At 45.3% G+C, this 144,179-nt stretch overlaps 3 protein-coding genes and 1 long non-coding RNA gene across 10 annotated transcripts; 2 read left to right on the top strand and 2 right to left on the bottom strand.

Annotated features, from left to right (window-relative positions):
* Nucleotides 1-66,774: 66,774 nt before the first annotated feature.
* On the bottom strand, nt 66,775-70,060 carry LOC311593615. 2 transcript variants are annotated; one of them, XR_014777784.1, is made up of 3 exons: nt 69,718-70,060; nt 68,591-68,751; nt 66,775-67,309 (listed from the first exon to the last, which is right to left on the bottom strand). It is a non-coding gene; the product is annotated as an uncharacterized lncRNA (long non-coding RNA). The 2 variants fall into 2 exon arrangements; XR_014777785.1 differs by lacking the exon at nt 68,591-68,751.
* Nucleotides 70,061-70,214: 154 nt separating this feature from the next.
* NXT1 (nuclear transport factor 2 like export factor 1) lies at nt 70,215-74,133 on the top strand. Of its 2 annotated transcripts, XM_084774958.1 has the most exons (3): nt 70,215-70,390; nt 70,517-70,629; nt 73,400-74,133. In XM_084774958.1, the coding sequence occupies exon 3, from the start codon at nt 73,447-73,449 to the stop codon at nt 73,867-73,869; it is 423 nt and encodes a 140-aa protein (XP_084631084.1). In that variant the 5' UTR covers nt 70,215-70,390; nt 70,517-70,629; nt 73,400-73,446; the 3' UTR covers nt 73,870-74,133. The 2 variants fall into 2 exon arrangements, with proteins under 2 accessions (XP_084631084.1, XP_084631083.1); XM_084774957.1 differs by lacking the exon at nt 70,517-70,629 and having other exon boundaries at nt 70,219-70,390.
* Nucleotides 74,134-82,040: 7,907 nt separating this feature from the next.
* On the top strand, nt 82,041-94,116 carry GZF1 (GDNF inducible zinc finger protein 1). 5 transcript variants are annotated; one of them, XM_084776528.1, is made up of 7 exons: nt 82,532-82,666; nt 82,777-82,844; nt 84,447-85,815; nt 87,914-88,008; nt 89,349-89,516; nt 91,232-91,389; nt 91,925-94,116. In XM_084776528.1, exons 1-7 carry the CDS (start codon nt 82,566-82,568, stop codon nt 92,264-92,266), a joined length of 2,301 nt encoding a protein of 766 aa, XP_084632654.1. In that variant the 5' UTR covers nt 82,532-82,565; the 3' UTR covers nt 92,267-94,116. The 5 variants fall into 5 exon arrangements, with proteins under 5 accessions (XP_084632657.1, XP_084632656.1, XP_084632654.1 ...); XM_084776531.1 differs by lacking the exons at nt 82,532-82,666; nt 82,777-82,844 and adding an exon at nt 82,041-82,253; XM_084776530.1 differs by lacking the exon at nt 82,777-82,844 and having other exon boundaries at nt 82,041-82,532.
* A 1,030-nt stretch (nt 94,117-95,146) lies between these two features.
* On the bottom strand, nt 95,147-143,565 carry NAPB (NSF attachment protein beta). The gene is made up of 11 exons (XM_084776533.1): nt 143,400-143,565; nt 122,250-122,329; nt 118,153-118,269; nt 116,308-116,354; nt 116,097-116,174; nt 110,629-110,684; nt 110,397-110,481; nt 101,870-101,974; nt 100,417-100,485; nt 99,682-99,732; nt 95,147-98,538 (listed from the first exon to the last, which is right to left on the bottom strand). The coding sequence occupies exons 1-11, from the start codon at nt 143,495-143,497 to the stop codon at nt 98,428-98,430; spliced, it is 897 nt and encodes a 298-aa protein (XP_084632659.1). The 5' UTR covers nt 143,498-143,565; the 3' UTR covers nt 95,147-98,427.
* Between the last annotated feature and the right edge of the window lie 614 nt (nt 143,566-144,179).

The following is a 144,179-nucleotide window of genomic DNA, read 5'->3' as shown; positions in this document are numbered from 1 at the left end:
TTCAGAGGGCCATTAGCAATCACTCATGTTCCCAACACATCTATGTGTCCTTTCTATTAGCCATCTTCCCAATCCAATCCTGTCTAGACTAATGAGTAGCTTCGTACCAAGACCCAATGTATCGGGTCCTACCTCTAGGCTTCACTCAGAGAACAGAGTCATCATGGGGCATGGGTTGGTTGGTGACTGTCTCCTTTAAAATATCAAGATAAACTAGTGTCTTTATCTTTCCTCCTTTGTATGTGCTGATTCCCTGTTTGGGACACCACCTTGCCTCCTTATTTCACAGGTCCATTCACTCACCTTGAAGGAAACTCTTACTCCTATGCCACCAGCCCTGGCTAGACTCTGTGACCTCTCCATGCTCCTGTGCATCTCTCATCTCTTCCTGAGGTCACTGTCTAAGACGTCTCCTACCTAGAACCTCTGTGTCCTAGAGTTGGACACAGCTCTAGGATCTGGTGGGTTTGAGGTCTTTGCTGTCGGTGAGTGGAGTGAACAGGACCTGAAGTGAAACAGCAGCAAGGGATATGGGGATGGGTTCCCTGGAAGGGTTCAGCCTGGATGCTTGTCACACTCAGGCATGCCAAGCAGAGCACTTGGGGTTTGTTGCATTTCAAAGGCCCTCCTCAAGGCCATGTGAAGAGTCTGAATCACTGGACACCTGCAGAGCCCATTCTGCAAACAGGCTTCCAGCCATGATGGTCTCTATGTACAGGACTGAGAGGAACTCCCTGACTTTGGAAGTGACAGAGGAGCCTCTTTTAAGTAATCTTTCCCCAGATTCTCACCAAAGGAGTATTTCCTGGTTAGCTTCAGCTGTCAACTTGAAACAACCTAGAGTAATCGAAAGAGTCTCAGTCAGAGGATTGTCTTGATCAGATTGGCCGATGGGCATGTCTGTGGGGCTGTCTTCTTTGTTGCTGGTGGATGTGGAGGAATGTAGCCCACTGTCAAGGTACACCCCTGGGCAGGGCGTCCTCAGTTGTATAAGAAGCTGGCTAAACACAAGCAGAGGAGCAAGCTAGTTAGCAGCTTTGCTCCATGGTGATTTTTGTCACAGCCTCTGCTTGAGTTCCAGCCCTGACTTCACCGAGGGAGAGTGACCTGGAAGTGTAAGAAAAATAATCCTTTTCCTCCTCAAGTTGCTTTTTGTTATGGGGTTTATCACAGTGACAGAGTACAAACTAGACTGGAGCCCAGGACCCCACCCCTTTCAGGTCAAGTCTAGAGCCCCTCACACCCAAGGGCCAAGTGTTCTACAATCAGTCCAGGTCACCAGGCCAATTTCTGGGTGATGATACCTCTTTAAAGCGTACTAAAAGCTAGGCATACTTTCACACACCTGTGACCCCAACACTCAGGAACCCAAAGCAGGAAGATTGAGTTAGAGACCACCCGAAACTATATAGGAAGTTGAAGTCACCTTGGGATATGTAGCAAGACACTATCTCAAAAGAGCAAAAACAAAGTGTATTTGTGACCTATACTTTTGTAGAAAATTTTTAAACTTAAACGCAAGAAGTTGGAAATGTCTATGATCTCTCTTTACCATGACCTCACTCACCTACTAGTCTCCCCATGTTTGGCTTTTCCCCCATGTAACCTACCTATGTAATTGCCTTCAACAAAATGTGAGCTCACATGTAATGTTCTTTCTTTCTTTTTCTTCTTCTTCTTCTTCTTCTTCTTCTTCTTCTTCTTCCTCCTCCTCCTCCTCCTCCTCCTCCTCCTCTTCCTCCTCCTCCTCTTCTTCTTCTTCTTCCTCCTCCTCCACCTCCTCCTCCTCCTCCTCCTCCTCCTCCTCCTCTTCTTCTTCTTCTTCTTCTTCTTCTTCTTCTTCTTTTTCTTCTTCTTCTTCCTCTCTCTTTAGAGGCAAGATTTCACTGTGTAATGCTGGATGACCTCAAATTTGAGCTCCTTCTGTCTCTGCCTCCCAAGTACTGGTATTACAGGCTCAAAAAAATAAGCCTTTGAGCCACAGACACAGATCTAAAATAAGCCTTTGAGCTTGCAAATGCTCTGCTACTGAGCCACATCCCGCCTTCTGCAACCTAATCTGCTTACTCAGTGATTCGCTTTCACAGCAAGAGTCCAACCATGCTGCAAGGTATTGTATCTCAATGGGATCCATGAGATTATAAACTATAAAAACCTATCTTTGATCCCACTGTGATCTCTGAGATTGAACTATAAATCCCTGTTTCTTGTGGTTGAGCCCTGACACAGCTTTAATGCAAGAACTTTCTGTTTATTGTAAACAGGTGATTATGGTGTGGTTCAGCCAGCCTCACACACACACACACACACACACACACACACACACACACACACACACACACACACACACATCCAAAAGTTATCTGTGCATAGGATTTAATAAAGTTAAAACCCTAGGTCAAGAGGCAGAGCAAGAAACCAGTTTACAGGGATTAAAGAACAGGAGGGACTTTGAGTTGAGATTTATTTAAGACAGTGTGTAGAAGTAGAAATGCTCTTTGGCACTTTTAGATCTTGGGCTTTATTCTTGGGATTTTAGAGCTCCTCGGCACCTTGGCCTTTGGCTTTTTTTTTTTTTTTTTTTTTTTTTTTGCCCTTGAGTTAGCAAGTCTTTGGCCATGAGCTTTTTTGGCCTATTTCTCATGGGCTGTCAGCTGAGCTAGTAAGCTTTTTGGGCCTTCTCCAATGGGACATGAATAGAAGTTGAATTGGGTGCTTTCTCTGCCTCTCTAGCTAGCAGGTTTTTCACCACAGCATCTGGCTCCTGAGTCTTTATTGGTAAAATAGAATGATCAGGGATTTTTAATTAAAACAACACAACCAGTTGAAAACGAATGGACTCCTTCCCCGTCCGCCCCGGGCTCCAGCATCCCCTACCTCCAGTGACTTCCTGTTCCGTTAAACACTGCAATGAGCATCTTCACATACCCCTGTCCACTCACCCACTCCTTTATGGTGAACACAGAGAAAGGGGGAATGCTGAATCAAAGCATGTGTCCTTTCTCAAAACAGCTGTATTTATTTGCTCTCCCCTAGCTGAAACAGCTGTTTCCCACGGCTGCTCAGAGGTGAGATCATCACACATTTTAATGCTTGTCAACTAACAGGCCCAAGGTCTTAGTTGTGGTTGTTCTGGTGTGGATTTCCCTGAACTCCTGTAATGTTTGTGTTGGCTGGGAACTCCTTCTGCTTTGAGCAAACTGGTCACATCTCTTCCCCCATTGTTGCTAATCTTCTATTTTTTTTAAACTAATTTAGGGTTCCTTCATAAAATCAAGTTTTAAAGATAGATGGAAATTATATATACTCTCTAATTATTTCATGTTCCTTAAGATTTTATGACACCTTTTATCACAATAAGTTTTTGTTGTTTTAAAGAAAACAACAACAACAATTGTTTGATTTTACCATTAAAGACTCAGGAGCCAGATGTTGGGGTGAAAGCCTGCTAGCTCAGAGAGGCAGAGAAAGCACCCCGCTGACCTTCCAACATCTCAGATGGAAAAAGCCAAAAGCCAAAAGCCCTTTCTTCTTCTCCAGTGTCTTAAATACCCTTCAACTCCAAGCCCCTGTTTTTTTAAATCCCTGTCAACTAGTTACCCTTGACCTAGACTTAACTTTATTTAATCCTGTTTACAGAAAGCTTTTGGATTAAACGTGTGTGCTAGGGTTGAGCCACTCCATAACCAGAAACAGGTTCTTACGTCTCAAAATATTGAGGTTCAACTATCTTGTAACAGTGTCTTTTTTTCATTTTTAAATTAGCAAGCACAACATTAAATATTATGCATTTTCCAACAAAGCATATTCGACTAAATGTTCCTCCTTTCTCTATTCTTCCACGTCCTAGTCTCTGAGCCCTGACTGGTACCCTGTCCTCAGCTTCTTTTCTGCTTTCAGGCCAGATGTGTCCTCTCCCCCTTCCTCTGTATCTCTTTTTGCTCTCTTTTGTTCTCCTTTATTTGGCTTTGCCCACATTTCCACCCACTTATACACATATGTGTTGCTAGGAGCCAACTGTCAGAGGCAACATGAGCTTTGTTTCTTTGAGTTTGATCCCTCACTTCATGTTATATTTTCATACGTTCCAGACCTGTCCATTCTCCTGAAAATTTTGTGGTTGTAAATTTTTTTTACAGTTGAAAACTTCCACTGTGTATGTGTACCACACTTCCATTATCTAGCATTTGTTGACAGCCAGCTAGGCTGGTTCAGTTCCTTCATATCACAAAATAGGGTAGCGATGACCATGGATGTGCCAGCATCTCCGTGATGGAATCTAGAGACCTTTCAGTGTACATATGACCATGGATGTGCCAGCATCTCCGTGATGGACGTGCCAGCATCTCCGTGATGGAATCTAGAGACCTTTCAGTGTACACATGACCAGGAGTAGCACCGATGGGCCAGATTCTATTCTTCGTATTTTGAAAAGACTTCAGACTGGTTTCCACAATGGCTGCACTATTCGGTATGCTCACTAGCAGTGAGGAAGTGTTCCTTCTCCGAATCCCTGACAGCATTTGCTGTTAGATTTCTGGGTGATAGCCATGCTGACTAGAGTGAAGTGATACCTCAAAGTAGTTAACTTTGCAGTTCCCTGATGATGAGGGATGTTAAACACTTTGAAAAGTACTTGTTGGCCATTTGCTTTTTTTTGTGGGGGGGGGGGACTGCATGTCCATTTCATCAGATGGAGAATATTTTCAAGTTACTTTTATGTAATCAAAGTATATGTCTGCAATCCCAACATTGGAGAGGTGGAGACATGTGATTAAAAGGCCAAGGCCGATATGAGCTGCACAACAAGACTCTTTGTGGGGTTTGTCTTATGAGTATCAATGTCCCGTGCATGCCATATAGCAAGACTTTCTTGGACCTGGAACTGGTTAAAGACACAGAGACTTCTTAGTACTTAAAAGCTTAGACCTCAGCTGGGCAGACTCTCAGCTATAAAATCTAAATTGACTTGACTAACCTTGGCCTATATCTTGCCATGTGGCCAGCTCTTTATCTCTTTCTCAGCCCTGGTACATCTGTTCCTTCCTGTGTTACTCTGGCAAGTCCCACTGTATCTGAATTCTTCTCCCAGAGACACTCTCTCTGTCCAGAAGTTCTACCTTTCCATTCTGCCCAGCCATTGGCCATCACATTTTTATTAGAGCCAATCAAATACAATTCTAAATTGTCTTAGGCAGGTGAAGGAAGATGTATGTTCACAAAATATGTGGCCGGTGATGGGTCTCTGATGGTACAGAATTAATAATTGAATATACAGAGATACAACTTCACACAGTGCATCCCAACAATGCCAACCATAATTTTGATTTTATTTTTTAATTACATTTCTTTTTTAAAATTTATTTTTAAGTTATATATATTCACTTTACACCTCTATCATAGGCTCCTCCGTCATTTCCTTCTAGTCCCTCCCTCCCACTTTCTAACCCCATCCTCCCACCTCTTGTCATCAGAAAATGAGAGCCCCACCCCCAACCCATCCCAGCACATCAAGTCACGTTAGGAGTGAGCTCCTCCTCATTCACTGAGGCCAGGCAAGGCAGCTTTGTTAGGACAACATGATTGAAAGCAGCCAATAGAGTCCAAGTCATAGGCAGCACCCACTCAACTTACTAGGGGACCCACATGAAGATCAAACTGCCTATCTGTTATATATGTGTGTGGGCCTAGGTCTAGTCCATGCATGTAGCTGGTGAATATCTTGGCTATCCTGTGGGTCCTCTAGTAAGGGGAGCAGAGGGCTGTCTCTGACATGGACAGAGTTGCCTGCTTTTTTATCGCTTCCCCCTGGTGGGGCTGCCTCACCAGGCCACAGGGGGAAAGTATACACTCAGTCCTGGTGCAAGGTGATGAGTTGGGGTGGCTTGGCACAGGTGGGCTATCCTTCTCTGAGGAATAGGAGAGGAGGGGATAGGGGAAGAGGGAGGGAGGTTAGGACTGGGAGGAGAGGATGGAGGGGGGCGACGACTGGGATGTAAAGTGAATAAATAATTAATTTTTTAAATCCTTAGTTTCTTTATCCATTCTTTGGATAAAGGGACACTTAGGTTGTTTCCAGATTCTGGCTATTACAAATAAGGCTGCTGTGAACATAGTTGAGCAAGTGTCTTTTTTGTATGATGGAGCATCTTTTGGGCATATGCCCAGGAGTGGACCCAGGGGAGCCTGCACAAACTGATGCACCAACCAAGGACATTGCAAGCAGAGAACCTAGACCCCCTGTCCAGATATAGCCAATGGACACCTTGTTCTCCTCATGGAGAAGGGGAGGGAAGAGCAGGGGACTGCTGCTTACATGAACTCTGGTACTCGCAATTTGATCATTGCCCCTTGGCACAGAGGCCCTATGGGAACACAGAGGAAGGGGATGTGGGAAAGCAGGACTCCACCTGTCAGAGGGACAGAAATGGGGCAGAAAAGGGAGGGAGAGTGGGTACAGGAAGATAAGAACTGATAAGAGCAAGGGGATTACAATTGAGATGTAATGTGAATAAATTATAATTAAAAAAAAAGAAAAGAAAAGAAAATCCAGGACAATAAAAAAAAAAGAAAGAAAGAAAGAAAAAAAGAAAAACAACCACTAAGGCAGGGCCCTGGCCTCTACTCTGAGTGGAATTATAGGTTGAGGGAACATTCACAGGCATGTGACTGTAACGTGCCTCAGCCCATGATGTTCTCGTAAATGACCAGTCTCAATGAAGGTTACCTCAGTCTCCACCAAGCTCCCAGAATAAGACTCATAAAAGCTCATCAAAGTAGGGCAACATGCCCCATCCCTCCCTTAGAACCCTTCCCACTCCTGAGAGCTCTTTCCCACTTTTCCTTAATAAATCCACTTTCACTCTGCTTGCTTCTTATCTGTATTTCCTTATTCCCTTTGGGTGAGAGAAAACAAACTTGGAAACTCCCTCAGCATGTCTTTGATGGTCATTTTTTCCCCCAGGACCCTACCCCTACAGCAAAGCACAGCAAGACGCAAGAAAGGCCACATCATTAACAAAGTAATAGTCTTACAGTATACTGAGTTTATGGCTCTTGCCATATATGCACAGGTATATGAGCACATAAAACTGAAGTCCTAAAACTTCAGTAGCAGAGTACGGAAGAATGGCTGCATGGTCTAAGTCTTTGTGTACTCCATTTTATAATTAAATTATTCACCTTGAAGTTTTAGAAAATAGTTTCTGAATTTTAAAATTGCTGGATCCAGGCAGCTGGCTTTGCAGGTCACCAGAGACCAACAATTCTGATGACAGTAACACCGTTTATAAGTTGTAAGCAAAAAGTTTTATTCTATATGGGCTAGTTGTTCTTACTACTTGTTTTTATCTAGTGCTGGAGAATTAGGAAATGCCTTGATATGATGCTAAATTATCTTGGATAATGTATGTTACTTTACTGTTTGAAGCCAACCGAGGTTATATACATATATAAATTGTATATAAAGATATTAGACCTTTCATAAAAAAGTTAACAGTGAAAAAAAATGACTTCTAGGGATTTAGTGCACAGTGTGTTGACTATAGCTAATGATGCTGTATAGTTTGCTTGAAATGTAACAAAACAGATCTTAGTCTCTCATGACCTAATATAAAATCGTAATCACAGGCAGTGTTGGGATGTTGATCAACCTGATTGTGTAAATCATATACAGCATGTATGTGTTTCAATCACCATACTGTATACCTTGAATATATATATGAGAAACAACCATATAGTTTAATATTTAAAAGATTCGAGCTCTGGCTAAGTAGGAATCTACTAGTGAGCCTCCTGCTTTCTAGGTGTTCAAACACCAACCAGACACACCAGACAAACATCAGCAGAAATCACAGATGCACATGGGTGGGTGGGTTGCTCAGCCTTCTCCGACCCCACCTTGGAGACTGAGCCTGGCTGACCACATCCTTATCTCTGGGGAAATGTTCCAGACACACAAGGATCCTGGCCCAGGCACTGGGTGGATTCAGGAGTGCTGGAAAATGAAAGCAGAAAAGTACTGATGTGTTACATTTGCTCCTTCCTAGGGTGTAAATACTCCACTGGGGACAGCTCCGAGCCACCAGCAGAATGTCACTAAACACACAGTGTGGACCAAGTACCTGGAAGGCACCATCAGTACAGACACCATGCAACATAAGAGCACAGGTATTAAAACATCAGTGGTTGGTGCATAGATCGCCTGTGTTTTAACATGATTTATTTTGTTATAGGTTTACATAAACTGTTCCTCATGGTTGTATTTAACAACTGGCTCCAGAGATCGTGAACACTAGCTGTCAGAAAAGGTCCACCCTGGCTCTTTCTTCCCTGGAATAAAGCCTTGAACACCCTGACCCTGAACTATACTCTGACACAGCCTGGAAGAGCTTGGCAACTTACTCAGCTGGTGGCTTCCATAGCTCATAATAAAAGAACAAAAACAACAGCCTTTGAGTAAAGTGGTGAGTCATCAGCTGCCAAAGCTGTTTGGGAAGTGCAAGCTTCCAAAATCAGTTTGCCAGGGCCCCAGACTGCCCCTGGACCAGGCTCGTTTGCATACTCTCTACTAGCATTAATATCTAACCCTTTAATGTCTACAGAATAGTCTGTAAATAGTCATAAATCAAGAGTCACTATAGCTTCACACCGGGAAGGAAAGGGTGGAAGGGAGGCTGGAATCTCAGAGTAGGTCATGGGACCTAAGTTCAAATTCCCAGGACCCAAGTAAAAACTGGTGCGTGTCCACAGTCACAGTTATGCTGGGGAAGGAGAGACAGTCAGCTCTCTGAAGCTCACAGGCTCACCACTTGAGCAAATAGTGAGTCTAAGTTCAAACAAGAGATTTTGTCCAAAAGTTCAGGTAGAGGGTGGCTGAAGAAGACACCCAGTATCAATTCAGCCATGTGCGCGCCACCACACACACCACAGATGCAAAAGAAAGAAGGAAAGATAGAAGAAAGGGAGGAGGGGAGAGGGAGGACGGGATGGTCTATGGGGACCGAGTCCAAGCTTCAGAACATTCAGTGTGTGTGTGTGTGTGTGTGTGTGTGTGTGTGCATGCTTCCCATGCATCGGTCTGTCTCTTTCACTCTTATAAGAACCCCAATTCTGTTGTATTAAGGTCGATCCTGCTCCAATGCACCTTCGTCTTCGTTTAGCTACTTACATGTCAGTGACTCTGAGACTGTGGTCTTACTTGTTCACGTTGTAAGGAGACCAACGGATGGTTCCGTGAATTAAATGAGTAGGGTGTGTTCTCAACCCGGTAAGATATGGGACTTGCATTAGGGATATACAAAGATGTTCTTGGGAGGAACAAAGTCGGTCCAGCACAGAATGACACAATGGCATGGACTCCAGCGTTGGCTCCCAGGTTTCAACCCAAGCCCTGGTGAAACTATTTAATTGTGTTCCATTTGTTAATATTTTGCCCCTCTAAACCTATGTTTCACCACCTTTAAATAAAGGATGTCATATGTAACACTTAGGAAGTGGCGGGTCTTTAAATGATCAATACATGGGAGATATCAATACTGTTCATGATCATCTAGTGTTAGCAAAAGCTGGGATTGTACCCTCCCTCGGGACTCAAGGAAGCCTGTGGAAGAGAAGGCAGAGATATTGCGATAGCCAGGGGGAATGGAGGACACCAAGAAAACAAGGCCCTTTAAACACAGCAGGACTGACGCACATGTTAACTCAGAGGCTGTGGCAACATGCACAGGGCCTGCATGGTCTGAGTCATGAAAGGGACACAAACACCCACTCCCAATCCAGAAAGTATCTCCAGTTGATAACCACTCACAAAGGAAAAATTAGTTTTCTCCAGTGGAGTCTTACTGGGTAAATCACTGTATGTACAAACCACACTTAGGTGTAGGCCCCATGCCTAGCAGTAGATGGCTAACACCAAAACAACCCAGTGATGGTGTTTTGAGGTTGTCTGTGTCAGAATGCTTAGTCAGGTTTTTGTTTTGCTTTGGTTTTGTTCTTCTTTTTCTGTTGTTGTTGCTTTGTTTTTCAATGTTACAGGTCTTTTGTCTATGTATTGTAGTTTCCAGTTTTGAGTTTTTGTGAGATTTCTCTGTGTGTGAATGGGTCTGCATCTATTTGTGTTTTCTTATGCTTTTTCTTTGGATCTTTCTCTGTTTGTTGGTTTAGTTTGTCATATTCTGGTTTGTGTAATTTTATTTTATTATTAATATTTGGATGCCTGTTGGTTTTCTAACAAGAAAGAGGAAAGGGTATGAATTTGGATGAACGGAGAGGTGAAAGGGATCTGGAAAGAGTTGGGGGAGGAGAAACTGTAATCAGAATATGTCATAAAAATATATTTTCAACAAAAGAAAAATAGAAGGAAGAAAGCATGGATTGTGCATCTACGTGCCCAGGGCATGTTGTCCTCATGATATCACCCTGCATTTGCCATTCATAAAAGGGGCAACTCAGGAAGATGAGTGTTCTGCCCCAGAGGACCTACTCAATACCATTCCCTGCTGTTTCCAACAGCTCACCTTTCCCAGGAGCCACATTGTCCTGTTATATCACTCATCATTGATAAGACTCTGAATGCTGATGTTGACTCTGAAAACACAGGCACATAGATACAGAAAACACAGGCACATAGATACAGAAAACACAGGCACATAGATACAGAAACAGATGCCATGAGACAGTACAAAGACTTGTGGGGAAGGGTGCAGCTCCTCTGGTTTCCTCTAGACTCTGCCTTCCCTCCTGGCCAGAGTACTGAGGCATCATGCCTACCCATCAGGAAGAAGCTCCCATTTCCTCTTCAGCTGCAAGAGATGATCTTTCTCACATCATCTCAAGTTAAGTGTCCCAGTATGAGTCCAGTGGAACACAAGTCACTCCCACAAACACACCCTGTGGGCAGAAAGGCACTCCACTACCCCTGTGTATAACCTTTGTATTCCTCAGATCCACATGGGATGTTGAGGGAATCAGGTTGCAAGTAAACAACAACAACAACAATAATAAAGTAACAAAATAAAAAGATTTGGATCTTGCCCAGGCCTTGGTATCTGCTGTCACCTTTCTTATTTGGTTCCTCAAAGATCCCATGAGTGTAATGGGCTGGCATTACCACACTTTACCTGTTGAAGAAAAGCCTTAGGTACAGAGCAGCTGCCCAGCTGAGGTCAAAGAACAAATAGAACCCAGACTCACACACTTGAGAGAGGGATGTAGTGCCTAAGGACCAATGTCCATCTGTAAGTCTCTCTGAATGGGATGGATTAGCTAAGAAAAGGGCATTGCCCTCATGCTTATTTCACAGTTGTATCATGAATTGCTGTAATGTTTTCCAGCTATCACTGTATATGTACTTTCATATGTGGACCGAGCAACAGTATTCGACAGTGGCAAATGCTGGGAAGTTGTGGCTTGGGAGACACTTGATTGTACCTAGGTTCAGATCCCCAATATCCACATAAAGGCAGGACATGATGGCACACATGTGTCACCCCAGCACTGGGGACACAGAGACAAGAAGAGTTTTAGAGCTCTGTAGACTACCCATCTTTCCAAATTGATGAGCTCCAGGTTCAATAAGAAACTGTGTCTCAATAAATAGTGGAGAGTAACACAATCAATCTCTCTCTGTCTCTCTTTGTCTGTCTGTCTCTATCTCTCTGTGTCTGTCTGTCTGTGTCTCTCTCTGTCTGTGTCCCTCTGTCTGTCTCTGTCTCTCTGTCTGTCTGTGTCTCTCTCTGTCTGTGTCTCTCTGTCTGTCTCTGTCTTACTGTCTGTGTCTGTGTCTGTGTCTTTGTGTGTCTGTATCTCTGTGTGCCTGTCTCTCTCTCTCTCTCTCTCTCTCTCTCTCTCTCTCTCTCTCTCTCCTCTTTCTCATACACAAACCAAGGTATGAAGCAAATCGTTACTGTCTTAGGCAAGCTCTCTGTACTGTTCAAGGTCCATGTCCATTGACTGTTAGCAGGGATTATAATACTTGCATCGTGGTACGAAGGTGTAAGTGCAGATTTGGCAAAGCCCAGTGTCTTACTTCTGACATTAAGTCTTATTAGCCAAATCATTATCAACTGTGAAACACTGAAAGCTTTCTTTAGAGAAGAGACCACACTGTTTGGACAGAGGCTGGCCTAGACTTAATTAAGAAACTTCTGTTGGTCACAAAGCTCAATGGCTAGAGCTGATAAATGAAAAATGGAACCCTGATAGGGTCCTTTCCCATTGGCCTCCTTTCTATGGTCTTCTGCTTGCTCTTGAGCAGCTTAAGCCACATAAGTCCTTCCAGAAAGCTGATGTGGAGGAACAGAACCAAACCCTGAGCAGCCAACCCATCACTCAGTAGCCCAAATGGGTTGGGATGTTTAAGCCATACAACTTAGTATCAGGGATTTCCAGATGCTCTTAGAGTTCTGGCTAAGCCATTGTTACTTTAGATATGTGGAAAATTCACTTCCAAAGTACACCACATTTGACAGTTTGTGATTTGCACTAGGAAGTGACTCAACTTCCCTCCAAATACCAGAAATATCCCCTGGGGAAGGGAACGCAACCTGCCAATGTTAGGGAACCAGCTGGTTGCTGTATAATTCACCAGCTGCTATATAATTTATGCCTTTGTACAATATATTCTGCTAGTCCTGCTGAGAGATGGCTAACAAGATGGGAATTTACAGGATGAGGGATCCCTCCAAGAGTCCTGCAAACTGGATGAAAACACAGAGCTTTCTGTTCTCAAGGGGAACCAAAGATGCTCAGGACCAAAGAGCAAAGCTTATGTGGCATCAGAGTTCTCTATAGCCACACTAGCAGCAAGAAAACATAATCACTGTGTTCTCAATTCCAAAAACAAGTAGTTTATAACCCAAGATTAGCCTCACTTTCTGATTTGTACTTCTATAAGAAGATACCTTAGATTTAGTAATTTGTAAACAGCATTTGCCACTATTCTGAAGTCTGGAAGCCTAAGATCAAGGCCTGCAGATTAAGACTCCTGGTGACAGCTTCCATCCTGCTTTACACACAGCCCTTCCCTCACTGGGCCCTCACAGAGCAGAAGAGATGAATACGTTCCCTCCCTCACTCCTCTTCTCTCAGGGTATGGATCTCATTCATGAAGACGGAGCCCTTGTGGCTGAATCACTTCCCAAAGGTCCCACCCTAAGTACTGCTGCATTAGAAACTGGTTTTGGCGTATGAACGTGCGTCATGCAATCAACCCGTCAAGTAAGTATGAGAGAATATTATAGATATTTTCAAATCTGAGAAATCTCAGAAAATTTCCTCCGTTTCTTTCATAAGAAACTACTGGAGGGCTGGAGAGATGGTTTAGTAGTTTAAAGTATCTCTTACCCTTCCAGAGCACCTGAGTTCAGCTCCCAGCACCCATGTTGAGTGGCTCATGACTACCTGTAAGTCCAGCTCCAGGGAATCTGAAAAATATAAAACCCTCTTCTGACCTTCTTGGCCATTCCCCCCCACACACACACACACATGAGAGACACATATGCAGAAACCCAAATACCACATATCCTCTCTCATGTATGCATCCTAGTTTCTGGTTTTTAAATTTGTGTGTTTAACTTAGAGAATCTGTAGAGGCAGCGAAGTAGAAAAAGACCTTGAGAGGGTGTGAAGAAGGGGAAGGCTTTCAGTGGGGATAATAGAACACATGTGATGCAGAAGTACAGGAAGGAATGCTGGGTTTGAAAAGATTAGCAGGGATACTAGGGAGGTACCTTTTTCTTGGATTTGAGACCTACTCCGCAGAAGACAATTCACATGCTTAGTACTGTGAACTTGGTAAAAAGCTCATGCCTGGGAAGGTAATGAACTACAGGGGGTTGGGTGTGGGGGGACCTTCTACTGCTGTTTTGCTAAACAAATGTGCCTTCAAACTTCCTTTTAAATACGTATGTTTAGATCTACAGATTGGTGCCGTACTCGGCCTTCTTTTTGCAGCATGCTGTGGTTAAAATGGACTCATGGCTGGTTAGAGTGCTGAGAATGTGACAATTGAGCACTCAGCACCAGACAGGACATCTGTACCATGCCCTCAGCCTTAGACTGGTGAAACCAGACAGTGTAAACACTGAAGGGAAGCCAAAGACATCCTCTGCCAAGATATTCCTACTTACTGTAACTCTTATACTCCTAATGAAAGATGAGGGCTGCCTCCCCATTCCTGCAACCGAGTCTGTGTGGCCACAAAGCCTGCTGTGCATGGTCAGCTGGATGCCAGTGCCACCCTGTCACCATTGCCATTCTGATATAGCATCAGAGTGCACTCCCCACGTTCATAAAGAAAGCCACTGGATGAAATCTGAAGACTCCCAATGCTGCAGTTAGAGTCAGTTGGAATGAGGGGTTTACCATGACCAGAGAACAAGAACTAGTAGACTTTAGCTTTTTAAACAATGTTTATGAGCAAATATGAATAAAAATAAATGATATTTTAAAAAGACTGTTTTAAAATCCACTTATTTGTTTATCAGCATGGGTACATGGAAGTCAGAGGACAACCTGTGGGAATCAGCTCTTTCTTCCCATTGTGCGGGGTTTGGGGACTGAACTTGGGTTGTCATGTTAAACAGCAAGTGCCTTTACCCACTGAGCCCTCTTGCCTGCCCTAAAGATTTAAAAATAAGAAATATATAACTATTACAACTCTGGGTTCAAAGGCTTTGAATGGCTTTTAAAATTCTTACTTTTTATTTCCTAACCAATACCCACCACTTTTAAACAAGGAACAAAAATATATCTGTAGGAACGAGAAGTAGAAACAGAGGCAGATCTTTGCCAACAAACTTATTTAGGCAAATTTCACAAATTGCAAAGTCTGTAAGTGTATTTGATTCTGCGGCATGCCAAGGCAAATTTCTAAAATGATTGTTCCATTTTGATTATCATTATAATTATTTTTGTATAAAGCATGTACAATACCAAACTCATCTTGTATCTGTGTTCTCTGCTAGGTGCAACACTGTTGATATCAATTATGTTTCACAAAATTTAGCCCTCTGCAAATGTGACCTTTATCATATCATTTTATAATTATAATGAAAACTAGATCGGCTCATCTATGAAGCCTCATGAGCAGAAGACAGGAAGCCGAGGCGCAGAGAGGATCTAATCAGGAATGAAGGCACACAGATCATCTCTTCCTTCAAGGTGGGTTGTTTGGTATCTGAGAGTTCAACCAAACATGCTAAGATTGAATGCCCTTTGTCGCTGTACTCATCCATACAAGTGTCTTACGGAAATATCACAAGCCAGCACCAAGTTACATGCTATGAAAACTGCAAGGGTTCGTAATGTTCGCCTGTACAAGAGGGGCTGAAGACAGATGTATTGATCTGATTGGCTTCCAAAACAAAAGAGCCCACAGATCATCTAGTTTAATAATAGAAATTTATTGTCTCTCAGTTCTGGAGTCTAGAAGTGCAAGTCCAAGGCAGTAGATGAATTGCTCCCTCCTGAGACTTCTCTTTTCAGCTTGTAAACGACCATCTTCTTGTGTCTCCATGTGGTCTGTGCTTTGTGTGTCTATGTTATAATGGCTTAAAAAACAACAACAACACTGTTACTACCAACTGTGGTGGTGCACATCTGTAATCCCAGAATTCAGGGAGCAGAAGCAGGAAGATCTTTGTGACTTTGAGATCAGCCTGTTCTACAAAGTGAGTTCAGGACAACCAAGGTTCTGTTTCACAGAGAAACTCTGTCTTGAAAAAGCAAAATAAAATAAATACCCATTATCATCATTAACAATAATACTTTTATTGCATATGTTTTTGTTGGGGGAATGCACATGGTACAGTGTATATGTGGAGGTCAGAAATCTACTTTGTAGAGCCATGTGGAACCATTTTTTCTTTCATTTTACCTACTAGACTGACGGACTGACCAGTCCTCTCATTTTTTTTAAAACTGGGGTGTTGGTTGTGTTAGAGTAAGGCTTGAACATATTTCATTTTAACTTCATTATGTCTTTAGAGTCTATCTCAAAGCACAGTCACGTACTGGGGCACCAGAGCTCCAAGATACGACTATTGGGAACACAGCTCAGCCCACAGCACCAAGGCTTTTTTGCAATGAGAGGGTGTGGTGCCATCTTATGTGAGGTGTCTCACATGGCTTCAGAAGGCATGCAAAGACCATGTAGTTCCTGAAACTCATCTCTGTTGTCAGCCCTGATCCCATTTCTTCAGGGTCCATCCACAATTGCAGACATTTGAGGGTTTTGGCTGAATGAGGGCACCTGCTCTCAGAGGCCCGAACTATGTGTTCCTTTATCACTGAGCAGTCCTCAGTGTAATGAGGCGGCAAGGCTGCAGACAAGCCACATGTGACAGGGCCGAATGGCTAGATGGGGTGTGGGTACTTCAGCCTCCTCCTCAGAACTCTGGCCTCTCAAGGAGGCTGCTTCGCCTCAGGGCCTCTCTCTGCTTCTACTTGTTGAGCTGAGAGTTCCTCACCATGACCCCATCCCTGTGTGTTCTGACACTCATGCCTATGCAGACCTTGGCCAGGTAGCAAACAGTATTTCTGCAAAGATGTTAAGCCCTGTTCCTGGGAAACAAAAAGCAAGGACCAATCAGGCCCAAGAAGGTCATGTGTAGTTATGTTTAACACTACTATTTTAAATATTTCTAAGGAAAAAGAATAGAGATCTTTTAAGAAAGTGTGTGTGTGTGTGTGTGTGTGTGTGTGTGTGTGTGTGTGTGTGTGTGTGTGAGAAAACAAAGGTCAGGGCAATGTGTTTCAGGCCAGGAAATCCTTTCTGAGTGGGAGGCATTCATTAGGGAGGAGGGGAGGGAGACTGGGGACAGGACTGGAAGGGGCAGCAGCTCATGGGGGTAAGAAGGGGCAGAGAGCAGCAGAGCTCAGTTGACATCAGCACATAGACTAGTATGTCCTCCTGTGAGGCTGACTGACATCCTGTCCATGGCCCAAGGAAACCCCTGGGAGGCTGTGTTTGGGTGTTAGGAAGGCTGTTTGTCTCTTCTGTCTCTGTTTTCCTTTTCTTCCTAAGGGGAATTGAGAAAACAATTCCCTCGTCTCCAGCTGTGGCCTTATAGATGGTTTCTGAGTGGGCAGGAATCAGGAATGTAAAACATTTGTTCTGCTCAGCTTGGCACCATTTCCCAGGCCAGGAGCCTTGTGCAAGGGCAATAGAGATGTTGAGGAAAACAAAACACGCCGGCCTTAAAACATACACAGATACAGGGTCTCCCAGATCCTGAGATGAACAGCTCTGGTCCAAAGGCCTCAATTCTGCAAAGCCCATGATCTGTTTCTGGCACTTCCTAAGCAGTGAGGTTCTGGAGTTCAGCAAATGTTTGCAGACAGGACACTGAAGGGTGTCCGCAGCAGATATTCATTTCTCCATTTGCTTTGAAGCGTCATGTGTTTTTCTGACAGCGGCGCTGAATGGTGCTTATATCAGTAGTAAAACATCGCTGCAATAACATGGCTGAGTGACATCATGTCTTCATTCCAAAGGGCTGAAGTATTGCACCAGAGCCTCCCCTAGGGTGTGTGCTGCGTTGACCTTCCCAGGCTGCGTGGCACAGGCTGAAATAACTGCTCTTAGGGGTAGGCTATGGTTTCATAGCCCACTAACCCCTGACACAATATCGTTATATTAGGAGCTGTAGTGATTACATCCCGCACTGCTATGACTAAATATTTGCAAAAAACAACTTAAAGAAGGAAGGATTTATTTCGGCTCAGTATTCGGGGCTATAACCCATCATGACCCCAGGGGTAGGCATGGTGGTAGGCAGCTGCCTGCTGTTGGAAGTGTGGGTCGGTGCTTATTACATGATGCTGACCGAGAAGCATCGAACAGGGTGACACTATGAGCCTCAAGTCTGCCTCTATGGCCCCATATTCATCAGCTTGGACCCATGTCCTAAATGTTCCATAACCTCCCAAACAGCACCATCAGCTGGGAACCAGGTGTTCACACTCATGGGACATTTGCTTTGGTTCACCCTTTTGGAACAATTTTCCTCCATTGTCTTTGGGCCTTTCGTGAGTGGTGCATCACAATGAGAGTTCATGGCAACATAAGCTGTGTACCTCAAGGGAGAAATTTGAGTCCCAAGGGTCCTTTCAAGGACATTCTTCAAGTGATCTAACTTCTTCCTACAAGGCTGGGACTCAACAGTATCATACGGGGGCCCAAGCCTTCAATGTGGGTATTGGGGGACACCTGTCCACACCACAGCATCCCTCTCTTGCCCTCCCACTTTCCACAGTGAAATGATTGAGAGAGAAAAAAACCAACCTTGGTCATCTATTAGGACCATGCCCTTAGACTTTTCAGCCTATAAAATTGTAAGGTAATAAATCTCTGCTCTACCATCTCCCCAGGCTCAGGAATTCTGCTATGGCAGCTACAAGCTACAAGCTACAATCTGTCATCAACTTTCCTGCCTTATGCCAATATGGGAGGGCCAAGAGGTGTCAGCGCACAGCTGGATCATGGACAGGCTGGGGAGAGCGAGGTAAGACAGGGACGACATCTCATGGATTGCTCTTTGCTGCCTGTTTTTATCTCTTTTTAATGCCCTCTTTAGATCTCTCACACAGATTCTTTTATGAATCTCTTTTCCCAGCTACCCATGGATTCCTGATGAATGAAGCTTCCCAAACTTTCAAGTGGACAGGCGAATGGGTTCCAACTATGTCACTCCAAAATTTACTGCTTTGAAACAGAGGGTTTTTGGAGAAGGAGGCATCAGAGACTCCACTGAGGAAGAAAGAACACAGGTTTTCAGTCCCCCTCCCCCACAAAAGCTCTTCTCACTACACAGTCTAGGAGGCTGGCAAAGACAGGGTTAAACAAGAGCCTCCTCACTCTGTGGACAGATGAACAGACACCAGAAACCTTGGCCTCACAGAGAGAATCTGGTCCAGCAGGTGCAGAGCATTGGACACATGCTTACAGCAGGTGAGACAGTTCCCAGGCACTGCCCTTTCCTGGCATTTCCATATTTTTAGCTGTGTAATATGTGTGAGGCAATAAATCCAAATGAGGACATTGTTATAGAGAAGTGAAAGGCTAAGCTGAGCCACCCAAAAGGCATGGTATTGGTTCCCACTTATTCCTGTTCTAGTGACAGCTAATATTAGGCCCATCTGTGTAGAATCAAAGACATCCAAAAACTAAGAAACACATCAAAGGCAAGTTAAGAAAAAAGAGAACAGTGAAGAGAAAATGTGTCTGACAGCTACACACACACACACACACACACACACACACACACACAAACACACAAACACCACATACACACACCCCTCATACACCCCACAAACACACACACACCACATACACACATACACACACCCTACACACACATACACACTCCACAAACACACCCATAACACACATACCCCACATATACACATCCATACACACACCACATACACACATACACATCTCACAAACACATCCTTCACACACACACACACACACACACACACACACACACACACACACACATACATCCTGGCCTTGCTAGGCCCTTCCTCCCCAGCTAAGTCCTCCAGACCACTGTTCACAGTCTCAACATAGTTTCTAGCAGTCTAGGGCCGCCCATGAGGCCTGAAACTTGGACTATAATCTGGCTTAGCTCTCTATATACCTAGCTGGCTGGTAGCTGAGGATGCATACACAGCACTGGGGAAGGGAGCCAGTATTTTCTCTGGGTTAAGTGCATAGGCTGAACCTGGGTGACTTGTGGCTGTGGGTATAAATGGCCTTCCCGTGAAGAGAACCAGAGCCTACATTACCAGAATAAAGGGGGGAAACCACATATTTTTCTAAGATCCCAAGGCACTCATGATAAAATTCAAAGAAAGTCAGAAATCAGGAAACTTCCACAACTTATAAAGACTAATACCTAAATCATCCTGCTTCATGGCAAACATCCCTTTCCCACCAACACTGGGCTTTAGGCTCGTATAAGAAGTCACCACTTCTATTAGACTGTAACACAGGGCCTAGACAGCACAACTGTCTCGGAGAAGGAAAGTGAAGACCTAAAAATGACAGAGACAAAGATGAAGAATTTGCAGCAAAGTGGAAAAATATCCAGTCACTATACACATTTACTTTCCTTCTTCCTGTTTTTGTTTGGTTTGGTTGTTTGGTTATTTAGTTGGTTTTTTGAGGCAGGGTTTCTCTGTTACACAGAACCCTAGCTGTCTTAGACTCTTTTTGTAGACCAGGATGCCCAGGAGCTCACAGAGATCTGCCTGCTTCTGCCTCCCAAGTGCTGGGGTTAAGGGTGTGCGCCACCACTGCCCGGCCTATTTTCTGTATTTTTTATGAAAATTTTGAAGAAGCTTAAATTGATCCCATTTATTTCTCAGAGATAAGGAATGGAGCTCAAGGGCTCTGGCAGACAAAGATGTAACCAAGAGGTAATACTACATGTCACCGCTGGGCAGGTAACCACTCACTCATCAGCCCTGGCTAGCAGTATTAAATGTGATGAACTAAGTCCCCTTGGCATGGCTCTGGGAGGCTGCCATGAAACTGAAGAAAAAACTAAGGAGAAAACAAGAATTCCAGAGAAATGGAAACTGTGTGGCAGGATACTGCTGCCATTGTCACTATTTCAGTGGCTGTTTCCAGGTACAGCTTTTGTTAGTAAAAGAACAGTTTCTTCCCACCACATGCACATACAATTAAATGGCAGAAAATATACTCAAAGAACATCCTCTTAAAGGGACACACAATTATTAGCCTCTCCCTGTCCGTCAGATCTCGAGCCTCCACTGATACAATGACTTTATGTCCAGAGCACAACAGAGGGCAACAGTGGTCCTATGGTTTGAGTGTCACATGTTGGAACCTTAATTCCTCATCACAACAGTGTTGGGAAGTAGAAACAGGAAGCAAATGTTTGAGACTTGAGCCAAAGATTAGCAATCATATCAATGGCTTTTCCTCTAGGGACCAGGTTATTTATCACAAGAGCAGGCTGTTATAAAAGTGAGCTTTACCTCCTTGGTTTTCTCTTGCTCTCAGCCCTTGCTCTCTTTCTCCCACTATAGGTAGATACGTGGTAGGTAGCAGCCTTACTCAAACTACAGCTCTGTGCAGCTAGGAGCAACCAGACATAACAGGACAGTGAGTCTAATCACTAAAGGAATTAAATATCACCTGCGTAAGTAACTACTATTCCCACTGTCTAACTACTGGACCATACTGGTGCAACAGAGACCTTGCTCTGGAAAGACTTAGATTGTATCAAAAGACCAATGAAGCAGGTTATGGTGGTACACACTTGCAATCCAAGCATTCTTAAGCCTAAGTAAAGCACGAATCTGGAAAGCTTAAAGGCAGCCTGGGCATCAGAGAAAGACTTTGTCGTAAAAAGAAAAATAATATGTGGACAGGAATTACAGATGCAAGTTATCACCAACAGAAAACAAGGGACGAAAGAGAGAATCCCAGGTGTAGAATATGCAATAAAATAAATTGATATATTGGTAAAAGAAAATGTTTAATCTAAAAAAAATTTCTGACATAAAACATCTAGGAAATCTGGGACACTATGAAAAGACCAATCTAAGAATAATAGGACTAGATGAAGGAGAATTATACCAGCTCAAAACCCCATAAAATATATTTAACAAAATCATAGAAGAAAAATTCCTAACCTTAAGAAGAACATGCATATAAAGGTAAAAGAAACTTAAAGAATGTGAAAAATATTTGACCAGAAAAGAAAGCCATCCACCACATAATAATCAAAACACTAAACATACAGAACAAAAAAAGAATACTAAAAGCCGCAAGGGGAAAAGGCCATGTAACATATAAAGGCAAATCATAGGCACACCCAGATTCTCAATGGAGACGCTAAAATCCGAAAGGATCTGGACAGATGTCTTGCAGACTCTGAGAGACCACACATACACACACACACACACACACACACACACACACACACACACACACACACACCCCGCATCACACTACCACTACCACCACCACCAACAACAAAATAACAAAAATTAACACTCATTGAGCATTAATATCTGCCAATGCCAATTAAATCAACCTCCCCCAAAACCCACTAGATAATAGAATAGATGTGGAAATAGGATCTACTCTTCTGCTGCATCCAAGAAGCACACCCCAGTCTCAAGGATGGACATTATTAATTCAGGGTAAAGTGTTGGAAAAAGAATTTCCAAACAAATAGACCCAAGAATCAAGCTGGCATAGCCATTCTAATATCTAACAAATAGACTTCTAATAAAATGAAATCAAAATAGATGGGGAAGGATACTTTATACTCACCAAAGGAAAACTCCACAAAGATGGCATCTCTATTCTCAATGCCTATACCAAACACAAGAGTATCCACATTTGTAAAAGAAACTAAAGCTTAGATCACACACCAAACCCCATATATTCGTAGCCAGAGACTTCAATATCCCACTGTCATCAATAGACAGGTCTTCCAGACAAAAACTAAACAGAAAAATAATAGAGCTAACAGAGGTTATGACTCAAATGAACCTAGCAAATACCTATAGAACACTTCACCCAAACACAAAAGAATATACTTTCTTCTCAATATTTCACAAAACTTTCTCCAAAACTGAACACATACTCAGTTACAAGGCAAGTGTCAGTAGATACAAGAAAACTGAAACAACCTTCTGTATTCTATCAGATCATAGTGGATTAAAGGCGGATTTTGACAACAGAAACAACAGAGAGCCTACAAACTCATGGAAACTAAAAATCTCTCTATTCAATGACTAATGGTTCAAGGAAAAAATGAAGAAAGATATTAAAGACCTCCTAGAATTCAATGAAAATGAAGACACAACTGAAGGCACAATATACCCAAACTTATGGAGCACAACAAAAGTGGTGCTGAGAGGAAAGTTCATAGCACCAAGTAGCTTCCTAAAGAAATTAGAAAGATCTCATACTAGTAACTTAACAGCAGATCTGAAAGCTCCCAAACAATAAGAAGAAAACACACCTAAGAGGAGTATATGTCAAGAAATAATCAAACTGAAAGCTGAAACCAATAAAATAGGAACAAAGAGAACAATTTGAAGAATCAATGAAACAAAGAGTTGGTTCTTAGAGAAAATCAACAAGACAGACAAACCCTTATTCAAGCTAACTAAAATGCAGAGAGATAATGACAAGGAGGAAATCCAAAGAATCATTATGTCCTACTTCAAAAACCTGTACCCCACAAAATTGAAACAAATGGCAATGTTTTGATAGATACCATTTATAAAAGCTAAATCAAGATCAGATAAACAATTTAAATAGACCTATAACTTCTAAGGAAATAGAATCAGTCATTAAAAGTCTCCCAACCAAAAAAGGAAACTCACAGAATCAGCTAATTGGGCTCATAGTGGCTCACCGAGGCTAAACCACCAATTGGGAGCCTGCATGGGTCAGACCTAGGCCCTCTGCACACATGTTACGGTTGTTTAGATAGCTCTTCTTGTGGGACGCCTAGCAGTGGGAGCAGAGGCTGCCTCTGACTCCATTCCTTCTTTTGGAACCTCCCTTCTCCTACTGAGATGCATCATCCAGCTTTAATACGATGGGAGGTGCCTAGTCTTGTGGCAACTTGATATGCCATGTTTTGTTGGTATCCCTGGAGGTCTGCCCTTTTCTGAAGGGATATGGAGGAGGAGTGGATGGAGGAGACGGGAGGTGATGGGGGCGGCACAGGGGAGAAGGACTGGGAGGAGAGGAGGGGCAGGAAACTGTAGTGGGGATGTAATATATAAGAACAACAAATTTATAATTTTTTAAAAGAGAAAAAACAGAACAGGGTTAGTGAAATGGCTCCATAGATAAAGGTGCTCACTTTCAAGGCTCACAACGTGAGTTTCCTAGGACCCACATGGTAGGAGAGAACTGGCTCTCAAAAGTGATACTTAAGGCTCAGTGCAAGAAAGAGCCTGAGAAGGAAATCCCATGTTGGCTCTCACATCCCAGATTGCTGGTGCAATAGCCCAGTACCACCACGGAGCTCTGGGAAGGAGGCTGTTCTCCTAGACTCCAGCAGAGGCCTGATACCTACTGGTCTCTTTGTCCAAACATCATAATTATGCTTCCAGGTCAGTATATGAGGATGAAACCTGCAGACCTCCTATATTCGTCCCCTCACAGAATCCCTGTCAACTCTTCACATCCCTCCGCGTGTTTGCTAGGACTGATGTAACCACCCAGCAGACATCCGTAAGCCTTCTACATGTTCTATCCCTTTGGATAGCTCTACGGTGTTACCTGCAGGTGCTTGTTCTGTTACTAATTACAGTCATAATAGCAAAGACCTGTGTTCAGAAATGATAGATAGAATTTCATAGACTCTGAGAGCTAAAAAAAAAAAAAAAAAAAAAAAAAAAAAAACATGGTCAAGCAAAACTGCATTCAATGATGCGAACAGTAGGAGCTGTTAAGACGTGCTTCAAAAACAAATAATCCTGGTAACACAAAGGCTTCATTCGGAGTATTTGGTGCTGACTCAGATGCTCACTCAAGGCCTGGTTTTGATGGCTCTACTACCACCATATTAGACCTCTTCAAGGTTCATGGGGCTGGAGGAAGAACAAGGGTTGGAGGGAGAAGAGGCACACCAGATCTCATGCCTTCATGTGTATTTTTAAAGGAGTCATGTGATTTCTTATTTTATGTGTGTGTGTGTGTGTGTGTGTGTGTGTGTGTGTGTGTGTGTATAGTTCACTTTGCATCCTGATTGAAGTCCCCTCCCTCCTCTCCTCCCTCTCCCTTCCCCCTATATGCCCTCCCTTACTCCTCAGCAAAGGGGAGCCCCCCAACCCACCCCGGCACATCAAGTCGCATCAGGACTGAGTGCATCCTCTTCCACTGAGGCCAGGCAAAGCAGCCCCTCCAGAGGGAAGTGGTCAAAAGCATGGCAACAGGGTCCATGTCAGAGACAGCTCCTGCTCCCCTCACGAGGGGACCTACATGAAGACTAAGGTGCTCATCGGGGTAGAGGGCCTAGGTCCAGTCCACGAATGGTCCTTGGTTGGTGCTTCAGTCTCCATATGTCCCTCTGGGCTCTGATTAGTTGGCTCTGTTGGTCTTCTTAGGAGTTCCTGTCCCCTCTGGGTTCTTTTATCATTTCAGCCACGTTTCCACAAGGCTCCCCGCACTCTACCTGATGTTTCGCTTGAGTCTCAGCTTCTGTTTTGATCTGCTGCTGGGTAGTATAGGTTGCAAGTTTTCAAACCTACTTTATTTGGGGTTCTTTAATCCCTATGCCTCCCTTCCAACCCACCTACCCTATACAGGAGACAAAAGAGATTAATGGGAACAGGAGAAGTAGATCTTTGAAGACTCAGTCCTGGGAGCAATTCCATTCTTCGTTGGCAGGATTGGAGCAGACTCGTTAAATAGAAAACCAGCAATTCAGCAAAGGTGACTGCGACTGCAGCAGCTGAAACCCAGAGGGGTATCTGGAACCCAGAACCTCAAACCGTTCTGTGCTCTGGAGCATTTCTTTCCAGGAGCATCTCGAAGAAGAGCAATGAACAAGCAAAGGAGCAATGTCAAAACCAAAAAAGCCAAGCCTCTGGTTTGGGACACACACACACATCCTCTCGATGTCCATATTAGGATGTTTATCAATTGGCAAAGACCATGCCCCTGCAAGAGGTAATTCCTCTTCTAGTAGACCACATGTCCTCTCACAAGTCTGTTTCCATCAGACATACACTACACACCCTCAAACAAACATGTTTACATCTACTACAGGGTGGAGCCTTCCAGAAGACAACTAGGCTAGGCTCCTGTCTGCAAGCATAACAGAATATCCTTAACAGTGTCAGGGGTGGGTCTGAGGTTGGGCCAGGCATTGGATGAACATTCCCTTACTCTCTGCTCTAACTTCATCCCTACAGATCTTGTAGGCAGAGTAAATTTTGAGTCAAAGTTTTAGTGAGTGGTTTGGTGTTCCCTTCCCTCCACTAGAAGTCCTGTCTGGCTAGAGCGTGGCCTCTTCAGTCTCTATGACCCCTGTTACAATGAGTCTTAGCTAGAGTCACCCCATATCCTCCCAGCAGGCTACCCTGTGGTACGTCTCTAGCTTGTCTCAGTGATGCCCCTGCCCTTGGTTTCCCTTCTCTCTCCAAGCCATCTGACGTCCCACCCACGCTCTCCCCACATCTGATCTCCACCCTTGTTTCCCTCCTTATTCCCTCTCCTACTCTGTTCCCTCTCTTCATCCACTTCTGATTTCCGTTCTATTTCCCCTTCTGGGTGAAATTCAAGCATCCTCCCTTGGAACCTCCTTGGAGTCTGTGAACTGAGCATGGTTATCCTGTAATGTATGGCTAATATCCATTTGGAAGTGAGGACATACCATGTGTGTCTTTCTGGGTCTGGGTTACCTCTCTCGGGATATTTTCTAGTTCCATCCACTTGCCTGCAAATTTCAATGCTTCCCTTGTTTCCTTTTTTTTTTTTTGTTTTTTTTTGTTTATTTGTTTGTTTTTTGTTTTAGCTGAGTAGTATTCCATTATATAAATGTACCGCATTTTCTTTATCCATTCCTCAGTTGAAGGACACCTGGGTTGTTTAGTTTCTGGCTATTACAAATAAAGCTATACTCCAGGTATATCATATATATGAAACAACCCCAAGACTCCTGCGTTTAAGGCTTGGTCTCCAGTGCAGCACTGTTCAGAGAAGGGGCTTTAGAAAGGAGATTGAATCACGCAGGCTCCTCCCTTATCAATGGATTTTATGGGCTGTTGGAGTTGGAAACTAGGAGGTAGGCCTCAGCTGAAGGGGTGGACTACAAAGTGTGTGCCCTGAGGGACTATGCTTGATCCCCCTGCTCTCTCACTGCTTTTTACTTGACTGCCATCAGGCAAGAAGCTTCTTTTGCCACATACTCCAGCCACCATGATATTCTGCCTCATAATTCTACAGTGATGAAGCAATGGAGCCAGTCAACTATGAAGTCATACAACAGCAGCCATCTTTTCAAACAGTTTCAGGCTTTTAATGTCATTGATGAAAGCTGAGTAAGACCTTAACCATGACTTGCCTCTACACTCACATGTTCTCATTCATCTGGACAGGCTGCATGGACAATTGTCACCTGCCCAGTGGTGGAACCACCTACAGTGGGCTGGGGCCTCCCATGTAAATCACTGATCAAGAAAATGCCTCATTGACTGGCCTACAGAAAATCTGAGGGAAGCATTTTCTCACTTGAGATTCCCTCTTCCATGATGACCCTCAATGTGTCAATCTGAAAAACAACAAATCAGGACACTGTGGAATACTTGTCTTTCTCAAATGAAACCTAACAGAGAATACCAAACTGAATGACTCTCTGTTTTAAGAGAGAAGTAAGAACCCCTGCACGGCCTCTGTTTTCATCCATTCCTGAAGAGTGTCGCCTATTCTTTGTCTCAACAGACCAGAGAGCTCAGGGCAGTGACTCAGTCCATCCCTACCCTCTTTGTATGCTTTCAGAAAAGATCAGCAGAGCTCAGGGGGCCCTGGCCACGACACAGAGCCTGTTGGCAAGAACAGGCTTGGAATCCTTCCAAATGACTCGCATGCACTAGGGATGACCTGTAGCATTTTCCAAAGGACAACAGAGTTGATGGAATCTTCTCCCATCACGGACTGCAAACAGCACACAAGCAGTGTGATCACTCGAGTCTATTTAAATTTTGATGCAGGGTAAGGAAGGAGAATACTGCAGTGCAGTCATATCTTCAAGAGCCTTTGAAGCCCTCATTAGTATCCCTGAAAAAGTCGAGAAATTCAATTGATCTTAGAAATGTCACAGGAAAGTGCTTGATAACAAGGGTCAGGATGTTAAGTAAAGAGAAAGGAATTAATCTCCATTCATTAAGAGGATGCCAAAGTGACCTTTAAGCTGCATCAAAGTCCTATCAGGGAAGAAAAAGGCATCTGTTGTGAAGGTCTTTCTCAGCCCAGCATTCCCTGCAGGCTCTCTTACCAGCCCCAGCCTCAGCAATCTCTCTGTCCTTTTACGCTTGTCTATTGAAGCCCCAAACTAAGCTAAAATTTAGGAAGGCGACTGTTGAGGACAGGACACATAGCCAAGAGATCAAACCTCGGTGCAGACCTGGTCAGTAAGCAGCTAAGGCTCCCTTCTAACCTCTCCAAGGCACTCCCTCTTGTTAGGAAAGCCTTACATCTTGAAGATTCCATTGGCCATATTCTCTTTCCCTTGTCTTAAGTATCAAAATGGCCTCAGAGACTGGTCCTGCTTGCAGAGAAGGAAATCTCAGTGTGGTTCTCTTTACTTTCCCCAGGGCCTCCACTCTTGACCACTGCAATCCTACCTACCCCTTGCCCCAAATCTGCATCCTGCTTCGGTTCTTCCTTCCTTTTCTCCTTCATGGGGTTTGTCAGTCCACAGGAGTCCCCCCAAAGGGCTCAGCATGTAGTTTCATTTCCCACCAGCAATGGCTACCAGACCCCTCTCTCCCAATTGCTGTGTTAGTGAGCCTCCCTTCTAAGACTCCACCCTGGGTCCCACACAAAATCATGTTTCCGCAAATGTTCAACGCATCACCATCTTCACCCTCCAGCCTTTCTTAATTACACCCCAGGAGCCGGCCATTCTTCTGACATCACACTCCATTCCCTCTCATCTGAGATTCCATGGTACCTGCTCCACCCCTCCCTACAGGCACTGAGCCCACACTGCATCATGACTGTCCCTCTGTCCTCTTCTGTCCTGTGGACAGAAATCATGTCCTCGTCATCTTGCCTACTGAAGAGGATGACAATGCTACACAGAGAGAGAGGGGGGGGGGCGGGGGGAGAGAGAGACAGAAAGATACAGAGAGAAGAGAGACAGACAGACAGACAGACACAGAAAGATACAGAGAGAAAGAGAGGCAGAGAGAGGAGCACTCACACACAAACACATTACACCTGCACACACATGTAGTGCTATACCCACACCTTCCTAGCACTTCTCATGAAGAAACAAGAAAATTCACTGAATCCAGAAAAAACAAAGCTAGTTAGAACATTACTAAGCCAAAAGGCATAAACTTAACATACATCGTAAAATACATTCCTGAGAGTCTTCTGTCCAGATAGCACACTTGAAATGAGTAAGACACACTAGATTTGGAAGACTATGAAAAGAGAATGCCAATAACTAGCTGTTGAAATAATAATATTTTGGATGCATTAAGTCAATGAAAGGGTACTTCTAAAAATAATTTAGTTGTGGCATTTTTATTTGGTTTGGTCTGGATTTTTTTTTATATTGTCTCACTCTATAGCTCAGGCTGGCTTCAGCTTTCCAAACACTGGGATTACCGGCATGAGCCACCATGTCAGTCTTACTTGGTGCTAAAACGTTTAAAGCTATACGTGTAGTTCACATGGTATTTCTTGCCAGTAGTAGCAATGCCAAAAGGCCTTTCTGGAACCAAGCCACATCCCTTTTCTCCACCTTCACTGCAGACTCACTGAGCAGATGTGACAGAGACTGTCTGGCTGCAAAGCCAAAAGTATTTACTTTCGGATTGTTTGTGACCCAGCTGGAGTTACACAGTGTGCCTGAGAGGCTGAGCATACCGTTTATTATTGTAAAACTTCAGTTAGCTACAATCCAGGAAATGCAAGAAATTCACTTCTAGAGAACAGAAAACACCCTGTTGAAAATTAGCATAAGGTTTGCTATAAATTGCCTTTTGTAGTTCAGACGTACATTTCCCTGACAACTGAATTGTCAAATGCAATCAAGTTTCATTTAGTGGATCATCATTGTTAGAAAATGTGAGATGGAGTTAGACCCCAGCTCTTACCTTAGACTGTTGTGACTTTGTTTTAGTTGGTTAGGTTTCTTGCTTGTCGGTGATTTTCCCCCATATCTTTGGCAATGGAAGAGAGTCAGTATTTAAGAACTGATATTTAGGGAGCTGACCTGCCCATTGCTGAGTTCAGTGGTAGGTAAGTGATAAACACGTTCTTTCATGTCATCTGAGTACCATGTTTTGAAGTTGAATGGCTTAGGTTAACTTAGGGATTTTTGTTTTTGTTTTTGTTTTGTTTTTTGTTTTGTTTTGTTTTGTCTTTGCTTCAATAGACACTGGTGGTTCAGTGAAATTATAGACCAAATTTTGAACACAGAGAGAGAATTGCCCAAAAGCTTTTCCTGGGGCCCTTTTCAGTTAGAAAATCCTGTTATCATCCTACAGATACATCCATTCTATGTGACTGGGCACCTCAAATTCCAGAAGGTTCTTTGCCACACTAACTCTCCATTTCCATACAAGCTGAGGGCAGAGATGTTGCTGTTGACCCTGCTCCTGTTGGCTGGCAGGGACCTGAATAGGATGGAAGAGGGGAGCAACGGACTGGAAAGGGAGGGTTAGCAACTCAAGACCTCAAGGGAACAGAAGGTCATCCGGTTCCAGAAAGTCCTTGGCAAAAGCCAGCGAGGCTTGCCGTACCGTACTGCAAACTATTGTTTCTCTGAGGAAGCCATCTGCTTCTGACTCAGGCCAGCACTCACATGAAAGCCACTGTGGCCTGGCCCCCAGTCAAGGCCTCTGGAATCACACCGCCGAGTTTCATCAGCCACTTGACCTCCTGTCTTCTGAATGACAGGAGGGAAGCACTTGTCATGGCCTGTTATTGCATTGTCAGCACATTTCTCTTCTGTGGAACTTATTCCCAAACCACAGATGGAATCAGCTGAGATTTAACCAAAAAGCAAGACTGATCTTGGGCCAACATCCAGGGAATGTGGGAGAGAGGAAGAGATGAGTACTGAAGCAAAGCAGCCTGGGAACCGGTGCCCACGCCCTCAACTGGATACCTAATGGTAAGTTTGAGGCCTCGTTCCAAGATCCTGCTTGGTAGGCCTAAACCCTCCCCTTTCCCCTATGCACACTTGTCTCCACAGGAAGCTGCTCTACCAGGTGACACTCTCTTTCTTCATCCTCCTTTAACACCTAATTAAGTCTTTAGGACTTGAGTGACAGGATGGTACCTCTGTGCCAAAAAGTTAGGAAAGCAAATGAACCATTTTATGGATGTGAGCAAATGTCTTAAAAAGGAAACCAAAAGCTAATACAAATGGCTCTTGTTCCTTGAGACTATTTCCTTAGGACAAAACCAGGAACAGCACAGATCTATGTCCTAATAAAAAGGTTTTCAGGCCCCTTTACTAGGCCCTGGCCAAGAAGCCCAGCATCCTTGTGGGTTTCTCCAATGGACACTGTGATTCTAGACCCTGGACCCAAAACACCATCTTGACACAGGGTCTTTCTACCATGGTGGGTTTTGTTGTTTTTTGTTTTTGTTTTGTTTTGTTTTTGTTTGTTTGTTTGTTTTTGTTTTTGTTTTTTGTATATAAACTAGAGATCACCCAAACCCTGTGGTCACAAGTATATTCAGAAGATCTACACTGGCTCCCAGTTGCATTGTGATGTGGCCTCCACATAATTCAGACTTCTTAGGCATCAAGACAGTGCATCCCTCACAGCCCTCTCCAGAGGAAGGCATGGCCATTTTCCCTCGTCCCAGGGTGCTGGCCCTGGGTTTAGTACCTCTAGAGTTGTTAAACCATCACTGCTCTCTGAGTAGGATTCCATGTTATTTTTTTACAAACTGAGAAAGGTTTTGGGAGTGATTGAGATGCTAATACCTATCATGGTCAGAGTAAGAGTGAATCGATCCCTGGAATGCAAACTTTAAGGAGGTACAAAGGGCTGAGGTGGCAAGCCTTTGTATAACCCAAAAAGCTTGTGCCCTTAACAGATTTGTGCTGATCTCCAAGATGTTAGAGGTAGAGCAGGACTGCCCTGTGTCGTCCTGGGGACAAATCCCACATCTCACACCTTTAACACCAATACCCCATGGCCCCTCCATTGCTCTCTTCCTGACCACCATCACTTCTTCCTGTCTCCTCCAATGTAGGAACCCCTCAAGAAACTCAGGCCAGAAAGAAGGTATGTCACAAGCTTACCACAAATTCAGCTGACAGATGGAGTGAAAGGTGGGAACTGTGCGGAGGAAAATATCATTCATGAAATAAATATTCATGTGAACTAGATGCCCCATCCACTCTAGGGTATTTGCCATCCCCAGTACAGAATGCATGGCATCTTGGGTGTCTAGGACACTCACTCACAGAAAAATTAGCAAGAGGTACTGGTTCAGTTTCCATCATACCCTTCTTAACATTAACAGTGCCCACACTGCCTACAGTGGTGCCAACACACATATGTCCCAGGACTATGGTCTAAGCAACTAAGCCAAGTGCCAGTCCTTTGAAGGTGAGTGGGAACCAGGCCAAGCGGGGCAGAAAATCAAGGAGTCCTCTCCCTTTGTGCCTCCTCTTTCTTTCTGTATTTTCTCTATCTATCAGCTGACACAGGCTACACAAAGCAAATTATTGCTCATGGATGGACAGCTCAGAGTCCATGGTGAGTTTGTCACCCAAGGCTTGGGAAACTTCCGGGTGGATGGGGTCTCTGTGGGCTATGCTCTATTTGTTCTGTAAATGAGAGACACCAGAGAGCAGGCCACCGGGTTTTCATGGTCCCCTAGGCTAACATTATGAAGGGTTCACTTCTTGAAGGACAAACAAAACCCAGGCTGCTCTGACTATCCCTCCCTGTCTCAGGATGTTGTTTCCTAGCATGCTATTCTGTTATTCCTGAGAGCAGGAGAGAAAGGGTAGAGAAAGTGGGGGGCTGAGGCCACCCTTGTAAAAGAACTGCCTTGTAATTCCCTCCCTCACTTTGATAAAAGGGATTACTGCAAAAGAGCTACTTTGAAAGGCTTCCAGGGGTTGATGGCAGAAGGATGCCATTTGTAAAGCCACAATACTCTGGCCTATCACTTTCCCAGCTGAGAGCCACTTCCTGGTTTTTCTGTGGATCAGCAGAGCTTTGGGGGTTGCTGTGAGCTCTTGGTGGCCTGGGAAAGGGCCATTCCTTAACTCTCTGGCCACCCTAGAGGCCCAGACTCCTCCTACTCTCACTGTCCACCGTGGAAGAGGCTCTGCCCTTCCATCTGGGGGAACTGCTCCTCCTTTCATTTCCTGCTAACTCTCTTTGATCTTCTCAACTCCCTGTAGACATCTTTCCTCCAAGTGACCTTCCTGATGATCAAAGCTGTGTAGGGACCTGTCTATAGGGATTCAGCTGTGGCCAACTTGCTCAGCAATGTTTCATATTTTCCATGTCCTTCAAACTTCTTGGGCTATGTCAACAACACACTTGTAGCCATGTAGTGGCACCAACTCGGCACCTCAAAAATGCCCACAACAGCTAATCAGGGTTACTGCTTCTCTATGCTCACTCAGAATACTGAGGCAAAAATAAGAGTTGCCTGAACATAAATGCTGTGAGGCCATACAGTGCCTCACATGACTAAGATGCTGCTGGGTGCCTAACACAGAGCACAGCATTTACAGCAGACATGGTCCACCCTGGCTACACATGGCATTCAGGACAGAAAGATGGTTCACACACCCAGTGGGCTGACATATAATTCTATCACACTTCTTGAAATGATAGACATTTTAAAAGTTATGAGCTATATGCTTCTAGAATTTTTCTATTTGGTTTTTTCCAGCTATACCTGAAACAAGTAACTAAAAAGAAACCATGAATAAGGCATAGTTACTATGCCATTACTCTTTATCCGTTTTCCTAGTGTGAACAATAAAACTATGTCCAGCTTAGAACTATGGCTATCTTAGAATTGTGAAATAGTCTGTCGGGAACCACTGTGAATCATCTTTTCACAAGTATAACTTTTCATTTTTCTCAAATAAACATCTCAGGGTAGCGTTATACAGTGATGTTTAATGTTCAACTGGCTAAGAAACCCCTAAAGGGTTTTCAAAGGTGATGGTAGTGCCTCTCCTTCCCTCCAGCAAGGCACAAGACCTGCAGGGACCCCACATTCACCCCAACATCTGCTGTGGTCTGTTCACACTATTCAACTGGGTCATCCCAGTAAGTGTGCAGTGATGTTCACTGTGATGTCAATCTGAAGCTTCCTGTTGCCTATGGATACTACAAATGCTGTGAGTATTGCAAACCCCTTTGTGTGCTTACTGACCATTCCCAAGGTCCTACAAGTACTTTCTAAAACCTTTGGAAAGTTTGTGGCCTACATGCTGGTATCCTACAGTCATAGCAGCTGGCACTGTCTCCTCAGCTCCTCTCAATGACCTTTCCAAACTATTGTTCAGGAACCCTTGGACTATCAGACCTTCGATCCTAAGAGAGGGTGAGAGGCTAGGCTCAGCCAGGATCCCAAATACTTTCTCAGCAAATAAAGGCTTCTTTCCCAAAGAGATTCTGAAAGCAGCTTTCACCACAGTGACAGGAGACTCTCCAGAAGCAAAAGAAGCGATGAAAAAATCTTGTCTCTGCTGGCAGCGAGGGAGCTTAGTGAATTTGGACAGGCCACTCACCTGTAGAGGGATGGGAGCCGCAGAGGTCTCTCAACAACTTCCGCTCTAACAGAAGTGGTATCTTCAAGCCCGCGGGGATCTGGCCTTACCAGACCGAGGAGGGTAGCTATATTGGTTTAGTCAGAGAAAACAGCAGGCAAGCTCAGATACTGGAGGCAGGATCAAAACGGAATGCTGGAGGGGGAAGTCTGCTCCCTTTGCAGGGCATGAAGATAAAAAGCCAGGAGAGCTGTATTCAGAGGAAAGTTGAGTTTCTTCTCTCCCAGGCCACCCTGCCAAGGTGTCCATGCTCAAGTCCCTGGCAACTCTGTGCTTGAGTTGGGACTTTCATCCATGTAAAACTGGGCCTCCAGCTAGAGTTGTCATGGCCCTGGCAGGATGGATTCCCTGCGTTCTTTGACATGGCCGTGCCCATAGTGTGACCACCATTCCCATGGCATAACGTCGTCACTCGCTCTCCCGGCCTGGCCCTTATGACCCCCGCCTCTCTTATAGAGTCATATGCGAAGTCCTAGGGGTGGATGATCAGGGCAGGTGCTGGGTGTGGTGGGCAGGGATGCCGGGAAGTCCTGGCAATGGAGGGAAGGGCACGCTTCCAAGAACATGGATCCTGGAAGCGAAGAGAGTGCTCAGAGCCAAAGTGCCTGTGAGGGCAGGCGGGCCATGTCCAGCCCTTGGCGTCAGCTTGTCCTAACCAGGAGGCGTTGTATCACTGCACAGGCACAGCGAGGCAAGGTGAGGAAGGGGTGGATCCCCACACTGTGCAGGAAGGATCCAGATGTCAGGCCTGCAAGCACACAGCTGAGCTCTCTTGGCAGTAGAATGGTGCGGTGGTGACAGCATCCAGAGCTAGCCGGGCTCTGGGGAAATAACGATTTCTTCCGTCATGAACAGGTAGACTTTGGGAGTGGAGCGATGATGGAAAACTCTTAACGATGTGCAGTCAAACCCATTTGGTTACTCCCTGAGGTGAGGGGTGTTTAGGGACTTCACTCAGCCGCTGAGCAGATGTGAATGGCTAGGACATATGGAGAGCGATTCCTCTTGAACCACATGAAATTACAATGAATTTCAGTAGGAGATATCAGGTTCTGATAAGCATATGTGAGCACATGTGTATGCATAAACTCCCATGAAGATCCACATCAGCGGGTGTGCTGGTCAGCGTTGCCTGTGTGACAAAAGTACTAGGGATAAACAATTTAAAATTTTTTATTCGGCTCATTGTTTAGAGAGTTCAGTACATGGTTGGCTGGCTCCACTGCTTTTAGGCCTGTGTGTGACAGAATACGATGGCAGAAAGTGTGTCATGGAGTAAGCCATTTACATTATGACAGCTAGGAGACAGAATAAAACATAGCCGAGGTCCCCAAATCCCCTTTAGGGCATGTCCCTCCATCTCACTTTCTTCTATAAGGTCCTATTTCTTTTTTAAAAATTGTTTCATTTTGATTGTTTGTTGGAGGCCTGGATCATTAGTGCATTAGCTCTGGAGGCCAGAGGCATCAGATTTCCTCTGGAGCTAAAATTTCTGTAAGTTATGAGCCACAGAACTGTGGGTGATGGAAACTGAACTGAAGTCCTCTGCAAGAGCAGTAAGCACTCATAACCACGGAGCGTCCTGTCTCCAGTTCCCACTTCTTAAAGGTCCGGGCGGCCCCGGTCAGTGCCATCGTGGGCCTTTGAAATGCCGTGAGCTGACGACGGTGTGTGGTTCCATTTCTCCTGCTGCTGCCACTGCCACGCACAGCACCAGTAGTACGTGTTTCTTCCGCGGAAGTCTGAGTTCGCTGGCTTCCTTGGCGGAAAGGCGGAAAGAGCAGAGTCAAGGGCTCCACCTCTCCCAAGAACATCAGTCTCTGAGTGGGGAGGAGTGAAACTTAGGGAACTGGATCCACGCATCGCACGGTACCCTGTTTATCCGGAAGTGTGGGAATAAAGAGTCTCTCCACAACACGCGTTTCTGCTCTTTTAACATAGCTGCTTGAGCAGCGGAAGGTTGCAGCTCTCTCTGTAAAGCCCGGTTACTGCCTAACGCAGCTGCTAGTGCCTGGTCCCAGAGATGAGCACTGAGCTCTCAGCTGCGGCCAGGCATTGGCTGCCTGGCCAGCAGTCAAAACCGGGGGTCTAGTGGTGAATTCTCCCAGGAGGAGGGGGGCCTTCTTTTTTTTTTGTATTAATTTTTTTCTTTTTTAATTAAATACTTTTACATATACATTTTTAGTGTTACACATAAACACAATAAACTACCTACAGCGAGAACCATGACAAAATTAGGAATTATATAAATGTTTCATTCTTAGTGTTTTGGCTATTTGTATTTGGCAGCCTTGAAGAAAACATCTTTCCTATCTTGGTGAGTCTAAAATTCTGAATGTAAATCAATATCTATCATATTTCGTCATTATCAACTTAAAACATCTATCTAGACCTGAAAACATCTTAACCCTTAAACAACTAAGCTTATTTGTAAAATAAACTATCTGGTCTTCAACCCCTTCAGAGACTTGAAAAGAAATAAAATTGATTACCTGCATATACTGGGAGTGCAGGTTAGCGACTCTAGATGGTCATTGATGAAGTAGATGGTGCTTGCCTGCTTATTTCATGTATAACAGGGACTTATAAACCTTGGCCAGTGGGAGGGATTTGGGCGTTAATGTGTTTGATTGGTTAGAGCTAGGATGCTGGCAATGCCCTATTTGCATGGAGAAGAATAACACGTGACAGCCTACATGACTGATTACCTGTAACCCACCTGGGGGCTGTCACGTGTTCCTGAGGCAGGCCTGAAAAACAAGGACAGAGTTCTGTCCAACACCTTCCATCCTCAGGATGAGATTTAAATCTCAAGCTTTGAGATTCCCCAGTTTTGAAAGATTCCTCTGGAGCCCCACGACACTGTGCACGTGTGCTCATGTGAATTTGTATGTGGGTGTCTGTGTGCTTCATAAGCAGGGATGAGCTTTCCAGGGTGGTTCTACGCTCACTCTGTGGAAGTCTCTCCGGCTTCTGTCAGGTGCTTTGCTCACTAATGACAGCTGGAGACCTACTGACAACTTTGAGTATGGGGAAGGCGTTTTATTTTTGAGAGAAACTTTGTCAATTATGCTTCTCTGAATCAAAATTATCTCCCAGGAGCTTGTGAGACGGCTCAGCAATGAAGAGCACCAGCTGCTCTTTCAGAGGGCCCAGATTTAGTCCTCAGCACACACAGAAACTCACGGCTGTCACTCTAGCTCTAGGGGATCTGACACCCTCTTCTGGCCTCCTTAGGCACCTGACATGCACATAGCGCACATGCAGGCAAAACATACACACAAAAAATAAAAATAATGAAATTTGTTTAAAAACATCTCCCAGATCAATTTTTCAAATGCTTTTTGCTAATTTCTTTTTCAAACAGCTTTTCATGGCAAGAGCCCTGTATTTTGAATATAAAGTAACTATCATTCAACCAATATCAAAATCACAGTTAAATTATACTTGATGCTTAAAAATGCTTAAACATTGCCAGGTGTGATGGAACACACCTGTAATCTCTGCACTCTGGGAAGCAGAGGCAGGAGGATCTCTGTGAGTTTGAGGCCAGTCTGGTCTACAAAGTAAGTCCAGGACAACCAAGGGTACACAGAGAAACCCTGTCTCAAAACAAACAAACAAACAAACAAAACAAAAATAAAGATAAATACAAATGTTCAAACATGTAACCTGCCTGAGTCATAGCAGTGAGTCTTTTTTTTATTACATATACAGTGTTTGCCTTTATGTATGCCCACATGCCAGAAGGCATCAGATTTCATTATAGATGGTTGTGAGCCACCATGTGGTTGCTGGGAATTGAACTCAGAACCTGTGGAAGAGCAGACAGTGCTCTTAACCTCTGAGCCATCTCTCCAGCCCCAGTGAGTCTTGATACCATATAGTGCCTCGGGTCATGCCAGCCCACTGTTTGTAAGGAGAGATGTGGAGGGGACGTAGAATAGCTCTCCCACAACCACGGTGCTGCCCTTAAGAGCCACCATCAAGACCTGCTTCCTGAAATAAACTGAAGGCCTGGACAATGTCCAGCGGCCAGCACCATAGAAAGGTGCTCACTCTGCCTAGTCTCTAGACACATAAAAGGAAGGCAAGGGGCCACTGTTCTTCGTGCTCGGGAGGGGTTTGCCCTCAGTTCACATCTTCTGCTGTCATTTTGGAATCCTGGTATTGCTGTGGCATACAAGATGTGACGTGTAACTTCTAGATTTAAATAAAATACAAAGGTCATATCACTCTGCAGCAAGCTTGCTCCCTCAGTCTCCTCTCTCTGACAGGTAAACTCCTCCAAGTCTGATTTGCCATCTGCCTCTCAAACACTGACTCATCGTCTCTATCAGCTCAGGCTTTCCCCTGTAAGAAATGCCTTGGGGCATCTGTTTCACTTTGGTAGAGTTACAAAGTTCTTTCTTTTTTTATTTTAATTTTATTAATTTATTCAGATTACAACTAAATTGTTATCCCATCACTTGTATCCTCCCATTCCTCCCTCCCTCCCACTTTCACCCTATTCCCCTCCCCTAGGTCTAAGACCAAGGGAGACCTCCTCCCCCACTATATATATGGTCATAGGCTATCAAGTCTCATCTTGGTATCCTGCTTATTATTTCTTTGAGTGCCCCCAGGCCTCCCCACCAAGGGGAGGTGGTCACATATGGAGCACCAGAGTTCATGTCAGAGTGAGTCACCGCTCTCCACATAACTGTGGAGAATGTCCTATCCAATGGGTAGATCAGAGTAGGGGTTTGATGTTTACTATTGTATTGTCCTTGGTTAATGCAATAGTTTGAGCAGACACCCTGGGCCCTGATCCATCCATTACAATGTTCTTCTTGTAGGTTTCTAGGACCCTCTAAATGTCCCTCAGTCGAAGAATGGATAAAGAAACTGTGGTACATTTACACTATGGAATACTACTCAGCTATAAAAACAAGGAAACCCCAAAATTTGTGGACAAATGGATGGGACTAGAAATGATCATAATGAGTGAGTTAACCCAGAAGCAGAAAGACTCACATGGTTTATACTCACTTATAATTGGGCACTAACCAAAAAGGCACGTCCCATGAAAATCTTCACTTACCAGGAGATTGGGATAGATGTGAGGACATCCTACTGAGACACTAGGTAAGAGAAATATAGGAGATGGGGAAATAGAAGGACACAAAGATCTTTCCTACAGTATCACCAAGACTCAGGCAGAAAATGTTTTCTACTTGGAAGGTTTCAACTAGAAAGGGAACATATTCAGATACGAGGGAACAAATCTGGGATGACACAAGACCCCGGACTAGGTAGCACCTGGGAGCCACTGGCTCCCCTGTGTCGTTTGTCCCTTGAGACCAGAGCTGGTGAGATAATAAAGTGCAACCACTGACTGGTGAGCTGACAAGAGAAGGGCCAATGAGCTCCCTTTCCTGCTTCTTGGCTCCTCCCTACTCTTCCTGAGCCCAGCAGGGGACACCTGACACAGTGAATGGAGGACAGCTGGACTGAGAATAGTTGTACTATCTTGTTGAGAATGTCTTATTTAGAAGCTATCACATGTATCAACACGCACGCACGCATGCAGGCACGCACGCATGCATGTACACACGCACAGCCCACAAAACACGCAGCAGACTGAAACTGTTTGCCATACCACTTATAGCTACTGATTCCAGCAACAAGGACCTGCATGGACTATGTGTGGTTAAAAGCAGTTTTCTCCCCACCCACCCCCAGCCAAGGTTTTGCATATCCTGGCACATATGTATGTATGTATGTGTATGTGCACATATGTGTGTATGTGCACGTATGTATGCATGTTTATGTGCACATATGTGTGTATATGTATGTGCACATATGTATGCATGTGTATGTGCATGTTGTCTGCTTTAACAACCTGTATACACGAGTTAGGATTGGGGTTTGACCCTTATACTTTGCTGCATCTCAAATGTACAAGAACACACTTGGCATTAAAAGGAGTGAGAGAGTGAGTGAGTGAGGGAGGGAGGGAGAGAGTGAGTGAGGGAGAGAGTGAGTGAGTGAGTGAGTGGGTGAGTGAGTGAGTGAGGGAGAGAGTGAGTGGGTGAGTGAGTGAGTGAGTGAGTGAGTGAACAAATGTGTGAATGAGTAAGTAAACAAGTGAGTGAACAAATAAATGGATGAGCGAATGACTACGTAAAAGAATGAGAGAGAATGACTGAGTGGCCATGGACCGTGGAGCAATACCAGGGAATCTGCAGGGTTTTCATTTGTAACCCTTAATCTTAGAAGATAAATGAAACTGGTGGTTTGAATAAGAACGACCCCCATAGGCTCATATGTTTGAATGCTTAGTCGCCTGTGAATGCTACTATTTGAGAAGGATCAGAAGAATTAGGGGGTATGGCCTCGTTGGAGGAAATGATTTGCTGAGGGTGACCTTTAAGGTTTCAAAAAGCCTGCATCAGGCCCAGAGTCTCTCTGCCTGCTGCAGAGACGTGGCTCAGATTCTGCTCCAGTGCCCTGCTCCTGCCATGATGGTGGCAGGAACCCTCTGAAACGATAAATGAGCCACCAATTAAACATTTTCTAAGACTTGCCTTGGCCACGGTGCCTCTTCATAGAAACAGAACACTGACTAAGGCAGATGTGAAGTGTCATTCGATTGTCTTCTGTTGCATGTGACCTCTCAGGAACACTGAAAAGCATGACAAAATTCCAAAATATGTTACTGACAGGAAGGAGGCACCTTTACCCACAGACTCAAGGAAGGGCGAGTTCTCACTTTTTACTCCAAATTGTTCCATAAAGTGCTGATATATCAGGTCAACTCAGACTGCTTCCGAGTATATCAGGGGTCAATGGTGACATGATTTATTTCTAGGATGGAAAGTGGGGAAGAAGCCATTTCCTACACTGAAGGATGCCTGGCTTTGACAGCCTTCCATAAACACATCCGTTGTTCTATGGCTGCTTCCCGAGTTACTGAGCTAAAAGTGAGCTTCTGACTTACTGAATAGAAATCACCAGGGCTTGGCAAGATTGATGGGTTAAGGGTGAGCAGTTTGCTCTACGACGCCCTCTCTCCCCATCACTGCCACCTAGCATACCCACTAGAGACCTAAAAGCAATGACCCTACTCCATAAACCTCTCCTCTTCATAAGTTTATCACTTGAGGTGTTGGACATAGTGATAGGAAACTGACTAGTACAGTTCTTCCAGAAAGATAGCCAAATGTGTCCACTTCAGGATTTGTTTGTTGTATAACAAGCAGTCCAATAATTTGTGACTTCAAATAACTATGTGTCATTTCTTACAATGCTGTGGGCTGCCTGGGCAACTCTCTCATATTTCTCTGAGACCTCTTGAAGGCTGGGTTAGGCTACGTGGTTCAGGGAAGCCTTACTTTCATGACTGGCTGGTGCTGGCTGTTGTGTGGAAAGCCTTGGGCCCTCTGCAGTCTGTTCTAGACTTTTATCTAACATAGGGGGCTCGGGTCATGAGGAAGTAGCATGGAGGTTATGGGGGCTCTTCAGGCCACAGAACTTAAACTACGCCCTTTCTTATTCTGATTATCAAAGCAATTCACAACCTGCCCAGATCCAATGAGCTGAGAATCAGGCCCTGTCACTAGGTGAGACTGGAAGGGGCATCACACAGTGAAGAGAATGCAGGAGGCAGAACCCTGTGGGGCATGGTTATCATCTCTATCACAGTGTCAGCCAAAGGACAAGTAGACCCCAGGACATGCAAAATGCTGACTTCTTTTACTTTGGGGCATGGTGGGGGAGATGTTGAGATAAGGTCTCACTCTGTAGCTTAGGCTAACCTGGAACTCTGTGTACCCAAGGCTGGTCCCAGCCTCTCGGAATACAGGCATGAACTATCATACCCAGCTTTATGGTGCATGTTGACTTCTGCAGGTATCCCCCCAGAGGTCCTCTGTCACCCAAGGGCCAAGCTGTCAGACGTAGAGGAGTCGCCTCCATGGCAAAGCTGCCCTGTTGGCACATGTCTAACAGGATTATTAACAAACTGCCTTCAAGATTCTCAGAAAAGGGGCGTCAGGTCCACCAGGACCATCTGCCTTTGGCCTTTACTCCAGATGCTTCTCACACAGAAAGGCCTACTTTAAACAATCATCTGGGGCTACAACACAGCAACGCACGTCAGTTTCTCACTCAGCAAACACACACCATGAGGAAATACATGTTCCTGGCCTCATTTTGGGCCGAAGGTAAATTATTCACTATTATTTCAAGACAGAAGTTGGTCATCCAAGTCTCCTCTAGAGCCCAGCTGACCCAAGCAAACATGGGTTGCCTGTGGATGGGATACTTCAGGCTCAGCACCAGTTCTGTTCCCTGAGGGATGGAGCACATCAAGCCTCTGGCAGCCATCGGACAACTGTTCAGAAAAGCCAAGGGCGGCTCCGCATAAGATACAGGCCAGTTCACAGGAGGGGGAGCTCACAGTGGTCGGTGAGGCTGGTTCTGAAGCAAGCCCAGTGCCCTCTCCTGACAGCCAAGCCTGTGAGCTCAGGGCCACCAGCCCAGATTTCTAAACAAGCACAGCAGTTTTGTGTTAGTCACAACGAATAGGCATCTCCTATTTTTACACCACCATGTCTGGCAAGATCTCAATGTACTCTGACCAGCTATAGGCCCCAATCTAGCAAGATCCTCCCTGTGAGGCTGACTCACACAGCCAATTCTGGTAAAACAAAACAAACAAAACAAACCAACCAACCAACAAACAAACCCCTACCTCCACATGTACCATGCAAGACCACACAAATGCCCAACAATCTTGTTCACAAGCAACATGATCTGAGGCTGGCAGGACTAGGAAAAGGGAACTGGTGTCTCCATTGGTTAATGGGATAGTAGGACTAAGTTCTCATGTTCTATTGCTCAATAGGGCGACTCTCACTAACAATAATATATTAAGAGGAGAAGTGGGCATGGAATCCTGTCCCTAGCCAAAAAAGCTGTCTGCAATTGACACCAACTGACAAAGGGAAAGTCAGTCTTCTCCAATGGAGTGTCACTGGGTCTATCAACCACACTCCAGGGCAGACTCCATCTACAGAAATAGAGGGCCAACACAAAATGAACTCAGTGATATTTTGTGGACTTTTTGGTTCATTTTGCTTTGCTTTGTTTGGGCATGTTCTCTCTCTCTCTCTCTCTCTCTCTCTCTCTCTCTCTCTCTCTCTCTCTCTCTCTCTCTCTCTGTGTGTGTGTGTGTGTGTGTGTGTGTGTGTGTGTGTGTGTGTGTTTCTTGGCCATTTGATATTCCTCCATTGAGAATATTCTTTTAGCTCTGTACCCCATTTTTAATTGGATCATTTGGTTCGGTGGTGTTTAATTTCTTGAGCTCTTTATATATTTTGGATATTAGTTCTATGTCAGATGTCTGGTTGGTGAAGATCTTTTCCAAGTCTGTAGGCTGTCATTTTGTTCTGTTGACAGTGTCCTTTGTCTTATAGAAGCTTTTCAGTTTTATGAGGTCCCATTTATTAATTGTTGATCTTAGAGCCTGAACTATTAGTTTTCCATTCAGGAAGTTGTCTCCTGTGCCAATGAATTCAAGGCTCACGCTCTCTCTCTCTCTCTCTCTCTCTCTCTCTCTCTCTCTCTCTCTCTCTCTCTCTCTCTCTCTCTCTCTCATCTTATCTTATATTGGTCTTATGTTTCTTTTGACTTTCATTTTTGTGTTTTTGAGTTTCTTGGCTTTTCTGTATTTTGGTTTTGCTTTCTTTTTATGGTTTTCATTGTTACTGCTCACTCATTTGAAAGAGAGAGAGAGAGGAGGTGTGGAAGACCTGGGGGGATTTGGAGCAGATAGAAAACATGATCAAAATGTATTGGATGAAAAATTTTAATTAAAAAAAATAATGCAATGTAAGGCTGAGGATGCAGCTTAGTCAGTAGCATGTTTTCTCAGAATACATAAGCTTCTGGGTTTGATCCCCAGCATACATAAAACATGGTGACACAGGCCTGTCACCTCCTTTTTGGCAGGTGGAAACAGGTGAGTCAGAAGTCTGAGGTCATCTTTGGTACATATCAAGTTCAAGACCAGTCTAAGATATCAGTCTTTAAAATGTTAGGGGGGGGGAACTAGGGGGGAGGGAGAAAGCAAACAAGATAATTTAGCATGTTCTCTCTACAAAAAAAGAATAAATGTTTGAGGTTATAGATATGTTAATCACTCTGATTTGATCATTCCATGAGGCTTAAGTGTACAGGAATGCTACATTGTTGTTCATAAATTTGCATAATTCTTATAAATCCTTTTGAAAAACCAAAACCTAGAGATGGTTTGAAGGAAGGAAGGAAGGAAGGAAGGAAGGAAGGAAGGAAGGAAGGAAGGAAGGAAGGACCCTAAGAGGAAGCAGTGAGAGCCATGTGGTGTTTCTGGCTCTGTCAGTTCCCATCCTTCCTGGCTGTCAAAAGCTGTGGGAGTCACTTGCTTGAAGGAAGTTGTTGTTCTCATTTTATAACTAGGTCAAAGTGACTGTCCTCTTCACCCTTACTAGGGATCTCAGCCTGCCCTGTCCATGTACACTGAAAAAATATTTCTCAAGAGAAAGGTGCTGAAGTAGAGCATTGTTTTGGAGTGTTGTATCACTGTGAGCACAGTACCTGACAGAAAAACTTAAAAGGAGCCAGGACTTATTTGGCTCATGGTCTCAGAGCATCCAGTCCACAGTTGAGTGGTGTGTGCATTTGAGTGGTGTGTGCATTTGAGTGGTGTGTACAGTTGAGTGGTGTGTATAGTTGAGTGGTATGTACAGTTGAGTGCTGTGTACAGTTGAGTGGTGTGTGCATTTGAGTGGTGTGTGCATTTGAGTGGTGTGTACAGTTGAGTGGTGTGTATAGTTGAGTGGTGTGTACAGTTGAGTGGTGTGTACAGTTGAGTGGTGTGTACAGTTCAGTGGTGTGTACAGTTCAGTGGTGTGTACAGTTGAGTGGTGTGTACAGTTGAGTGGTGTGTGCATTTGAGTGGTGTGTGCATTTGAGTGGTGTGTACAGTTGAGTGGTGTGTGCATTTGAGTGGTGTGTACAGTTGAGTGGTGTGTGCATTTGAGTGGTGTGTACAGTTGAGTGGTGTGTACAGTTCAGTGGTGTGTACAGTTGAGTGGTGTGTGCATTTGAGTGGTGTGTACAGTTCAGTGGTGTGTACAGCTGAGTGGTGTGTGCATTTGTGTGGTGTGTGCATTTGAGTGGTGTGTGCATTTGAGTGGTGTGTGCATTTGAGTGGTGTGTACAGTTGAGTGGTGTGTGCATTTGAGTGGTGTGTACAGTTGAGTGGTGTGTACAGTTCAGTGGTGTGTACAGTTGAGTGGTGTGTGCATTTGAGTGGTGTGTACAGTTCAGTGGTGTGTACAGTTGAGTGGTGTGTGCATTTGAGTGGTGTGTGCATTTGAGTGGTGTGTGCATTTGAGTGGTGTGTACAGTTGAGTGGTGTGTGCATTTGAGTGGTGTGTGCATTTGAGTGGTGTGTACAGTTGAGTGGTGTGTGCATTTGAGTGGTGTGTACAGTTGAGTGGTGTGTGCATTTGAGTGGTGTGTGCATTTGAGTGGTGTGTACAGTTGAGTGGTGTGTACAGTTGAGTGGTGTGTGCATTTGGCCACACAACGGCCAGAATGTGTAGTTGGAAGAAGGGTTTTCATAGCAAAGAGAAAGCAGAGTGTGACAGGAAGTCACCAATGACAACATACCCCAAGGACACACACCCTAGTCATCTACTTCCTCTAGCTACCCCCACTTCCTAAAGTCCCTACAACGTCTTAAAACAGCCATAAGCTGAGACGTTATGTTCAGCACATAAGCCTGTGGGGGACATGTCCCACAAAGCTGAAGCACCAACCATCCTTCGCTTTTGGGAAAGGTCCAATAATTTCCTTCAGTATCCCTGCTTGTGACACTACAACACTATGTCCCCATCCAGTGGAAGTCTTGGAGATGTCTTGAGAGCAAGCACGCTGCTACAAAGCTCCGGACCTCTACCCCGGCTAATGGGCTTGTTTTGTCAACTGCTTGTGTTTGAGAAAATTCAATCCTAGACTTTTTTATTTTGTTTTTGTCTGCTCTGTTCTTCCAAATAAGAAGCAATTAAGCTAACACCGAGAGAGTAAAATCAAAATAACCTTCCCTGTTCTCATGTTGCGTCCAGATCTTGTATGGAGCAACTCTGCCTGTTCTTTCTGTCCTTCACCCTTGCCAGCAGGATCCAGAATTCCCCAAAGTAAGGAGCAGATGTTGTAAATGTTGTAATCAAGGGTGAAGCATGAAGCCCACACACAGCTGTGTGACGTCCAGAGCTGCAGAATCTGCTTTTCATTACATTGAGGATCCTTGCTAATTTCAGACATTCTCATTCTTAAAATGTAGTGGGGATGCACTGCATACACTAACGGTATAGAAGAGAGCAAAGGAGATCAAATAGTCTTTAAAAAAAAAAACCTCCAGTGATAAGGTCTGAGCAGATAGTTATATCAATAAAATGCTTGCTGTGCAAGCAGGACAATCCAAGTTCAATCCCCAGCCCCTACACAGACAGTGGTACCATGGTATGAGCATGCAATGCCAGGACTTGCAGATCTCTTGTGCCTCCTCACCAGCCAGTCTTTTCTAATTGGAAAGCTGCATGCTCCACTGAGTAATACCATCTTAAGAAATAATAAAATAGCCAGGCATTGTGGCTCATGTCTTTAATCCCAGCACTCAGGAGGCAGATGGATCTCTGAGTTTGAGGCCAACCTGGTCTACATAGTGAGTTCTAGGACAGCCAGGGTTACACAGAGAAACCCTGTCTTGAAAAACCAATAACATCCCAGCACTTGGGAGGCAGAGTCAGGTGGATCACTGTGAGTTCAAGGCTAGCCTGGTCTACAAAGCAAGTCCAGGACAGCCACGATAACACAGAGAAACCCTGTCTCAAAAAACTAAAAAAAGAAAAAAGAAAAACCAATAACAACAACAATAATAAGACAAGTTGCGGACAAACAAGGCAAGGGCTGGAGAGACGGCTCAGCAGTGAAGAGGAGCTAGCACTCTTGCAGAGAACACGAGTTCAGTCCCCAGGACCGATGTTGTCGGATCGCAACTAGCTGGTCTACGTAGTGAGTTTCAAGCCAGCCAGAGACAGAAAGTCACACCCTCTTAAAAAAAAAAAAAGTAAAAGGGTGAATGATAGCCTGGGCTGACCTCTGTCTGCTGCTGCACATACATGAAGGGAGATCCCGTCATTGGATTCTACAGAGCACAAAGAGACTGAAGTTTCTGTTTACTCCTGGTGTGCTGGAGAAGACGGCCTTCAGAGCAATCCCAGGAGAAATCTGCAGTGCTGTGGTGAACCTCACAGCCTCTTCTCCCTCTTATCTCCACCAGTTTAAATTTCACAACTCTTTGCAATAATTCAAACGTAGTGCTTATTCCCCAGAGTGGACATGATTTTTAAATAACTGCGTGGCTTTGGTTATTTGTTTTTTAGCAGATTCCAGCCAGAAGGGAAGAAGGCCTGGGACTCCTTGGATACATTTATGCTTGGGTTTCCCCATAAATAAGAGATTTGAGCTTTAATTAAACAAAGTGGCATAGAAAAAGCCGCAGGGGACAGTGCTGACTGTCAAAAGCTATCGTCTAAACCATACATTCGCTCACTCATTTATTCTTTCTTTCTTTCTTCATCAGAAGTTTCAGAGTATGTTAAGACTGTGACAATCCAATGACAATAGAGAGAAAGGGGAATGGAACTGGCTGGAGAAAGAAATAAGAATGGAACCTAACGGAGGGTGAGGCAAATGCTTGTAACGCCAGCAGGCAGGAGACTGAGGAAGGAGCTATGTGAGCCCGCGACTATCTGGGTTATATGGTGAGACTTCAGAAACATTAGGTAGCCAAACCCCACGAATGGGGAGTTGAGAGGGCGCTTGCTCAGTTACTGATCTACTGGTGGAAACAATGTAAGTAATTAAGGATCCTAAAAGTAAAAGAGAATCTTTGCTTCCCTAGTTTTCATTGTTGTTAAATGTTTTCCCTTTGTCTTTTTCTAAATAGAGTTTTATGTGTTCCAGGCTGGTTATGTAAGTAAAGATGATCTTGAATTTGTGGCCCTTCTGTGTGTTCCACCACAGATGATTTCTTTGGTGCTGGGGACTGAGCCCAAAGCTTTAAGCTGCATGTTCTACTTAGAAATACCATCTTAAGAAATAATAGAAGAGCAAGGCATGATAGACCAGCACTCTCAGGGCTGAGCTACACCTCCAGTCCTGTTTTTATCTCTTTGGGACAGAATCTCAAGTAGCCAAGGCTGGCATCAAATTCATTATGTTGCAGAGGATGACCTTGAACGGATCCTCCTGCCTCCACCCCATAAGTGCTAGGATTACAAGTGGGTATAACTGCACTCATCTCTGAACTTGAAGAGGGTCACAGAATCTCCAGCACTCAAAGCCAGCAGAAGGCAATGTAACTTTGAACACAATAACACAGGATGTGTTTAAGCCAGTGACTCTGGATCTTAGGGCGGATGAATGTTCAAGTTGGGTTTTTTTGGGGGGGTTGGGGGTTTTTTTTGTTTTGTTTCATTTTTTTTTTTGTTTTGTTTTGTTTGTTTGTTTTTTGCCACTGGAAGCTCGTCTGTCTGTGCATTGCAAGTTCTGGTAACACTTCTGCCTCTCCTCACTCAGTAGTACAGCCCTCCCGACCCCAGTGCTATCTCCAGACATGGCTGAACATTCTCTGGGGATCTTTGAGAAGTGACTTATCATGAGGAACTAGGAGAACTGAGTATTTATTCAGAGGAAGAATCATGAAATAATTGCAATTATAAGAGCCACCCTGGTTCGTTTTGAGAATCATTAGCTCAGGTGAGTTTAGAAGAGGCAGGACCTCTTCTAAATAAAAATAAAAATCCTAGAGGTGTGTGTCAGAATCTTCTGCAGATTGTCTGAACTGCCCCAAATGATTTTAGAAAACCAAAGAAAGAGATAAGCAAGCAGGAAATGACTGGTGGCTGCAAATTTCTTCCCAGCGTGCTTTGTGCCATCCTGCATGGTGCCTCGGGGCCTCACATGGAGTGTCAGCCCCAGCCGGCACATCCGCGCTCCAGCCAGCTACTGGCCAGAATTCCAAGAAAGGCTGGTAGAGGCAGGTCTTCATCCTGGGCCATCATGTACCCTCCCACTTCAAAAGGCTCAAGAGTTCCATTGCTAAGTGAAACAGGAAAATGGACATGGAAAGAACATGAGTCGTTTTTACCTTAGAAGCTACCAGGCTACAAAAGAGACAGTGGGGGCTTAGCTTGATGAACACAGCTGGGGAATACTGGCAACCAACCAAAGGTGAGAATGTCTTAGGAGTGTAATTGATGGGCTCACTGGGGTGGGGTGGGGGAATTAGGTGTGGGTGTGACACAGAGGAGTTGCATAAAACTCCAAGCTTACATTGATTTCTTGGGGCTTGGAACAAGTTACCCGAAGCCAACTCAAGCTCATCCTGTTATGGGTCTGAAGGTGAGAGACCTGAGGGGCATTTCAGGCTGACAGCAGGCACTGGCAGGTGGGTGGGCACTGTAGATGGAAAAGAAGCTAGAAATAAGGTAGAGACAGGCTTTTGAGTGTGGGCATGCCAGGTCTGTCGTTAGCAGCCGGCCTCTTGCTGTGTACCGTAGTCCTTCATTGGGAACAGAGGCTGCTCACCCTTGGCTTCCTATCTTTTGTGGCCAGCATCATAAATTCCACCCCATGCGCTATTGTAAAGAGGCCTGGAAAACAAGGCCACACACAGTCATCAACATCACGCAATGGAAGCAGACTCCAGCAACCATTGAGAGCAATGATTTGCTTTACAAGATAAAAGAATCTGCTGTTTGGGAGTTGCTATCAATCATGAATCCTGATAATGAATAATGATACATTTGCAGATGTTTGACAAAAATTCTTTAAAATAAGACATGTCTGATCTGATTCCAAATTGCAGGGTTCGTTCCTAAGCAACATGCAGATGCATTTAGAAATATTGACAAGAACAAAGGGAACAAGACTTTTCTTAGCATCACTTGTGCTTGGGGAGAAGCAGCTGAGGGGAGCGGATCTGCTTCTCACCAATAGCATGATCCAGCCTGGGAGATCTCAAGGAAAAAGTGGCCTCAAGGAGACTGGATATCCTTAAGGCAAGCTATATGCCTAATATTGGAGCTCTAGTAGAATGTTATGTTATGCCACAGACTAGCCAGGTTGCACTACCTTTGGCCACACATGGCATGGCTCTAAGTCCAAAAGGTCTAAGCACCATATTCTTGCTCAATTCCTGAAGCATGGTTTCTGTGGGCCTCCACATCAACCCAGGACAGGTGTCTGGCCTCTGGTTTCCTGGGCCCATGTTCTTCACACTCATGAGCAGGATGCCTCCTCCTGACCTCTGTAGGTTCTTCAGTCTGGATCCTGTGAGTCTCCAAGTACCCTGGCTCATCCCCACACCCAAACCAAGCTGCCTCAAGAGACCTAGTGTGCAAATGGGTCTTGTTCTCATTAGATATTTCTCATCCCCACGCTATGCCTTGAGAATACCACCCTTTCCCTTTGGTTGCCAATAAGTCTCCATTGAGTTCTTCCCAAGTGAACAGCAAAGTCTATCAGAGTTTGTTGTTTGTTGTTGTTGTTGATGAGATGAACCAAAGAGGGGCAGTTCCCTTGGGTTAGATGGCTACGTTTTCTCTGCTGCACTACCGCCTGCATTTCAGGAGATGGCTTGATGGCTAAAGTGCTTGCTCAAAAGAATGAGAAATGAAGCTCAGAACCCTAAACCCACGTAAGTATCTAGTGGGTATAGCTGCCCAGCTATAATTCTAGGCTCGGAAGAAAAAGACAAAAAGATCCCCAGACCAGTGGGACCTCTGGGTGTGATTGAGAGATCTTGTCTCAAAGAAGTGGGAGAATGACTGAGGCTAATTCCCGACATCCATCCTGGGCCTGCACATGCAAGCAAGCACATATACACAAGCACCTACACACATCTGCACCTCCACACATATAAAAGCATGCACATACAGACACAAAGATGAATTTTAAAATATAAGGTCCTTAGAAGCTGTAATTTCTGCCTGTACTGAAGAGTTTATCCAACAAAGTGAGATGCTAGTCTTTGCTCATGACTCATCCTGGATTTACTCTTTGATGCCAAAACCAATGGATGAAATCAGAAGACTTTGTCCATTAAACACTGTGGCTGGTACTCAGCCTGCTTTGGCATGAGTGCATCCCATTGTCCCCAGGCTAGCACCCGCAGATCAAGGATACAATAAAACGTGACCAAGTGTGAATGTCATTTTTATATGGCTGCTTGACTAAGTTACAAGGTGCCCAGGCAGCTGGCTGAGCATTTTTCTGAGGTGAATCTGAGAGAATGTTTCTGAAAGACTTCAGCATCTGAACTGTGAGCTGAGTAATACAGGTGGCCCTCCTCAGGCTTCCACCCAATCTGCTGAGTACATTAACACAATAGAGAGGGGAAAGATGGAAGTCGCTCTCCTGACTGCCTGAGCCATAAGACTGATCTGCCTCTGGTGCTTCTGGTCCCAAAGCCTTCATGTTGGACTGGACTCTCAGATTCTCAGCTCCTGGGTCTAAGAATTATTCTTCTGGACTTCCTGGGCCTCCCACTTGTAGTCTTGTCAGACCTCACAACTAAAATCCACCTCTTCTTAGATAACGTATGAGAAATTATAGTCAGCCAGGGGTGGTGGTGCACACCTTTACTCCCAGCACTCAGGAGGCAGAGGCAGGTGGATCACTGTGCTTTGGAGGCCAGCCTGGTCTACAAAGAGTTCCAGGACAGGCAGAGGTTTGTCTCCTGGGTGATAGAAAATCCTCTCAAGCTGACAAATTAAGCCTCACAACACTAAGTTAGAGAAGAAATACTGTGAATATTAAGACCAAGGGCATACTACTGGAGCTGCATTTTAGACAGCTTGGTCTAGCAGTATATGTAATATGCACTAAAGGCAATCTTAAAGATGACAAAAACTCAGCTGTGTGGTGTAAGAAGAAGAAAGCAGTGTGGGACCAGAGTGAGGGTGGGACTAAGATGTCAAAGTGCCACTTTTCAGTAGTTAAAAGAACTTGCTTCTCTTTCAAAGTACTGGTTTTTGGTTCCTAGAACTTGTTGTTGGGCAGCTCACAAGTACCTGTGGTTCCAGCTCCAAGGTATCTATCCTACACCATCTTCTGTCCACAGCAGGCACCCACACACAGATGTGCAAACACACACACACACACACACACACACACACACACACACACACACACACACACACACAAAAGTTTGGTTCATGCACCAACATTGCCATTTAAACTATTCCTAATTCCAGTTACAAAGGATAATGCCCATAGGCACCAGGCATGCACACAGTGCATTTACATATATGCAGGTAAAGCAATCATACACAGAAAATAAAAATAAACAAGTCCTTGAAAAAAAAGAAAGAAATGCAAAAGAGAAAAGGCTGAGGACAGACAGGGAGAGTTAGAAGGGCTAAACTAGCTCTCTTAGGAGCAAAGCCCAACATCTTCATCTTCCCAAAGAAGCTTTCAGATCTTAAATCTTATCTTCAGTTATTTGCTGATATTTGCACACCCTTTTGCTTGGCAAATAAAAAATGGTCTCTTTTTGAAGATTTTATTTTTATTTTTTTAATTAATTTATTATTCACTTTATATCCTGGTTGTAGCCCCTCCCTACTCTCCTCCTGGCCCCACCCTCCTTCCTTTCTCCCCCCTCTCCTTTTCCTCAGAAAAGGGGAGCATCCCCCCCTACCAACTCACCCCAGCTCATCAAGTTGCATCAGGACTGAGCGAATCCTATTCCCCTGTGGCCTGGCAAGGTAGCCCCACCAGAAGGGAGACAGCCCCTGCTTCCCTTACTAGAAGACCCCCATGAAACCATAGCTGCCCATCAGCTACATCTGTGTAGGGAGCCTAGGTCCAGTCCATGCATGGTCCTTGGTTGGTGCTTCAGTCTCCTCAAGCCACTCTGGGCCCTGGTTAGATGGCTCTGTTGGTCCTCAAGCTCCTGTTCCCTCCAGGTCCTTCTATCCTTCCCCCCACTTTTCCACAAGACTCCCTATGCCTTGCCCAATGCTTGGCTGTGATTCTTAGAGGACAGCTATGCCAGGCTATTTTTATTTTAATTGTGTATGCGTATGAGCATGAGTGCATGTGTGCATATGTGTGTGTTCCTGTGTGTGTATGTGCGCGCACGTGTGTGTGTGTGTGTGTGTGTGTGTGTGTGTGTGTGTGTGCGCGTGCGTGTAGGCTTGGGTGAAAGAATTTGCATATGAATACAGATGCCTAAGGATGACTGAAGAAGGTCACAGATGCTCTGAGGATACAGTTAGAGGATGCGGTTGTGAGCTAACTGAGTTGTGGCTACTAAGAACCAAAGGAAGGTATGAAGGTCTTCTACAGAGCAATATGCACTCTTACCCACTGAGCCATCTCTTTGGCTCCAGAGTAAAATTAAATATTATTTAAGGAATAATTCTCTTTCCTGTCCTTTAGTTAATGCTTCTTCTTTTAAATTCTCAAACATTAGACCTGGGAAGAAAGAATCATTTCTCCCACAATATTAACACCATCTCCCTTAACCACCCATCCACACCTGTGCAGCCACATCCCTTCTTGCTTAGGTGTGCAATATGAAAGCAAGAGAGGTTGTTTCCGGTGACTACAGGGTAGGTATGTGGCACAAAGGGCTTGGACCACTATGCCTGGTGAATCAAGTCTAGGGCACAAGAAGACAGCGACATACAACCTGCTCCTCCCTAAGTTTGAAAAAAAGAAAAAACCTTCTTGGATAACAAGTTCTCTCCGAAACCTCCCCTCCCGCACCCCTCATCTGCATTGCCACTTTCAAGCAAGATCGTTTTCAAATATGGCCTGTGTTTGTTGATAGGAAGAGCATCGACCCTATCATCATCAAAGCTAATCTTTGAGGACTTTGATCAAAGTGAATCACTGTTTATTATGGTAAAACATCCCTTCTTGAATAAATGCTGTTTTTGACTCTGGACTTTTACTTTATATTTTTGTTAATTTTTTTCAAATCCTCCTCCTATGGCTCACAGCTCTGGAGGTATAATGAGTAAAAACAACCAACAGATGAATAAAGACAAATAAATAATTCAGAACCCAGATTCATTTGCCTTTGCCTCTCTCCTCTCTCCAGAGCCAGCTGGGTCCCATTTCTCTCCTTTTCATTCCTCTACTAAATAAGCTTTTCAGCCTGTTCCAGAGAGGTAAATAAAAATGAATAATTCAGCCTCTCATCTCATTTGTCCTCCCCTTCAGGGAACCAGAGTCATCTTTTGTTTTCTGTCAATCTCTGGTTAAATAACATTAACACCAGTCATGCATTCTCTTTCCAGTCTCCACCTAGGAGACGGCATGCATTTTGGGGGTCTCTGAGGTGGCCAGATTGCCTTTGCGTGCATGCTTTCTTCGCTGCCTAATGAGAACTCAGGCTGACGATATACACTGAGATACCTAGCAAGGCCTGAAGTCCTGAAGCATCTCTCACCAGCTAGGAAAACTCCGGCAGTCCCACTAGGTTCTCTTTGAGTGCCAAGCCTGAGTCTGACCACTTAGTTGCTATAGTGACCAGCTCAGTGCCTCATCCCTTCTTTCAAGAAGCTGCAGGCTTCCATTTGCTGTGTGTTGGGAATCTGAGTAGAAAAAATCCGAATGGCTACCTTTTCTGGACATATGACAAGTTCTCCATCTTTAATCTTTTGGAATCAGAGCCCTTCTGATTCCCTATGGAGATTTGTCTCTATGAGTCAACCATATGATTTTGCTTCCAGGTACTTAAATCATTTAAGTGTCCCTGGTGACTATAAGCTGAATCATTACATCTTTGCAAGCCCACTGCACTCAGTTTAGTCCTGAAAATAGCTTTGCCTTTTCATGTTACTTATCATTTCCACTTTCCCCTCCTACTGGAAGTATAATAAATTCTAATATTCAACAGACAGAAGAACCTATAAAGAAATACAGCTAAGATTTTAGCAGCAATAAAGCCAAGAAACCCTCCAGAGAGCATATAAAAGGAAATGAATGCCATGCCTACATTTTATGATGAGATTTCTCCACCCCAGATGGTTATGGTGTGAATGTAAAATATTCCTTGACGGCTCATACATTAAAGGCCTAGGCACCTGTATTAGCTATTTTTCTGTTGCTGTGATAAAATACCATGAGCAAAAGCCACTTATAGAAGAAAGAGATGAGTTTAGCTTATGATTCCAGAGCAGGTCTACAGTGGCAGGGGAGGCATGCAGAAGGCAGCAGGAATACGAAGCCAAGAGACATCTTCACCAGCAAAGCAGAGCCCATGCCCAGTGGCATACTCCCTTCATAAAGCTACTCCTCTTAAAGGCTCCACAACCTCCCAAACAGCTCCAAAACTGGGGACCAAGTGTTCAAATTCCAAGCCTTCAAACCACATTGCCTCACTCAGGCTTTCTAAAGTGTTTCCTGCTTCTCAGCATAGTTCTGTGCATGTTTTATTCTACTTTCTGAGGCGTCTTTGAGAAAATGGATGAGCTTTTCATCTTTATAGGGCACAGCATGGCTTAGGTGCTGACCTGATCATGGATTAATCCCTTGATGGATTTATAATGTGAAAGCATTGTTGGGATATGGTGAAAAGATGAGACTTAACAGGATAAAATGGGTCACTAGGGATGTATCTTTTCAGTCCCTTCCCTTTTTTTCCTGGTCACCATGGGGTGATCTGCTTTGCTTCCTGACATATTCAAACTGCCTCACCTCAGGACCAAGGCAATGGCAGCATCCAACCACGGGCAGAAACCTCGGAAACCACGAGTTAAAACAAATCTCTCCTTTCAATTGTTCCTCCTAGACGTTTGTCACAGCAACAAAAATTCCAGGTATATAACAAACTGGACTGTGTGCTTCTGGGGGCACCATAGGCTGAGACAGAAAACTCATAGCAGCAGCAGCATGGCTTTATCACCTGTCTGTATTTGGATCCTCAGAGATATACCACTAAGCAAAGTGTCATCTATGCTCCAGCCTGGACACCCGGTGACTCTCCGCGTGATATCTACTATGTCCTCACACTAGCATGCATAATATTCCCAATTGCATCTCTCTCTTCCCTGGTCATCTTCACCACTGCTGGTCCCCATTTCATCTTGCAGAACCACAATGTGCAGAATTATCCAAATAGGAAATTCATATCCCTCCTCTTTCTTCTCTCCCCTCCACCTGCAGTTGGCCCTCATCTCAGTTTTTTCCATTTCCTGGACTCCTGGGGTGATATGAGAGGCAGACAGAGAAGAATCCCCTGGAAGCTTGCACACAGCACCAAGGACCAACCCTCAAAAGCTCTTATCTTCACATGTGTACCATGGCATGCATGTACTCACATTCTTAAACACACACATGCACACACACACACACACACACACACACACACACACAGAGAGAGAGAGAGAGAGAGAGAGAGAGAGAGAGAGAGAAGAAAGAGAGACAGAGACACAGAGATGGAGAGAGAGAGAGACCTCAAGTCTTGCTCTTCCTCTCAGGAAAAAAATGCAAAAGGCAATTATTATATTTAGTATAAAAGTAAAAAGTTTAAGGCAACCAGCAGGTAAAGGAGTCCGTGCAGAGAGAGCAGGTCTCACAGTCCACAGTGACCTTGAGAGGCAAAGGCTGCCTTTTAAGCAGTAAATGGTGTTCTAGAAGGTGGGTCCCCTGGAGGGTAGACTTAAGGCACATTATCATTTTGCCAATGGCAAATAGCAACCAAGACTTTTTTAGGAATCAGAAATGCCAAAGAGAATAAAATTCCACCCTAGAAAGACAGTAAAATGGGAAGCACAGTAACGTTAGGGTGAGCAGAAGAGTGCAGGAAGAGAGCCCGCCAGGCTTTGAACTCGAGCCAGTGCCTTCAGGAGGTAAGGGCAGTGGCAGAGGGACACGAGCCCGTGTGCTCTCTAAGAGGAGCGAGCTAAGCATAGCCATGTGCACACTGTTCGTTCAGTTTCCTTACAAGGTTGCTCTAGTCGCTGTTGCAGACAGAAGCCATGCTGCCAGCCTTTGCCTGTAAGTGCCTGTACAGTACTTACACTTTCATGGCCTCTAAACAACTTAGACCAGAATTCTGCAGATAAAATAAATTTGCAGTTCTCTCTCACCTAAACATACCTGGCTTCGTGGGATTGGAAAAGAGGAACTGTCCACACCCGGCCAGTGACTCCAATTACTTTCTGGGAACTTTTCTAAGCAGAGGCTACCTTTAACCTTCTGAAATATGTCTGCCAGTGTTGGAGCTTTTGTGTAATTATCAAGGAACGGAGGGAGGTTCCAGGAAGAAGCCTGTTGTCCTGGTCTTTTCTTCCCTTCTAGCCAAGGTCTCCCATGCTGGAGCTCAGATAGGAAGACTTGGTAATCCTCAGGGTCATCTTGACTGGATTCAGAATGAATCAGAAGATTCTCCTCAGAGTGTGCCTGTGGGGATGCTCCCAGGGAGCTTTAGTTGTGGAGGGAGGGTCTTTCCCACACCTGGGCACCACGATTCCATTGGCAGCAGCACAGAGGAAATGAAAAGGAAAGGGGGAGAAAGTGTTCTGAGCGCCAGCACCCATCTCCCTTTGCTTCTTCCCTGTGGGCACGGTATGCGCAGCCACCTCATGTTCCTGTGGGCACGGTATGCGCAGCCACCTCACGTTCCTGTGGGCACGGTATGCGCAGCCACCTCACGTTCCTGTGGGCACGGTATGCGCAGCCACCTCACGTTCCTGTGGGCACGGTATGCGCAGCCACCTCACGTTCCCAGCACCAGAGTTCCAGGATGCTTGGGGCACCATACATTGCATTCTTTAGGGTACTTTTGTCAGACATTCCATCACAGCGACAAGAGGAAATGTCCCCCAGAAGGCCCATGTGTTAAGGACTTGATCCCCAGCTGGGAGCATTATTTGGGGACATCCTGGAAATTATACAATGTGGGATGTAGCTCAAGGAAGTAGGCCAGGAAGGGTGTGTTGTTGGAAGTGTCTTGTTCTAGCGTATTCCTGCCTGAAATGAGAACCTCTGGTGTCACATCCCCTCAAGCATGAAATTCTGCCCAATAACCTCCGAAACAGTGAGCTGAAACAAAGTCTTCCCTTTAAGTTTTCTGTCAGGAATTTGGGATAATGCTACACCAGTGTAACTAACACCCATGCAACCTTCCCCCTCCCCCATTAGCAATCTCTAAATTCTAAACGAATCTCTAAATTCTTTAATTTGTTTATCAACTCTAGTCATTCATCAGTGACTATTATAGGGGGAAGCTGACAAGAAAATCTTAGCAAGTTCCATTAGCTTGGGGCATGGCTAGCTCATCTTCTACAATAATCTGCCTTTTTATGAGTAGCACCTGTGGACATGGTATCTTTTTAAGCAGCTCACAGTAGGTGGGCATCTAGTCAACAAGAAGCAGCTGCCTAGGGTCCTTCAGGACTGATCCTCTCGCCATGCCCTCTGCCCAGCGTGTTACCCACTTGGAGCCTTGCCTGGTACAAAGGTCTAAATGCCAGCCATGTACCTAAAATGCTAGCTAACCAAGAAGTGCTATGAGCAAGCCTTTCCGTGACAGAAACAACGTAAATCCTGATACTTTGGACAAGAGAGACACAAATCCAGAGTTTCTACAACTCCCTTCTAGGGAATGAAACAAGAACAAAGTCCCTGTGCATCACCATCCATCCAACTCAGTGCAGCACTCCCTTTGCATAGGCAAGAGCACCCTCCTGTGGCCAACACTGCAAATGTCAGCTCAGAATCCAAGAGCAGGCCAGATGCAGGCAGCTTCAAAATTGGGAAATGGAGATTCAACCTTTGAGTGTAAAACTGTTCTACTGAATGAGCTTATAGCATTTCTTTACTCTAAGTGTGCTCTATAGTACTATAGTCAGCACAGTAATCCTACTGTATTGTCCGTGATGACAGCAGCAGCATCTCTGGGAACTGGTTAGAAATGCAAATTGTTGCTCCTTTAGAAATGCCGATGCTGAAGTATAGCCTCCAAATATCAGCATGTCTTCTTTGAATCCTGAAGCTTATTCATGTGTCTGGTATATGTGTTCATGTACATGTTTACACATGTGGTGTGTATGTACCTATGTGCAAGTGGGAGGCATACATCAATGTTGGATGTTTTCTTTAATGGCTCATCATCTTAATTCTATGTATATTCCCTGTGTCCGTGTGTGCATATGCGGGAATGCTCCCATAGGTACCTGTAACTCCAGCTCCGTGCAGACTCATCAAGCTTTTTCACCTTATTTTTGAGATAGGGTCTTTCTTTTTTTTTTATTTTATTTTATTAATTTATTCTTGTTACATCTCAATGGTTATCCCATCCCTTGTATCCTCCCATTCCTGCCTCCCTCCCATTTTCCCCTTACTCCCCTCCCCTATGACTGTGACTGAGGGGGACTTCCTCCCCCTGTATATGCTCATAGGGTAGGGTCTTTCACTGAATCTGTAGCTCATCAATTTAGCCATTTGGTTAGGGTTCCTCCTGACTCAGTCCACACAGAAACTACCTGATCCTACACACACACACACACACACACACACACACACACACACACACACACACACAGTCCCCAGCAGAAACTATGACATAATCACAGAAGTATAAGTGTAATGCCAAGATCACCCACATCGCCCAGATTGTGAGACCCCAGAAACGACCACCAGGACTCGATACCGATGCAACATGCACAGGGTCCTGTATTACGGGCGCAGGGCTCGGGTCACAATCCTTCCTGACCGAAGCAGGATAGGAGAGTGACACTGGAGTTTCAAGGGTAATGGGTTTATAAGGAGGAAAACTGTAATTGGGGGTTGGGGTCACAGGGAAGTAAGGAAAAAACCAGAAGCGGAGGTTGTGGGTCACAGGAATGTCAACCTTCAGGCAGGTTGGGTCCCGGAGGCTGGATCTCCAAGGAAGTTGTCTTATCTCAGAGGATGATCGGGAGTTAGTTGTATCTAATCTCTCAGGTGGAGTTTCTGGAGGGTGCTAGCGGGTCTAGTTTATGGCAGTGCGCGGTCATTCTCGGGACACAGGAAGAAGTGAGGTCACCTAGAGGACAAGTTGTCATAGAACACTCACAGACCACAGCATTAGTCGCAAGAATATACGTTACATGTAGAATGTGGCATTAATTTTGCCCTTACATAAGAAGTGCACCTGGTAGAGATCAAGGACTGAGACAGGACAGGGTCAGCACATGAGAACAACGTGTGAGCATCAGTTCTCTGTTTCCAGGGTTAAATCCTGGTCACCAGGCTAGACAGCAGATGCCTTTACCTGATGAGCCATCACACCCGTGGTCACCAGGCTAGACAGCAGATGCCTTTACCTGATGAGCCATCACACCCGTGGTCACCAGGCTAGACAGCAGATGCCTTTACCTGATGAGCCATCACATCCATGGTCACCAGGCTAGACAGCAGATGCCTTTACCTGATGAGCCATCACACCCGTGGTCACCAGGCTAGACAGCAGATGCCTTTACCTGATGAGCCATCACACCCATGGTCACCAGGCTAGACAGCAGATGCCTTTACCTGATGAGCTGTCACACCCATGCCAACTGCCAACAAGACTAACAAACCAGCTTGTAACTTTGTAACAGGCATGGTTTCCAGGTGGGTAGTATACACCAGGCAGCCAGGATGAATTGTAGGATAAAAGGACCAGAGCCAAAGTGAAAAACACCCTGGCACTGACTGACTTGACCCCTAGGCCAAACCCAGGCCAAGAAACAGTATCCCACCAATCCCTGAGTATGAAATCTTACCAGTCCCCAAGCTTGCTCCAATATCAGGCCACAAAAATTCTACAAATCCCAGGACACCCTAGAAAGCTCTGCCCCTCCCCCAAGAAACCCTATATAAATCCTGCCATCTGCCCAGTCACCCTCCTGCAGTTTTCCCTCCCAATAAATCCCTTGTGTGATGTTTGTTGAGTGGTGTGACTTTGTGGTATTCCTTGGCTCCCTATTGCCAGGGTACCGCTTGGACCAGAGCTGTGACACTTCCACTCGAGAAGCCTTCCCCTGCCATAGCTAAGCCATAACACACACATGAATGATGAAAGAACCAGGCCTGGTGGCCCCCGGATGGCCATGTTTTGTTGGCCAGATGCCTGTGGACTGAGTGAGCTGCCTAGGAGGTACCACTTCCACAAAGGGCCCTTAGCTTCTATCCATGAAAAGGCAGATTATCATAGAAAACTCTGGGTTTCTTCTTCCTACTTCCAGCTGTGAAGGGTAGGTTGTTCAAGGCAGCAGGAAGTCCCATACTGGAGGCCATAAGGATGCCTTGACTAGGTGAGCTGGCCATGCCCCAACTTTAACTTTGAGACAGAGTATGTTAAATCTGGAGCTCATCAAGACAAGAGTGGTTGCGTATACTTGGAATCCCAGCACTCAGAGGCAGAGGCAGGTGGATCTTCATGAGTTCGAGGCCAGCCTGGTCTACAAAATAAGTCCAGGACAGCCAAGGCTACATAGAGAAACCCTGTCTCGAAAAACAAACAAACAAAAACAAATCCGGAGCTCATCAATTCATCTAGACTAGCTGGACAGTGCGCTCTGGGATTCTCCTGTCTCAGTCCACAGAAAGCTAGAGTTATATATTTAACTCTATAGCTATATGCTGCAGTGTCTCACTTTTATACAGGTTCTGGGCATTAAACTCAGGTCCATATGGTTACACAGTAGGCACTTTATCAACTGGCGTACTAGTCTAGTATACAGTTGGTGGTTGGTATGCTAGTTTAGTGTACAGTCAGCAGTCGGCATGCTAGTCTACTATTCAATGGTGAGGTAGCATACTAATCTAGGATGCAGTTCGCATACTAAACTAGTATGCAGTTGGAAGCTGGCATAATAGTCTAGTTACCTTTGGTAGTTGGCATACTAGTCTACTATACAGTTGGCAGTTAATATTCTAATCTAGTATACAGTGGAAGGTGGTATGGAATCTAGTATTCAGTTGGCAGTTGGTATGACAGCTTAGTATTCTGATGGCAATTGGTATGCTAGTCTAGTGTAAGGTAGCTATGACTAGAAAGTCACTGAGGGAGCTCTCTGGCCCAGGCAAAACCCTTTCAAAGCTGTTTACATTCAGTCTAGAAAAGCCAGTGTACCAACTAGAAGAAGAAATGAAGGCAGACACAGAGTTTTGGGGAAGGGGTCCTACCAGAGCTGTACCCACCACCTGGGCACCAACTCATCTATCCACATGTCAGCACTAGGAAGAGGTGTGCAAATTGGGAAACTGAGCCTTCAGAAATTAGATTTCACGCTTGACCTTGCAGATCTACCTGGCTCTCGGTTCCCTTTTTCTTTCTACTTGATTTTCCTGGATTTCCTCTAATGATCCCCAAAGCCAATGAGGCTCCTGTTCTAGTTCTTGTAGGAACTGTGGCACAGGAGTGGACCCCGGAAGCTGATACAGTTGGGCCTCACAAGGAGAGAGGAATGTGACCCAGACATCTGTCAGAGGTACAGACAGATGGCGTGGGGTAGGAAAAGAAGTTCTCAAAGGATACCTCTAGCTGAGAGACGAGCAGAGGGACCAGAGAACAAGTGGTATTTGAAGTCTTGAAAGAAAGGCTTTCTTCCTTCCCCTCTGTTTAATATTTGTGACAAAAGCCACACAACATAAAATGGCCATCTTAAGGCATAGTTTGATGGCATTCAGTATATTCTGTGTTATTTGACTTCTCTCTAGTTCCGAGGTGTTCTCACATCTGCAGGAAGGAACCCCTTTTCTTATTGGGCTGCTTCTCCCCCACTCCTCTCTGGCCATTATCTCTAGAAAATGCCAGTCTGCATTTTGCTTTTATGGGTTTCCCTAACCTGGATATTTCACGTAAGTGGAAGCATGTTCTAGGTGACCTTTGTGTCTGGCTTCCTTCATGTTAGTGTGCTTTCAAGGTTCATCCACACTGTAGCATGTAGCAAAACCTCATTCATTTTTCATGGCTGAATTAAATTCTATCATATAGTCAGACCGCATTTTGCTTATTCATTCATCCATAGATGGACATTGAGTTGTTTCCTGCTTTGGGCTATTATAAATATTCATATATAAATGTTTGCTTGAGCACCTGTTTTCAATTCTTTAGAGTACATATCAAGAATTAGACTTGCTGGATCATATGGTAAATCGGTTTAATCTGGGGCATGCCACACTCCACGACGATATTTTACAAGCACGCAGTGCACAAGGCTTCCAATTCTCTACAACCTCATTGGCGATAGTTATTTGCAGTGACACCTCACTGGGATTTTGATTTGCATACTCAGAGGACCTTCATGCCATCTCCCAAAGCCACAGCTCCTGACTAACCAGGTAATGGGCCTGCAATTCCTACTATTTGGGAGGCTGAGATGAAGTAATCAAATTCCAAGGCTAATCAGAGTGAGTTCAAGGCTACCTCTGACCCAACAAGACCCTGAGTCTAGCGTGAGCAATTTAGCAGGCCCAGGCTCAAAATAAAAACTGCCAATAGAGCTGGTTGAGATGGCTCTGGAGGTAAAGGCATTTGCCACCAAGCCTGACAACCTGAGTTTAGTCCCAGGTACCCACAAGAAGAGAACTAAAGCTCAAATGTCTGATCTCCACATGTGCACTGACAAGCAATCCACACAAATACACACACACACACACACACACACACACACACACACACACACACACTAAATAGCTGTAACTTAATTTTCTTTAAATAATACAAAACTAAGGTCTGGGGAGATGGCTCAGCCAGTGAAGTGCTTGTCACCTAAGCATGAAGAACTGAGTTCAGATGCCCAGCACCGACATAAAAACCAAGCATGGGACGGTGCATCTGTAACCCTAGCATGGGTGAGGCAAAGCTGGATCCCTGAGGATTGCTAGCCAGCCAGTCTAGCTAAAGACATGAGCTCTGGGCTCAAAAAAAAAAAAAAATAAGATTGAAGAAGATACCTCATGGCCTAATACCTCCACATGCTTATGAACACATAAGTTTGAACAAGGTATGAACACATATACACCATGTATATACAAATAAAGACAAAATGTTTTAAAATTAAAATAATTGGGACTGGCAAGATGGCTCAGTTCCAGGGGACTGATACCCTCTTCTGACCTCTGTAGGCACCAGGCATGTAAGCAATGTACATACATAAGGCAGAAAAAACACCCATACTTGAAATAAACAAATTTTAAAAAATTTTAAATGAGAGTCCATACTAAGGTCCAGGCACTTCATACATGCTAAGAAATAGCGAACTATGAACAGACCCAAGAGTTAAGGCAGTAAGATATTCATCACAGTCACATGGGCCTGCATGACCCACAGAAAGAGACATAAGCATTGTCACCGCTAAGAAAAAGTGAGTCCCTGACCACAAATTTGTGAAAAATAAAATATTTTACATCAAAGTTCAATATCTCTTTATGATTAAAAAAATGAGAAACTCAGAATACAAGGAAAATACCTCTACCTTATGCAGGCTCCATGCAACACACACATAGCCAACATTATACACAAAGGGGGAAATTTAAAGTCATCTCCTCTAAAGTGACAATGGGACAAGGATGTCCACTCTGCTCATTCAACTTAATAAAATGACTGAAGTCCTTACTACAGCAATAATGCAGGGAGGGAGAAAAAAAAAAACTCCACCACACAAATACAAAAGAAAAACTCACACTATCCCTCTCTGCACATATATCAGCCTACACTTATTTTTTCTTTAATTTTTATTTAACTTTGCATATGCCTTGGTATTTTCCCTATGTGTGTGCCTGTGCATTGTGTGAGTGTCTGGTAACTGCACAGGGCAGAAGAGAGCATCAGATTTTTCTGGAACTGAAGTCATAGGTGTTTGTGAGCTACCACGTGGTTGCTGGGAACCAAACCCAGGTCTCCTAAGAAAGCAGCCAGTGCTCTTAACAACTGAGACATCTCATCTCTCCATTGCCATGGGCCATACTTCAAATAAACTAAAAGCTAAAGACTCTACAAGAAACTCCTTAAGTAATGGAGCAGCATACAGAATCAACATACCAAAATCTATATACCAAAATGTAACACTCTGAGTAAGAAATTAAAGAAAACAAACAAAACGAAAAAGCTTTACAATTGAAAACTTTAAACACCAAAGAAAGAAAACGAGGAAACTAAAAGATGCAAAGCTTCCCCACCTCTACCTCACATACTAATAAATCAACAGAATTAATATTATAGAGGTGGCTAATTTACCAAAAGTGATTTCCAAAGTCTACAATTCCTATTAAAATGCCAATAACATTTTTCTTTTGAGATAGGGCCTCATTATGTAGCCCTGGCTGGTCTGGAACTTGCTTTGTGGACCAATCTAGCCTTGAACTACCAGAGATCCACCTGCCTGTGCCTCCTGAGTACCGGAATTATAGGTGTGCCACCACATGCAGCAACATTCTTCATAGAGTCAGGGGAAAAAAATCCTAAAAATCATAAATTTGCCTATGTGCAACTTTAAATTCTATTTTATTTTACTTCATCTTATGTATGTGGGCATTTTGCCTGCATGTGTGTCTGTGTAAGGCTTGTGTGCCTGGAACACAGAAGAGGGTATAAATAAGATCTCCTGAAACTGCAGTTACAGTAGTTGTGAGCCTTCCAAACCTATGTCCGTAAGTGCTCTGAACCACTAAGCCTTCTCTCCTGCCCCTACAGAACAACTTATGGATGAGTTTTCTTGGTTGAGCCTGGACTCTAGCTTATGTCAAGCTGACAAAAGAAAAAAAAAAGCTAAACAGCACACAGCTCTGGAAGCAATTGCTGCCCAGTTCTTGTTCCTAGACCCAAGGAACCTAGACCTTCCCAATGCCTGCTGTTGTCTCTACTAGCAGCCATCCCATGAAGACGTTTCAGCTTAAATTAGTCAAAATTGATTTCTTGTACTTAGCAAATACTGATAAATATAGACATCCCATTTTGACCACACCCAGGGCCATGTGTGACCTGGCCTGCCATTTATGGTGGCAGGTAGAAGAGTTAGGAAAAGGCACACCTGAGACTTCGTCAATACTCGTCATAACAACCATCTCAGGCGAACAGCACCATTAAAGGGAGTACATCCATGTAATGTCTACAGAAGCAAGATTCTCATGTGTCTACATTCTTTTCCTTGGCCAGAGAGAAGGCAGAGGATGGATTTTATAAAACACTATCTGGCTTTAATGACTGTACTTCTTCCATATCCACCCATGGTCTCCCCACAGTCCAGGCCAGAAATGAGCTCACAGAAACACAGCTCCAGCTCACGTTGGTCCACCACAAGTTGGATGGCCCTGTCAAGGGCATGAGACAGGAAGAAGCAGATGTGGTTCAGGTGGCAAGACACAGCTGCCCAGACACAGCTGTGAATCCACTGGCTTCAAGTCACATGGCCCCTTTTGAGACCATGCTGTTCAACTTCTGTCCCAGGGAACAGCGCTGACAGTGGGGGAGGACAGCAAGCCTATGTTGACAGATTTTAAGATCTGTAAGTCAGGCCTAACTCTGTGTGTGGACCCGATGTGTCCTTCTTCCTGGACAGGCTCCATGTGGCAACTGGAAACACTGGCTCCACAGCTTTTTAAGCCAGGCTTGTTTACCAAAAGTGCCCATGTGACTAGGTTACAAATCCCATCAATCTGTCATATGCTTGTCCCAAAGATAAAAGCCAATCACTTCATTAGAAGAACTGTTGACAAACAAAGAAGTTGCTGTTAACATCAAGTATAAAACACAATTCATTCCTATTAATGTTTTCTGGATGCTGATTTGGACTCAGACAAGAATAGTATTAATGTCCCTGCTTTACAGAGGAGGCAGCTGGTTCCCAGATAGGCAGTTACATGTCAGAATCACACTGCTGATACTCAAAGGCACAATGCTGAAGCTGTAAGTAACTACACTTAGGCCTTCAACACTGACTCTAGAAACTGCAACATCTAAAACTGAAGACTAGGGGCTGAGGTGTAGTACAGTGGCAACGAATTTGCTTAGCATATTGAGGCCCTAGGTTCAACCACCATATCTCACACACACACACACACACACACACACACACACACACACACACACACACAACGACTAGTCTTGGAAGCTTCTAGCCTCCATACAATCTAACTGAGGCCTCTGTTTTCAGCCTCTGAGACTAACTGAAGCTTTCTGAGCTCTGGGCTGGCCAGTTCAACTCAGCTTTTCTGGCTCAAACTCTTCTCCCAACTGACTTAACTTAATCTGGCTTCTCTCTCAGCCCAGAATTGCTCTGTTTAGCCTCAAACTAACTCAGCAATCTGCTCTAATGTTCTGGCTTCTTCTCATTTTCAGGCCCGTTCTGTCTTCACTTGAGTTCTCTCCCTGCAACCCATCTCTCTATCCCTGTCCTGGTAAAACTGCCTCTTAAGTAGCTTCCCTTTCCTCTCTCTTCTCGTGAAGGCTGGGCACATCCTATTCTGTCAAATCTTCTCTGATTTGTCACCTTTTCTGCCAATGAATTAGATATTCCTTTCAAACATGGATGCTCTTCTACACACTAACTTTACCTTTGTTTGGGATTAAAGGCATGTACCACCATGCCAGTACCTAAGTTTTTCTTGCTCTATATCAGGCTGGCCTTGATCTCAGATCTGTTTACCTCTGTCTCCTGGATAAAAGGTATGTTTGTATTCTAGCTGGATCATACAGACCTAGAAGACCTTTGGATGTGATCTCTTGCCAGAACAGCCATGCTCTGAATAACATTCCTTTACACACACACACACACACACACACACACACATACACACACACACACACACACACACACACACACACACACACTCATTCTATAACTCGTTACTCTAGAGAACCTTGACTAATACCTTCAACTGTGTTGGTGTGTCCCTTGGGGTCAGGGGTATCTGTAATCTCCCCAAACTCAAGGGCTACAGAACAAACAAAAGCCTATATAAGGGACACGGAAGAAGGGAGCTCTTACTCTTTGCCTGCTTGCTCTCCCCTTTGTTAGAAAGTCCATTCCTTTCCTGGGATTAGAGCCTCCTTCTGGTACATACTGAAGACCAGCTGAGGCATCCAGCCTCAGGGACTGAACAACTACTGGATACTTGGACCTTTCATTCATAGGCAGCCATTGTTGAACTAGGTGGACCATAGCCAGAGACGAGAGAGAGAGACAGAGATGGGGAGAGGGGAAATGGAGAGAGGGAGAGAGGTGGAAAGGGGGAGGAAGAGAGGGAGGGAGAGAGGTTAGGTCACTCTATGACTCATTACTGTACAGATTCTTGACTAATACCTTCAACTGTATTAGTGGTGTGTCCCTTGGAGTCAGGGTATCTCTAATCTCCCCAAACTGACAGGCTACAGAAAGAATAAAAGTCAAGTCCTCTCTCAAAGTCCTAGGACCTATCACTGCCTACTCCCAGGTTCGCAAAGCCATTTTGTGTAACTACTGCTCCAAAGACACTTACTCATCCTCTAAACACAGCCTCTAACTTACTTCTTTTAATAATGCAAACTTTTCAACTACTTGATCGCAGTGGGGAGTGACCTATAGTAAATAACGTGTCTGCTTTCCTTTTTTTTTTTTTTTTTTGAGACAGGGTTTCTCTGTGTAGCCTTGGCTGTCCTGGACTCGCTCTGTAGACCAGGCTGGCCTCGAACTCACAGCGATCCGCCTGCCTCTGCCTCCCGAGTGCTGGGATTAAAGGCGTGCGCCACCACGCCCGGCTCTGTCTGGTTTCTTAACTCTAAAAGCAAAGGTTCCCTTGGGAACATAAGCAAAAGGAAGCAAGAGGTTGCCAACAAAATACAGATTGGAGTACTTCATTTAACTTAGCCACTTAGAGGACTCTCCTAGCAGGCAGATGAAGCCGAGAATCTGTTTCTGGAAAATTAGCTTTTCGGGTTTCGTTTCACTCGGAAGTTTCCCAAGCTCCCACACGAAATGGTTACAACATAACGCTAAATATTTATAGACTGTTTCAGATTAACCAAAATGCAGAGCCTTAAGTGTGGAGGAACAGTGCGCCACCCTTGGAGCCAGCGGGGACCTCAGCTTACAGAGCACAGAACGTCAATGTCAGCTGCCTCTGTTTGCCGCCTCACCTTTACTGTCAACTCTATAAGTGCCTTCACCTAAGAAAGGGTGCGCTGAGCTGAGATGCTTGACAGCAGGGACTTCCTGCTCTCTCAGACTTAGCTTTCCACTGAGGCTACGACGTTACGGGCGTCGTACTTGCTGAGTTCAGTCCGGAGCCTTACTGAATCCATGCTGCGCATGTTTTCCTAGGCGGCGTCATGCCGTGAAGCTTCACGAGTCTCCACAGGGAAGCAGACCAACCCAACACCGACAGATCCACCAGAGACGCACACTTCATAGCCACAAAATCGTCCACAATGAGCTCCACCCCCTGCACTCTCTCCAATCAGAGCTCCCTCCACCGGATCTTCTAGGATGATGCCTGCCCCGGAAGCCGCTCTGTCACTGCAGCCACACCTGGGCGGAGTCAGCCTTTCCATTGGCTAGCGCACCTGTCCGTTGTGGGGAGGCGGGACCCAACGGGAAGAAGGACGCTTGCGCCTGCGCAGATCGCGGCACGCCGCGCGCGGGAAGCCGCTACCGGCGCCTAACCGTTCGCCCCCTCCCGAACGTCGGTGCTTCAGGCGGAGCTTCTGCGAGGAGGAGGAGGGCAGGAGCGTAACTCTTCTGGCCCGGGACCGCGGACGAGGCGGGACCCGGGGCCGAGTCGCCTTGGCGGTGCTGACCGGGACGGAACAGGTGGGTGGCCGCCCCTGCCTGGCTGCGCGGTGGTCGTCGGGCTACTCCGCGGGACCGGGGCCCCCTTGCCTCCTCTCATGCTTTGTAAGACCTGGGTGTTGTCTTTTGCCCCCAACTCAGCATCAGGCTCTTTTATGTGCCAAACGGTGGCGTTGAGTTTGCCCTACCTGGAGGTGGTGCAGCAGTTTGGCGACGTGGGGATGGCTCCGAAGAGCGTGCTGCCATCTGCCAGCGGCTTGGTAAGAAGCGACGCCTGGCTGGTGATGAGGCCTGGCTGGCTGGAAATAAAGCGGCGACACGGCTGCCGCCTCTGGGGTCTAGCTCCGGGAAACTACAGTATGAACCACGGAGTGTGAACCGTCGTCTAGGCCTCTTCACTCTACTGTGTTTCGGTTTTACTGTTTGCTCCCGATGTGAGAGAGTTGGAGCAGGTTCTGTGCGTAGGCGAGGACCAGAAATAGGGGCTAATCATGTTGAAGGGGGCGTAACCACTGCTAGATTGTGTTTGGAGGAAGCAAAAGAGAAAATGACAACCCAGAGCATCCCTTCCCATAAAGGAAGCGCCCGTTGTATAGATGAGGGTGGTTGGGCAGAGAGAAATGTGCTTATCTGGGAGAACAGATAAGCATCCCTAAAACTGATTGCATACAGGACTGCCTTCAAAAAACTAGGAACTTAAACCCGACAACATGGCCTGAGTCCTTGCTTTTCTAGAATGAAGCAGCAAAGTGTGTAAGCTCTTTCAGTAACGTTGTTACTGTGATTTGTGCAATGATGCTGGAGGGACTATACTTAAACTACTAAGCATATATTACTTCAGATTGATTGCTTAGTCTGAGGTCCTTGGAGAGTAGAAAGACCAATATAAAGCTGGCTCTGAACTCCTTTAGATTGACCAGCTTCCTCCCAGCTCTGTGTGGAATCGTAGTCCACAAGCTGATAGTTAAAAACAGTTGGGCCAGGCATGGTGGTACACACCTATCAGCATGGGAGGCAGAAGCATTGGACTCTTGAGATCTCAGAGGCCAGCCTAGTCAACATAGCAAGAGCCAGAAGTACATAGAGAGAGACCCTGTCTCAGTAAAATGAGGGGGGGGAAAGGATTCACTACTTTGTAGTTTTCAGCTTACTCTGTAGAAACCCTGTTTCTGGAAATTGACAAATAATACAAACTACTTGTGTCCACTGCTTTCAACATTGGTCAGTACTGTTTTGTTTTGTGTAGTTTGGGGGTTTTGTTTGTTTTTTCTTTCTGTGTAGCCTTAGCAGTCCTGGACTCGCTTGAACTCACAAAAATCCACCTGTCTCTGACTACCTGAGTGCTGGGACTACAGGTGTATGCCACCATGCCCAGCTAGTACTGGGCTCTTGTTTGTTTGTTTGTTTGTTTTTTGAGACAGGGTTTCTCTGTGTAGCCTTGACTGTCCTGGACTCACTTTGTAGACCAGGCTGGCCTCGAACTCACAGCGATCCGCCTGCCTCTGCCTGCCGAGTGCTGGGATTAAAGGCATGTGCCACCACGCCCGGCCTGGGTTCTTTTAAATGGAAAATGTTAATCATGGAAGAAATTAACAGCCACACCTGTTACAGGGAAAAAAAAACATGCTGTGTATGTGTTGAAACTTTAATGTTTTTAGGGAACTGTGATCTTTCAGATACAAATAACATTGTCCATCCCCTCTTCTGAGAATCTGTGTGAATTCTATGGTCTTTCTACTGTAATATTATGGCCCCTCCAGTCTTACATGCTGGGCATTAGTACTAAAGATATAAATCCCAGTTCACTATAGGTTTACTTATTTTGGTTTTGTTTTTTTCAAGACAGGGTTTCTCTGTGACGCCTTGACTATCCTGGACTTTGATTTGTAGACCAGGCTGGCCTTGAACTGGGTGACCCTCCAACCTCTGCCTCCCTCAGCTCTGGGATTAAAGGTTGTGCCACCAGGCCTGGCTTGGGGTTTACTTGTGACAATTGTCCTCCACTCTGCTGAGAAAGCTGACTGCATCGACTGGGTCCTTGCTGGGTTAGTTCACTGTAGTTGGTTCCCAGATGGGCACCTGCTCTCCCTCTGGTAGCCTTTGTTAGACCGGTAACCACTCATTTCTTCTGCATGAGCCACTGTTTTTACTTGGATGAGCTACACCTTGTTGCTTAGAGGCACTCACACCTATTCCAAGCTTTCAGGAACGATCAGTCTCTGTCATCAAGTGTACTCCAATAATAAAATGGATTTCAAGAGCCAGGTGTGATGGTGCACGCCTTTATTCCCAACGCTTGGAAGGCAGAGGCAGGCGGATCGCTGTGAGTTTGAGGCCAGCCTGGTCTACACAGTGAGTCCAGGACAGCTAAGGCTAAACAGAGAAACTCTTGTCTCAAAAAGCCAAAAAAAAGGGGGGGGGGGGATTTCAAAACCCACTGTAAGGTAAACATATCAGACTTTTTTTTTTTTTTAAGATCAGGTTTGCTATTTATCCTAGACTGGCCTAGAACTCCTGCCTCCTGGCTTAACCCCTCTTAACTTAGTTCTGGATGTACACTGTCTAGTTTAATTTTTGTGTTCCTGTTTTTGCAACAAGGAAAGTAAGGATTAGTAAGATTAAATACACAATTGCTGGACTGAATGCCTTTCATCCCAGCACTTGATATAGAGAGCCAGGTGTATCTTTCAGTTCCAAGACAGCCAGGACTACATATCACGACCCCACCTTTAAAATAAATAGGCAACAGTTTGAGTCATCTGCCTGCACTAAGTAACTGTTCACTCACCTAGGGAGAAGGGCGGTTGGAAGCTAGGTAGGTCAGTAGGTAAAGGTGATTCGACCCGAGTTTGCTTCCTGGGTCCCACGTGGTAGGCAGAAGGGACTCTTGCTGGTTCTTCTCAAACCTCTAATGTGCCATGGCATGTACCAAGCCACATGCACACAGATTTAATTTTAAAGATTAAAATTTGAAAGAAAAGTTTTGTCAGGCCAGAATACTCACATGTGTTCATCTTCGCTGTCCTACAGCCCCCAGGGAGGCACTCTGGCAGAGGCCTCTGGCAGCAGAACCAGAGATGGCATCAGTAGATTTCAAGACCTATGTGGACCAGGCCTGCAGAGCTGCAGAGGAGTTTGTCAATGTCTACTACACCACGATGGACAAGCGGCGGCGGCTGCTGTCTCGCCTGTACATGGGCACGGCCACTCTAGTGTGGAACGGAAATGCTGTTTCAGGACAAGAATCGTTGAGTGAGTTTTTTGAGATGTTGCCTTCCAGTGAGTTCCAAATCAACGTGGTAGACTGCCAGCCTGTCCATGATGAAGCTACACCAAGCCAGACCACAGTCCTTGTGGTGATCTGTGGAACAGTGAAGTTTGAGGGCAACAAACAGCGGGACTTCAACCAGAACTTCCTCTTGACTGCCCAGGCCTCACCCAGTAACACAGTATGGAAGATAGCAAGTGATTGCTTCCGGTTCCAGGACTGGGCCAGCTAGTGGGGGTGACAAAGGCTACTTGGCTTCAGCCCAGCTCTGGAGAATTGCCAGTCTCAAATCTCAGGATGTGGAGAACACACGTTCACTTTTGTGGTCACAGCAGCACTACAAACTGGATGTTCGACTCCTAGAAACCCCTTTCCTGGTTATATATACTGGTTTGTCATAGTTGCCTTTTGAAAGTAGTAAACTTTCTATTTTTCTACTTACTCAGTAGAGACCCTGTTTCTGGAAATTGACAAATAAATAATATAAATGTTGTTTCTCTGCCTGATGTGTCTAAATCTTGAGAAGGCCGAGGAGTGTGAAAGGAAGAAAATATGGTAGGAAGCCTCTTAAAGAGGTGGGAGGGCCTGGGGTGAGCTCCAGGGATCCAGAGTTGTGGCTCGTGAGTGGCAGCCCTATCCACACCAGAATCCTTGAAACTTTGGGACTTACCTGTCCTGGGCCATGTTCCCTATCAAACACCTCTACCACCACTAAGATCTTGGCATTGGCATTTTATTTTTCAAAAGCACCTTTAATGTGTGAGACATATATATGTATGTGTGTGTAATATATTTTTTATATAATTATATAATATGTGATGTATATGTGTGATTCACTGACAGTTGTCTTTGCTCTTGGCACCTGCAGTGGTCGTTACTGATGACAGATGTGAAGAGTTAGCGGAAGGCTGGGTACCTCCTAAAAGCACCACTGTTGGGAAGGAACTGTAACCATAACTATAAAGGATCCACCTAAAACTTTTTTGGTCTGAGTTATCACTAGATTTGTCATGTGATTAGATTCTGGCCAATGAAGCAGAAGCTATTGAAATGGCAATTTTGCCTCAATAAGCCCTCACTTCCTCTCTGAGTCCTACCACTGGACATGGCTTCGTCTTGGGCAACAAGACAATCTGGCTGTGCCGTAGAGGTAGGGCCCTCGTGTAGTAGTCTGGGTCTCTGCCAGGGAGCCCTAGTTCACCTAGGATTATATCACCTTGGCCTTGGCCCATCATAACCCGTGAATAACAGCTCCAAAGCCACATCTAGAGCAGTCAAACCAGTCCTACAGACTTGTTGACAAGATGAGACTTGTAGTTTGAGCTGAGATGCTCCTAAAATTTATAAAAAAGCAAGTGAATTTTCCACCATGCTGAATTGACTATGATCCTGGAACATTAAACATGGCCCCTTAGAAGGACACTGGGAGGAAGAGTGGAGGAGACATGCTGACGAGACTGTCTCCAAGGATGACCTTGATACAAATGCCCTAGAGTCAAATAATCAAGTTCTTTAAACTCCACCCTAAACTGTCCAAAATAGCAAGAAGAGAACGATGCTGACCTTCCTGGCTTGGAACAGACCTCATTTCCTGCCACACTCAATGTTTGAATCTGTACTAACAGGGTTCTCAAAGACAAGTCTTCATTCCTCTTCTGCTAGAGTCCTCCAAGTCTCCCCTTCATTTCTGTTCTCCCCCAGCTTCTTGCTCCTTACACCCTGCCCTGTCAGGGTTCCCCACACATAAACCAAAGGCAAACACACCCTGCTGCCACCACTAGGCTGTCTGCTGATCGACCCAGCACCCAGGGACCTGGAGAAAGTCCTCTGGGAGGAAAGAGGTGCCTGTTTGCTCTGTGCCAGGCACATTTTGTTTCAGAACAATAATGGCAAAGTTTGTTTCAAGCACAAATCCTCATTTGTAGTCTATTAACCCCCCTTGCTAGAGTGTAAGGAAGTCTGGGTTCTGCCGTAACCTGTATTTTGATTGACCAAAGAAAAGATGCTCTATACTTTTGATGCTGCCTTGTTGGGGAGGTGTGAAAATAGTCTTTACCTTTAACAGTGAGGCTAAAGTAGTTAATTTGTTGCTATATATATTAAGGACAGAAAACTCCCAAGGCTCTAGGGAAATCTGTCTGATTCCTGCCTCCCCATCCCCTGGTCAGATGTTCCCAGAAGGTACTGTGAGAAACACTGTAGGATTGGCACTGTAGGGCTGGACCTTGGGGCTTAAGGGCTGGAGATGGCTGACCTGGTAAGAGTATTTGCTGCTTTTCCAGAGAACTCAGGTTCAGTTCCTAGCATCTGCATAGTGGTTCACAGCTGTGTGTAACCCCTGCTCCAGGAGATCTGATGTCCTTTCTAGTCTCCATGTCCATCAGGCCCACACATGATGCACAGACACACACACACACACAGGCAAAACATCTATACAGTAAAATTTTTGTCAAAAATGGGCAAGCTTGGTCCTGACTCAGGCTGTGACATCTTCCCACCCAGCGCTAATCTCTCTCTGGTGGACCTTGGCCAGAGAAAACTAGTAGCATAGGTGTGGCCACTCTGGGGCAACCAGGATGACATGGGGCATGGAGTCTTGGGGGGAAATCCTACTGCCTGGGCATCATATGGTCAACCTCAGGACATGCCATATTCCTAGCACTTGTGAGGCAAGATGCAGAGCTCACTAAGATTTGTGAACAAATAACACAAGACCTTGACCAGTGGAGTCATGTTATGGCTGATCACAGCACAGTGAAAAGAAACAGTAAGTACAGCAAGAGGTGCTTCTAAGATGGGGCCTTACAACGTTGCCCAGGCTGTTCTGGAACTCTTAGGCTCAGGTGTTCCTTCTCACTGCCCAGTCCCATGACTGGGACTAGAGACATATGCAACTTGGTCTTGGTATTAGAAATATGTCTTCCTGTCGTCAGTAATGCTTGTCTTCTCGTAGGAAGTTTCCAATTTTACTGAGTTTTCAAATAAACAACTTGGGTCATTGATTTTCCTGTTTTCAGTTTAGTTGGCTTCAGCTCTTTGTGATTTCATTCCCCGTTTATTTTCAACCTTAAAAAGCCAGGCAGTGGTGGCACACGCCTTTAATCCCAGCACTCGGGAGGCAGAGGCAGGGCATCACTGTGAGTTCAAGGCCAGCCTGGTCTACAAAGCAAGTCCAGGACAGCCAAGGCTACACAGAGAAACCCTGTCCCCCCCCCCAAAAAAAAACCCCAAACAAACAAAAAAGCCAAAAAAATCTACCTCACCCCGCCCCGAAATTCTTCCATTGAACGTGCTGAGGTTAGCCTGTGCCAGCGTACCTGGCTAATAAAATTATCACAAGCATCCTTTGTGAAATACTGAGAACCCTAAATGTTGACTAACATCATTTTTTAAACTATAATGTTGCCACCAGGGGGATTATTGTTCAGTCTTAAGAATAAAGAAGAGACTTTTTTTTTAAATGTGATTCATGTGAAATATTTAAATTTGCTTATCAGAAAAGCACAAACTCTTTGTAGATAACAGAGTGAGACATAACAGACCTGCTCAAGGTGTGTTGCACTGTGTTCAGCTTATTACTAACAAGGTAATTGATTTGTGAATTTAAAATGAAATTATAGTAGATACGAAAATTCTAGAAACATAGATTTTAAAAAAATTAAAGACAGCTGTTGGCTTCTAGGATTTTAGGACCCACATAGTGGAGACAGCTGACTCTTGAGACTTGTCCTCTGTGATCTTCCCAACATCTGACCCTCTCCTAATGTTAAAAAAAAAAGGGGGGGGGGAGCTCTAATGTGTTTAAAGAGCCAGAGGTGAACCGTTTGGGTTTTGGAATCTGCAAGACCATTCCAACGTAGAAATGGAAATTTACAGCTTTACAAAACACATCTAAAATTGGATCACCAAATGCACTTCTGAGAAAGGACTTAAGACGGGGCGGGGGGTGCTGGCTGGCTAAGTGATAGTGTGCCCAAATTTAAAGCAAGCAAAGACTTGTGTCCTGTTAAAACTCAACTTTTGAACTGGGACATTGGAAAGCAACTTCATTGGCGGGTTTTTGGAGCCCGGCAATCCCACATCAGGAAAGTCACCCCCTACAATGCTGCGTGGTTCCTCCGTCAGTACCCACGCCCGCTCTGCTCTCTCTCCGTGCCGCCCGCAGGCTCCAGTGCGGCCGCACCATAGAGAAGGGCTGCGCAATTTGATGGAGATGTCACAAGACTGCACACGCCCACTGTAGCGGCTCACTTCTAAGTGTGATAGGACCGCCAGACCCTTCAGGATCGCTGAGTGGCGTCATCATTCCGCGACCACCCAGAACCAATTGCTACATGGCTCCTGGGAGACGCAGCTGGATGCCACGTGACCTGAGCCCCAGCTGCTACCCGAGTCTCCTAGGGAGAGGGACAAAGCGCTTCCTAGGCCAGGAGGCTACATCATTCAAAGGTGGATGCACAAAATGGGGGGCTTGCCCCGCCTTGTTGGGGGTTCCGGAAAGAGACTGATAATATCTACCATTATAGTCACCTGTCTCCTTAGGAGTGTGAATTGTTTGCATAGTTTCACCAAACTTAGAACCTTGATAGTTAACTTTCATTTACTTATTCAGGATGACCGGCAAGTAGGGAGTTTTTGTTGGTTTGTTTTTTGAGACAGGGTTTCTCTGTGTAGCCTTGGTTGGAATGGACTCTTTGTAGACCAGGCTGGCCTCGAACTCACAGACATCCGACTACCTCTGCCTCCTGAGTGCAGGGATTAAAGGCATGGGTCACCACAGCAGGCCTAAGTAGGGAGAATTTTATACACATGTGTACACACAACATCTTTGCTTTTTCCCCTCACTGCTGAGACTGCATTTCTTGTGCTTCAACAGGATCAAACAAATATGTTATATCAATCTGTGTGCAGTGGCTTGTGCGCCGCTCCATTTTCCAGTTAATTCTTTTACTCATATTTGAAATGAGAGTTGTCTACTAGCATTCTTTACCTGCTAGTGATTTCTGGTTGGTTTCCAGAGGTTCTTCGAGGTCTGTCCTTCTGTTTTACTATCGCTTGGGGATAGTTTCTGTCCCTTGCCGTAAGGATGTTTATGGGTCATAAATGTAGTTCTGAAATCAAAGGTAATCTGAAGAAAGGTTAAGGCAATGAATGAAATGAGGTTGGCAGAGTCTAGCAGGAGTCTGAGCCAAAGTGAAGGAGACACAAAATGAAAGTGGTGACAAGGCTTTTACCCAGATTTTAGTTACTTTGATGTAAAAGAAACTCAGTGACAGAATTGATGTTATAAAGGACTTACTAATAGATTTGTAAAGGGGACATTAAATCACACAAGTGGACATTAACTAAAGGAGCTCCCTGAAAAATATCCCAAAGGTAAGTAATATGCTAAATATTTTCTTGTTAAGCAAAATTTAGGATGCTAGAATGCACATGTGTATCCACCACAATGGGCCAGCCATTAGGCCACCTCCACAGACACACCTCTAACAGGGAGCTCACGGGGAGCAGTGCAAGGTCACAACCACCGTTAAAAAAAATACAAAACTACAGCAACAACAACAACACTGGTCTGCTTGAGATAATTGACAATATGCTACCTCTTTGCTGTGTAAATCTTCTATCTGCCTAAGCAGCCAGACTTGCAGTTTCCCCTCTCTGTTTTAAATTGTTCAAAGTGTAACCTGGGGCCAGAACTCAAAAGGATGAAAGCATATGTAAACTGCATAAGCCTAAGGTAAGTTAATGAAACCTTTGGTTGGGAGCTCTTATTTGGGCCTTGGCTCTAGTTGGCTAGGCACTTTAGTGAAGAGCTTTTCCTTCCTTAGTTTTTAAGGGGGCAGAGATTTCTCAACAGGGAGGCACACGTCTCTGACTTTGTGGAGCTAATGAGTCAGTGTTTTCTAGCAAAAGCTAGAATGAGATAGAAATTCATTACGAGTTTGTAGAGTAGGGCTGGTAGGCTGTAGTCCCTGAGCAACACACAGTGCGCCGCCAGGACCTCTGCTGTTCCCCCTCCCCCCACCTCCCGCCAGGGTGCGGCAGCAGGGTCCTACTGCAGGACCTGTCTGCAGTCTTCCTGTCTGGACCCATTGGCCAGATGCAGGAACAAAAAAGGGAAAAAGACCCCACCAATCCCTGAGCATGAAAACCCATCAATCCCTGAACTCCTCCCTAAAATCAGGACCTGAAATCCCACCAATCCACACCCTGGAAATCTCCACCCACCCTGAAAAACTCTGCCTTCTAAGAAATCCTATATAAGCCCTGCCTACTGTTGCATTCACAGTTGCTTCTCGTCCAAGCAGAGGCAGCCACCCCCCACCCCAGGTTTCCCCTCCCAATACATCACTTATATGAGGCGTGGTGTTCAGTGTGACTTTGTGGTATCCCTTGGCTCCTGATTGCCAGGATCTCTCTCTAAGCAGAGCTGTAATGCTTTTTGCCTCAGCAGATTTTGCCACAAAGGGGAGCTTCTAACTGTTCTGCTTGCTTTGGGGAGACCTTTCACTGCAGCAGCTGGAGCAGAGTTGTCACACTTCTGTAGGGGAAGCCTTTCCCATCAGAGCTCCAACACTTACTGGTTCTTGGCAAGTAGGATGTACATCCCGGTGGGTAATAGCCTCAAATCCTGAGAACTTGATTTGGGCTATACTGAGTAATAGCCACTAGCCATAAAGAATTGCTTGGCTCCTTCCTGGCCTTTCTGCTCCACTTGCAGAAACAATATGCCTGGGTATTGAAAAAACCCACTCTGATTCAAGTTAAACCACACCCCAACACCCGCACATGGGTGTGGGGCCTATAATTTCTTGGTAGCTGCACACACACACACACACACACACACACACACACACACACACACACACTCCACCAGCCCCTCTAAATGCACCTTCCATCCCACAGCAAGGTTGGGGCCCCTCGCTGTTCCAGTAAAGCAGTCTCAGCCTGTTGAGCTAGAGTATAAATTCTTCTCTACCTCATTTTTCTTCCACACAGAAAATTTACCATTTGAATATGCTCAGTTTATTCACACAAACATTCCCTATAATACCATATTATTATGAAGATTAAGGGGCTAACAGTTTAGGGTTGGATCATCAACATATTCAAGCTGCTTGGCTCACAGAAGCTGCCTTGCGGTTGGCTCCTTAGCATATCTTGCAAGCATTGCATTATTCCAAGTCACACAAAATGGAATCCAAGATACACAAGGCAAATTTTCATTCTTCTGTGTAGTAGGAAGGCAGTTATGGCTTATTACACATATACATATATATTAAAATGTATTTCAAGATATAATCTTCAATATATATTGAAGTCATACATAGTTTAAACTAGAGACCTTGCAATCGAAGCGAATTTTTTTTTAGTTTTTAAATTTTTTTATTTTTTGGTTTTTTGAGACAAGGTTTCTCTGTGTAGCCTTGGCTGTGCTAGACTCGCTTTGTAGACCAGGCTGGCCTCGAACTCATAAAGATCCGCCTGCCTCTGCCTCCATGAGTGCTGGGATTAAAGGCATGCGCCACCACGCCCGGCTTTACGAAGCGAATTTTTATCTCAGGTAATTGGCTTAATTCAAAGGATTAGATTGCCTCTTTGCTGCAGGAGCTAGTTTATACTAAGCAAAGCATTTGCACAGTCTAGAGAAAAAACTGGGTGTTCTAGAGGATTTAAGTACATTTCAAAGAGAGAACTCCCTAGCTTGTTAAACTAAATGCTCAACGAAAGGAGAGCCTGGCCAGAGACTTCTGTTCTAGGCAAGATGAGGTCTTGCTTGCTGGTGGCATTAGGGAGGCCATCAGCCATCACCTCCTAAGGTATTAGCAGCGGGTGGAAATATGATCAACATTTACTGGGAACTGGAAGTCTAAGGCAGGATTTTCAATAACCAGGTTTTAGTCAAGATCAAGGATGAGATTTAGAGCAGAAGAATTCAAAGAAAACGAGGCTGTGCCAGCCTTCCCACTCTGCCACAGCGAGCACGGCCACAGTCTTACTGTGGTACCCAGGAGAGCCTGGATAATCTACTTCCGGCGCCCCAACGACAAGTTGAGGACTAGAAGGAAGCAGCCTGGTAGGACGTTTGTCCCAACTCCGCCAGCGGGCTCCGCCTCCCACCATTACTGTCTTCTGCGCAGGCGCGTGCCCGGCTAGACGCCGGTGACAGATCCCGGAACTGCCCTGCCCAAGCTCACGTGAAACCACTGAACGCAACGGCCGGAACCGCCTCTGCAGCTGGACGTGAGCGCGCACCCCAGTCCTCGCCCGTGGGGGGGCGGGGCCCGTCAGGGGGCGGGGCGCGCTCGTGGCGACCAATCAGCGGACTCTGCGGCCAGCTGTTCCTGCGGGCCTGGACTAGGCTACGGGTCCCGCAGAGGCACTGGCTAGGAGGTGAGTGTGCTGCCTTCCTGGTGTGGCTTCCAGGCTGTCCTCTGCCTGCTGCCCCTGGGAGGGAGCGGGGTTGTAGGCACAGGGCTGGGGGTAGGGGAGGACCCAGGCCGAGGACCCTTTCGGCTCTAGAGGCCGGAGGAGGGGATTGGACCCTGGCCGAAAGAGTTCGTTCTCCCGCGGCTTAGGAGGATCCTGGGTGGTCCGGGACTCGGGGTGGCCAAGGTAGGGACGGAGGTGGTGCAGTCAGGGAGGCATAGCCACCCGGGCTTTATTCCCTGAGTGAGAACCAGGCTCCCTCTATGGTGGGTAGGCTGCGGAGAGCACCGGCTCCTGGAGGCCTGGCCTGGGAGTCTGGACCCCTCGTCTCGTTAGCGACCTTGGTGAGGCTGCTCAGCATACCCAGAAGCGGCCAAATGCCAATGATTGTGGAACACAGCTGTCACCAGGCCGCAAATAGCCGCTTGCTTTGACCGGTGTCTTACCCCCCACCTCCCCCTAATTGTAGGTAAACGGGGAATCCTGCTCAGGGCCTTCATGGTTGATGATGACATCGCTGTCAGGTCTCCTGTTAGGACTTGGAGTTACCTTGAGGGGCCAGGGCGAGAGAAGGAAGTCGGGCTGGCCCTATGGTTCAGGTAGTGAGGGGCCTGCGGCCTTTGTCCTCAGGCTGGGATGCGGACTCTGAGGAGCTTTGGCTCTGCAGGACTGCCTCATCGCTCTCACTCTAGTATTTCCTTTCTTGAAGCTTCTTCAGTAGGTATGTCGTGTTTCCTGTAGAGCCCCCTTCAGTCCGGTCGGCTCGACATTCCACAGGTGCTGGCTGAATTTGGGGTTGTACTCCCTGGGAGAGTCTTGCTTGTGTTTGATACTGGGGATTGTGGGTAGTGATGTCTGGAATGAAACAGAGAGGCAGTGGCAAGTCCTGATAGACACGTGGAATTAAAGGTGATATCCAGGGTCTGGTGCAGGAGATCCAGGAATGCTCTAGATGGCGGAGACTCGGGAACAAAGCGAGCCTGGAAAGGGAAGTAGATTCAGTGACAGAGGACTGACTCTGAGGAGAGTCCACAGAGCAGAAGACAGGAAGTTGGGCTAGCATTTTAAGAGTCTGGGAGAGGAATCTTGGGGGATATGGCAACTGCAGAGGAAATATCTTAAATTTCGTCATTTTGGGGTGAGGAATGTGTTGAAAAACTTTAATTGAACCTAGACAAGGCCTTGAGGCACAGGTTCAAGACTCCCGTTGGCCAGTTAACCAACTATCTTACTAGGAAGTCCACCATGAACCAGCAAATGTCAGGCCAGCTGGAAGTGTTTGTTATCATGCTCTTTGTAAAGCCTCAGGCTAACTGGGCCTTCCAAGAGGAGACCGTGATTGTTCAGAGAGGCTCTAACCTGCTCAAGGTAACACAGTTTGTAAAAGCTCTGGGACTTGAATTATTTCAGGAGAGTAACACCATTTACCAGGTGTTTAAGGATATTGCAAATGAGGATGAGGTTTTGAACTATTTTTCCAGGAAGCACTCACTGTTTTCAGAGGTAGAAGTGATTATCAAATGACTTTTCTTGCTTGAAAAAAAAAACAAACAAAACAAAAAAACAAAGATAAAAAACCAAACAAAAACAAAAAACAAAAAACCTAGACATAAAATTCCCTCTATCTTTAGAATGTCTTTGAGTAGATTAGGAAATGACCTTGATAAGCAAATTATTGCCTTAATAATGAGTTTCACTAAAGGTAAACTAATAATTTGTGCTTATCACTGGGAAGTCTTGCCAGTATTGTTTTCATGAGAGTATTTCTCCCAAAAGCCTTTCTGGAACTTTTGAAACTGCTAAGAAATGAACTGGAATTTGACTCTGTGTATCTATGTGTGGTTTTTTGTTTTGTTTTGTTTTTAGATTCATTTTGTTTTTAATAATGTACATGTGCCTTCGTTAGGGTATGTGCATGTGAGTACAGTGTCTGAGAAGTCAGACTCCCTGGAACTGTAGTTAGAGACAGTGAGTCACCCAGTGCGGGTGCTGGGAATTAAGCTTGGGTCCTCTGCAAGAGCAGTATGTTGTCTAAACTGCTGAGCCATCTCTCCCTCCCTGTCTTCTTGTTTTGTTTCCTGGTTTGCTTTTGTTGTTTTGAGATAGGATCCCCTATAATTCATGCTGGCCTCAAAGTTGCCATGTGGCTGAGATCTTCCTGTCTCTACCTTCTAAATGCTGGGTTTATACCTGGCAGTGTTGGGGTTATAGATGCGTGCTACCACATCCAGCTGTGATTTGAATCTTTCAATGCGAAAAGTTGGCCTTTTAGTTACTACTTACCTTCTCAAGAACTAATGTAGCCCTCATAATTTCAAGTCCTTTTTCTTCGGAGATTCTTAATGCACGAGTTAATTAATTCCTGTTTTCGTTCTAAAGCTGTTTATAGAAGGAAGATGGAAAGCGGCACCGTTTTGCTGGAATCCAAATCTTCACCATTGAACCTTCTGCACGAGATGCATGAGCTCCAGCTTCTGGGCCACCTGTGTGACGTCACAGTCAGCGTAGAGTACCAAGGTGTCCGTGAAGACTTCATGGCCCATAAAGCAGTGCTGGCAGCAACCAGCAAATTTTTTAAGGAGGTGTTCCTGAACGAGAACAGCACAGACGGCACCAGGACTAATGTCTACTTAAAAGAAGTTCAGGTTGTTGACTTTGCTTCGTTTTTGGAGTTTGTCTACACCGCCAGGGTGCAGGTGGAAGAAGACCGTGTGCAGCGCATGCTGGAAGTGGCTGACAAGCTCAAGTGTTTGGACCTGTCTGAGACGTGCTTTCAGCTGAAGAAGCAGATGCTGGAGTCTGTCCTTTTGGAATTGCAGAATTTCTCTGAGTCTCAGGAGGTGGAGGCCAGCAGTGGCCCTCAGGAGAGTGTGACCCCCAGCTCCAAAGCAAGCGTACCGGGGGAGGATGCTCACGCCAATGGCCTTGTGGATTCCTTTGACTGCCCAATAGAGAGACTTGGCAATAGCCTTTCACCAGAAATGCCGTCCAAGAAGTGCAAGGACAAACTGGACAAGAAGAAGGACGTGGCTAAGCCTCCCTACACTAAACTCAGAAGAGCCAGTGGGAGGCTGGCTGGAAAAAAGGTGTTTGTGGAAATCCCTAAAAAGAAGTATACAAGAAGGCTCCGAGAACAGCAGAAAAGTGCTGAGGAAGCCGCAGAGTGTGCCCAGGACCCAAGCCCGGACAATGAGAGGATGGAGACTGATCCAGCTCCTAAAAGTGCGGCTTGCCCTGCTGGTGTGGAACAGGAGGAGGAAGGCCTGCAGAAAGAGGAAGGAGAGAAGGAGGAGGAGGAAGGGAAGGATGGGGAGGAGAAGAAGAAGAACAACTTCCAGTGCACAGTCTGTGAGAAGGCCTTCCTGTATGAGAAGAGCTTCTTGAAACATGTCAGGTACCACCATGGTGTGGCCACTGAGGTGGTGTACCGCTGTGACACCTGTGGCCAGACCTTTGCCAACCGCTGCAACCTGAAGAGCCACCAGCGCCATGTGCACAGCAGTGAGCGCCACTTCCCGTGTGAAATGTGTGCCAAAAAGTTCAAGCGCAAGAAGGACGTGAAACGGCATGTGCTGCAGGTGCACGAGGGCGGCGGCGAGCGGCACCACTGTGACCAGTGTGGCAAGGGCCTGAGCTCTAAGACTGCCCTGAGGCTGCACGAGCGCACACACACAGGCGACAAGCCCTACGGCTGCACCAAGTGTGATGCCAAGTTCTCACAGCCCTCAGCACTCAAGACCCACATGAGGTGCGGCTGCCTGGGAAGGTTGCTATGTGGAGCAGGGCTAGCCTGCATGCAGAGACGTGGATTCCCAGTGCTGGCGTGCACTGGGCAGTTGGAGGTGGCTTTAGGACTTGGACCAACATGTCTGTGTCTATAGCTCTTTATTTCCCCACTGGTACCTTCGAGGACTTGGGAAACTGAGGCAATTTTGAATCTTCTTTGAAGGTGGAAGTCAGGGAAATGGCTCTTCAACTTCTCAGAGACCTGTTGGCCCCGCCTCCCCTGTATAGAGGCCAGTGCACGGCAGAGCCATCCAGAACTCTGGGTGCTGTGTGCCTGGCCTCTGGGTGGCCTGAGGTCTCAAGGTACTCTGTACTTGAGCAGGCTGGGCTTTTTCCTGCCTCAGTTGTATTGAAGTTGTGTGAGGTGGTGTGTGGTGCTGCAGGACTCTTCCCTGTGGTCTTAGTTCTCGGGCTTGGAAGTGCCATTCACTGGCTGCTCTAAGAATTAGAATCTAAGAATCAGGCAACAGTTGCTATGCTTTTTAAAGATGTATTTATTTATTTATTTATTTATTTGTATATGATGTTTTGCCTGAATGTATGTATGTTTACCGTGCCAGGTGCCCTAAAATGTCAGAAGGTAAATGTCAGATACCCTGGAACTGAAGTAACCAATGGTTGTGAGCCACTTAGGGATGCTGGGAGCCAAAGGCTGGTCCTCTGCAAGAGCAGCAAGTGCTCTTAACCACCGAGCCATCCCTCCAGCCTCTGCATGATGCTTTCTAATTGTTTTTAGACTGTAAGAGGGTAGCAACTTTTCTCTCTTTCTTTCTTTCTTTCTTTCTTTCTTTCTTTCTTTCAAGTCAGGGTTTCTCTGTGTAATTTGGCTGTCCTGGAACTCACTTTATAGACCAGGCTGGCCTCACAGAGCTCCACCTGCCTCTGCCTCCTGAGTGCTGGGATTGGAGGCGTGTGCCACCACACAGTTTTCAACCTGTGAGTTGGGACCATTTTGGGGGTTGAATGACCCTTTCACAGGGGTCACATGTCGAATATCTTGCTTATCAGATAGTCACATTATACTTCATAGCAGTAGCAAAATTACACTTATGAAGTAGCAGCAAAACTAAGGGTTGGGCACCACAACATGTGGAACTGCATTAAAGGGCCGCAGCATTAGGAAGGCTGAGAATCACTGTTTCAGGCAGTGTCTCACTGTGTGGTCCCTGTTGGTCTTTGGCAGCATAGGCTGTGCTTGCTTTGCATTTCCCGAGATGTGCCTGTCTCTGCCTCTGCCTCCCAAGTGCTGGCATCCAAGGCATGTGTCATGTTGTCATTTTTTGGTATATATGTTGTCATTCCAGACAAGCAGTTGCATTTTCTACTGTATTCTACCTTTGCCCTCTAAGACTGGGGAGAGAACATGGTGGTAGTCATCTTTCAGTTTACCTGAGTTCAAAGTATTTGTGCAGGAAGCACTCAGCAGACATGGCTGATGGCTGCATCGTGCTGGTTGTGAAGCTGAAATACTCCTGTGTGGTCCTCAGCAATTTAAGAGCAGATTTTCTCTTCAGACTGACTGGTCATGTTAGGAAGTGACAGTAAAATGTTTGGTCACATGGTACTTTGCCAACTGTAATTCCTAAGGTTATTGTAAATGAGGAAGCTTTTCAAATATTAAATGATGCCCTTTAATATTAAAATACATGAAGGCATAGTCAGGCCCAGGAGAGATGTAGGAGCTCTCGGTGGCAAATTCCGTTGTGGTATGTGGAATTAAGTGGAGATGTCAATCATTGGATCTTACACAGAAACTCCATATGTGTTGGGGTGAACCTTGGCCATAAGTCAGGGTCTCTCTGTTTATCTCTGGCCATCTTGGAACTTGCTCTATAGACCAGGCTGGGATATTTCAACCCCCTCTGCCTTCCAAGTGTTAGGATTAAAGGCATGGGTCACCACTGCCTGGGCTGTGGTAAACTCTTGATCTGTCCCATTAGTCATTTTCCCAGCACTCTTGGAGTAAATGGTTTTTGCACAATACAGAGGAATTTGGAATTGTATTGCAAAGTGACTTTTGAAATACACCCTGAGTTATCATCTGAATGTTGTACTTTCAGAGTTCATACAGGGGAAAGACCTTTTGTCTGTGATGAATGTGGTGCAAGATTCACTCAGAACCACATGCTGATTTATCATAAAAGGTGCCACACAGGTAAATACCCACACTCTTGTGATTGACTGTCTTTCCTAGCTATAGGAGAAAACTGCAGTTGCATCATTAGAAGTTGGCATCCTCCACAGCAGTGAGTGCAGGCTACGGCCAGGTTTCAGCCTTTCCATCTAGTAAGAGCAGATTACAGATGCACCTGCTGTCTGCAGTGCTGCTGTACAGATGGCCACCGCCTGGGACACTGGGCACTAAAATGGGGCACACAGGGCTTAGATATCTAGAGGTATAAAACAGTTGCTACTGTTGTAACCCTAAGGCTGTTTTCAGGAGTCCTAAAGAAATTATCTGAAATCTGAGAAAAGCTGTGTGATCAGCTTTCTTCTTGCTATGTTTAATAACAGAATCAGGAGTGGCATGATGGGCCAACCACAGGGGCTGCTTCAGTAGGCTGGAAATCCATACCCCAGCTCATGGTGTGGCCCTGAAGAGGAAGGACTCTGGAACTGCATAGGCACATCTGTGCTTGAATGAACAATTAGGCGTGGTCTATGCCAACTGTTGAAAACCTGGACAGTAACCAGGAGCAAATACTCACATGAGAAATAATGATATTTAGATATGAGCTTATCTCTACTTCTAAAAATATTTGTGATAGTTTTCCATGAGAGGGAAAGTTAAAGGTGGCTTTATTCTGGTACAGCATTGCACTCCTGTGGTTGAAACCTTTGATGTAAACAATACAGGATATGGAGCCTGTATAGTGCACTGTACTCACTTACCCAGATCTTCCTTTGCTTACATGTTTTACCTCTAAACACTCACACAGGCCCAAGGATCAAGTACAGTCCAGATAGATGAGGCGTGGACCATTTGTTACTGGAACGCAGAGCTCCAGAGGACGCTGTGGGGAGGCAGTATCATAGACTTAGAGTTGGTCTTTGCACATGACTATTACTGTATTACAATTTTATGAAAGCCATATTTTTAATGTTTGTAAAATTGGGGAGCACACCAGTTGACTGGATGAGTGAGTTGGGAGAATAAACAAAGAACTTAAAACAACAAAAAGTGAGGCTTTGAAATTGCCCTGCACTCCATTGAAGTTGGCTGATGTCACTAGCCTAGAAGTTACTTAATTTGCAATAACTAAATTTCTTGAATTTAATCAGAACAGTAGTCATTGATTCTTGTCTGATGGAATGCTATTTGGATTTTCCAGGATATTCGCCACTTTTATCAAGTAGCAAGAGTTTGCTGTTTATGTTTGATGTTTAATTAGAAAGTGTTGGCTGCTGCTTTCAAAGGTGTAGAGAGAAGAGCAGCTCTTCCGGGTGTTTTTAATGCCTCTATTGTTTGTATTTTTGTCTCATCTTTTCATGTAGGTGAAAGGCCTTTTATGTGCGAGACATGTGGCAAGAGTTTTGCTTCTAAGGAGTACTTAAAACATCACAATAGAATCCACACTGGATCCAAACCCTTTAAATGTGAAGTGTGTTTTCGGACCTTTGCCCAGCGGAATTCGCTTTACCAGCACGCTAAAGTCCACACAGGTATGTATGGCAGCATACCTCAATCTGGCAAGGAAAGCAGGTCACAGTTTTAGGTCTATTAGAAAGTCTTTTGGAGAATGTTTTTTTGGTGTCACCGTGACTATGATAACTTCCCAGGGAGTGCTGACAGTGGCTCAGTATTTCATAGGGTTCATTCTCTCACTGGGGGGGGGGGGGGGGGGAGCACGTCCAGGTCCATGGCAGCAGGAACCAGAGAGGGCTAGCAGGAACCAGGGGCTGCTATAATCTTAAGGGTCTGTTCTACTAACCTACTTCAAGCACACTAGGAAGTAGCCAGTTCCAGAAAGATTCCAAAGCCTTCAAAATAGCGAGAGCTTGAGCATTAAGAATGTGACCCTGAACTGGGTGCAGTGGTGCACGCCTGTAATCCCAGCACTTGGGGAGGCAGAGGCAGGCGGATCTCTGAGTTCAAGGCTAGCCTGGTCTACAAAGTGGGTCCAGGACAGCCAAGGCTACACAGAGAAAGAAACCCTGTCTCGAAAAACAAAAAGGATGTGACCCTGTGAGGTGCATTTCAAATTCATTCTGAACCAGAAACTTTAGGAGGAAAAAAAATGATCAAACTTTATTATAGTAGCATTTTAAAAGTAGTTTTTAAGTTAAAATGATACTATTTTTAAACCTTTTTACCCACTCCAGGGCTTTTGATTGAACATATAGCCTTGTGCGTGCTGTGTGAATGCTGTAACATTACGTTAATTCGTGGACCCTATTGTTTTCTTTTCTGAGGGGAGATTTTCATATAGTACCTGAACTTGCTGGGTGGCCCAGGACCCTCCTCTCTCTACATCTCAAGTGCTAGGATTATCAGTCTAGCTTCCTACCCAGTTTTGATACTTTTGAGTTTGTAGTTTATTTTTAATTACATTTATTTATTAATCATATTTATTTGTTTGTTTATTTGGGATTTTTCAAGACAGAGTTGTATAGCCAGGGATGTCCTGGAACTCTGTAGACCAGGCTGACCTTGAACTCAGAGATCTACCTACCTCTGCCTCCTCAGTGCTGGGACTAAAGGCTTACGTCACTGCTGCCTGGCTAATGACATATATTTTAATTAGTTTGGCTTCTTTTGTGCATGTCTGTGCATGGGTGACTAGGTGCACTGACGTGTGTGGAGGTCAGAGGACAGCTGGTGGGAGTTGGTTCTCACCTGTTCCATGTGGGGCCTGGAGACTGAATGCAGATCCTCAGGCTGGTGGCAGGCACCTTTACTCACAGAGCCACCCTGTAGGCCCAGTTTCTGGTTTTGACAAAATGAAAAGTGAGAACACTTTAGTATGCAAGAGGGGAAGTCTGTCTGCAGCATGGGGCTTACTGAAAGGGCACGTAACTTCCTGTGGTGTGACAGCTTGAGTATGGATGTTTGCATGGATCCCCATCTTTCAGATATACACAGGGATAAAGAATGGAATGTTCCTGTACATATGTGTACACACGTGGTGTCTGTTATTAAGACAGTCTATTACTATGGATAGGAGGTTTGTATTTCAGATACAGTGTCAGCTGCACACACAGAACTGACCTATTTTTAGTACAGTCGGTGCCTCTGCCGGTAGCCCTTGAGTCATTGGAATGTAACTTTTCCTTTTGGGGAGTGCTCAGACTATGCTGGGTGTGCAGATGTGTATCCAGAGTTAAATAAAGTGGACTGAAGATGTCATTGAGTAGTTTCCTTCTCTTTCTTTGTTCAGGAGAGAGGCCTTATTGTTGTGACCAGTGTGGGAAGCAGTTCACCCAGATAAACGCCCTCCAGCGCCATCATCGAATCCACACAGGAGAGAAGCCGTTCATGTGCAATGCGTGTGGACGGACGTTTACTGACAAGTCCACTCTCCGGAGGCACACCTCAGTAAGTGATGGGTAGCCTGCTTGAAAACAAAGCCCTTCTGGCCTGTAGGTTGCTAACCCTGAATACCTGTCATTATTTTAGTCCGGGTCAGAGGTGGTAGCAGGTCTGTCCTGGGCGTCCTGCAGTGACACCCAGCAAATAAAGTGAAACCTATAGCCAAGTCTGTTAAACACTTGCACGCAGTGGCTGCTATACAAGGCAGATATTTGGTATTTAGTATAGGGGTGACTCATTAGAAAGAAGATTTAAAAGGCAGGGAGATCTTTTGTTTCGTTTTTTTTTTTTTTTTTTAAATATTTACTTTTTGATTGAGACACATTCTAGCTCTGTAGTGCAGGCTGACCTTGGACCTGTGACCCTCCCATCTCTGCCTCCTATGTGCTAGGATTATGGGTTTTTTAGTGGTTGTATGCTATGGTGCCTGGCCTTGAGGAGAACCTGTTCTTTTAAAAGATCCATGTGTTATTAATAAGTATCTATAAATTGGGAAACTTAAGAGACACATGCAGTGACTCGTGTTTTGTTTTATTTGTAGATACATGATAAGAACACGCCGTGGAAGTCTTTCCTTGTCATTGTAGATGGCTCGCTCAAGAATGATGAAGGGCATAAGACAGAACACCCCGATGATGAATACGCATCAACCCAACTTTCAGACAGATTACTATCTTTTGGTGAAAATAGCCATTTTAACAACCTACTGGAAGTCCAAGGCAATGTGCCTGCCATGCAGGAGAACGGTTCTACAGATGCTGCTTGCAAAGCAGTGGTGTCTCAGGATGCTCTGCTCAGCACTTCCATCAGTGAGCTTGGTGAGCTGGCGCCACAGACAGGCTCAGTGCCTGCACACCTTCCCTCACTGACCAACATGGAGTGAGAACTTGACGTTGTGTGTCAAGAAGCGTGTGTGACTGCTCTATTTCAAGTGATGGCAGAGGCTAAGGAAAAAAAGTTGTCTGTGCGAGGATGGAGGCAAGACTGGCCTTGCAGATTTCCCTAAACTTCCATGAACTTGCACGTCTCTATCACACTTGTTCGTTTTCCCGTTAACATTCTGATCTGCATGATCTCAACTACATTTCACCCACCAAACATGGCAGTTAGCATAGCTGACTCAACCCTGGTGTAACCGTACATGTCAGTCACACGAGTGCTTGATTCTCCTGCCGTCTAAGCCACTGCTTGTCTTAATCAGAGTACACAGCACTGACCTGACCTAGGAAGGTGCTTTTCGTGGTCTCCTGGTCTCACCCTGCCTTATATTTCCATGTGTGTTTACTTCATCTGGTCCTTTTAGGGCATTTTTCTACAAAGTTAAAGTACAAGTGGGGCCACTTGTTTTTGGCCGTTTCTTCCTTACTGAGATAAAAGCAAATCAGATTTGTCCTGGGGAACCTAGAATGGGATTGAAGAAGTAGATGATTCCGTTTGTTTCTCCCTCACCTCTTTTTGGAGGCACGAAAAGGAATGGTACATTTTCAGTGTAGTACCTCAGCTTGTGTCCAGGTAAGGGGTCTGTCATACAGTTCAACCTGGGATGAGATGTGGCTGTTCAGTTTCAGTCCCTAAATCAGATTAAGTCAAAGCTGTCCTACCAAAGAATCTAGCAAACAGTTTTCTCTTTTGCAGAAGTGTGAGAAATGAAGCAGAGGTGTCAGAGCATTTGGCTGACTGCATTTTCACAAACAGCACGATCAGTGAGCCTGGCAAACCTCTGCCAGGTTTCTACCATGTCCACAGCACCCAAAGCACCCATTTCCAAAGCAGAAGGTGACAGAGATTAGTAACTGCTGCCACTCCACCTCCTTAGGAGTGTGTAAGAATCTAGAGCAGCGGTTCTCAATGGCCTTTTCACAGGGGTCACCTGAGAGCATCAGAAAACAGACATTTAATTACAATTCATAACAGTAGCAAGATAGTTATGAAGTAGCAGTGAAAATAACTTTGTGGTCGGAGTTACCACAACATGAGGTATCAAAGGGTCACACAGCATTACGAAGGTTGAGAACCACTGATCCAGAGGGGACCAGAAGCCTTGGCATGCTCAACTTCTGTGCCTTAACAAGTGGATCATAAAGAAGCAGGAATGTTGTCTCAAATGTTCCTTTGGCTTTCTCATGCTAATTTAATTACTGCTCAACAAACTCATATGAAAAAATGCATTTAGTGGCATTTGCTATTTCTGATGTATGGTTGCAGGGCCTTGGGTATGTGGACACTGCCACCTGTGACCCTTAAGTATTAATTTTATGAGCGCCTTAAAGGGAGAGTTCTTATGCTTTCTAGTACTGGTTTCTAAGGGGAATGCACCTTACGTTCAGGGTGAAGACAGATGGCACTACGGTGGAAACTGAGGGTGCTTCCTCAGCGCTCGCTTTGTGGTGACACCTTCAAGGAGTTGGTGAAGCCATCAAAAGGAGTTCTAGGCGCTGGCAGTATTTCCCACTTGCTCTTGAAGGTTCAGGGCTGAATTCTTTCATTCGGTTGTGACCTGGCAGCCTAGTTTTGTTTACAGACAAAAACTAACAAAGCAAAAGCCTAGTGACTGGCACATGACCATTTCAATTGGAAGAGCAAACCTGCCCAGCTGACGTACTGTGTTATGGAATAAAGTCATCTTGATGAGAAGGAATTTAAACAATAGATTATTTTGTTACCTACTGGAAGAACTGTCTTGAATTTGTTTCTTTAGAAGTTCTAAATAAAATTGTTTAATGTGTTAATAAATGTCTGCTTTGTAAAATTTCTGCAATTCTAAATTTATTTACATCATAATTTAGGGTTTGTGAAAAAGATTCTTAACTGAAATTAGTCTAGCTTTAGTAGTATAAATCTTGAAACTTAAAACCAGGTTTATAAACATTTATGCAGTTACCACAGGTGGCTTAAATTCTTGAAATCCACAGTGGCATGACCTCTGCTCAGCAGTGGCCAATGTTGATCTGGGGCATGTATACCATAAGGGCATTCCGCTCTTCTCTGCAACACAAAGTCATGGCAGGCATCAGTGACCACTTTGCTATATACATTTTTGTCTCTTCCCAGTAGAAGAAGGTGTCCCTTAAGGACATAAACTCTGGAATTATCACTGCTTTGTGGTGTCTCCCATATTTCTAATCCGAACAGAGTTATGCTGTGAGAAAGCAAGTCTGCTCTCAGTCAGTTTGTCCCAGGTGTGTTCTGACAGCACACTACTCTGAGGGCATTGATAAGGGACACTGAACAGGAGACCTGCTGCCATCCCAACTATTCTGTTTCACAACATAGTTCAAACAACGGAGGGCTCCATAACCTTTGGTTTTACCAAGGTTTTCTGTAGTTTAAATAGTGGGCCAAGAAGTAGTGAGAACCTTTGCATTTTTGCTGTTGGTAATTACCTAAACAGGTGTGGAGATTACAGTTTAACTTCCTAAAGATTTTTACATGTGTGGGAATTTTCACTGCATGTTTGTATGTCTGTGTACTACATGCATGCCTGGTGCCCAAGGAGACATCGGATACACTGGGACTGGAGTTACACAGTTGTGAGCCACCATATGGATGCTAGGATTTCAACCAGGGTCCTCCAGAAGAGGAGCCCGTCCCCTTAATCACCAAGCCTTGCCCCCAGCCACAACCTTAACTTGTGAAATGTCAGGTGAGCACAGTGTAAAGAACCTCGCCACAGTAAGATCAGTGCTGGGAACCTCATGGGAACCACTTGAAGGCGGCCAGTTCTGACCTGAGTCAATTTCCCTAGCAAAAACTAGTCAAAATATTACCGATAATTTCCACTTTATTTACTGTACAAGTTCACATAAAACAAACATTCTTTCAGCTAAGGTAGATTTATTGTTACATGGTTTTTATAATGTACTCCCTTGCCTGAGAGCCACTCAGGACTTCACAGGGGCCTGCTACTGGTCACAGCTCACACCGCAGCAGGCAGGTCACGGGCATGCTGTGCTGCCAGATCCTCCACAGTCACAAAGGTTTGTATTTGGACATTTTAAGTGCAGAATACCAGAGGGACAATAAATGCACAAGGGCTGGTGCAGATGCTTTGGTTACAGTGACACCACCACACATGGTTACAACTGTGCAAAAATACTGTTTTATGTCATTAAATAAAAAAGGAATTCACATAAGCTATCAAAATGTTGCCACAAAAGGAAAGCTTTTCTGTAAGAAATTTTGACTGACATAACTATCAACTATCACCAGATGCACACAGACATGAGAACTATAGCAAAGGATCACTGTGTTCTGCTCATAATATTCTAGAGACTGAAAGCCTGAAGCCTACAATGCACTGCCCCATGTCCACGGGACATTTGGAGAAAGTAAGCTTGCATACGACATTTTCTTCATTCTTTTATCTTCTGCCAGGTATGTTCTTGACAGTTTTTATTTGGTCTTCCTACCATGTAGCTCAGACTATTCTGAACATGCTCCTCCTGCCTCGGCCTCCCAAGTGCTGGGACAAAAATAACCCAAGCACTGAGTTATCTCAGCCTTTTTCCCCCCCCTTTCTTTCTTTCTTTCTTTTCTTTTTTTTTTTTTTTTCTTCTTCTTTTGGTTGGTTGGTTGATTTGATTTTTGAGATAGAGGCTCACATTGTAACCTCGGCTGGCCTGGAATTCACTAGGTAGCCCAGGCTGGCCTCTAGCTCACAGAAACCCTTCTGCATTAACCTCCTAAATACTATAGGATTACAAGTATTCACGGTCCATGCTCCAGGACTTAACTTCAGTAAAAGCAAACAATTGATTGAAGCAAACAGCAAAGAAATACACTACTTTAAAAACCCAAGGTGTTAAGATATCACGATGAAAGGTAAGCCCAAGTGTCCTACAAGACACCATGTGGGTTTCATTTCAAATGGGCACACCAGAAGACTGAATTAATGAGGGCAGAGTACAGAGGCTGTCTATGAAGAAAACAGAAACGCACTTTTCTATAAACCAGAGTCTTACATTTTTAAGTGTGTGTGTTTTGTCTGTATGCTTGTGCAACACATACATGCTTGGTGTAAGTGAAGGCAAAAAGATGATGGTGGATCCCTTGGGACTGGAGTTACAGACAGCTGCGAGCCCCCTCCCGAGCGCCGGGACTTTAACCCTGGGTCTTCTGGAAGAGCAGATGAGGCATCTCTGCAGCCGTAATAACCCCTGTTCTCCGCTCACTTTTACATCAGAGATTCTAACGGAGTCAAGAAGACTCGATTAGGCTCCGCTGCAAAATCTGCCTCTGGTACAGCTGTCACTCAGAAACCAAAAGGCATTGAGGACGAAGGGCGCCTCATCGGATTCCAGGGCACATTCCCTCTTCTCCAGACATGCAGAGGCCTCTGGGCTTATACACACCCTGCTACCACCATGCCAGGGGCCTGACAGACACCTTCCACTTGTCCTCATGAAACCAGTTTTAACACCATCTCCTTTTTCTCTTTTTAAAAAAATAATAAAAAGATTATTTTACATCTCTGAGTGTCATGCCTGCATGTATGTATACATTCATTTACCTGTGTTTATCTGTACGCATGTGCTTGTGGAGAGCAGAGGAGGGCACCTGCAACTCCTTGGGGAACTGGAGTTACAGGTGCTCTGGAGCCATCCAACATGGGCCGGGTTTCAAACCGAGCCCCCCCCCCCCCCCCGGAAGAGGAACCATCTCTCTAGCCCCTCCTGCTACTTCCTTTCACTTCTGAAAGATCTGACTTTCTCATCAGTCCCCAAACTCTCCTCATTCAGCCCTGGGCCAGGGCACAGCCACTCTATGGCACAGTAAGAGCCACCCACCCTAGTCTAGGGCCATCCGAAGATGAAAACATGTTAGAACCAGGAGACGCATCTAGTAATTCACGCTCTTCAAGCACAAATCATCTCAGCATAAGAATACGCACAAGAGACTCAGGAAGCAAGGCCATGTCTACAGTACTGTATCAGCACATAAGGTAGCAGCAGGGAGGATCAAAATCTGAAATAACAGAGCGCACATCGTGCGTAAACCAAACAGGACAACAGAGTCTGTACATACACGTGAGATCACTTTACCACTTAGGAGGAAGTGCACCAGGGCCCTCAGACGCAGGCGAGGTTCTTCTCTAACCAGGCATAGCGTAAACGCCTCCGCCATGCTGACGCCACACACCCAACACCACGGCAACAAATGGACACTCCCAAGCTCCAGCTGGAACCTTCTGTCCAGCTCCGCTCAAGCTCGGCATGGCTGGGGCCCAGAAGACAATGTGAGGAGTGTATAAATGTGTGACTAGAGAGATGCCAGTTAAGTCATTTTTATGCAAATATGAAGGGGTTCCCATTATAACTAAAGGTGAGGACTCTAAGGAAGGGGAATATTCTGTTTCTTATAGGTTGTATGTGAGTGTAAGTTCAAAAAACCCAAACCAAAATCCAAACCCAATGAAATCCGCCTTGACATCCATTCACACAAGACACGGGGCCACAGGGCCCGCCGGCAAGTCTCTTCCCCTTATGATGCAAGTGATGCCAACAGATCTCGGCTCTTCTCAGTGTCTGCCATGCACATGTGAACATATGCAGCAAAATAAAAATCAAAGGAATCCATTGCTAGCACCATCAAAATAACTATAAGAGAAAGCCAAACATTTTCTACTAAATTACAAACTTATCCCTAATAACGACCCTAAATGAAGCCACTTGTACAAAAGGTCCATCCAGATACCAACGCATATGGTCTTTGCTACCAGAGGTCAAGAAAAAAGAAAACACAAAACACGTGGCAACATTAAACACAGGCCTTGAAAACGTCAAAAGAACAGAACTAGGATTCGGCAGTACTTCTCAGAAAGCGAGGACTTGGATAAGCATGATATGCTTTGGTTGTCATAACCACAAACTGAATAGATGCCTCCCGTTCTCACAGTAGCACAGACATGGCGAGCTAAAACAATACATAAACTGTGTGGCTTATTTACAACAAAGCTAAGTCAGTAAATGGGCATCCCAGAAAGACAGTTTTGCCTGAGGACAAAACTAAAAAGAACGAGCTGCATGCCACAAAGATGTCAACGCTTCACTTGAGGTCTCCATCTCCTTCTCCATCCCCTTGGATAGACTTCTTGATACGAAGCAACATGGTGGTCAGCCACTGATCCAAGCGTGATATTGAGTCAAACTCCTTCACCTGGTTTAAGGAATGAAGAACAGGAATTATACCAAAAAGTACTGAAAACACAAGGCGATAGTGACCTAAGCTTTTGAAGATGCTACTATAATAACCCACTGTGATTAGAAATTATTCATTCTAATTTATAACTTCTCTTACTAAGATAGTTTTTCTTTTCCTTTATCCCATAATCTTGTACATTTAATTTTTCTATGTATGTGAACATATGTATGACAAAACTCCAGAAAAACCATTATAAATGAAAAAGTGAATTCTATGTGACAGAGGACAAGCGGGTATGGTAAAGAATTAGTAAGGCATAAGAAAACCACTATTTAGTATGGGGAAAAGATACAATCAAATAGGGAATGGGGAGCAGGATTCCCGCGACTGATTTCAGCACATGCAAAGAAGACAATGGCATTTGGGAAAGCAGTTTTGAGAATAAAAATTAAGACATTCCCTTTCATTGTCACTCTAGGGCTGTAGCTGAACTCACTCCAGGCTACTCAGAAGTCTGCTTGACTCTAAACACAAGACTTTGAAAGATTAAAAAATAAAAATAGAAATAAGGTAAGAAAGTAACCTGTGTCGTGAACACACCAATGGCCTAGTTTTGACACTTCAATTGTAATCATGAACCCTGCTCTAGGGTAAGACTGTTTTCAGAACACCAAAACTGCACGCCACAACTCTTGCCACATGTCTGTATCACAGCTAATTCTCTTCTCACAGGAAATCAAGAATCAGGGCTCAATACAGCTAGAGCTTCTACACGGTGACTGCTTAATGGAACTAACTTTAAAAAAAAACCCAGGCTGATTTATTTTATGTGTATGAATACATGTGCACAATGTGTGTGCCTGGTGCTCTTGGAGGTCAGGAGGGCGCTGATCCCCTGAAACTTGAGTTACAGATGGTCGTGAGCTGTGGAGTGCTGGAAACCCAACTGTGGCCTCTGCAAATGTTCGAAACCACAGAGCCATCTTTCCAAAGCTTAATGGAACTAATTTGTGGGACATGCAAGACATTGTCTTTGGAAAATACAAGCAAGTTGAGCCACATTCAAATAAATGTTCAGAACTTATACAATGCAAAGAAAAAGAAATTTTTATACTGTCAACTTTTAAAAATGCAACATGTCCTGGAGGTGTAACTTACTGCTTCAGTGTAAGCTTCACTGTTCTGTTCTTCATGAGCTTCTAGAAGTTTCTAGTAGCATTAAAAATAAAATCAAGAAAACACTTTAGACTAGAAAGTCCTGTTCCTGAAGGAATACTTGAAACACAAGTCACCATAGTATCTCATGAACTGATGGTCCTTGTATCTCATAAAACAAGATATACCCAAATACAAGAATTACCCAAGAAAAGGCTTGCTCTGTATCGCTAGTCAGAAGCTGACTTCCTCAGAACAGTGTTAAACACCCTGACCCTCTTGGCATATGGGTATCTATAATGAAAAAGCAGCCAAGTCCAAGGTGCACATGAGATGGCTAGACTTCACTGTCAAGTGGACAGACTTGGAATCACTGTTCAATCACAGGCTTAACTGAAGGAGGAAGAACCAAAGGAAGGCCCACCACCACATCTCAGGTCCTGGACTGAATGAGAGGAGGGAACAAGTGGGCGCCAGCACTCCTTTCTCTCGCCGTAGACACACATGACCAGTTGCCTCATGCCCCGGGACAGAATGACCGCCCAACAACACTGTAGCCAAAGCATACTTCCTCTGTTAGGTCATCTATGGTTGGACTATTTTGTTGCAGCAATTAATCCAGTAACCAAGACACCCTCAGAAGATTTACTGATTAAAACTTCACCCATCACCAGCCTCATGTGGGTGCTGTTACCCAAAAGAAAAGGCTTTTGTCATCAAAGTTGTTTCAGTACTTACTTTCAATAATTTGCATTCTCTGGAGTCAGTAAATGCTGGAAACATTTCCTCATATTTTTCAAGAGCAAGCTGAGGGAGAGAAAACAACCAGTTAACGAGAAACGTAATGAACCAGGAAAGCTGTCCATTCATTCAAAAATTTTATTTCCATTCCACTTAAATGTTGAAGAAATATAACATAGGAAACCTATTTATTTTGAATATTCAAATTCAATTGAGAATAAATTTTCTAAAATATTAGATTTTAGGTTGTGCTGAAGAGAAGAAATGGAATAAAATCTAATTTACCGACAGGATCTATGCATATCTGGTTAACACTCCCAAATGTTAAACGCCCATAGGGTAGGATGAACTCTAGAGCAGTTTTTCTTTCTGGCTCGTTGATCTCCAGATGGCCAGTGCCCAGTGTGCTCAGGTTCTGCCTTACTTTCTGTTATCTTGCTCTGCATCCTTCTCGACCTGCATCCTATTCTAACTCCACTTCCGAGGCTTGTTGTTGTGCTTTTTTTTTTTTTTTTTAAAAAAAGACTGAGAAGCTGGGTATGGTGGTCCACACCTGTATAATCCCCCAACTCGGGAGGCAGAGGCAGGTGGAGCTCTGTGAGTTCGAGGTTATCCTAGTCTACACAGCAAGCATCAGGACAACCAGGGCTACATAGTGAAGCTCTGTCTCAAAAATGTCAAAGGAAGAACAGAATGCACTGCTTGTGCTGTGTCTCTTAGTTCCCTACTCTATCTGAAGCAACCACTGAAGGAAATTTGAACAGGACAGTACTGCAGATGTGGAAAGATTCAAACTCACATGTCATGGAAGAACTATTACTTTTACTTTGTATGTGCTGGGGGCAAGACAAGCACGTGTTCATGTGGCTGTGTGCCCACGCATATTACGGAGTGTGCATAAGGCAGCCAGAGGTCAATATCAAATATCTTTCTCAATCATCTTCTACCTCATTTGCATGTGTGTGTGTGTGTGTGTGTGTGTGTGTGTGTATGTGTGTGTGTTTACAGATGGGCTTTCTCTGTGTAGCCTTGGCTGCTGTGGATTTGCTTTGTAGACCAGGCTAGCCTTGAACTCATAGCGATCTGCCTGCCTCTGCCTCCCGAGTGCTGGGATTACAGGCCTGTGCTACCATGCCCGGCTCTGCACCTTGTTTTTTAGATGGGGCCTCTCCCTGAACCTCAAGCCCATCACTTGGCTAGACTGGCTGGCCAGTGAGCTCCAGGGATTTGTTTATCTCTGCTTTGTTCCTCAATGCTGGAGTTAGAGATGTGGGCCACAGCACGTGGCTTTTACATGGTGCTGGGCATCTGAACTCAGGTCTGAAGGTTTGTGAGATGCTTTATCAACTGAGCCACCTCCACAGCTCTTAACACCCACATGAAAAGACATCAGTGATGACAAAGCATCTCTTCTCAATGGTAAAGTCATCGGAAAGGAGCATGTTCTTACCTTGGCATTCAGCTCATCCACTATAAAGTGACAGAGCGCTGCCTTGAAGAAGTAATCCTTCGCACTGTACTTTAGTAAGGGGTTATCCATAGTGTTTGCTCCTACCTAGGTAGAGAAGACAGTGAGTTACTACTGTAGGCAAAGTAATCTACTGCGTACTCACCTGTTTTCCTCTTTACCTTTCAGTATCTTCTACTGATATACTTAATACCAAGTAGTATAAAGTTTTACTAGATAAGAAATAATTATTAGACACATAAACTGTTAGAAATGCCTGGAAGAGGGCAGAGAGAAAAGTCTAAGCTTTCCCCGATTCTTCCTTCGAAGTACAACTAAGGATTTGCTGTTTTAAGAAAAACAAATGTCTGTGGATAGAGGGCATAGGAGAGCCAATCAGGCAGGGATGTCGGATCCAGGAAAATCACCCAGGGTGAGGGAGGGGACTACTGAGTTTTATTCTCTCTCTCTCTCTTTCTCTCTCTCTCTCTCTTTTTGTTTTTTGTTTTTTTGTTTTTTGTTTTTTGTTTTTTGAGACAGGGTTTCTCTGTGCAGGCTTGGCTGTCCTGGACTCACTTTGTAGACCAAGCTGGCCTCAAACTCACAGAGATCTGTCTGCCTCTGCCTTTCAAGTTTATTCTTTTTATTTTATCCCCAACATGAAAATAACCCAGCATCCAGAAGTTCCATGAGGAGCCAAATAAAAGAGAAGAGCAAAAGTCACAAGAAGCCTAACAGGGGTGGGTCTTCCATACCATAATGGTAATGCTGCCCTCTTCTCACCAGCAAGCATCTCCTTCCCAGGTATTAACAAAGGCCAAAGGGGAACCTGAGCCTCTCGACCAACACCCCTCACTTTCCAGTTATTAAAGAGCGCCAGAGCAAAGAGGGGCCATTTAACAGATGCAGCCCCAGAGTACAGTGTGAAGGTCACCAATCAGGGCACGGTCAGGAGCTGAGCACAGAAGCAGCAGGCAGCTTCCGGTGACAGAAATGACAGACCCATCTAAGTTTGCTTAAAGGAGCTCTCTCAGAAAAAAAATTTTTTAACAGCTTACAAAAATGCTTGACACTACAAAAAGAAAAAAGAAAAAAGAAAATAAAAACCAGGGACAGTAATAAAATGTAGTGATGGAACTTTAGTGGCAGTATTTATGGCTCTGGGTTCAAGCCCCAGAATCACAAAGAAAAAGAAAAAAATCAATAAAGAACCACTTGGAGCTAGAGAGATGGCTTGGCACTTAGGAACCCCAGAGCACCCAAGGTCAGCTGCTAGCACTAACATCAGGCGGCTCACAACCATGGGGAACTCCAGTAAACCCCTCTAATCTAGGGATCTGGGACTCTCCCATGGCCTCCCTGACACCTGCATACAATACACATACATGCAGGTATACACATAATAAAAATAAATCTTAAAAAAGAAAAAGAAATTCATAAAACAAAGATGTGAAGGAAAAAACAAAATGAAGGAATGGTTTTGGGGTCCTGGGAGATTGCTCAGCCGGTAAAGCCCTGGCTGTGCAGGCTCAAGGGCCTGAGTCAGGACTGGGCCTAGACTCCACAGACACACACAGAACCATGCACAGACACACGTCACACACACAAAAGAAAGAAAAACACAAATGGAGGACTACTGTGTGTGTCCTGAGTGAGCTTAAGGGCGGGAGGATAGGACAGAAGGAAGCAGTGGACTGGATGGCAGAACAGGAGTTTCTCAGATGGAGCAGCAGAGAAGCTACAGGGCTGTGCTTCGTGCCATCTGCTGGAAGTGCAGGGCGAAAAAAGTGCTGGAAAGTACTCGAAGATATGACAAACTAACACTCAGCCAATCTGGGGAAAAACAAACCACAGATTCAGTAAAGCAAAAATAAAACAGTAGATCCAAGCAACACTGGAGTTAAACTTCATACACCCGAAGACAGGGAATTATCAAGCCAGGGTCTTACCTTCAGGGAAAATGTTTCCAGAATGGAGGGGGAAAATCAAAATATTACCAGATAGACAGAAATTAAGATAATTTGTTAGGAGCCAGGCAGTGCACGCCTTTAATCCCAGCACTTGGAAGGCAGAGGCGGGCAGATCTCTGTAAGTTTGAGGCTAGCCTGGTCTACAAAGTGAGTCCGGGACAGCTAGGGCTACACAGAGAATCCTGCCTCGAAAAACAGACAGACAAAAAAAAAAAAAAAAAAAAAAAAAAAAACCCAAAACCAAAAACAAAAAGGACAATTTGTTAGCAACAGAGCTGCCTTAAAAAATGGTACAAGTAGGCACTGTACATAGAACAGGGTTGGGAAGGAAGACATGGTCAGTACAAACCCCACAGACTGTCCTTCTCATGCCTCTGAACTATGTTTGATGGCGGCTAATGAAAATTCCCAGCACTGCTGGGTGAGGGCCTAACACATCCACAGGAAACAGTCAAGTCAATTACAAATCAGAGAGCATCAAATGAGGCAAGATTTTATATTTCAATAGGGCTTATAAGATCATGACTCTAATAGTCTGTGACATGTAAACATCATGACACCCAGAGGGCACCTGATTAAGAAAATGCCATTGGAAGAAACATATCTTAAAAACATAACAGCTAAGCAAGTAATCCACATGAGGTCAGGGAAGAGAAAATGAAAACAAAAACTAGTCACAATAGAAAACAAAATATAAAATGGTAGAATTAAGCCCTAATATCCCAATAATTACATTAAACATGTAAGCTATAAGCACAACAATGAAAGGACAGATTTGGGCTGGGAAAATAATTCATGCCTTGTAACCATGAGGTCTGGAGTTCAATTCTCAGGCCTTGAGGAGGCGAAAAAGGACAGATTGCAGAGCAGATTTAAAAATTTATCCCACTTATACACTTATAAGAAACTCAAAAAAAAAAAAAAAACCTTACTTGCATTATAATGACAGGGAAGGAGGGGAAATGTATAAACATCAACCAAAAGAAAAACAGGAGAGGATACGATATTACCAAAGACACTGGATGATAAGGAACGGAAACAGGGTTGATGTGCTGAGAACCGTGACTTAGGCACACAGAAGCCAAGGGCGACATAGTGAGGAGAGTGCTGGGTAAGGCCACACAGACAGCTGAAGCCTTCAGTATACAGCTCACACAGTGTGCAGAACTAGACAGAAGACCAGCAAGCCATGGAACCCACTGATTCTATTAGCCAACAACATCTCACCCACAGAGACCACAGGCCACACTCTAGGGCAGAACAGCAAAGCACAAGCCAAGCCAGGCCACGACCTGCATCCTTCAACAATTTTCTAAAGGAAAGCACACATAGCATGTTCTCCAATCTCAATAGAATCGAAGACAAAGACTGATTACAGGAAAATCTGCAAACACTTAGTATTAAATACTAAAGGCCTATGGGTCAGCAAAGTCTCAAGGGAAAAGGTAATAGTTAAAATGAGCTGAACTAGAAAGAAAACCCAGCAAAGCCATCATGAGACACCTTTAAGAAATCCATGAAGAGATAATCCCATCAGTAGAAACACACATACCATATAGGAAAATCAGTAAGCATCTAAGATTCCATCTCAAATGTCCAGGGAAGAAAGACACACAGAGAGAAATACATTTGAAGAAACCAGAGAGAAGGATACATAGAATACATAAACATGAAAATGTAAAAACAAAAGAGAATAACATTTCAATAATTAAATCCAATCATCATAAATACTTCCAAAACCAAGAAAGACCGGGCTGGAGCAATGGCTTTGTGGTTGAGCGCTCTAGCTGATCTTCAGGGGACCTGGGTTTGATGTGCAGCGCCACACGTGGCTCACAGGCATCTACAACCATCAGGCTCTGGGAACTGCCCTGGCTGGCAAGAGCCAAGGCTCATTTCCAGGCCTCTGGAAGTGGAAGTGGAGAGACAACAGGACACTCTGACCTGGCCTCCCAGGCCGCCTTATGTCCAAAAAACTCCTGCTGCTCTCAGCTGCGTCCCCAGGCGTGATAAGTGGCAGCTATCAGTGTTAGTGGGGTTTGAGTCTCTTTAGTAAATTGCGAAAGTGAATGCTTGGAGGCCCTGAAACTTTTCAATGATCAAGTAGGATTTATCCTAGATTGAATGATTGACTTAAAACACACTTTATTAATGGAGTAGAGAACAAAGCTGTATGCTATTTTAATAGATGTGCAAAAGGACCTAACAAAATCCAACATCCTTTGACAGGAAATGCACTGAATAAAAAAAGGAGCCGAGCATGGTGGCACTCGCCTTTAATCCCAGCACTTGGGAGGCAGAGGCAGGCAGACTGATGTGAGCTCGAGGCTAGCCTGGTCTACAAAGTGAGTTCAGGACAGCTAAGGCTACACAGAGAAACCCTGTCTTTAAAAAACCAAACCAAACCAAACCAAATCAAAACAAAAACAACAACAACAACAACAAAAAAGCAAAAAAGGAAGAGACAAGATCTTCCTTAGATTGATATAAAGCATTAACAGCACCTGGCAGCACACTTAATGAGAGACCAGAGTGCATCCTCTGCAATCAGGAAAAAGAAAGACAAGCATTTCTATATTAAGTGCTGTAATGGAGATTCCAATCAGAGTAATTGACAAGAAATGGTATAAAAGATATTGGGGAGGAAAAACTAAATATCTTGTATATAGAAAATTCTATGAAATCAACAAAATAATTAGAGCTAATAAACAAGCACAGCATGGTGACAGCACAAAAAAATAAACAAGCAAAACACCAACTGTCTGAACAATCTGAGGAGGATATTTAACTTCAAAACATAACTGAACAGAGTTACAAAAGCATCCTGTGTGAATACTGTGATGGTTAGTTAATATGACTGTCAGCTTGGGACTAGAGCAATGGCTCGGTAGCTTAGAGCGCCTGCTGCTCTTGCAGAGGACCAGCGTTCAGTTCTCAGCATCCACACGGCAGCGCACAACCACCTGTAATTCTACTCCCTGGGAAGCCTATGCCCTTTTCTACAGGAACCAAACACCAGGTACGCATGTGGTGCACATATATACAGGCAGCCAAAGCATCCATATACATAAAATAGGTAGATACATGAATAGATAGATGATAGATTAGATAGACAGACAGACAGACAGACAGATAGATAAAAATATGACTTTCCACTTGACAGGATCCATAGTTATCTAGGCAGCAGGCCCTCGGCTTTGCCTGTGATAGATTACATGGCTTAGCCTAGCCTCTGAGCATGTCTGTGAGACTTTCTAAATTAGGTGAACTGACATTGGTAAACATGTGACATAAATAAAGAGGAAGTGAGTTGACTATTAGCCTTCAGCGCTCTCTGCCTCCTGATTGTGGACACCACGTGACCAGCTGTGTCAAATCCTGCTGCCGTGAGTTCCCAACCATAGAATTCTCCTGAAGTATAAGCCGAAATAAACCTTTCCTCCTCTTCTTTCTTAATTTTTTGGGGGGGAGGGAGATTGTTTGTTTGATTTTGGGTTTTTTTGAGACAGGGTTTCTCTGTGTAGGCCTTGCTGTCCTGGATCTCTGTCTGTAGACCAGGCTGGCCTCAAATTCAGAGATCTGCCTGCCTCTGTCTCCCAAGCACTGGGACTAAAGACGTGCACCACCAATATCTGGCTAAACCTTTCCTTCTTTATTTTTGCCAGGCATTTACTCACAGCAACACAAAAAGTAAGTAATTTATGTCTAGACCGAAGACTACAGATTCACAATTGACAATATTCTTTGAGGATTCACTCTGTGTGCCAACTTGAGTAGACCATGGGTGCCAATACCACCCTGAATGTTTCTGAATAAGATTAGCAGCATTTCAATCGCAGAGGAGAAAAGCAGACGTCCCTCCCCCAACAGAGACAGGCCTCAGTCCAGACCAATTACAAGGCTAAGCAGCGAGGCTAGTGAGATGGGTGGCTCAGAGGGAAAAGGTACTTGTCACCAAGCCTGGCAGCATGCTCATTTCCTGGATTCACAGGGTGGAGGGAACTGACTTCTGTAAGTTGTCCTGGCATTTGACAATCTGCCCCAATAAAGAAATTAATGTAATAAAAATGTTTTTTGTTTTTTAAGTTTAAGCAGAGGACAGCTGATCCTCCTCACCGGGCATGGCAGATCTAGATCCAAAACACTGCCTGTCTGTATTTGGGCTCACATCATCTGTTCTCATGACAGATCTGGGCCATGTAAGCCTCTACCATTGAGAGTGAACCCCTAAAAATCATCCCTCTCTTTTCTTCTTGCACCCCAACCTGTTGGCTCTCTCTAGAGAACTTTCTGCTTTGAACTGTTCTACACACTCAGTTCAAGTCCTGCTAACGGAGAAGCTAGCCACACACTGATCCGCAGTTGTTACTTTAAGGCGCCCAGCAAGGACAGTCTGGAGAAAGAAGAGTCAACTGCAAGACTGACAGTCCGTGATTTCAAACTTCCCTATAAAGACATAGTTGTCAGAACAACGTGATACTGGCATAAAGCTAAACAGATGGATGGAGTACAGAGCCCAGAATTAATTCCTCTGTATCAGTGAGAAAACTTCCAGCAGGAGTCCCAGACCAGTCATTTGCAAGATGCCAATGAGAAAAGTGATGTCTGTATGTCAGAGGGAGGGGTATCCCTGCCTAACATGCACACAATGGCTTAACTCAGAATAGATAAAAGACTTAAACCTAAGTTTTGGCTATTCAGGCTGACTCAGGCACCTCGCTGTGAAGCTGCACCTGAGGAGCTCCAACAGGCAGGCCCCACCCACTGGACTTCCCTAGCAGACTGTGGTAACTGTCACTCACAGCCCCGAGGTGGGAGAGTACACAGATCCTGCCCCACAAGAAAAAAATCCCACCAATGCTGAAGAGGAAAGCCCACCAGTCCCTGGGCTCCCACAGACTTCAGGACGTGAAATCCCACCAATCCGCACCTTAAAAATCTCCACCCCCTAAAAAACCCTGTATAAGCCCCGCCTGCTTTTCAGTTCTCATTCTCCCTGAGCAGAGGCAGCCACCCCTAGATTGGGCCCTCCCAATAAATCTCTTGTTATGAGATTTGACTCATTGGAAGAAGCCAAGAAGCAAAGAAACAAAAAAGGGAAGAAGCAAAGAAGAGGAGCAGGGCTGAGGCTCCGGAGCTCCTCAGATCAGCTGGGGACAGCCTCCCCTGGGAGTTGCAATGTCCCCGCTGAGGAGGCTTCCTGTCAGAGCTGTGGCTCCTGGGCTCCCAAGTCTCAGGACACCTTTCCATGCAAGCAGGACCGCCAACACTAAGGGCAAAAATCTCAAGAGTCTTAGAACAAATCACAGGTTAAAATGACTCATGATGCTCAAAATTTGGCTATACATAGACATGATACCAGAAGCACAGAGAGCAGAAAGGGATAGACAAGGAGACCTCATAAAGATTAAACACGTAGGGGCTGGCACAAGGGCTCATTTGGTAAAGTCCTTGTTGCTAAGCCTTAAGAGCAGAGTTTGGCCAGGTGGTGGTGGTGCACGCCAATAATGCCCAGCACTCTGAGTCTGAAGCCCGTCTGGTCTACTGAGCTAGTTCCAGGAGACCCAGGCTTAAACACAGAGAAACCTTATCTCAAAAAAACAAAAAGCAAAACACCTGAGTCTGATTCCTGAGACCCACATAGTAAGGGGAGAGAACCAATTCCTTCAAGCTGTACTCTGTTTACAACAGGTGGCACTCACATACTTCACACATACAAAATAAATAAATGCAAAATTTTATTTTAAAAATTGAAAAAAACTACGTCAAGGGATAAAACAGAATGAAAAGGAAATCCATAAAATGGGGGGGGGGGCAGGGGAAATGCTTGTAAGTAAATTTATTCCTAACCATAAAGGACTTGTATCCTAAGGTCTAGGATTAAAGAACACCTAAATCTCAAAATAAAGAAGTACTCAGAAATTTCGCCAGAGATGCAAAGTGGCGGTGAGCACATTAAAATGACTATCACTCATCATGAGAGGAAATACAGATGACCCTGCACATTCATTAGGGATCACAGAGAGATGCTGCGAGGACTGGAGAAGCTGAGCCCTGGGTCTGGAGCTGGGAATATTCAATGATCCTGCTCTCTGTGAGGGTCTGGTAGCGCCTCAGCAAGGTGGGCGTGGCTATACCAAGGTGGGCGTGGCTATACCAAGAAGCCCAACAATCCTGATTGCACGCCCAGGCATGTGGTCAAGACAACCGAGAACATGCTCCGACACGCATCAAGTACAAATGGTCACAGCAATTTACCCTCAGTAGCCCCCAAGTGGAAGCTCCCCAAATGCCTATCAACAGATGAACATATAAGCCAGAATATTATTCAGTCATGAAATCACTGAAACACTGACACATGTTACAATATGAAGAACCAAGTCAGTCACAGAAGGACAGATGGTGCGGTGTCCCATATATGTGAAAGCATCAAGAACGGCAAGTCAGGGAAGGAGGAAGCAGGCTGTGTTTCCAAGCTTGTCTCGGGCGTGAGGGGAAGGCTCTAGCAGTAGGTAGTAGTGATGGTTACACACTTTGTCAGGTGACAACAGTGTCCTCACCTGCTCGTAGATCTCGATGGCTTTCTGGTACTGCTCCAGCTGTGCAGCGTAGGCTGCCACCTTCAGCAGACACTTGTTAGCAGAGCTGAAAGTAGGACAGTGCAGAGTAAGGGACAGTACTGAGGAGACACGGCCTGAGAACACTTGCTTCTGGCAGAGATGTTCAGACGACATAGGCATGTCCTTTATCAAGTATGAAAAGCCCATTACTGATACAAAGAAAAGCACTTGCCTGTTAGATTCCTCTCCTTTGTAATAATCAGCAGATTGTTCATAATGTGCAATAGCCTGAAAGAACATACATTTAATTTACAAACAATTCATTCAAAGGACTGTATTAAAAACTCCATGCGGGGCTGGTAGGATGGCTGCTTTACTCTGGCTTATATGCTCATCTGTTGACAGGCATTTGAGGAGCTTCCACTTGGGGTCTACTGAGGGTAAACTGCTGTGACCAACTGCACTTGACGAGTGTGGGAGCGTGCTCTCAGCAGTAGGTAAGGCACCTGCCACCAAGCCTGACAGTCCCAGTTTGATTGCTGAGCTCTCACAGTGGAAGGAGAGAAGGATTTCCACAAGGTGTCCCCTGATGTTCACAAGTGTGTCATGGCAGACATGTGCACATACAAACCAAATGAACGAATGTAAACCATAATTTAAAACTACATGTACACAATTTCCCCCTGATAGTTAAGCTCATTCCAGTGACAAATCTTTCAGAACTTGGCCTCCTCAGTAAATACAGTAAAGCCTGTAGCCCTAAAGCCTCCTGCAGACAGAATGCTTCGATCCATCAGAATCCATCTGTGGTGGACTGAATGAGAAATGTCCCTCTTAGGCTCATGTATTTGACAACTTGGTCCTGGCTGGTGATGCTGTAGGCAAGGTTACGGGGAAGTGCAGGCGTGATGAAGGAAGCGCATCACTGGGGTGCTCTGTGAGTTTATGGCCTCACCCCACTTGTAGTTGCTTCTCCTCCGTATGAGGCGGCGGATGTGGTCTCTTGGCTTACTGCTTCTGCCACAGTGCCTGTTGTTTGCGGTCATGTCTTCCTGACATGGTGGACTCTATCCTGTAGACCTCTAAGCCAAAATAAGTTCTTTGTTTCATAAATTGCTTTTGGCCATGCTAGTTTATTTAAACAAACAAAAAGGAACCAATAGCTTCCCCGACTCACAGCAAACAGATCGGCTTCCGCTGCAGGACCAGTTCTCTGTTGGACTATGAACAACCTGATGTCTTATTCGGTACTCTTCTCTTTTCCATTTCCCGAAAGCTAAAAGGCATGGCGAGTCTGGGATGACTGACACCTCAGACTGAAGACAGCAGAATTCTGTCAGCTTGCTTCCTAACCGACCCCTTACCCCGGCATACTCACCACTTAGTGAACTCTGAGGCGGTTAGTCTACAACTTACTGCAGCAGCTTTGACTGCGCCTACAAGTGTCACCTGACAAAGTGTTCCTTCCATTTAAAATGTGGGACGCCCAAACCACACTCAAACGGAGAAAGCAGAAAGCTAGAAGCACCCATGAGTGCGTGACAGGGTTAGGGAAATCAGAACGCAGGACACTTCAGAAGGCAAACCAGGCTCTATAGCTCTCTCAGGGACCCAAACAACGCAAAGCAGCTCCCAGAGCAGGGGCCACATACCGCTCTGCTGGGAAGAATTGGCGGCTCTGCAGGCAGGTGTGGGGGAAGCAGAGCACGCACACAGGGAAGGGCCTGAAAACCAATGGAGTCTCCCACCCAAGTGGCAGCAGGTAAGTCTGAGGAGGCTTTAAGGCTGGGATGAGGCAAGCATTTTCAGTAGTGCCTCAAACCATAGTTTGGGGTGTAGGAGTTGATAGAGCTCTGCTGGCAAGCACTCAGTGATCCTGGAGCAACACGGCTACCAACAATGTAGGAATGAGTGCTGTGTCCTAGCGACTGACAGCGAACTTCAGGTTTGCATGATTTAAACACTTTTAAATTTTGTTTCTTTGGGGAGGAGGGCTACAAGCACGTAGAAGTAAGTGGACACTTGGTGGAGTTGATTTTCTCCTCTGCTTTGTCTTGGTTCTGGGGATCCGACTAGTTCTTCATGCTGTGTAAGTGCTTTACCCCTGAGCCGTCCCACTGGCCCGATTTCATGATTATTTCTGTGCCACGGTGATTTTTCTTCTGATGGTTAAACAGCGAAACACTGTCGTTGGCTTGCCAACACACAGAAGCAAGCAGTCCTTTGCCTTAATTTACAAAGCTTTCCCAATAAGCTCAAAAGACACAACTAGTGGCATATGAAAACCAGACTAAAGGTGCTAGGCATAGAAATAAAACAAATAGAACATAACAGGCCCGGGAAATACAGTTGACTATCCTTTTAAAGCCCATGGCATATGCCTATCTATAATGCAGTGATCACACCAAAGCCAATGCTAATGAGGTCTTCGGGTTGCGGAGAAACCCATGAACACACAACTTAAGCAATTCTGCAAAGAGACATCTCTACAGTGTGTTTCATCCACACTGCCTACCTACCTAATATGCCCCACACATAGATTTCCTTATAACAGGAAAAAGATAAAAACAACCTCACTGGTTCACCATGTGAGCGACAGTTAGAGGGAAGGGGTAGAAGACCAACAGGTGCACTCTGAGCGCTTTTAACAAATATGAGACTCCATACAGAAAGCAGCAGGACAGGTCAATCCTTTGCAATCCTTCTCAGCACGGTCACACACATGATGCCATCTCCCACAGAAAGGGGAGGACCAGGACTGCTGTCAATCATAGCATCCCTGAACCCAGGATAATGGCTACCAAATGACAGGCGCTCAGTAAACTGAAGCAAATGAACAAAAGTACGGCACAAACAAATGCCCCTACCACACCACGGGCAATATTCCAAGTAATACAAAGGACCGAAGAACAAGATTTTCAGCAAATTTATCATTGGAAGAGAAAACAAAAAGCTCTTGGGACTGGGGTGTAGCCCCGTGGTAGAGTGAGGCCTTGGAACTGATGCCTGGCCGCCTGCCCTCCTCCTTCTGAACTGCTCTCATTCTTTGAACTGCTTAACACTATTTCCATTATAATAAATGGGTCAGGGCATGAAAGCATAGTGTGTCTTCTTTAAAACTCTTGGCCCACAGACCCCATTCCTAGGGAGAGGGAGGTGTCCTCTTCCTAGTTCTTCACTGAGAGCAATGAACAAGGCCGAGCCGAGCCAGATGGAGCCGCTACCTCAGACAGGAGCGGGAGAGGTGTAACAATTTGTTCTAGCTTAATATTTATTGGGAGGATACCCATTATAAGCTGGGGTTTTTTGTTTGTTTTGTTTTATTTTTATATTTGTGGTTTTGTTTTTGACAGTGCCACTGGAATTGGCCTGAAACTTGCTATGCAGACCAGGATGGCCTTGAACTTACAAAGATTTCATTGCTTCTGCCTTCCTGAATGCTGAGACTAAAGCCACATCTCGCAGTAAGGTTTTAATTATTTATTTTTTGAGAGTATAATTACATCATTCTCCCCATCCCTTCTTTTCCTCCAGACCCTCTCTGCTCTCTTTCAAATTCATGGTCTATTTTTTTGATTAATTGTTGTTACACATATATTCCTAAACACACAAATACAAGCTGCTCACTGTATAGCAAGGCTGATGTTTTGGTATTGATAACTAATTGATGTGATTGTCCCTGGGGAGACTATTGCTCCTGCTCTCAGCATCCCTTTGCTGCCAGCAGTTCTCTGTCTAGGGCTGAGGCCTCCCGGGCTTTCCTCTCTCCATGCTCACATGCCTATTGCTGCCGTCCCTATTCAGCTCATGTCTGAGCAGTCCTGCTGGCAAGGGTTTATGGACGTAGCCTCCAGGGAGAGACAACCTCACAGCAACACCCCTGTTCCCCTGACTCTCACATTTTTCCACTTTCTCGTTTGAAAAGGCCTTAGTGCTAAAGTTGCATCATAAGTTGTTTTTTTTTTTTTTTAACAATGCTAATCAAACCAAAGCCTGACTCCATGTTTCCCCAAGTTCGAGCAGAAAGACTCAGGAAAGGAGAGCAGTCAGTTACCAATGGCTCTTCACTCCAGTGGCATTTTCACTTAACAGGCGTTTGCGGGCCCTGGTGCTGAACGGGAGCCCACTGTGTCTCACCATTTCAACCCTGAGAGTTCATTGTGCAGATGGAACACTGTTAATGAACCTTAAGTAGGTTCAATTCCCTTAGAACAGATGGCCTCCAGTCCAAGACTAAGCTACTGGTATGTGCCCATCCTATGCTGTAAGCAACACTATTAAATCAGGTTTTTCAGTAGACAAAACCAGAAACAACCTATGTCTCCCCTGGGCCGTTAAGGACCACCTACGTGTGTAGGATCTGTTTACATGTGGGTGAGTTTTTTACCTCAGGAAGCTACAGGACGTCATGTGATGCATGACGTCACATCTCTCGTAGCCTAATGGCGGAAATATGTGAGTGAATCAAGAGAATGAGTGGGCATCTGTCACCCTGACAGCGAACAGTGTCTGGAACAAACCAGTACTTTGGGTTAATTGATTTCTCAAACATAAATTCCACACTTCACTGACCATCACCCTGTGAATCCACCCAGGGGAAGAGAAGACAAGGACGGCTCATAAGATGTAAGAGCCTCAAAGTCAGGAGTGTGACAAGCTACCGTGCTCCCCCCCCCACCCCCCCCCACCCCCGTGTGTGTGTGTGTGTGTGTGTGTGTGTGTGTGTGTGTGTGTGTAAAATATATATAACTTTTTATTTTGAGACAGTGCTTTGTTAGGCAGCCATACTGGCGTCCATACATGCAGACAAAACACCCATACATATAAAAACGAATCTTTAAAAAAAAAAACTTAGCCAGGCGTAGTGGCGCACGCCTTTAATTCCAGAACTCTGGAGGCAGAGGCAGGCGGATCGCTGTGAGTCCGAGGCCAGCCTGGTCTACAAAGTGAGTCCAGGACAGCCAAGGCTACACAGAGAAACCCTGTCTTGAAAAACCAAAACCAAAAACAAAAACAAAAACAAAACAAAACAAAAAAACCTAAAAACTCAAAGCAGTGGGTACAGACTGACTCACTAGCATCAAGGCTCACTTGAGAATCTGAGATGAGGGGATGAGGAAGCAAATGTGGGAGACCAGCTGGGGGCTCTGGCACTAATCACATGAAACTGGGGACAAGGAACTGAGAAGAGCTGAGGCACAGGAGCAGTGAGAACAGTACCCAGCTGGGTGGCACTAGAGAAAGCGCAGGGACACCTGCTGACCAGAGTGGGGTGTGGGAGATCGATCGGGGTGGCGAGCGAGAAGAGAATCCAGTCTAAGACCCCCTGGCTCAGAGGTAATGAAGAAAAGCTGGCAAGCAGGCCAGATGAGAGCAGCGACGCTGAGTGAGCGATGCTGACTGAGGGCGCAGGGTTTGCCTTCAGCTTCTCCAGAGCCTTAGAGAACGTCACTAGACAGGTGGGAAGTCTTCTCACCATTCTGACACCGAGCAAAGCACAAACAACAGGTGAGCTAAGTAAATCTCAGGCGCTCCAGCAAAAAGCCACTTTACTCAGCTAACCAAGCGGAGGCAGTTTCCTCCCGGACTCCTGTAATGATTCTGGACCCCTCATGTCAGCTGAGAAAGGGGAGGAGAGGATTCCTAAGAGGCCACATGTCCACCTTCTGCACCAAGCCCATGGGCGTGGTCAGTGCTCACCTTCTCAATGTCCACAAGCTCAGTCTCATAGATCTCAGCAATGGTGATGTGGTGCTTGGCTGCGATTGTAAACCTTCCCTAGGGGAGAAAACAGAGTTGTGCGCCTGTTTTACCTACACAGACACCATCTGTTAGGGAACAGGAAGAAATACAACTGTCAAGCCGCTCCAGGCCTCCACCCCACAGCCACTCAAGCAACGCAAGGTCTTACCATGTCTGTGTAAATGTCGATGGCTGCGTTTAAGCAGTTGATAGCCTCTGAAGCGTGGGCATTTAAGAAAAACAACGAGAAGTCCATTCAGTGAAAGAGGGTTCAGCTGAGCCTGATCCCTGGCTGCTACTGGTGGTAAGGAGGTGCAGTTTGGGGTGGAGGGCGGGCAGGCTGGCTAGGAGGAGCGGACACCATCATGCAGGGTCCAGATTCATTAGTGTGGCCTCATTCCCAGCGGCTGCACCAGTATTTAAAGCAGCGTGGCTGCAGTAACGCTGGCTCCACAACTCTCGGGGGTCCGCCCTGGGGCAGACTGTACTAACAAATGAAACAATACCACAGGGATTGCCACCAACATTGATAAATCACACTTGCACTATGCAAGGTAAATGCAGTCTTCATTAATATTATGCATGTCTATATTAATTTTGGAAAATATCACTTCTTGACAAGATAAAGACTATTTCAGCAGTCTCTGCTCTTCAGGCGGCCAACATCTAAAGCACTTTAAAATGCTCGCTCACCTCCTAAGCCATATGTAGAAATGTGTATTTTGGTAGACTGACATAAGAAAATGGGATTGGTATTCCATGTAACGGAAGGAAACTTTACAACGCCAATGCCAAACAATGTCTGCTTCCTATAACCGAGAGCCAGGAAGTTTCCTTCCACACAACGGCATGGCTGGCAGCACCAAGCTCGCTTTCAGTTTGAAAGAGGGAGCAAGGAGGCAAAGCCTAACTGAGGAAACAGAAATGTGCCCAGAACAACAAACATGGAAAGTGAGTTCTCCCTAAGTGCCTTCACCTTACAGATTACAGGAAGACAGGCAGAGCACGTCTGCCTCACCACTCAGGAACACGTAGCCTTCCTGCGGCAGCACTTTCTTTTCCAGTGTTTTACATGTGTTTCCACGGGCACAAACGTTTTTTATCAGAAATTGTGGCCTTACCACTCAGCTCCTTAATTTAATTAGCAAGTGAGCATTTAACTGGTCAATAAACAGTATTAAGGTACAGAGTGTCACTCCGTATAGCCCAGGCTGGACTGCAACTCCCAAGTGCTGGGACCACAGGTGTATGTCACCACAACCAGCCCCAAGCCAGCGCCTGGGATGCCTGTGTGGTCCTCTCCGCACGAAGGCACTGTGATCTACCGCGCTGCCTGTTCAGCTCACACCTGCTGTGCTCAGGATTAATCTTTATACAAAAAAAGCTTGATGGCAGGATTCCTTGGGATACAATCCTAGAAGTTTAGAATTGTGTCTTAAACAAAATAGACTACAAAAGAAAAGAAGACTCAAAGATTCTTTGAGTGGGTATGGAATTTTAATACCTTTAATACTTCTCCAAAAGAAGTAACATTTGCAAAATTTAACTAATTTAAAGTCCAATATTCTTTCTTCAAAAAGAGAATGCTTTGAAAAGCACTTTGAAAACAGTGAAAAGTAGTACTGTGTGGTTAAAACACCTTTTACCCTCGCAAAGTGAAACACCCACAGGAGGACAGGAACAGCAGGATTTCCCTCTTAGTTCAAGAATATATTCCATGAAGCTGAGATAAGGCGCCTGTAATCTCACACTTGGGAAGCACAGACGGGAGAGGGCAGAGCTACGAGTCTGAGGTCAGCTTTAGCTATATGGTAAAAACTAAAAACAAAAAATCCCCCCCGAAAAACTGTCTCAAATGTCCCTTAACTCCTCCAAGTTGATGTGTTGATGATTAAAGAGTTGACATTATTAAATACACCAAAATTTCTTTTTTAAAATCCCACAATGCAAGAATTCTTAGCACAGGCCTCAGCGTGGCACACCGGCCAGTCACAGAGCCGCCTGGTGGCCTTACCTTGAGGGTCCGCCTTCTTGTAAGCGTTCCCAGCATCCACAAAGCTGGTAGCCGAGTCGTGTTTGCTCTGAAGCTGCATGTGGAGTTTGGCGGCTTGACAAAATGCATTTCCTGCAGCTGAAGAAGATACCATAGTTAAGGGTGAGGAACAGCTGCCCAAAGAAGAGTCCCACACAGAAAAGGTCCAGGTCTCTAAAGAGAAGGCCTGCAGCCAGAGACCAAAGGCATCGAGACAAATACAGCTGGGTGTTGTTCACTCTTCCCTGACTGTCTCAGAGGGCCTGCCAAGCATCCTGGACACTGAGCCTGCCAAGCATCCCGGACACTGAGCCGCCTTTCTCTGGCCCACCACTCAACAACAGGTAGCAGTTAGGCTCTTGAGCTCTATCCCACACCATAAGATCAGCCAACAAGGGGTGCTCAGCCTCAAGGCAAAGCACTGAAGCCAAGGGAATTCATCTATTAATTTCTCAATCCCAGTACCCATGGCGTCACTGTGGAATCTGCTCCATGAGGAAAAACATGACTTAGAATAGCAAAGAGCCTTAGGGTTTAAAATACTTGCGGGGAAGAGGAGGTCTGCTAAGATGGATCCTACGTCCCCCGAAGCTGAGCTTACAGTCCTCTCCTGCCTCAGCCTCCCAAGCCTCAGGACCGCAGGCGTGCACTGCCGTGCCCAGGCCCATGTTCTGAATGCTAGGTCTCCAGATGGTGGAGTTATTTTGGTTAGTTCTAGAAGCTTCAAGAGGTATGCCTAGATGAGGCCTGGGGACTAAGGCTTGTCAGGGCCACCTTCCTTTCCTTGCTCTTGTTTCCTGTCCACATAAGGTGAAGAAGCCCCTCTACCACCATCACCCCCTCCACCCTCCACCCCCCCATACCCCACTTCCCCCACCCCTCCACCTCCCACCCCTCCACTGCCATGACATTCTGCCTATGCACATGGGGTCAAACAAGCCCTGACTGAGCCCTGAAGCCTCTCCCCCTTCACACTGTCCTGGGTGCTCTGCTCACAGTGAGGGGCAGTCCTAACAAGCACACAGCAGTGTGCTCTGCTAAACAGCCACTTGTTTTACATTTACTCTTAAGAAACAAAACATCCAATTCCGTGAAAGCTTTAGCTGTTGCCCTCATCTCAAACACCCTCTCTCTCCACAGGTATTAGCCTAATTCCTACATGGACTTATGATAATCACTCAGGGAAAGGAAGTCACGCAAAGCCTGTCGCCTGCTGCAGTTCAATTCTTGTCCTGGGACTCTGTTTCTGACACAAGAGCACACATAAAATTTAGAAAGCATTTACTACCTAGCACAACATGCGTGCTCCTGTGGTCTGATGCAGGTGTCCTCCACCCTTCATATTTTGGAATCCAATACCCATTGGAATAAGATCGCCCACTGGGGCCTTTGAGGAAGTGGTCAGTCCATGAGTGCTCCACACTTGGGAGTGGAATTAGTACCCTTGTACAAGATATTGAAAAGCTGCCTTGCTCCCTCTACCATGTGGGATAAAGCAAGATAATGCCATCTTGGAAGCCAAGAAGGGTCCTCACCAGATACAGAATCTGCTGGCACCTCGGATCTTTGACCCTTCTGCTTCTGAAGTTGTAAGCGATGTACTTCTGTATTTATAAATATGGCTAGCAGCATAAAAGGACTAAAGGAACCGCCAACCAACGAGAACTGGCTTCAGGGCTAGCGCTGAATCAGAATAATCCCGGCTGGCAATCGGGAGCCACGTCCGAGGTACAAGACTCTGAGAAGCGCCAAGGCCCAGCTGGCTGCAGACTTGACAGGCTGTGCTTGAAGCATGCAGTGGCCGGGACCTGCCATGAAGCGCGTGGGAGAGCCGGGCTCTGGAAGCACAGGTGCTGGCCAAGTTCACGACTGCAGGCAACCCTCTCTCCTCAGCACACCCTGTGCTCCAACACGGCTCTTGCTTCTTTACAACTCCCACCACCATTTCACTTTCGACTGCATTCACTGTCCCAGAACCAATCGGGACCTCTCCTTTTCCTGCTGGGGGTACAGCACAACAGCTGGCTCCTTTGGGCTACCTCCATCTTCAAGATGACAGTTGGCGCTGGTTTTACATTTTCATGCCACCACTTTATCCCTTGGAACACACATTCCAGTCACTGCAAACAGCAGCAGCTTGGTCCCCCTGGACCTGGAAGTGTCTTTAAAGGAGAATGGCCTCTGGGAAGTTTCCCAAGTTGTCAGGCTTAATCTGAATAGTGGCTGAAAAGCATCAGTTCAATCATTATAAAAGAACTTTTAAAGTTATAAAATGACAAAACGGTGTCACCACTGCTTTAACTTCAGAGTTTTGTATTTATTCAATTAACAAATAATATATTGAATATCTACCACACCAGAGATACAATGTGGACCCTGGAGATGCAATCAGAATGCAAACACGTAAACACTCTGGCCGTCCAAGGTACATACTAGTGAGGGCCACATACTATGACGATACATGCAAATATAAATACCTAAAACACCACGTAGCCTCCATGTTTTTGCTAGGTGCTAAGGTGGCAGTGGGGAAGACAGTGTTTCCAGGAAGGAGATTATTGTCTATATGGGGTAGTCAAGAGAGAAATGGCTGAGAAGAAAACATTTGAGGATGAACTAGAAGAAAGCAGCAAACAAGGGCAAAAGTGAGCAGATGGAGGTCAGAGTGCATGCCAAGGCTCTGGGGCAGGAGCCAGGGGCGTGAGCAGAGGAGGTCAGTCACAGAAAGGAAGAAGACAGTCCTGGGAGGTCAGTGTACAGACACAATATATGACCCGCCTTATTCAGCCTCTGTCAGACTGACTGGGAGCTAGGCATGGGTGCTACTATCATAGCACCTGGGGGACTGAGGCAGGATGATGCTCCAAGTACAAGATCTACCTGGGCTGATGAGTTCCAGGACAGCCTGGGCAACAGTCAGCAGATATTGTCTCAAGACAAAACTGAGAAAGAGCAGAACATGAGGGCATTGGGGGGGCTAGCTGGTGACCACCACTCTGGCAACAGACAGAGGCAGGTTACATGGAAGGCCTCCACAGGCGCATAGAGGACAGGGGCCTTTCCAAGTGAATTTCCAGGGATATGACCTTCGGAAAAAGCAGGTAACACTCCCAGGTAAGATCAGTTTTCACCTGTGATTATAGGACTTGAATAGAAAAGATGGGCTGCTGGGAGGAATTCTGCTTGTACTCCAGTAAAATACAATGTGGGCATAAGTGCTTTAAAAACCCTTCCATCTCCCTTTTAACTAAAGTGCTACTGCAAACTAAGCTGATAAAGGAACTTCAGAGGCAGATGCAGCCTTTCAGATCCACCCAGCTCAAAAGTATCTTCTCTTTTGAAACAACAAAATGCCTGCCTTAAAGGCAATAGGAAACATAGCTAGTGAGAGGCAGGAGCCACTCTGCACCTTACAACAGTTGTCTGCCAAGCGGGAGGTGCACATTCTCTCTGGCCCAAGGCTGCCTCTCAGTTCACTTACATAAGGACACCGTCACCATCTGAGCTATAGAAGGCTCTTCACCCAGGGGAAGATGATGTCTTTTTCTCTCCAATTAGGATTAGCAAGGGCAATCCCCTCAGACAGGGGGAAGCAGGATCCGACTGACCTGCTCCCGGTGAGGGCTTACCTTTAAGAATGTGCTCACAACGGAGCAGAGCTCTCCCACTGTCACTCAGTTCTCAGTGGATTCGGAGCAGAGAATACTCTGACGTTCTTAACTCACTAAGGCATTTTTATCTATCTACCTTGTTAGTTCTCAAGTTCGCGATGTCTCTTCCTATAATTATGGCACTGTTTTTACTGGAATACAATTCTAAGAAGCAAAGGGTCACTACCTACCTTCCTCGTCTATGACATTCTTGCTTTCAAGCCCCGCAAGCCTACTGCACTGGACAGCTTGCAGAAACGGAGGCGGATATTGTCCCAGTGCCCAACCTTGAAACCAGGTTAGTGGCTGAGATGAGGATCCTTTCAGCACCAGTGCCTGTCTCACTCTTTAAAGGGAATACACAGCCCTGTCTTTTTACAAAAGTTTTTAAAGCATTTGCCTGGTAAATAAACAGAAGGTTGTACGTACCACTCCAGTTCTTGGCCATCTTGAACATATTTGCAGCTCTGGTATACATTTCACAGGCCTCTTCTATTCTCGTGTTTCCTCTAAGAGAAATGTAAACACGAGGTTACGCTTCTGATCTTGTTAATAACCATCCACACCCCTCCCCCACACTGAAACACCAGTGAGAATATTTTACTTATTATATAATTATTATTATATTATTATAACCCTGAAATACTTATTGAGATCTTCTGTGTATGAGATAAACTATAGACTCTTAGCAACTGTCCAAAATGACAGCTACTCGGTGGTGGTTTGAATAGGTATAGCCCATAGACTTGTGTGTTTGAATGCTTGGCCCACGGGAATGGCACTATTAGTAGGTGTGTCACTGTAGGGGTAGGACTTTGAGGTCTCCTAAGTTCAAGCTCCACCCAGTGTGGCACCCAGTCTCCTCCTGCTGCCTGCAGATGAAGCTGTAGAATTCTCTGCATCTCCAGCACCATGTCTGCCTGCACGCTGCCGTGCTTCCTGCCATGATAAAGGACTAAGCCTCTGAAACTGTAAGCCAGCCCCAGTGAAATGTTTTCATTTATAAGTGCTGGCCTGGTCATGGTGTCTCTTCACAGCAAAGGAAACCCAAACTAAGAGACTCTTCTTGATCCCAAATTCCAGCTGAGAAAGCTGAGAAATGCAGTGCTGGAGTTCCTGCTCTGACCACACAGTAGATAAAAATGGCACCTAGACAAAGATCTGGTAAATCCAGAGTCTACAGCTGTAACTACAGTGTTCTATTTATAATTAATGCACATTTATTTTATTGTTTTCAATTTACATCCTGATCGTAGGACCCTCGCTCCTCTCCTCCCAGCCCCACCCTCCTTCCCACTTGCACATATCTCCTCCCCTCCATTCCCTCGGAAAAGGGGAGTCACTCCCTGCCAACCCACCCAGCATATCAAGTCGCGTCATGATTGAGTGCATCTTCTTCCTCTGTGGCCTGGCGAGGCAGCTCCAACAGGGGGAAGTGATCAAAATTCAGGCAGCAGAGTCCATGTCAGAGACAGCCCCCACGCCCCTTACTAGGGGTCCCACATGAAGCTGGAGCTGCCCATCAGCTACATCTGTGCAGGGGGCCTAGGTCCAGTCTATGCCTAGTCCTTGATTGGTGCTTCAGTCTCCTCACGCCCCTCTGGGCCCTGGTTAGTTGGCTCTGTTTGCCTTTTTGTGGAGTTCCTGTCCGTCCAGGCCCTTCTATTCTCCCCTCCACTTTCCACAAGACTTCCTACACTTTGCCCAATATTTGGCTATGACTCTCAGCATCTGTTTCGATCTGAAGCTGGGAGGAACCTCTCAGAGGACAGCTATGCTAGTCTCCAATCTGCAAGCATAGCACTGTTAACAGTGCCGGGGTTGGCTCTCTCCCAGGGGTGGGTCTCAGGTTAGGTTCCCTCAGTCTCTGCTCTGTCTTTATCCTTGCACATCTTGCAGACAGGGCTAATTTAAAAAGCAAATGCAAGTATTAGGCTCAGTGGTTAAGAACATTTGTTTTTGAAGGAGACCTGGGTTCAGTTCCTATCACTTATATGGAGGCTCACAATCATCTGTAACTCTTGTCACAGAAGGATCTGATATCTTCTTCTGACCCCCATGAGCAGCAGGCATGCATGTAGCAAAACACTCATACACATAAAAACAAATATATCTAAAACGTTTTTCTTAATGTAGTTTTCTATCAGGCTGGGTAAATAGATTTCTCTATATTATAATCTCAAAGATTATAGCCTGAAGGATGAACATATTTTATCTTGCCATTCTTTAAGAGTTTAGCACAACACCTAAAAGCCAGATGTGGTGGCTCAGGTAGTTCTGGAACATTCTTCACTAGGTAGCTAATTCTACTGATGGGCGGTTTGTTTTTGTTTTTGTTTTTGTTTTGAGACAGGGTTTGTCTGTGTACACTCTGTGCTCACTTTGTAGACCAAGTTGGCCTCGAACTCACAGAGATCACCTGCCTTTGCCTCCTAGGGTGTGTGACTGCACCTGGCTGAATAGTTTAATGTTTATTTTTAATTTTAAAATTATTTTATGTGTATGAGTGTTTTGTTCACATGTATGTTTGTGCTCCACTTATATGCAAGAGCCCAGAGGGCACAGAAGGGGCACCAGAGCTCCTTGAACTGAAATACAGATTGGTCTGAGCCACCGCGTAGATTTGAGCCAGGTCCTTTGAAAGAGCAGCCAGTGCTCTTAACCACTGCACGATCTCTCCAGCCTCTAAAGCAGAGCTTTATGTTGTCAGTAATTTCCTCATACATAAAGCCAAATTCACCTTTGTTTATCTTTTAGTTTCTAAATTCAACTCTGCTTCTATTTAACACACGTCCTACCACTGTCTACCCTACCTGTCTACACTATAAACATGAAACCAGAGGAAAACAAGGCCAGGAGACCTTGATTGTGTAGCACACACAATAGGGACCTCAGAGTGGAGTGTGGAAACGCAGACTTGACAGCGAAGGAAGACAAAGGAAGGCAAGCACATGTCTGGTGAGCTTGGGTGGTTTGGTTTTTTGTTGTTGTTTTTTTTTTTTTTTTTTTGCTTTTTGAGACAAGGTTTCTCTGTGTAGCCTTGGCTTTCCTGGACTAACTTTGTAGACCAGGCTGGCCTTGAACTTACAGCGATCCGCCTGTCTCTGCCTCCCGAGTGCTGGGATTAAAGGCGCGCGCCACCACCGCCCGGCTGGGGTGGGTTATGATCAATGAACTAGTACAGCTGAAGCAAGGGCCTGTGGGGTAGAGCCACTCCCCCTTGCTCCTCTGTCCCCACCCTACAGACTTCCACCACGTGCGGACTGTCCCGGCTCACAGCAGATGCCAGTATCTTGACTTTGTAAGTTCTACTGCCCAGAATTGAGACATACACTCCTGTTCCTCCTTTAAACTACTCAGCCTCAGGTGTTGTTGTGATGTCACAGACCAGACGTAAGACATCTGAAGCCAAGAGTGCCAGGGAAAAGCAGGAAGGGCTGTCACAGGCAAAGAGTGTGCTGTTTCATTTGGGGGTGGTTATTGTCAAGGTTTCACAGCTCTAACATGCAAGGAGTTTTAAAAATCAGTGAACACTTTAGACAGGTAAATTATTTGTTAGGTTAAATGTGTATCAGTAAACCTGCTACTCCTGGCTGCCAAATGAAGTGACCTGGGCTATGTCACACAAGGAATAACAGGATGTCATCAAGCTGTTCCAAAAAGGAAGAGCCAAAGCAAGCAACCCTTTCAACCTCAGCCTTCAGGTCCCTACATTAAAGGATTTGTTTTCCTTTATGTATATGAGTATTTTTGCCTCCGTTTTATGAATGTGCACTACTTGTGTGTCAGAGGGTATCAGATCCCCTGAAACTGGAATTATAGATGTGTGCGAGCTGCCATGTAAGTGCCAGAAACTGAACCCAGCATCTCCGGAAGAACAGCCAGTGCTCTTAACCTCTGAGTCATCTCTCCAACTCATCTAAATTTCATTTTTCAAAACAATAAACTAATAGGCTTCCCTAGTAGAAAATTCTTTACATGAGAAGATTCTCACTTCTAGTCACAACTCCACAGACTTAACATGATCTAGCCTTTTCTTGTGTCTTGTTTTTCTGTCAAGTACCAGGAATCTTGAACTGTAATTACAGTGCAGTGCAGTCATTCTCACTAACTTTCTAAATAAAACTAGCTTAATTAAAATGTACCTTATCCTACTTTCAAAGAGAGATGCGAACAACAAAACTGCTGTACTGTGCTAAGTTCACATAGACCATGCCACATCAGGTCGTTTTTTTAAATCATTGTACTAACCAGAGAGGGCACTGCTTTCATCTCACAGAAGAGACACCGGCTTCTGGAGGCTAGTGGCCCATAGGCTTGCCCTGGTCACTCAGTGCAGGCCAGTGGTGCAGCTGACTCCTGACTTCCGATTTCGAGGCCTCTGTGAGAAGGCTGAATCAAGAGGCACTTACCAGTCCCGAGCAGAGTTACCCCGAGCACTCTCAATACTAAAGAAAGGGGCTGGAGCGATGGCTCAGGGTTAAGAACTCATACTGCTCTTGCAGATGGCCTGAGTGTGGCTCCCAGCACCCGAACTGGGTGGCTCACAGCAGTCTGTAACTCTAGATGTAGATCCTATGGCCCCTGACTCATATGCACTCATGCACCTACCATACACAGATATACAGAGGCACACATAAAAATCAATCTTAAAAACAAACAGAAGGAAGAGGAGGAGGAGGAGGAAAAGGAGGAGAAGGAGAAGGAGGAGGAGGCAGGCATCGCAGCGTATGGCTGTAGCCCCAAAAACTTGGAAGGCAGAGGTCATCCTCAGTGAGTTTGAGGCCAGACCGTGCTACATGAGAACCTATCTCAAAAGAAACAAATGAACACATAGATAGCAAACCATATAAGGAAAATTCATCATCAAATAACCCAACAAAACAACAACAAACACCAGAAAACAGGCTAGGGATCTAGCTCAGCGGGTAGCGTGTTTGCCTCTCATGCACAAAGCCCTGGGTTCAGTACATACACATAACTGTCCATGGAGGCCCATGCCTATAACGCCAGCACTTGGAAAGTGTAGGTAAGAGGACCAAGTTCAAGGTTATTATTCACAACACAGTGAGTCTGAGGCCAGCCTGGGGTACATGAGCCTTTGTCCCCCAGTGGGGTGGGTACTTCAGGAAGTCATATAAAAACAAAAGGTAGCTGCTGATAGGGTAAAGATTATTATCTGGCAGCCCAAGTTCAATTTCCAAACCCATATAGAGACGAAACAACAGAATCCACAAACAATTATAGCTGAACAGCTGTTGGAAAATGTCTTTGAAAGTACTTCAATTGCTTACTTTATGTTCATGAACATTAAATATTACAGGTTTTAAAGATCAATACTCAGAATTTACATTAAAATAATTAAGCTGATGGCTCCCTGAGCTCCACAAGGAGCAGAATATTCTGGGAAACACAACAGAGTTTGGAAAGAGTCTCTGCTATGAGGTAACATGATGTCAGCACACGGCACTTAAGTGGCATGAAGAAAGCTAAACTGACCTAAAGTCAGCATCCTGTGGCATCAGGGGTTTCTGACCTTGAACAAGGAAACACCTTCTCCACCCAGAAAGGAAACTGCAGCAGGCACAAGACCTGTCTCTACCTGAAGGCCTGTCTGATGCCCCTTCATTTTGGAGGCAGGAGCTTCTTGGCCACTTACTGAGCAAACAGCTTCTGAGGTCAGTCAGTATGTGCAGACAACAGTAAGGAGGTCAGAGTGCTCACAAAACCTCACACTTTGGGGATGAAGATGCCTGAGACAGCAGCTCCAGCCCCACTCTGTTCCACTGTGGTAAAAGCCCCAAGGAACAGCAAACACTGTCAAAAGCCGATCAATCCCCAAATCTCCAGGAGTCCCAGTCTCTCCCCAGCCCAAACCATCACTGTTTGGAGCACAGAGCACACTGGCAACCATAATACATACTATTTCAGCACTGTGGGTGGGAGGAGGGAGGATCAGACTCGTGGGAATTAATGGCACACACATCAGGAGATGTACCCGAAAAGAAAAGGTGACAACTGCAGAGGCAGAAATAAAGCTGCTTCTAAAATCACAAGATATTAGAGTAGAAATATCTCAAATGATTACAGTTACCGCACTGTATCGGTGTGCAGGCACAAGCAGAGAGAAGTCATGTCTGTAATCCGGATACCCTGAGGACTATCCAGTCATACCAAACTACAAAGACAAAGGCTTCTGTGCTAATTGCTGGGACCACAGTGAGGGGTCTGTGTGTGTGGGGGGGGGGGGTTGTCACATGTGTGTGTGTGTGGGGGGGGAGTCTGTCGCCAGGACAGTGCTTCTTCTTCACCATCTGCCTGAGCTGCAGGAGAGGTCAGCACAGGCGCTGGCACACAGGCTACAATGGCAACACTGGCTGCTAAGTGTGTGGATGAAAGTATCTGTCTGCATCACTGTTTTGCTGCTGGTGGTGCAGGTTGTAGTGTTGTTGGGTTTGTTTTTTGTTTTGTTTTGGGGGGTTGCTATTGATGTTTGTTTTGACACAGGCCTTGCTGTCTATAACCCAAGCAAGCCTCAAATTCAAGATCGCTCTGCTTCTTTTCCAGTCCTGGGATTCCAGGCATGGAAGTAGTAAACCCAGCTCCACATGGCAATTTTTAATAAGTTTTCTATGTGGCTCTCAAGGTAGCAAACAAAAATAGAAGATATCAAGAAAAGAGAGACAAATCCACCCTCTGCTTAAAAGTATCTCTGCCATAAATATGGAAAAGAAGAAAGAGGATAAAATAACAGTAAGGAGATCTGAAAAGGTCACAAGGAATCATACTATTAACTATCTACCTTTTAAAAAACTTTAATGCACATAAGTCTCTATAAACAAACATATATTATTTACATGAAAATTTCTCATCTGGGTTGAAAATATTCCCTCCAAGAGCCAAAGACCACTTAACCAAAACCCTAGTACCAGGCATGAAAACCTCTCTTTTGAGCTGTTGGTTGATCAGGGTCTCAAACATTATAGGCTACTGATATTACCATTGATTGTCCCAGGGGGCAAAAGGAAAGCCTCTATTGTTGAAGACACCATAAAGACACTGGAGCTGGAACTGACCTGAATGCCTTCTCCAAAGGAAGGAGGCAGCCAACAGTCCTACCCAGCTCTGATGCCTATGGACCACTATGATGAACCAGCATGGCGGTGTAACGCTAAGGGTGCTGTAGGAGCACTCATACCTTGGCACTAACCAGCATCTCTCTAATTAGACTTAAGACCTGCTCAACAAGAAGGATGTCTGCCAACTCCCCAGGGCCAATGACGCCAGGGATCTTGAAGGAGAACCTACAACTTCCATTCTAGTAAACAGCATCAAACGGAACTCCTACATTGTCCATTGTCCTTATACCCACAGATAAGCCTAGTGTTCACCCCTCTTCAAGGAAACCTCTCTTTGCAACAAGATGGGGACCAGTGCAGAAAACCACAGCCAATCAAAACACAGAGCCGTGGAGCCCAGTCCCAATGCTTACATCTACAAAACAATTCCCACCAGGCTCGAGGAAGGCTGAGGAAGGGGGCAGAGATTTTAAGAGCCAGACGAGCAGGGAGTTTGTGTGAGATTACTGTCTCCTAGGAATGTCAGAAGCTATACACATAAACTCTCAGCAATATGGCAGCCTAAACACGAGCTGAACGAAGGTAGCAACAGTCATATCACACCAGATGGGGGTGGAGTCCACACAACCTTAGCCCTTTGCAAAGAGCTACAAGCAACTAAGGAATGGTCGGTCAGTGAGGGAAAAACAGTCTTCCCTGGGGAAGAGCTACCAATCGGTTTCCAATTTTAAATGGTCAGTCCTACATGCATACATACATACAAGTAACATTATACAGACTAAGCAGGTTATATTTAGGAATGACTCTGTGTGTGTGTGTGTGTGTGTGTGTGTGTGTGAGAGAGAGAGAGAGAGAGAGAGAGAGAGAGAGAGAGAGAGAGAGAGGGAGAGAGAGAGAGAGAGAGAACAATTAATGAAAGGTTGTGGAACCTTTGGCAGCTTAGCAGGTTGAACCTTAATAAAGGAAGTGGGTCACCTGAGTGGCCTTGAGACTCACAGCTGGACTCTGCTTCCTGCTCCAGAGCTGAGGAGACGCAGGCACCTGAAAGCACCTACTATCACACTCCACCATGGGACTTCTAATCCTTCCTTAAGTTGCTTTTGCCAGACAGCCTGTCACAGCAATAAGTACGTAACACAAACATCAGTACCCGAACTGGGGCTACTGCAATGATAAGCCTGATCGTGTGGCTGATTTGCAGGAGAAACATAGAGGGGATTGGAGACACGGACTGACAGAGCCCTAGAGCGCTGTAAAGAGCTTACTGTGTTATTGCAGTGGAGGTAGAGGAGGCCAGAAGGTTGACATAAATGCCAACAGTGAAGGCATGACTCACCAGGTTTCAGAGAGAACCAAGGACTCCACCAGGAACAGGGCCATTTGTGGCATATTCTGGCAAAGAATCTGGCTGTGTTCTGCCCCTGTGCAGAAAACTCGAGTGAGGGTGAATTAAAAAGTAATGGGCTATGTACTTTGTAGAATTCCAAGACACAACAGCATCCAGGCTATAGAATGGTTACTGCTTGATGCTCTCAACCAGATTTAGGTGGGAGGTAGAGCAGAAAGAAATAAAAATATACTTTCTAATAGAAGGAATATGAACAGTTTAAAAGCCATAGGCAAAATTAATTAATTAATTAATTAATTAATTAATTATTTAAAAAGCTATAGGCAGCTGGGTGGTGGTGGCAGTAGTGGTGGTAGCGCACACCTTTAATCCCAGCACTTAGGGAGGCAAAGGCGGCTGGATCTGTTAGTTCCAGGCCAGCCTGATCTACAGACCAAGTTCCAAAAAGGCCAGGGCTACACACAAACAAAAGAATAAAAGCTGAGGATAACATGGGCTTAGGGAAAGTAGCTGCAAGTGTGTAAGAGACCAGTGCCAAGAAAGAAAAACCAGACACTGACTAGAATAAGAAAAGTGCCTGGGGGTGGGGGTGGGTATGTCCACACATACCAAGAAATCCCAAATGTGTTTTAAGAACCCGTGTTTTAAAATTATCTTTTATTCTGTATAAAAGTTTACTGAGATTTATAGACCTTTTAGGTCTAGCGCATCTTGCTGCACATTCCCACCCACCCACCCACCCACAGGTGCTTTACAATAAAACTTTAATAAAATAATTGTATTACATGTGTATTGTGTGTATGAGAGTGCAGGTGAGTGTGTAGGGGTCGGAGGACAACTTTCAGGCATTGGCTCTCCCCTTTCACCTCGCTGAAGTGGGGTCCCTCTTATGTTTGCTGCTAGGCTGCATGCTCCAGGCTTGCTGGCCCGAGAGCTTCCAACTGGTTCTCTTCTTTCATGTCTGCATCCCACACCCAACTCACAGGAGTGCTGGGATACAGATGCATGCCACCACAGCCTCCGCCACTTAGTGACTTCAAGGCCAGTGTGGGCTACACGATACCTTGTCTTAGAAAGAAAGATGAGGTGGGTAGAAGAGGAGAGGCGAGGGGAAGAGAGGAGAGGGGAGAGGCTTTGACAGAGAACCTGCAGGGCATCTTGTGCTAAGAGACCCACCTAAAGAAGTGTTCTCCTATGCTTAGACCATGGCAGACATGGTCCAAGGGGGCAGGCTAATTCTCACACTGACAGAATCTGGCACCTGTCGACATGACAATGGTTTTGGAGGCATGAAAAATGCAAGTAACAGGGTCACAGAAGCTTGCACTAAAGTCTCAGAATATGCTGCAAGAAGGCAGCTTATGGCTAGATTCCTGGTAAGAAGGCTCTGAGAAGCCATCGCACAAAGCTATGAAGGTGAAACCTGAGTTATAATGAGGATGTCAGAAACATGGGCTATTTACCAATAAAACCAGAGACGGCTACTGTGGGGTGACTCTTAATGTTTGGGAAGCAGCCTCAAGCAGCTTGGTATGACTTCGGTGTTTTCACCTGCCTCTGCCTCCCTGAGTACTGGGATTAAAAGCCTGCACCACCACACCCAGCTGTTATTACTATTTTAAAGGTCACTTAATAAATTCTGATTTTTGTCCCTAGTTTCTGGTGCTGCAGAGAACCTGACTGAAACAGAAGTACACAACAGGCTTGTAGTTTCCAAGGCTTGGGAAGGTTATGGGGCAGGAGCAGGCAGAGAGGATGAACAAGAGGACGTGGGTGAACAGTCACGCTAGTCAGCACAGCAGGATAAATATGTTGACAACATTTCAAAATAGCCACGCGAGAGGATGCTGAACAGGCCCCAGAGATATTAGAGAATTAGTTTTCAGAACGATCTTTATAACAACTACTCTGGTCTGTACTACACAGTTAACATATATTGAAATGTCACATTGTGGTACAAATTGCTATGTGCTAATTAAAAACAATATGTTTATTAGAAATGTAGCAGGAAAGAGACACTCTGCAGAATGCAAATGTGATGTCTTAACGCCAAAGGCAGGGGGAGAGGGGAGGCGGCAACCCAAGGTGAGGACAGGGCTCAGCGTTCAGCAGGAAGGACTGAAGTCCCAGCGGGGTCTGGGTCTTGCTCAGACCACCTGTAGATAAGGCCATGCGCAGCCCTGTCACAGAGCAGTCAGGCCAAGAGATGGGCACTAGCACATGCCAACAAATTAACTCCTCAAAGCTCTGTCCGTGCATTTAGACTCAACTTCCTGAGACCTTTTCACCATTTCTGCGTATTTAAGTGGAGCTAGGACAACATGGATTCTCAAACAGATAACTCCACACTTAACAACGGCTAACAAAAGTACTAGTTGGGTTTAATTTCCTGAATAAAGGTAATGGGACAGGAATGCGTGACAGGGAAGGCTAACTAGGCTTCCAGCAATGTTCTGAAGCTCCCCCTTGGTAGGCGGAGTATGCACCAACAAGAGCCAACAACAGATCAGACTCAAGATAGGAAAATACCTAACAAAGTGAAGAACAGCATACAAACCAGTTACACACAACCTGATCTGACTAGTGGTGTTTTAAATGCATTTTTGCCAGGTGTGATGGCATATGCCTTTAACCCCAGCACTCAGGAGGCAGAAGCATAAGTGTGAATTTAATGCCAGTCTCATCTATATAGTGAATTACAGCCGAGCTACACAGTGAGATTTTTACCTTAAAAAAAAAAAATCCTTTATACAAATGCAATTTTTGAACTGATTTTCAATCTTTATAAAATATAAAATAGCAGCTGTAATCCCCAAAGGATAATGTTGCCTAAATATAAACTTACAAACACACCTTGCATATAGTAAACCTCCACTGAAATGAAGCTGGGGAGAAACAAAGCCAGTGTGGACAGCTCCTGCAGGAGTCAGGAGGGGATCTTAGGCCAAAGAGCCAAGATTCAGAGACGACATTCCTCAGCAGGAAGCCCCCCCTGACCCAGGAATTCCAAGGTCAGACATAAGACCTGAAGGGGTGGGGCGGGGCGGGGGGGGGGGGGGGGGCGGGGCGGGGCGGGGCGGGGCAGCCTTGGACAGAGCCAGTCTCTAGATGGCTGCCTTCGGGGAGGGAGGAAACTCCTTACCAGGCGGCAGAGCAAGGAGAGAAGGCTAGCAGTGCAGACCTGTTCTAGTGTCCCCAACAGACAGGGGCCCCAAGGGCTGCTCCACAGGGCCACTCCTTCCAGATACTGCACCCAGCTCCACAGCAGCAAGGCTCCACATCCCCCCTGCCCGCCCACAGAAGCCTGTGTAGCCACCACTCCTGCTGCTGGCTGTGGGGGCCAAGGAAGCCTTGAGTGAATGTGTAAAGAGCAGACGAAGTCCTGGGTGGATGTGTACTGTTGATGTGGGCTTGGCCGTGTCAGGGATCCAACATCACCGATCCATGGGAACTGGCAAAGAAAGCCTTCCTACAGCCCAAGACGGTCACCCACAGAGACCTCTGTCCTACAGCCTGAGATGGTCACCCACAGAGACCTCCGCCCTACAGCCTGAGACAGTCACCCACAGAGACCTCTGTCCTACAGCCTGAGACGGTCACCCACAGAGACCTCTGTCCTACAGCCTGAGACGGTCACCCACAGAGACCTCCGCCCTACAGCCTGAGATGGTCACCCACAGAGACCTCTGTCCTACAGCCTGAGACGGTCACCCACAGAGACCTCCGTCCTACAGCCTGAGATGGTCACCCACAGAGACCTCTGTCCTACAGCCTGAGACGGTCACCCACAGAGACCTCTGTCCTACAGCCTGAGACGGTCACCCACAGAGACCTCCGCCCTACAGCCTGAGATGGTCACCCACAGAGACCTCTGTCCTACAGCCTGAGACGGTCACCCACAGAGACCTCCGTCCTACAGCCTGAGACGGTCACCCACAGAGACCTCCGCCCTACAGCCTGAGACGGTCACCCACAGAGACCTCCGTCCTACAGCCTGAGACGGTCACCCACAGAGACCTCCGTCCTACAGCCTGAGACGGTCACCCACAGAGACCTCCGTCCTACAGCCTGAGACGGTCACCCACAGAGACCTCCGTCCTACAGCCTGAGATGGTCACCCACAGAGACCTCTGTCCTACAGCCTGAGATGGTCACCCACAGAGACCTCTGTCCTACAGCCTGAGATGGTCACCCACAGAGACCTCTGTCCTACAGCCTGAGACGGTCACCCACAGAGACCTCCGCCCTACAGCCTGAGATGGTCACCCACAGAGACCTCTGTCCTACAGCCTGAGACGGTCACCCACAGAGACCTCCGTCCTACAGCCTGAGACGGTCACCCACAGAGACCTCCGTCCTACAGCCTGAGACGGTCACCCACAGAGACCTCCGTCCTACAGCCTGAGACGGTCACCCACAGAGACCTCCGTCCTACAGCCTGAGACGGTCACCCACAGAGACCTCCGTCCTACAGCCTGAGATGGTCACCCACAGAGACCTCTGTCCTACAGCCTGAGATGGTCACCCACAGAGACCTCTGTCCTACAGCCTGAGATGGTCACCCACAGAGACTTCCTTTCTACAGCTGAGATGGTCACCCACAGAGACCTCTGTCCTACAGCCTGAGATGGTCACCCACAGAGAGCTCCTACCAAGACTAACAACCCCCCTGCCATGTGCTGTAAGTAATAATGACACTGAGTTTCTGGACTGTTTTCTTGTTGGTACTCCCCATCAGAGCAAGGACAGCTCACCTGACCCCACCTTTCCTGGAGGCCTATCTGTTCCGGTCCTTTCCTCATTCCCTTGCCACTCCTTAGCAGGGACAAGGGCAAGCCCTGCTGGACTTAGGGGCAGGCCGGTCAGGAGACTGGTTCCATGTACTCAGAGTCCTCCAAAGAGGGAGGAAAAAACAAGCACTTTACCCAGTACCTCAGAAAAATTCCCAGGACACAAAGATCACCTGAATCCAAACACTGAACTGGCCAACCATCTCTCTACTAAGGTCCACTGAGAAATCCTGATAAACTATCCAATTCTATAAGTAAAAGAAATCTCTTGGCTCCTACATCAAAAGGCAAAGGTGCTTACAAACCTAAGAAATCAAGTTAGGAGTGGATTTCGGTGCTAGCGTATACACAGCTGACAGCAGTGGGCATTTTCCAAGAACTCAAAAAGGGAAGAAATTCACACTGCTATCAAATAGCTAGTCAACTGACATGAACCAAACTTCAGGAAGACTAAGAGGGGACCAGAGAATGTCATGGGGCAGGCAGCACTGGATACATTTATTACAGATCTAAGACTAAAGGGCATAATGAGAAAGGTTAAACAAACTAAAATGCACGGGAACATTTTTCTCTAAATACAAATAGCAAAAACGCCACACCAAACCAACAAAAGCAGACAATGGAGGAAGGAGAAGGCACACACACTTTCAAACACACGATGTTTTCCAGAACAAATGAAATAACAGAGGCCTGAGTAAGGCACAGAGAGGGACTATTTTTAAAAGCTTTGTGTCGTGAATATAACAGCTGAATCACGAACATTTTCCAGATAAAAAAAAGAGATCACAAAAAGTACCAGATAAAATATAAAATACAGTAAATATATCAAAGTGCCCCAACAGTTTACAACCAGTCACATCAGTATCACTTTCAGGTTTGCTCACAAAACAGAGCCACAGAAGGCGGAGCTAATATGAGGCTCTTCTGAAAGGCTTAGGATACTGAGCCAGAAAAGCACCAGTGGGCTGGAGACCTGCCTCGGCTGCTCTTACAGAGGGCCCAGCTTCAATTCCCAGCACCTGTAAGGCGGCTCATGATTGCCTGTAATTCCGGGTCCAGAACATCCTCTTCTGGCCTCCTTGTGCACCAGGCACACATGTGGTGCAGACATACATGCAGGCTAAACACTTCTATGTGTAAAATAAACAAAATAAACAAATAAGATTTTTTTTAAAGTTTTAAAAAATGCACCAGAAGTTTGAGGCCAGTTTGGTCTACATAAATGAGTTCTAGGCCAGTGAGAGCTATTCAGTAAGACCTGTCTTAAAAATAAAACAACAAAACCAGCACATATCCTCAAATTGCCCTGACATCCTGCCACGGCTTCTGCAGGTGGGCTGTGATGTTGGTCCTTTCCGAAGGGCTCTCTCTACCCTGGGATGCCCCCTTCTAGAAGCACAGGGTAGCCCTGCATTTCCAGGAGGAAGTGTATGTCCTTTTCATTTAACGTCCCCAGAGTCAGCCATGAAGCCACCACAGGCTCCTGGGGAAGCGGGAGCTGGATTACACTGGGCACATGGCCACTGGATGAACGTGTGATCTTCCTTATATAATACACAGTCCCAGTGCAGGAAATGCACACAGTGGAAAACATGGACCTGTATCCTAGTACTCTGGAAGGGACACAATAGAATTTGGACTCAAAAAGCATCACAGAAGATAAAATAAGTTCACTCTATAATACTAAAGCTAAAGTTGTATTATCTGTGAATATCTTTAATGAAGCAAGTCACCTTCTTAAAGTGGAGACTACAGGAGAGCCACAGAAACGCACGGAGAGAAGACATTAACACACTTCTCTCAGTCCAAGGCAGATCAAATAGACACAAAAGTCCAGTCCTTATTACACAGTCAGCAGCTAGACAGCACAGCTCTCTATCAAACCGAGGATCCACCTTCATCTGCGCTCCCAAGGACCATTCATGAGCACTGATAATAGCAGAGAAAAGCTGGCTTTCTAATCATAAGGCAATAGGACAGATACTTAACAGATGCACACAAAAAGGCTCTTCTGTCTAGCAGGGCACCCAAACAACTCCCAGATCAAAGAGCAAATGAACAAGATAAAAGCACTAGGTAGCAGGCCCTACACACGCAATTAAAGTGGCTTAAAGATTCACACCTGAACCAGATTCATGTAAGTAAAATGGAGACAGCAAATTAATACTCCCTGCAAAAAAAACAGGAGCCAGAGGGAAAAACAAATGACAAGGAAAATCAGAAAGCAATAAAGGTAAAAACAGAAATGAGGCGGAAGGCAAGCAGTGGAGTCAATGAGACCCTGGTTTCTGGAGAATGAAGGATCAAAAAACAAAACAACCCAAGGGAAAAAGGAGGTGGAGCATAATACAAAAGTAAATAGCAAGAAGCAAAGAAAAAACACCAAAACAGAATACTTTTGAAAAACATAAAAGACATTGGCAAACTCTGCGATGCACACCCACTTCTCAAGAGAATCAGGCAGAAATGTCAGGGGAGGGATATTTGCCATTCTCCTCTGGCCTCTGCGTGTGAGCACATATTGCACACACACTGAAAACAAACAAAGAAAAATGACAATACACACTTGGAAACCCAACAGTCTCACTAGAAGTGTAGCTACACGCTTCATAAAAAAAAAAAAACAGTAAGAAAGAAACACCTAAATTCTTTTCAGAGGCACCTGCAGCATCAACATTTCAACCTGATAAAGGCTACACACAAAGAACCCTAAGTTAAGCAATTCCTAATAAAAGTGTGTAAAAACAGAACCCAACAGAGCTTGTTAAAAAAGGAAAGAAAAAAACTGAACAGAGTCTGTTACTCTAACTCTGGATGGCTCAGGAAGATTGATCACAAATTTAAGACCAGCCTGGGCTACAATAAGACCCTACCTCAAATCTAAGAATGCAAGGATAGTTCAACAGAAACCCACCCACTAATCAACAAATTAATAATTTAAAGGAGAAAAATACTTTTTATCTCTACAGATATTGATAAAGCTTTCCAAACAGTGGCCCATGGTGAAAGTACCCAGCAAAGCAGGAGTTCCCTACCATGAAAAGCATGCCTTAATTCAAACAGTATTAAGTACATTTCAAGGTTTAATTGTTTTGATAAATGCTACTTGAAAACAAAAAAGTTAACATGTAAGAGTTTATCTAATAAAGCAACAGTTGTTTTCTTTAACCCCACTAGCTTCCAAAACAACTGACACAGAGAGACTATGATTTGTTTTACAAACTTAAAGCACTGGAGTTGGGCAGATTTCAACCCTCTAAGTTATTTAGCTATCTCTCAGGTACACAACCTGTTACTTGCCAATAAGCCGTTCTTTCTAGGCTGGATCTGCTCCACCAGGCTGCGTCCTCCCAGTCCGCCTTCTGTCCTTCCCTCTCTCTCCCCCTGCCTCGTGGCCCCCAGACGCCGGCCCTGGGAACCTCAAACTGCACCTCCCTCTCTTCTGCCAAATCCCAACAAGCCTCGGCAATCAACTCTAAATTAGGTAGAGCAGGATTTACACAAGGACAGGTGCACATGAGAACGTGCTCTTCTGGGCAGTAACCAGAGTTTGGGGGCCGGTAATTAGCATTAGAGCACATAGCACCAAACCAACCCCCAACATTAACATTCTGAAAATTTTAAATCCAAGTTTCAACTTCCTATGAACTGTGTGAGTTGCTGAACATTTTTTGAATGTAGTGCTAATTTTATCATCAAATCAAATAAACACAGTTATGAAGGTGTAACCGGGTGTAAGGTCTCCTTTAAGTAGGATGATGCTGTGATCTGATGACATAGACACTCTTGCTTTACCCCCATTTTCTTGATATTTCAAAAAAGGCCATTTTGGGGACGTCTTACTTAGGGTGACATTGTTGTGATAAGACACTTGGGAAGGGAAAGGTTTATTTGACTCACATGTCCCCAGTCACAGTCCACTGAAAGAAGCCAAGGCAGTAACCTGGAGGCAGAAACTAAAGCAAAAGCCGTGGAACACTGCAGGTTACTGGCTTGCTCCTTGTGGCCTTCTCAGCCTGCTTTCTCATCTAACTTAGGACTGCCTCCTGTGGGCTGGCCCTCCCACTCCACCTCAAGGATGAAATCAAGAAAATGCCTACAGACTTGCCTAGAGGGCAATCTAGGGAGACATTTTCTCAACTGCAATTTATCTTCCCAGATAATGCTAGCTTGTGTCACGTTGACATAAACCATTAGCCAGGATGGGGCAATATTATTTACAGCTACTCAGGAATAGTTCTCAGAGATAACTATTTGAGGAAATAAAAGTACAAAATCCCAGAATTACAGATTTAAATGCCATGTATTATTATTTCTCTTATATATAACACACAATTATCAATATCTTAGTTGTTACATTATAAGAAACATACACATATACTCCCATGCTCCCTACACTGTAACATATGTCACTGTAAGTAACTGAGTCCATATTTACTGTCTTGTTTTTTAGATGGGCTGGTATAAAATGCAGGACCTTCTCGCTTCAGCCTCTTGACTGCTGGCTTTAAAGGCATGAGCGAGCACATTTCTCAACATAGCCCTAGATGTCCTAGGACTTACTATGTACACCAGGCTGGCCTCAAACTTACAGAAATCTACCTGCCTCTGCTTCCCTAGTGCTGGGATTAAAGGTGTGTGCCACCACATCCAGCTGACTAATGACTTTTAAAAGTTGAATCCACATTTAAGTATTAATCGTAACTGAGAAAGCTGTAAATGTTCTCAAAGCTATCACATAACTGTGCTAAATATGGAAACAGAATCTTCACGGAAATAAAAACAAGTAAACCATATGGACGTAGGCCTACAATATCTGAATTTTCACAGATATTAAGTAGACTCATTATTAGTTGCGATAACCCAAAAGGATTCTTCATTAGATTTACACCAAATCTACCAAATATATATAGCTCTTTAAATTAGCCCTGATGTTGAGGAACACTGCAAAGGAACCAACAGGGGGCTGGGAATATAGTTTAGTGACAGGAAAAATGCTTGCCCAGCATGTCCAAGGCCTGGGGTTGCATCCCGGCACTGCAAACGAACAAACAAACAAATGGAGCTAAGAAACATTTTCCCATCATCCCCTAAGTATGTTTTTCTTCAATGTCCACTGTGCAAGACACCCTCAATCCATGCCCCCCGAGCAACAAATAAAGACAGCAAGCAGGCCTTTGCAACGTGAAAGTAGCCGACTGTCAGTCTGGTCAGCTTAAGATCGCTCTAACAGTTCCTTGAGATTCTAAATTAGACTTTGAAATTAACTACAAATTTCCGCAGATCCTCTCTGGCAACTCACTAAGTGAAAATTTGATTTTTTTCCCCCAGTGGTGGTTTTACACTGTGCTCTTCAGAAAAAGTGAGAATTAGCCGGGCAGTAGTGGCACATGCCTTTAATCCCAGCACTCGGGAGGCAGAGCAGGTGGATCGCTTAGAGTTCGAGGCCAGCCTGGTCTACAAAGTGAGTCCAGGAGAGCCAAGGCTACACAGAGAAACCCTGTCTCAAAAAATAAAAAAATAAATAAAAAATAAAAAATAAAAAATGAAAGAAAGAAAAAGTGAGAATTAATCTGGGTCCACAGCTACAGAGAAAAAGAAACATCACACTCTTTAACTGGGACTAAGACAGAAAACCAAACAGAAGTAACATTGGCTGCAGACATGTCCGTATCCTTCCTCAACTGTTTCCCTGTAGGGAAGATGCAGGGGGCTTTGCTGGTGGGGAAATGCACTGATGTGCCGCCCCCCACACATACACAACCTCCAGCTCCCAAGCTGAAGGAACATCCAATGGACTCATTCTTGTGAATATCCATGCCCAGTGCCATCTAAAGCAACAACATAAAGGTAGACTTATGGAATAATACTGAGAACACAGTGTTGTCACAAAAGCCGTGTGCAGCATCCAGGAGATGAAGTCAAACTAGGCTTTAATCTGCAGCTAGGAGATTAACAGCCGGTGACGTGAAACATCTGCAATAAGCCAAATGCCTTTTTAAATGTCTACCACATCCTCAAAACTGCCAACTGTCCATCTCTTAAACAGGAACTCTGATGACACTTGCCGTTACTAATTCTGTTAACTCCAGAGTCTCACATGGGGATAGATGACACTATCATAATGAGGGATAAAAACGGAAGGGAGGTGGGGCAGGGCGACGTGTAGGGTGATGACAGAGCACGTAATGTCACACCTGTAATACCTTAAACGTCTAAAACTGATACAAAACCTTAGTCTTCCCATTGTAACTCAAAGAGAAACAGGTCTGGTTTGGAGTTTCAAATACTTACATACTTATAACTACTATATAGTCTTGTGATGCTCTACATGGTCTTCTCCCTCTGAGCTTTCCAGGATCAAATATCACTGGAAACCTCCCTGTCCTCATAGTACAAAGGACACTTGACCTGGCTAAAAGTCTTAAGGTATTTACTCATTATGACTAGCGACCCGCACTGAAATCCCGCAAAGCTCAATCCGTCTGTCCCTCCACTTCTGTGGTAAGGAGTTGACAGCTTTGATGAATGTGTGGAAAATCATCTCACAGCCATTTCCAGTATCCATACTGGAAATTTACAAGTATAAACTCAGTGATCACTAATCATGAGACACACTGTCACAGCAGAAGAAACCAAAGCATCAAAAGTAACCCGTTCCAGCTACCTGAGTAGGATGTAGTGACTCTATGCAAACTGAGTGTCAACGATGGAAAACAAAGGTCTTCCTACATGGCCTGTCACTGACAGAGCAGCAACAGCCAAAAAGATGTTTCTTCAGAAATCAAGCATCCTCGAAACCCTAGATAAGTGCCTCAATATTTGACCCAGTTTCCTCAAAACATTGTGCCTCTTGACCAAAAGCTATGCCCACAGCTGGCTCAGGGAAGCAGTTTCTGACCATGCATTAACATCATCGTCTCCCAAGGTGAGGTACTGTGCCAGTAATTTCACACGAATTTGATGAATCTTGTGTGATTCACAGACAAGAATTAGTCTCTGGCACCTGCAATGCCCCTTTTAAAGAGGAAACAGTACCCATAACTTCCAGCCATGGTTTCAAGCTGCATATACAAGAGAAATTTAGGACCTAGCAGTGACAAGTGCCCTTAGAGGTCCCCAAGGATAAGTCTTTTCTTCTATACCTTGGCAGACCATGCTACCATGCACTGTATCAAAGTGACCCTAAGCATTTCCTAGAGATGGAAACATAATGGGGTTCCTCTAAACTATTACATAATAATTAATAGAATTAGTAGTCAAATGAATGAAGTTGTAAAAAAAAAAAAAAGTCAAGGCTCATTGGGTGTGTATTCAGAAATAGTTGTCCAGACTGAATTTTTACAGAAATAAAATTAACTGATGCAGCAGTTAAGCTACCACTAGTCTTTCCCGATAATTAAAATCTGTTCTTGGTACAGACCTTTCACTTTCAAGTGGGAAAAAAAAAAGAAAGAAAGAAAATGAGGCACAAACGCAATTTCTGCTGCTGTCATAAACAGCTGAATCATTCGCATAATCAACAGCTGAGGAGAATTCTTCCACAAGCTTTTTGAAAGCTCAGAAGGTAAAGTCTTCCAGCACGGAAGAATCATAGGAAATCACGGGACTTCCAAAAGATACTGACTTTAAACAGGAGCAATTTGACAGTTCAGCAAATGGGAGGCCCGGGCAACGTATACAAACTGCTCTCGCAAAGGAAAAACACACCACCGAAGAAATTATTTCAAGGCCACTGGGCCGAGGTCAGCGGGCAAGTGCCCGGGATAGGGGGAGCCGACCTCGCGCTCCCCATAAACCGCCAGCAGATGCCAAGCTCCCAGGCTGAATTTCAGGACCTCGTCGTCCTAGCCTACCCGGTTTTTTTTTTTTTTAAAGACCCTGACCAGGGGAAATCAAAGAATCGGGTTCTCCAGGAGGGGAGGCGCTCCTCCGGGGCTGGGCGGGGGGGGGGGGGGGGGGGGGGAGGCGCAGCTCCGCGCGGGACCATGACACCAGCACCGGACCACGGGCGATGCGAGGGGCGTGGGGGACACATAAGGCGCGTAGGCGTTCTGGGTGCCTGAGGATTGAGAGCTAGGAGCTGGTGAGCGGTGCCCAAGGTCTGGGGGTCCCCGAAAGGTTCTGGGACTTGCAGCGTGTGCAGACTGGAGACCCCCCGCCCCAAGGCACAGCCCAAAGGATGTGACGGACCCCTGGGGGCTGCGGGACCCTAGACGGAGCGTGGGCCACCTGGATGCGCTCCGAAGGCCGCTGGGAACCCAGGAACCCTAAGCAGTTGCGCGGGGCACTCTGCGGTGGCAGCCTGCTGGGCAGGGGATCCGGCACCAAAACCTCTAAGGGCAAGACCTCTGGCGCTCACCCGAACAACCCTCGGAGGAAGGAGTGGGAAGCCTTCACTCGCTTCTCGGCCTCCGCCATAAGCTGGACCGCTTCTCGCTCTTTCCCTGCGTTGTCCATGTCGCCGCCAAAGCCTCCTCTGCCAACTAGCAACGCTACCCGGGCGACTTTAGCACTCCCTCTAGCAGGTGCTGACACGCAGGCGCGGCGCGCGTGGCCTGTCGGGAAATGCAGTCCTCGACTCCACCTTAGTGGTTGCTGTGTCAGAGGCCACAACTACAATTCCCAGATGGCTGCTGGGCAGGGCCGGGCAGAAACCTGGAGGTCGTCGCCGCAGCCCCCATCCCCGCCTCTGCCCGTCCCCCAACCCCGAGGGAAGGGAGAAGGGGCGTGGCCCTTAGGAGGGGTCTTTTGCCAAGGTGGACTCCAAGGTTTTAAGGAAAGCAGAATTAGAATATGACCGGTGGCTTTTAGAGGAGGTAACCTAAAATACGCAGCATCAGGATCATTGGCCATGACTTAGACGTGGCGATAGATAGATGGATACCAGGACATGTTAAATTTAAAAAAAAAAAAAAAAAAGGAAAGATACGGAGGGAGGAAAGAAGGGAGGAAGGGAGAGAGAGATGCAGCAGCAGTTAAACCTGTGGTTCCTCACCTCCCAACTCCCCCAGAAAAAGAGCAACAGCTGGCCGAAAGAGCTATTTTTATTTTCTGAGAGCAAGACGTTTAAAATGTATCATCTTCTCCAATATAAATTCAGAGCTGTTTTTAAGAGTCCCCAAACTGCAACTGTCTATTG

Source organism: Acomys minous, assembly GCF_964271855.1.
Source record: "Acomys minous genome assembly, chromosome: 3".
Taxonomy (NCBI): domain Eukaryota; kingdom Metazoa; phylum Chordata; class Mammalia; order Rodentia; family Muridae; genus Acomys; species Acomys minous.
Note: the sequence above shows the minus strand (reverse complement) of the source record. Positions and strands in the feature narration are given on the sequence as shown.

Bases quoted from the DNA above. Each gene is read 5' to 3' on its own strand.
- NXT1 (XM_084774958.1), top strand. From the start codon at position 73,447: ATGGCATCAGTAGATTTCAAGACCTATGTGGACCAGGCCTGCAGAGCT.
- GZF1 (XM_084776528.1), top strand. From the start codon at position 82,566: ATGGTTGATGATGACATCGCTGTCAGGTCTCCTGTTAGGACTTGGAGT. The intron at 88,009-89,348 runs GTAAATACCCAC...CTTTTCATGTAG, and splicing joins TCATAAAAGGTGCCACACAG to GTGAAAGGCCTTTTATGTGC. The intron at 89,517-91,231 runs GTATGTATGGCA...TTCTTTGTTCAG, and splicing joins GCACGCTAAAGTCCACACAG to GAGAGAGGCCTTATTGTTGT.
- NAPB (XM_084776533.1), bottom strand. From the start codon at position 143,497: ATGGACAACGCAGGGAAAGAGCGAGAAGCGGTCCAGCTTATGGCGGAG. The intron at 118,270-122,249 runs GTACGTACAACC...TATCTTCTTCAG, and splicing joins GATGGCCAAGAACTGGAGTG to CTGCAGGAAATGCATTTTGT. The intron at 110,685-116,096 runs GTGAGCACTGAC...ATGTTCTTTCAG, and splicing joins AGCTTGTGGACATTGAGAAG to GCTATTGCACATTATGAACA.